At 36.5% G+C, this 143,297-nt stretch overlaps 11 protein-coding genes, 1 long non-coding RNA gene and 5 pseudogenes across 17 annotated transcripts; 13 read left to right on the top strand and 4 right to left on the bottom strand.

The window, feature by feature from the left end:
• Nucleotides 1-1,556: 1,556 nt before the first annotated feature.
• Nucleotides 1,557-2,916, top strand: LOC143535047 (NAC domain-containing protein 68-like). Its single transcript, XM_077029386.1, has 3 exons — nt 1,557-1,776; nt 2,115-2,371; nt 2,503-2,916. The coding sequence occupies exons 1-3, from the start codon at nt 1,557-1,559 to the stop codon at nt 2,914-2,916; spliced, it is 891 nt and encodes a 296-aa protein (XP_076885501.1).
• A 2,153-nt stretch (nt 2,917-5,069) lies between these two features.
• Nucleotides 5,070-6,915, bottom strand: LOC143535016 (NAC domain-containing protein 67-like). The gene is made up of 3 exons (XM_077029362.1): nt 6,675-6,915; nt 5,699-5,955; nt 5,070-5,574 (listed from the first exon to the last, which is right to left on the bottom strand). The coding sequence occupies exons 1-3, from the start codon at nt 6,892-6,894 to the stop codon at nt 5,137-5,139; spliced, it is 915 nt and encodes a 304-aa protein (XP_076885477.1). The 5' UTR covers nt 6,895-6,915; the 3' UTR covers nt 5,070-5,136.
• A 4,770-nt stretch (nt 6,916-11,685) lies between these two features.
• On the top strand, nt 11,686-12,977 carry LOC143535017 (NAC domain-containing protein 68-like). Its single transcript, XM_077029364.1, has 3 exons — nt 11,686-11,887; nt 12,165-12,421; nt 12,543-12,977. The coding sequence occupies exons 1-3, from the start codon at nt 11,686-11,688 to the stop codon at nt 12,933-12,935; spliced, it is 852 nt and encodes a 283-aa protein (XP_076885479.1). The 3' UTR covers nt 12,936-12,977.
• A 3,615-nt stretch (nt 12,978-16,592) lies between these two features.
• LOC143535046 (intermembrane lipid transfer protein VPS13-like) lies at nt 16,593-28,805 on the bottom strand (annotated as a pseudogene). The gene is made up of 22 exons (XR_013135647.1): nt 28,780-28,805; nt 24,872-25,157; nt 24,698-24,769; nt 24,167-24,613; nt 23,774-24,086; nt 22,936-23,122; nt 22,432-22,864; nt 21,678-21,794; nt 20,732-21,005; nt 20,537-20,649; nt 20,334-20,417; nt 20,168-20,218; nt 19,901-20,080; nt 19,485-19,810; nt 18,803-19,159; nt 18,646-18,709; nt 18,358-18,504; nt 18,154-18,258; nt 17,960-18,070; nt 17,774-17,878; nt 17,625-17,694; nt 16,593-17,068 (listed from the first exon to the last, which is right to left on the bottom strand). The product of XR_013135647.1 is annotated as an intermembrane lipid transfer protein VPS13-like (transcript).
• A 14,832-nt stretch (nt 28,806-43,637) lies between these two features.
• LOC143535069 (intermembrane lipid transfer protein VPS13-like) lies at nt 43,638-50,100 on the top strand. Its single transcript, XM_077029402.1, has 10 exons — nt 43,638-43,822; nt 43,982-44,050; nt 47,485-47,546; nt 47,685-47,892; nt 48,391-48,459; nt 48,555-48,634; nt 49,108-49,257; nt 49,459-49,522; nt 49,611-49,712; nt 49,792-50,100. Exons 1-10 carry the CDS (start codon nt 43,727-43,729, stop codon nt 49,996-49,998), a joined length of 1,107 nt encoding a protein of 368 aa, XP_076885517.1. The 5' UTR covers nt 43,638-43,726; the 3' UTR covers nt 49,999-50,100.
• Nucleotides 50,101-53,048: 2,948 nt separating this feature from the next.
• LOC143535045 (intermembrane lipid transfer protein VPS13-like) lies at nt 53,049-57,182 on the bottom strand. Its single transcript, XM_077029384.1, has 6 exons — nt 56,937-57,182; nt 55,315-55,446; nt 54,382-54,459; nt 53,852-53,964; nt 53,386-53,514; nt 53,049-53,117 (listed from the first exon to the last, which is right to left on the bottom strand). Exons 2-6 carry the CDS (start codon nt 55,409-55,411, stop codon nt 53,049-53,051), a joined length of 486 nt encoding a protein of 161 aa, XP_076885499.1. The 5' UTR covers nt 55,412-55,446; nt 56,937-57,182.
• A 1,565-nt stretch (nt 57,183-58,747) lies between these two features.
• LOC143535015 (mitochondrial import inner membrane translocase subunit PAM16 like 2-like) lies at nt 58,748-62,533 on the top strand. Its single transcript, XM_077029361.1, has 4 exons — nt 58,748-58,850; nt 60,889-60,976; nt 61,622-61,755; nt 62,223-62,533. The coding sequence occupies exons 1-4, from the start codon at nt 58,848-58,850 to the stop codon at nt 62,352-62,354; spliced, it is 357 nt and encodes a 118-aa protein (XP_076885476.1). The 5' UTR covers nt 58,748-58,847; the 3' UTR covers nt 62,355-62,533.
• Nucleotides 62,534-64,810: 2,277 nt separating this feature from the next.
• LOC143535014 (uncharacterized) lies at nt 64,811-69,243 on the top strand (annotated as a pseudogene). Its single transcript, XR_013135644.1, has 6 exons — nt 64,811-65,005; nt 67,366-67,576; nt 67,658-67,939; nt 68,265-68,387; nt 68,825-68,978; nt 69,055-69,243. The product of XR_013135644.1 is annotated as an uncharacterized LOC143535014 (transcript).
• A 3,292-nt stretch (nt 69,244-72,535) lies between these two features.
• On the top strand, nt 72,536-75,760 carry LOC143535012 (uncharacterized). The gene is made up of 7 exons (XM_077029360.1): nt 72,536-72,804; nt 72,891-73,172; nt 74,031-74,153; nt 74,243-74,393; nt 74,485-74,705; nt 75,337-75,373; nt 75,476-75,760. The coding sequence occupies exons 1-7, from the start codon at nt 72,655-72,657 to the stop codon at nt 75,580-75,582; spliced, it is 1,071 nt and encodes a 356-aa protein (XP_076885475.1). The 5' UTR covers nt 72,536-72,654; the 3' UTR covers nt 75,583-75,760.
• Nucleotides 75,761-77,167: 1,407 nt separating this feature from the next.
• LOC143535068 (putative methyltransferase PMT19) lies at nt 77,168-82,310 on the top strand. The gene is made up of 5 exons (XM_077029401.1): nt 77,168-78,131; nt 79,346-79,556; nt 80,190-80,868; nt 80,957-81,034; nt 82,001-82,310. The coding sequence occupies exons 1-5, from the start codon at nt 77,370-77,372 to the stop codon at nt 82,191-82,193; spliced, it is 1,923 nt and encodes a 640-aa protein (XP_076885516.1). The 5' UTR covers nt 77,168-77,369; the 3' UTR covers nt 82,194-82,310.
• A 1,277-nt stretch (nt 82,311-83,587) lies between these two features.
• Nucleotides 83,588-87,894, top strand: LOC143535067 (PTI1-like tyrosine-protein kinase 1). 2 transcript variants are annotated; one of them, XM_077029400.1, is made up of 8 exons: nt 83,588-83,647; nt 84,689-84,863; nt 84,953-85,200; nt 85,752-85,878; nt 85,967-86,240; nt 86,381-86,513; nt 87,039-87,125; nt 87,665-87,892. In XM_077029400.1, exons 2-8 carry the CDS (start codon nt 84,770-84,772, stop codon nt 87,791-87,793), a joined length of 1,092 nt encoding a protein of 363 aa, XP_076885515.1. In that variant the 5' UTR covers nt 83,588-83,647; nt 84,689-84,769; the 3' UTR covers nt 87,794-87,892. The 2 variants fall into 2 exon arrangements, with proteins under 2 accessions (XP_076885515.1, XP_076885514.1); XM_077029399.1 differs by lacking the exon at nt 83,588-83,647 and having other exon boundaries at nt 84,693-84,863; nt 85,752-85,882; nt 85,971-86,240; nt 87,665-87,894.
• Nucleotides 87,895-90,064: 2,170 nt separating this feature from the next.
• Nucleotides 90,065-92,354, top strand: LOC143535011 (F-box/FBD/LRR-repeat protein At1g13570-like; annotated as a pseudogene). Its single transcript, XR_013135643.1, has 4 exons — nt 90,065-90,653; nt 90,743-90,850; nt 91,761-91,919; nt 92,005-92,354. The product of XR_013135643.1 is annotated as an F-box/FBD/LRR-repeat protein At1g13570-like (transcript).
• A 2,940-nt stretch (nt 92,355-95,294) lies between these two features.
• Nucleotides 95,295-97,967, top strand: LOC143535043 (uncharacterized). The gene is made up of 4 exons (XM_077029382.1): nt 95,295-95,355; nt 96,450-96,675; nt 96,934-97,111; nt 97,854-97,967. The coding sequence occupies exons 2-4, from the start codon at nt 96,479-96,481 to the stop codon at nt 97,965-97,967; spliced, it is 489 nt and encodes a 162-aa protein (XP_076885497.1). The 5' UTR covers nt 95,295-95,355; nt 96,450-96,478.
• Nucleotides 97,968-105,151: 7,184 nt separating this feature from the next.
• On the top strand, nt 105,152-106,738 carry LOC143535010 (F-box/FBD/LRR-repeat protein At1g13570-like). The gene is made up of 4 exons (XM_077029359.1): nt 105,152-105,778; nt 105,853-105,960; nt 106,051-106,209; nt 106,293-106,738. Exons 1-4 carry the CDS (start codon nt 105,167-105,169, stop codon nt 106,581-106,583), a joined length of 1,170 nt encoding a protein of 389 aa, XP_076885474.1. The 5' UTR covers nt 105,152-105,166; the 3' UTR covers nt 106,584-106,738.
• Nucleotides 106,739-110,465: 3,727 nt separating this feature from the next.
• On the top strand, nt 110,466-111,992 carry LOC143535065 (F-box/FBD/LRR-repeat protein At1g13570-like; annotated as a pseudogene). Its single transcript, XR_013135654.1, has 4 exons — nt 110,466-111,164; nt 111,238-111,345; nt 111,439-111,594; nt 111,684-111,992. The product of XR_013135654.1 is annotated as an F-box/FBD/LRR-repeat protein At1g13570-like (transcript).
• A 731-nt stretch (nt 111,993-112,723) lies between these two features.
• On the top strand, nt 112,724-115,270 carry LOC143535042 (F-box/FBD/LRR-repeat protein At1g13570-like; annotated as a pseudogene).
• A 22,299-nt stretch (nt 115,271-137,569) lies between these two features.
• LOC143535009 (uncharacterized) lies at nt 137,570-138,259 on the bottom strand. Its single transcript, XR_013135642.1, has 3 exons — nt 138,184-138,259; nt 137,741-137,809; nt 137,570-137,645 (listed from the first exon to the last, which is right to left on the bottom strand). It is a non-coding gene; the product is annotated as an uncharacterized LOC143535009 (long non-coding RNA).
• Between the last annotated feature and the right edge of the window lie 5,038 nt (nt 138,260-143,297).

The raw sequence follows: 143,297 nt of genomic DNA, 5'->3' as shown, positions 1-143,297 counted from the left end.
TTTCGTCCTTATAGTTTTATTTCACTTGCAATTAATACCGAATTTATTAAACTCATGAAGTCTGGTCGTTAACCCATTTGCGTGCCTCTCAATGACGACCGATTTTGCTGCTTTTCTCCCCAAATAAACCTAAGTACTAATTCGCAAGCCCCCTCATGTGATGAGCCGGGGTGTATTTGGAGAAAAATGAAAAAAAGGAAGGAACAAAATTGTCTCGTCACGTGAAGGGCATACTGATGGGTTTAACGACTAGACTTAACACGATTAGGGAATTCGGGTTTAATTGCAAGTGAAATGAAATCATAGGGAAGAAAACTGCAAACTTGAAACTATTGGACTAAAACCGTAGATTTGGACAAACCATAAGGACGAAAACCGCAATTCATTGAAATAAGTATTATAATAAAGAAAAAAGTAAAAAGACATGTTTGCCCTTGACTTAACGATTAAATTTAACGGAGTTAGTGATTTGGATGTAATTGGCAAGAACTGGGAAACATGAATGGTCCATATGCAAAAAATAAATTTTTTAGAATAAATTCGTATTATTTGTCAAACCATAAGTACGAAAATGACACTTTACTCCCATGACAAAGAGAACTCTCTTAAATACCCAAATCACCTGAGTTCAAATCTAAGGAAAGTAACAGAAATATGATTTAAAATAATAGAACACAAAACATATACCTCATATTCAAGCATCCTTTAAAGGACAGTCACCATAAAAAATAACGTGTTTTTAATTAGCTCATGCATGTTGTTAGACTCCAATGTAGGAAAAGTCATTAAGTTGGCTACTAAAATTGTTAAGTTATAACTCCTGAACTTAAAAAGTATTTATTTATTTATTTTTTTTTATTTTTTTTTTGTGAATGAATGCTCTCGAGTCTCTACTATGAGTGTAATTTTCTAATTACTGAAAAGTAAAATTGTTGACTTAATTAATAGCTCAATCCAAAGTTTATTTTTTTCTTTAATCTGGTTTCCAATTATTTTAATTCCATTCCATTTCACTAACTCTATTATTTTTTAACAAAATAATAAACGACAACTTAAAAAAAATTAACGTTATTTGTATATGAAAATCTCGATCACCCCGTTTAAAGTTAGAGTTAAACCTCGATGTCGCCCCCAACAAATAATTTCTGAGTCCGCCACTACCGTAATTAACTCCAAAATAATATCTAGCTACCACATAAATCATTCATATAAATAAACTCCTAAAAAAATGTCTAAGTGACTAAATTATAAACATTGTCCTAGACTCCTAGTAACTTCATCCTCGACATATTTACGTGTGTGGCAAGTTGAATTTTGAATATCCACTAATTTCATAATTTTTCTTTTTGTTCCTTTTATGTGAATTGTAATAATTTGACTAATTTAATATTAGCACGTGTAGTTTCAGTGAACCTTCTCATGTGGGCCCCACACATAAAACTTGACCACACTTTTCCCAGCTATATATATAACCCAAGTAAACCATCTGCTCATTATCACCATATTATTATTAAACATTCAAGGTCAAGTCAATTTTGGCTCAAATAATATAGAACATGAGATCACCATCAAAATATGTTACAAGAACTGTTAGAGATGCTGAATCGGAGTTGAACTTGCCTCCCGGATTCCGGTTTCACCCGACCGATGAGGAGCTCGTCGTACATTACCTCTCAAGGAAATCTGGACCCACGTCAGGGATTCTTAGAGGACCCACACCACCACAGATAATCGCTGACGTGGATCTTTACAAACATGACCCGTGGGAGCTTCCTGGTACGTCTTCTTAAATAATTCACGGTTCACTTTGGGTCAGTTTTGTTGTTTTGGGCTAAAACCAAAAATCCGATTTTTAATTTTTTTTAAAAAATTGTTTGGTTAATTAATAACTAAAGTATTTGAGTTACATATTTATTATAAATAATACAAAATAAAAAATGAAAATCTATAAACTCTAAATTTTGTTCGGTTCTGTATTTCGGTTTTTATTTCATGCAATCCAGAAACAAAACCATAAGTTTGGTTTTTACAAAATATAAAATTAAACCGTCGGTTTTTGTTTCGGTTTTATTTTTTTCGGTTTCATGCACTAAATTCCGACCTAATTTATGCAGAAATGGCTTTGTTTGGAACAAAGGAATGGTACTTTTTCACATCAAGAGATAGGAAATACCCAAACGGGTCAAGACCAAACCGGGTCACAGGAAACGGGTATTGGAAAGCAACCGGAGCGGATAAACCCATTAAGTCCAAAACCAACACAAATGCAATTATCGGGATCAAGAAAGCATTAGTTTTTTACGCTGGTAAAGGGCTTAAAGGGATTAAGACCAACTGGATCATGCATGAATATAGACTCGCAGACGCTAAGGTGAGTTTAACATTTTTAATAATTTTAATATTTGATTATTATATAAAATTTTATAAATAACTTATTTTTTAATGACAAGCTACACTACTTCCAAACTTTTAAACTGAATTTTACATTTTTAATAATTGCAGTTGGATGACTGGGTATTATGTCGTCTATACAACAAGAAGAATAATCCCAAGGAGGCGATGATCATACCCAAAGATAACAACATTCATCGTGTTCGTCCTACATCACCGTTACATAAAGATAATAGTTCTAGTAACAATAGTGACAGTTTTGACTCGTTTGAACATTCGGATAACGAGTTTGGTGGTGACATCATGTTGTCGGGTGACTTGCGGTTTGAATACTCGACCAAACTCGAAGATGCGACTAGCGAGGGAAACAATGTAGGATTAATGATGCAACAAGGGTGTGTTGATGATGGGAATGAGTGGTTTGATAGTTTGAGTTTGGAAGATTTGCAACAAATGCCTCCTGATAATAATAACTTTTATAATATGTCAATGAGTTATAATTCAAATCAACAATATTTATTATAGTTAAGGTTTTGATTTGTATATTTATTTTACTCTAGGAAAATGTAAAATAGATTCATTTAGTTAGAATGCAAGATTTCATTCATGTAAATACTATTGAATTCTTGAGAAGATGTAATTTTATCTTAACATGTAAAGGTTTCTATCAATTATTATAAAGTTCTCTATATAAAAAGACACTACTTTAATTTTATTTGTGTTTTTATGACCAAATGCATGTTTAAGATGTATATGAATCATTCATGAGTTATTTGCTATCGGCTCGCTGAAAGAAAATTTAGTTGTCGAATCAGAGCTTTATACATCGACTTTGGTTAGGTTCGTGAGCCAAAACGAGTTTGTCACATCTATAACCATGACACACAACAAAATAATGTATCTTATGTTATATATATAAAGGTATATAGATAAAGAAAATATATAAATAGTAACTAGAGTTTGTAAATGCTTAATAACTGGCCTAAGCCTTATATACAGTAAATGTTAAACAAACTGAAATTAACTTTAGTCACTTTTAAACTCAACTTGTTAACATATATATATTTTTTTAACATTTGATTTCAGACCAATAATAAGTTTTTTTTTCTAATCAAAGGGGGTGAAAACGAGCTGAGATGAGTTGCCCGTGAGTCACTCGAGATCGAATCAATAAAAAGCTCAAAACAAACCGAGCATTATCGAGACCGAGCCCGAGCCTTAAGCTTGTTTGGTTATTTCACCCGAACTCAAGCCTAACGTATGTTGAAGTTTTACCGCTTTTCGACTTCTATATATCTGTTTCACACTGCATGTTGAGCTCGAGTCAAGCTTAGGCTCGTTAATGTTTACTTAAAATATATAAAAATATGCAACAATTAATTAATAATTAATAAGCAAGCCAAACCCGATTAAAAAAAACAATTCACGAGCCGAGCTCTAACTTTGAAAAAAGAGCTCGAAATAAACTAAACTCGAGTCTAATTGATCTTGAACTTAGCTTAGCTCGTTTACACCCGAAGTAATCATCACCCATGTGGCCATGTGAAACGAATTACATAAACAATTAAATTAATGTCGAAGTTAAAATAAATAATTCCATAATAAAATATAAAATACAAAAAATGGCAACACTCGAAACCGTTTGTACCGACGATGTTTGTTGACGTAAGGGGTTACGTCATCATGTATTCATGTTCGTCAGCAGTGGCGTATATTAATTAATTATTAAATAACTTAAACAACTGGTCAAAGTTTTACAATTGAGGTCAAAGTCAAGATACAAAGGAATCTTATTATCTTAATAGTTTTGATACTGTTTAGTTGGGTGATAACTACCAGCCACCAAAATATTCATTGACCCATCTACAACATGTTTATGGTAAAATTCGTTGGTCCGCTTTCTAATCATTATTTGACGGGATTTTTAACCAATTCAATTCAGCCATGTGTTATAAAACGTTAAAACCATTATTGGTTTTTATTATTGTTGGTTCATTTGACCCGTTAATATTAACAAAATGTTTATTTGATCAACCCCTTTTCAGACGTCATAAAACCGTCTGAATTCCAACCAACTTATGTCATACGTTTATTTATGTAAATGTTTATTCCCTTTGAAAATGTTTTCTGTATCTTAACATGTAAATGTTTATTTATGGGATTTGTAACCAACCAGTTTATAGCTTCCGTCAAACGTCATAAAACCGTCGGACAACTAGTTATTTTGGCTTCCGTCAATATATATTTTGACTTTCGACGGGACCTTTTCAATAAACCCGAACAGTAATATTGTAGAAAAAATGGGCCCACAAATTCAAAGAACGGTTCACACAACTCTTTGGAGTGACATATTCCCACAATTGGACTACATATATGCAGTATATATACTGCTGTATATATGTAACACTAATATTATACGTGTAGTATGATGACTTGTACAAATATATCTATAGAAGTAATAATTATAAATATATGTAAATTAAAAAATAAAATAATTACTAAATAATATACGGGTGAAGCTTGTGCGAAGACAAGCGCAGGCTCTGCTCGACTTGTTTACACTTGTTAGAAAATTAAATTGAAATAAACTATTCTCTTTGTATCAAAGGAGATTGTTACAATTCAAAACTTCAATGGTATTTACATGAATAAAATCTTGCATTTTAACTACAAGAATCTATTTATACACTTTTAACCCAAAACTTATATTCTAAGAATAAAAAAATATACAAATCAAAACCTTAACTAGAATAAATATTGTTGATTTGAGTTATAAATCATTGGCATATTACAAAAGTTATTATTATTAATATTATTATCAGGAGGCATTTGTTCCAAACAATGTTGCAAATCTTCCAAACTCAAACTATCCAACCACTCATTCCCATCATCAACATCCCCTTGTTGCATCATTAATCCTACATTGTTTCCCTCGCTAGTCGCATCTTCGAGTTTGGTCAAGTATTCAAACCGCAAGTCACCCGACAACATGATGTCACCACCAAACTCGCTGTCCGAATGTTCAATCGAGTCAAAACTGTCACTATTGTTTCTAGAACTATTATCTTTATGTAACGGTGATGTAGGACAAACACGATGAATGTTGTTATCTTCGGGTATGATCATCGCCTCCTTGGGATTATTCTTTTTGTTGTACAGACGACATAAAACCCAGTCATCCAACTGCAATTATTAAAATTGTAAAATTCAGTTTAGAAGTGTAGCTTGTAGTTCAAAAAAAAGTTATTTATAAAAATATTAAATAATAATTAAATAATATTAAAATTATTAAAAATATTAAACTCACCTTAGCGTCAACGAGTCTATATTCATGCATGATCCAGTTGGTCTTAATTCCTTTAAGCCCTTTACCCGCGTAAAAAACCAAGGCTTTCTTGATCCCGATAGTTGCATTCGTGTCGGTTTTTGACTTAATGGGTTTATCCGCTCCGGTTGCTTTCCAATACCCGTTTCCAGTGACCCGGTTTGGTCTTGACCCGTTCGGGTATTTCCTGTCTCTTGGTGTGAAAAAGTACCATTCATTTGTTCCAAACAAAGCCATTTCTGAAATAAAAAAAAATAAAATAAAATTAGTCGGTTAAAACCTATTAAACCGAACCGAAATAAAATTCTTATTCGGTTTTCTCGGTTTGGGTTGCGACCGTTAAAAATGGCGTAACCGAAAACCGAACGACACTGAGAAAAACATTAATTAATTTGGTTTTTTCGGTTTTAAAAAATTTTGAATTTGGTTAACCGAAAAAACCATTTAAACCGAACTGAAACCGATTCAAATTCTTATTCGATTTTTCAGTTTCGGTTGCAACCATTATAAATGATGTAACCGGAAACCGAACCAACGCTGATAAACCGTAATTATTTTGGTTTTCGATTTTAGAAAACCGTATAAAATCGTTTAAACCGAATTGATGCTGATGCAAATTCTTATTCGGTTTTCGGTTCGGTTGAAAACATTAAAACCAACGTAACCGAAAACCAAACCGACACTGAGAAAAAACCATAATTAATTCGGTTTTCAGTTTTACATAATGCTGAATTCGGTTAAACCAAATAAACAGTTTAAACCGAACCGATAACAAAAACCGAAGCAAATTATTATTCGGTTTTCAGTTCGGTTTGCAACCGTAAGAAACCTGTAACAAATTCGGTTATCAGTTTTACAAAATGCTAAATTCGGTTAACCGAATAATATTTTTTAAAAAAACTTTAAACCGTAAATTTCATTTATTAAAGAGTAGTGAATAATAAAAATTCAAACATACCAGGAAGCTCCCACGGGTCATGTTTATAGAGATCCACGTCAGCGATAATCTGTGGTGGTTTGGGGCCACTGAGAATCCCTGACGTGGGTCCAGATTTCCTGTAGAGGTAATAAACGACGAGCTCTTCGTCGGTCGGGTGAAACCGGAACCCGGGAGGCAAGCTCAACTCAGATTCAGCATCTCTAGCACTTCTTGTAACATGTTTTGATGGTGATCTCATGTTGTATATATTTGTTTGAATATTTATATGATGATAATAATATGATATTGTGTGTGAATTGAAGTTGGAATTTGAGTATATATAGGGGGTAGTGGGTCCCACTTTCATGTGTGGTCCCAGCATGGAGAAGCTTCACTGAAAGTAAGTGCACAACTGCACATGCAAATTGAAATTTATGAGGTACGAAATTCTACGAATATTCTTTTTCTTTAAAACATAAATAAAATATTTGATAACTTATTCTTATGATTTATGAAGATATGAAATTTGGGGGAAAATACATCTTGTTATACGAGTAAAGATGTAGGACGGGATGCGTGCATGAAACTGAAAAAATGATTTGAAATTAGAAAAAAATAAATTGAAATGAAAATCGAGCTAAATTTATATATTTTTATTTTTAATGTTAAATTTTAAGTAATTTATAGTAGTTTAGTATATTGTTTAGCCCAAAATAATGTAGCCTAAATGTGTAAGTATAAATTAATTATTAACTAGCAAAAGTTTAAGTCAAGGTTCAATATATTTGGCCAACAATTTGTTTTCGAATCAATTTTTCAAGCTTAAATGGTAAAACCGAAAAAAACAGGTGGTAATGGCTCGCCAAGGATGGTGGTGGTGGTGGCAGAAGGGGGTGACGAGAGGCTGGGTTGGGCTAAATAGTTTTTAATATGTTATATAACATATTATAAATAGTTTAGAGAGGCACATGCCAAGTAATTTTTTTTTTTACAACTAAGAGTGCTACGTAAGTATTGAACTAACGAAGTTAACCATTCGTTAGTCGCGGAACACTGGAAACAAATACACCTTTATTTTAGACTACCACCGACTATTGTTTAACAATAGAAAATAGTTAGAATTATTTAAAAATAAATGAACCTACTTTTTTAAATCTTTATACAAACCCCACCAATTGAAAGCATGCTTTTGAAATCCTATTTACATATATTCAATTAACCCATTAAAGTATTTTGATTAATCATATATAAATATATAATAATCCTATGCGTGAGATGCAAGGAATGTAGGGTTATAAAAATATATGGGTGGTCCATAGTACTATACTAGCCTACAGTCTTGCTTAAAGGATTTTTGGCCTATTTTGACAGTATATTCAAACTAAACAAGCAATAAACGAGTAAAGGTCCACTTGCCTTCATCCATTGTATATGATTTTTTTTTTTTTAAATTTTTAGGCATCCATGGTTGCATCAACTTCATCCATATCTTTTAAGATACTAAAATATAGTTTATATGTGTGAAAAGAAATTAACTGATATGATATTAAATTAAAGTAGTGCAAGAATAACACTTGTTGTGACATTTTGAAAGCATATAAATGTTTTGATCATTAATAAGCTTATGGTCTCTTCTCTTATGACATCAAACGTTTATCTTTACCAATATAGTGCACGTTCGAATCTTATATATAAAGTAGGTGTCTAATGTCCCCTTCACTCTTTAAGAGGGTCGTGGTAAGGACACTCCATTTTAGGCTTTTAAACAAATTGAATGTTTATAAACTGTTTATCAGGAAGTTCTTTTATTTAAATAAATGAATGAACATGAAATAAAATTATGTTCAATTAATTAAACGGACAAACACAAACACAATTATTATTTGTTCATTTATGTCCGTGAATGTCCATTTATTTATGTTCGTTTATACTCACATAAGTATTATATTCATATAAATATAAACATAAAATTGGCTCGTTTAAATTTATATATATGCTAAAATATGTATATCTTACTTTCAATATTTACTTGGTTATTTTTATTGAAAAAAATAATAATAAATCGTAGTGATCATCCGAGTTTGTATTCGTGAAAATATATACTAGATTCATTTGTGTACGTTAATATTCGTCCAGTTATGTTTGTTTAAGTTTTTTTTTATATTCATTTATATTCGTAAACTATCCGCTTAAGTATTAAAGAACAAACACAAACATTTTCATTTCCTTAATAAGCGAACATAAATCGCTACATAATCCATCACCCATCACCCATGTGAAACCAACTTTATACATAATCAATGTTGATGTTCGAATTGATTAATAAGATACCTATAAAAGACAAGACCAGAAAACGTTTGTAGTGACTATGTTTAGTGACGTAACTGGTTACGTCATCATCTTGAGCACCTTATGCCTTTGGCCCATTACCAAAAACGTCAGCAGTGGCGTATTTTAAATCATTAAATGAACTTTTACAGTTATATACAACCAGTCAAACTTGGACATTTTTTAAGTCAAAGTCAAGATACCAAAGAATCTTAATATTAAAAAAATAATAATAATAATACTTTTTATAACTTATAAAATTGCCTTATAATTTTCCGAATTAATGTGAATGAGCTGGTGGTGAAGTGATATAAAAAAACTTGGTGTTTCATGTGACCCATGAAAGATATATTCATGCCCCAGCTTTAGTTTAGGCGGCACTAGATGATAATGAGAGAATAGACGAGTAGGTGGCGTTCACTAGTTGGAACCTTGAACTGAGCGAGTTTTATCTCACCTCATTGTCGTGTCTTCAAGCGGCTGAAGGTTTTCCATGGATCAGAAAAGTGTTTCCCAATGTGTTTAATTTAGCGAGTAGCATATTTGAAGGATTTGCTAGACATTAAAAAAATTGTGAATTAATGCACTTTATTGTTTTCTTCCTTTTCTAATACTAAAACCTGAACATCCGAAATCACCCTGACAAATAGATCATCATTCCGTTCGAAGAACATAATATGATGACTCAACAAATAGATCATAGCACTTATTTGTAGGCAAAACATAAAAGTTGCATATTGTTTTTAAATTAAAAAATAATATTATTATTATTATATATGAAAAAGAACCACTTTTAGAGTTTAGAGTGAAAGACCCATAGCAAATTTGTGTTTGACCCTCACCAAGGGTCCAAGAACCTTTACAAGTAACCCAAAAGGTAATTTTATGGACAAAAGTGGGCCCACAAATACAAGAAAATGGTCCCACATAACCCCTCTTTATAGTGACAAGGTTCCTAAATAGACCCCTCATTACTTTTTACATGTGAACCTTATAAATATATTTTAAGTCAATCTAGAGAGGCTAATTATGAAAATGACACACTTGTGTATGTGGCTAAGTAAATTTCCAACCACCATGTACTTTTATTATATCTTTGTATATGTTTACACTTTACACGTGTTTGCTTGCTCGTATGTATGTAGGCGTGTAAACGAGATGAACTGTTTGTGAGTTACTTGGGATCGGATCGATAAAAAGTTTGCTTTGTTATCGAGCGTGAGCTCGATGAGAAGCTCGTTTAGGCTGTAATTTGAAGTTTACCTTTTTTAGACTTTCTATGTATTAATTCATGCTGCACATTTGAGCTTGAACCGAGCTTTGACTCGTTAAAGTACCACATGAGCTCGAGCTTAGGAATATACATGTACACTCAAAGTTTTATAAGGAAAAACAATCCTGATGAGTGATGCTTATAAAAAAAATATATTACTTTACTTTTTAATGAAAAAAAAACAAATATTATGAGTAGGCTGGAATAAATTAATATTAGTAGAAAGTTTAACCTGGAAAGTAATATATTAAAATATCATAGCTTCTTAAAGTGTAAAACACTAAAACCAGATACAATGAATGAAGGCAAGTGCACAGAATTATTAATCATTTCTGCATGCTTAGTTTGAATAAACATAAAAGAGGCCAAAAATCCTACAATTTTATATATTTGACAAATGTGAAAAGTATATGAACCTATGATACTAATAAAACCCGGAATTTTTAGGACAAGTAATACCCGTTCCACTAGAGTGTGGGACGACTTTGGGAGTAACTATAAATTTTTGGCATGTTTGAGACGGGTATGAGATTTGTAATATGCCTGATTACCAACCCGATAACATTGTCCTATTTACCTAATCATATGTCCAAATAACCGGACATAATTTTATCTCTTCCTTTAATTAATTTTAATATACTACCCAATTATGTTTTGTAAATAATTAGTCAAGAGTCAAAACATTCTATATTATCTTTTGTTAAAACCCAATAAATGCCCAAAGGGTTTTGTGTACTCGAAACTTGCAGGTTTATCCGATACATGACAAGTAATTACCTGACAAAAACATATGTATGTGTGTGAGGTTATCTAAACCCGTCTCAGATAGAGGTGCACAAAATCGGTTCAAAACTCATAACCAGTTTGGGTTGAAACCGGTGTGGCTTGATCAACGAAAGTCAAAATCGGTTTATGATCGGTTTCGGTTCAGGTTGAAACGGGTTTCTTGACAAAGTTACAATTTCGGTTCGGTTAACCGGTTTTGATGAAGAAAGTTCCAAACCGGTTCCGAACCTACGGTTTCAATCGGTTCCAAACCGATTTCTGCATGATTGGTTTCAAACAAGTTGGGTTCTGATTTAACTTTCGAGTCGAACAAATTAACCAGTTTATTTGCCACCTCTGTCTCGGACCCCCACATACCTCCATCCATATCCATATGTCGGAAAACAAACACACGTGATTCAAATCTTTAAGACAACCTCTTGTTTTGTGGACCCCACATGTCGGAAACTGGACCCCACATTCAAAACATGTATAAAAGCCTGCAATGGACTTCATCAAATTTCAGTTTCCACTTTCAATTTTCATATTATTAAATATTCAATTCAAAAAGATTTTATTAACCATTTTTTTTTATTAACCATTTTTTTTACTTACGGGATTTAAACCCTCATCACATAAAAAGAAAAAAAAGGGTCATATCCAACACCTTTATACCGCTAGAAGATGAGATCACCGTTAACAAAAAGGGCCAGGGACGCTGAATCCGAGTTGAACTTGCCACCCGGGTTTCGGTTTCATCCGACCGACGAGGAGCTTATCGTGCACTATCTCAGTCGCAAATCCAAATCGACGTTGGAGACCGCTCGGAATCAGCATATCATCGCCGATGTTGATATTTACAAACATGAACCATGGGAGCTTCCTGGTATGTTGTTTACTAATTCTGAAATCTGTTCATAGCTTCAAATTTGTTAAACGAATAACGGTGTCTCTTAATCGATTTTTATTGATTTATTCGGTTAACCGAGTTGGTTACGGTAGTTCTTGGCATCAATACGGTTTTCGGTTACGTCATTTTTTACAGTTGCAACCCAAGTCAAATAACCGAATAAGAATTTGATTCGGTTTCAGTTCGGTTTGGTTTTCGGTTTAATTGTTTCGTCTTATTATTTAATTTATTATTGTTTTTTTTTTTTTTTCAGAAATGGCTTTGTTTGGAACAAAGGATTGGTACTTTTTCACACCGAGAGACAGGAAATACCCGAACGGGTCAAGACCAAACCGAGTCACAGGACACGGGTATTGGAAAGCAACCGGAGCGGATAGACCCATTAAGTCAAAAACCGACACGAATGCAACGATCGGGATTAAGAAAGCCTTGGTTTTTTACGCGGGTAAAGGGCTTAAAGGGATTAAGACCAACTGGATCATGCATGAATATAGACTCGCAGACGCTAAGGCAAGTTTAATATTTTTATTTTATATTTTATAATTATTTAATTTTTGGTTATAAATAATATTTTTTTGAACGACAAGCTACACTGCTTCTGGACTGAATGTGACATTTTTAATATTTGCAGTTGGATGATTGGGTTTTGTGTCGTCTTTACAACAAGAAGAATAACCCGAAGGAGATAATAATCATACCCGAAGATAACAACATTCATCGTCTTCATTCCACATCACCATTACAGAAAGAGAACAACTCTAGTAACAAAACTGGCAGTTTTGACTCGTTTGAATCTTTAGATGGCGAGTTCGGTGGTAGCTTCGAAGGCGACGTCATGTTTTCAGACGACTTGCTGCCTGAATCTTTGATCACAGCCGAGGATAACAGTGAGCTAAATGACAATGGGAATGACTGGCTAGATGGTTTGAGTTTGGAAGATTTGCACCATTGCTTAGAAGCAATGCCTCCAACTTATTACCTTTATGAAATGCCAATGACTTATGACTCAAATCGACATTATTAGTAGTAGTTTCATAAGTTGATTCATCGAGTTCGAACACCCATAGCTGCCCATATTCAATTTTATGTGGTTTTTTGTAATGTTCTATTCTACATGTAAATTTGTAATCAAGCGTTTAGACATCCGAAGCGAATATTATTAGTACATCCAAATCCTTAGGGAGAGCATTCAATCCGGAACCAAATATAACTAAAACCAAAGCGAATATCATTAGCACATCCAAATCCTTAGGGATTGTGTTTCATCCAGAACCAAAAGTATAACTAAAATCGTATAAACACGTGTATGTAATGCTTGGAAGTTGATCACATATGGGAAAAGATAACAAAAATACGTGAAAATCGTCACATTTATCACATTTTAGACGATAGGTTTTATGCGAGTTTTGAAAAAAGTTGGTTTTAAACTTAAGCTTCAGGCTCGAGTTATCTATCCTATATTGTAATGTTCTTTTTTAAGTGTTTACAAAACTTGAGCTTTCGATCGATAATGGCGATATCATACTACCCTTCCTATTGGCATATATCTACACCAAATGTACAAAACTAAATATAATGTACAAGTAGTAACATACTACCCATTACCGAATATCACTTTGATGCAACCGATGCACCCTGCCCCACCCTCGCTCCTTCCCATTACCAAAATCACCTTCAACAGCTCACACGCGTCTTCTTTACACGAACACTCCAAGTCCGTTTGAAAAAGCGGGACCCGCGTAGGTTGGTTATTCCATCTTTTCCCGGCAGCCCGCCTTTGCGGGTTCGGGTTCCTTAACACCACATCCGAACTGCTTCCTGTTAGGAACAAAGCGGCGCGCGGAAGCGAAACAGCACACACATGCACAACGATAAACACGCATAAACGAAAATATAAACGACACAAGAATTTAACGTGGTTCGGTCCCCGCGAGGGGACCTACGTCCACGGGCTGCAACTAGGTTTTCTTATTAGCTCAGAACAAAGATTACAATTACATGATGGGATATATATAATAAACAATATTAGGGTTAAACATAATTAGGAACCAAAACTGGGCCTCCTAATAAAACCGGCCCAAAGGCCTTCATAACCCAACAATCTCCCACTTGAAGGCCTTGCGATAAATTCCAGCCTGCCATCCAAGTAAATATAACAATCTCATTCATCCAGTAACTCTAGTAATCTTCAGTAATAGAAATCTACCAAGCCTCCAGTTCCAAGAACTAGCTAAAACTTCAACAAAAGAAGTTCTCCAAGCCTCCAGTTCTCTAGGAACAAACTAAGATTTCTACCAATCCACACCCTGGTTGCATCCGCCCTTCTCATCAGTTACCTGAAAGGCCTATTGAAGCTCCCGAGAACTCCAATCCGGTCATCCCAAACCCAGCCATGACAAAACTCGCCAATGACTCATCCTCAATCTTAACCGACTCTCACTTACTCACACAACCGGCTTCAAAGACTTCCAGAGGATAAACACTCTCCAAATCAGCAGACTATACCAGGAGAGATTTTCACATTCGGATTCCTGGTCCTCCGAACCCAACGTCCCTTTGGAAACAAACCTAGAACACACCTGCGTGCTCCCACTGTTACCAAAACCCCGAACATGTTCAGACCTCCTCCGAATACGCTCAAACTAACATCACTGTGGCTCCAGGCTTCATGTCTGCAAACTGAAACCCCTTAGCTCTACCCGATTCAGCGAGCCAAGACCTTATAACTCGGAAGTTGGTTCACTTCTTCCGACGATACAAAAAAAACTCGTATCTTCCAAAAGTCTTTAATTAAAAGATTCAACAATGCTTCATTGAAGTGAGTAACAAATAAAGCATACCATAATCTTGAACCCAAGAGTCGTCACCGCCTTCACTGAGTCCCAATGCATCAACCCCAGATACATTCTCAAAAGCAGAATTCCAAACCTTTCGACATCGACCCTTAAAATGTCTCACCTCTACGCAACCTACCAAGTCGACTATGCCCAGCTCCCACTGTTTCTGTTATCCCAACCCATGCCACACCAACACTCCATGAGATGAACCCCACTCGTACTATCCCGGCAAATAACTTTACCCAACACGAGATTATGAACCTCTCAAATGGTGTACCACTGATCACCACCAAACAAGATATAACTTCACAATTCCAAACGAACAAGAAGTAATAATCACAGTTTCGAACCAGCTAACAGGCAAACAGCTATAACAACAGTAGAACTTTCATGAAATCAAGCGGTACCAAGGGTTCTATGACCGTACACACGATCAGTTAACTCAAACCCTAACCGAAAGATCATCCAAACGAGCAATAGTTTACATGACTTGCCACTAACCTCATTTTTTTTTTTTTTTTCACTTATACCGTCACCAGTACACCCGCTGGTTCCATTTTCTCCAAGTTTATCCATCACCAGTACTGTATCCAAGTTCACATGACAAACCAATCAACCAAAATCCATAACCGTCAACATTCCGATCATAACCACCTCGTCTTCAGTTATAACAATAACAAACGAGAACAAATCGAAAACAGTGAACAGACACAACAAGGGCACGGGCCTAAACTTGACGATTGTTCAACAGATGACTGCCAAATAAACCGATTTGCTCTTGCAATAACCGATAAATCAACTAACTGTAAATAAACTATATAAAGTTACCTCAGACTAATCTCTTGCAAACAAATCTGAACCCGAACCTAAATGGTCTTCACAAACCGGGTTAAAATAATAATGGTTGACAATAATGCCAAAACCCAAACTTGAAATACTACCAAAACCCAAAAACCATAAAAAGAACACAAACTAAAAGTTGTATGTCCTGATGTTCTTTTTGGCACAAACAGTGAAACAAGAAAGGCCTAGTTTCAAAAAAAAAAAAACTCCACTAGCTCCTTTTTGTTTTTCAAACATGGTCCAGCAAAAGAACAAAATAATCTATGGCCCATCTAGGGTTTAAAATATTGATACCTGCACTTGCAACTTCTGTTACACATATCTGGTTAACACACTTGCCGTCGAACCACGGTGGCTCGGCATTCGGCAAACTGCCCAACAGCCTCCGTCACCGGCGATCGTTAACACGATTCTGTTCAGCGACCTTAAAGCATTATCCGGCTAACATAACCTGGTCAACTCCGGTTGCTCCTCCTTCGCCGAATCGCCGGAAAACTGATGAGCCGGCCACCTCGCAACAGTCACACCTGCAACCTTTATTTCACGAACCAGAAAAGCACAGTCGAAATCAAGGGATACCCACGACTTTCTCAGATTCGAACACGACAGCCAAAACCAAAACCGAAACTCTATTTCGACAAAACAGAAATCGTACGGAATCCAAAACTAATATGTGAAATCGTAACCAGTGCAACAACCTGTGTGTTCAACGAGCCAAGGCTCTGATACCACTTGTTAGGAACAAAGCGGCGCGCGGAAGCGAAACAGCACACACATGCACAACGATAAACACGCATAAACGAAAATATAAACGACACAAGAATTTAACGTGGTTCGGTCCCCGCGAGGGGACCTACGTCCACGGGCTGCAACTAGGTTTTCTTATTCGCTCAGAACAAAGATTACAATTACATGATGGGATATATATAATAAACAATATTAGGGTTAAACATAATTAGGAACCAAAACTGGGCCTCCTAATAAAACCGGCCCAAAGGCCTTCATAACCCAACACTTCCAACTATATGCACAAGCTCCTCATCGCTATCTACATGAATCACACTATCCAAAGTTATCTCAGCTTCGATATTCCAGTCCGGGTCAGCTGGGACCCCACGAAACTCGGGTTTTCCTAGATTCACGAGACTTGGGCAACTAACGATTAATATAAGACGTTCGGTTATAATGACGAATTTGCCCCCTTGTTTGAGTGGTTTTGATAGGATTAATGTTTCGTCTTTTAACATCAAGTTGTCATCCGAGTTGGATAGGACCGATACGCCAACGGCTTCTTCCCATAAGTAGGGTTTTAAAGGGTAGTCTTGTCTTAAAGGTCTTGGGAGACGGACCCGCAGCTGGTGGGACCCCATGTGGTAGAGTTTGCTTCGGTTTCTTATGCTACGGGCAATTTTTTCTGTGACTTCAAGGATGCTTGCTGCTGGTCTTGCCACAAGCCCGGTTACTCCAAAAGCAAAACCTGTCAAAGGATAAAGATGTAAATTTACAAATCAGACACGGCAAAAAAACACGGGTACCAAACATGAACACGGCCCATTTAACTAGACGTTTCATTTACCAAACATGAAAACATACATGTTTAATAAACGGATTACACATGACCCGTTTAACATGGTTAAATACAAAATGTTCGGTAACACAAATGATCCGACTCGTTTAACACAGTTAACAAATAACAAAATAAAATATAAAAAGTCACCAAACATTACAATTCATGATATCCTAAACGAGATTGGCTGGATCAACACAACAATTTATGTTAAGTCAGTTTTTTTCTTCTTTTTTTATTAATTTCTTAGAGTTAACGTGTTAAATATTAAATTTTTCAAGAACGTAATTTTCTTATAACAAGTTGAAAGCCGCCCAAAGCGTTCTATTTAAAAGTAAACCTACAAAATGCTTTATTCAAAAAGATCTTTATTGAAATTATATAACTTTCGCAACCGCAGATGACACAAATTATTTTATATAGAAAACATTAAACAATTAACGCCATTTTTTCCACAGGAAAGTACCTGAGACGACTCCTGGAAGACCATGTTTCTCGGCTCCTTTTATTGGCGACTGGAGAAGACCAGTGAGCCCCTAAAATTTGAAAAATATATATTTTGTTAATTAAGCAGACTTAATGACAGCGGTTGGATAATGGGGGGAAAAACTAAACCTCCAAAATTTCATTTATCACGCCTTTGCCATGAGACGGCATTCCCTTTTGTTGCCTTTCTATCTCGCTTGCAGTAGGGTCATCCATTGTAAAGGCGACGATACCCTGCAAGTATTAAGTTTTAACAATGCAGGTAAACAAACAAATAACTGTTTATTTAACTTTAAACCGGTAATAAAATTATACCTTGTGTGCAGCTCTACTGACTTGAGTGGTAGCATCACTAATGGCATACACTGTGTTACTAAGAAGACTAGTAGTTCCTTGAGCCACCCCTGTGATAAGTCCAGCTGGACTCTGAAAACGTAGTTGTACAATATGTATATTAGAGGGTAATTTCCACCATAGCACTAAAAAGCAACATTATATTATATTATTACCTGCATAAAGCTTTTGGCTGGAACCGACAAAAAATCTTTGATTCCAAGTCCAACACTCCTTGCAAAACCCATGGGATTGCCTATAACACCATCAGAACCAAAAACCTGAACGATAATAATCGCAATATATTTAATTATATATTGTTAAACACAAATCATGATAACATGTTAAAATCCCACAAGCTAAAGGATACATATTTGAACCTTGTACATCTCGTGAAGAAGTTGCCGTGTGTAATGAATTATCAAGATCTCTCGAATGGATTCCAAACTAGCCAATTGATGAGAAATTGTCAATCGTCTCAGATTAATTCGTGCTCCCTCCACGTCAGCAAGAGCCATAAGACCTCTCTATACACAAGTACAAGTATTTAAACGGAGAGTAGATGCAATAATAAAATTGGATAATTACTTTATACACAAGTACACGTATTTAAATGGAGAGTAGATGCAATAATAAAATTGGATAATTATCCCAATTGTCACCCTTACATGGATAAGATACTCTCCTGATGTAAGTATTCCATTTCTTAGCATCCATGGACTGCTTGAAAAGCTGCAAAAAGAAAAATAAGACCCATAAGTGAACATATAGCATTAAACTAAAAATATTAAATAAAAGATATGCAAAAAACAATGAGTGAATAACCTTAGAGTTATTGTGACGGGGGCTACTTCAAGAACTTCAACGTATATTTTCTTCTGTTTTCGTGCTAGGTGATGGATTTTTTGCCAAGGTGCTCCAATTGGCACAACTGATGGAAGCAAAAGGGAGCTTTGACTTTGACTTTCAACAAATATAGAATGATCCCCATTTGACTTTTGATTTAGATGGGTGCCAGAAAATTTCCTTGCAATATTTGCACTGAAATTTGAGGAGAGAGGATGCATGACTGAATCCTTATGCGACGCTGCTTTGCTATGAAACCTTGAAGATACCGTCTTATAAAAGTCAAACAGACCTAAGATGACATCTTGCTCCAGCTCAAGATGAAAATCGGTCATTCTAAAGCAGGAAAATATGAATTAGTAATTCGTACAGATGGAAATCTCAACCTACTTACTTGCGGGTCAATTCAGATTATATTTTATCACTACCGAGTCAGACAGGTCAAAAGGCACCCAAATTGTATTTTAATGCATATAAACCTCCTAAATGATTTAGTTCACTGTCAATATAGAGTTACTTTTGTGATCATATTAAAAATACTAATTATCATAGAACAATAACTGTGGACAAAAACATTTCTGTGTCAACCCGACTCACTACTCACAAGTAGCAATTTCAACCCATTTTACTATCAAACGGGACTTGATTAGATAGCACATACCTTAAAATTATATGCTCGAAAGAAAGTAACGCTCTATCTTTATTCCTCCATTTTGCAACAGCCAACGACAACACAGGCTCACATGAACTGTCAGATTTTAACTGTTTCATGTGTCCCCCTTTTACCCTCAAACTATCATCTTTAGTAATAATCTGAGAAGTTGAGATTTGCTTGTATTCATGGTCAAAAGATAATATAACGGGGTAAGGTGTGGTTGGAAGCTGGTTATCAATTTGCAAAGCAAATATATTCAATGAAAACTTTTGCTGCTCCAAACTCTGAACTAAATCAATCACCATGTTCCTCGCACAAGCAAGGAGCAACTCCTACAAAGCGGGAAAATTCATAAGTATTGTAAAATACTAAAATGGCTAAACTACCCCTGCGTTTGTAGCAAATTTTCAAGTTAATGGTACCTGCGGTTGAGAACTCATGACAGAGATCCCAATAAAGGGAATTGCAACTGATAATCTTTCTTTGTAAAGTACAGAACCTTCCTGTCTTTGGTCAAATTCTGTTTTATCATTTAGCTGAGGGGAATTTGGGCTTTTCATATCATCAAAACTATGATAACTTGAATCAATGACACTGAGAACCTGTATGATGGTAAAAATATCGATTAGACAAAAGAGTAATGTTATGAAAATTATTATTTGCATCTGAAATGCTAAAACAATATATACCTTTAATGCCCCTTCAGCATGAACAGATACCAACAATCTTCTTTCAGGCTTCTGTTAAATAAATCAGCCGAAAATCATATTAGCTACATTTGCTTTTTAACCGGCAACTCAAGAGTGATTAAGATTTATGAATATGACAAAATAAATCATGATGATATAATTGTACCTCAGAAGTTGCAGGTAAACACACTGGTTTGTGCTCTATAGCATCATCAAGGGAGTAAGAGCCTATTACTCTCTCAGCAAACACCTTGAGAGATTAAAAACAGAAAAACAGTGAGAAATAGCCTTGTACTAGATTACAATATAAGAAAAGTAATGAGAAACATATTGTCGCAATTAATTTATATTAATAAAAAGAATGCACACCTCAACAGTTAGACGATGTGGGTAACGGGTTCATCCCATGCATAAGGGCAAGATGTATAAGAATGAACAACAGTCTCAAATGCTTCACATTTTTGTTGATAAATGCGTAGTCTCTGCAACCAACAAAAATCATGAATTAAATTACTATTTTCTCCAAAGAAAATAATAACTTCACAAGATGTAGTAAGCACTAACCTCCTTTGAGAAATTATCAATCCTGTATGGCATAAAGCCAGTATCATCATCAGACAGAAGAATCAAGTTTGTCCCAGAATCGCAATGAGGATTCCCAAAAACCTTTGCATCTCTAATTGCGTCGCCAGCATTCTGTGCCTCCACGCGTACCATAGTAACTGCACCGGAAACATAATTCCGCATTTTTAACTGTGTATCACCTAAATGTTCTGGAAAGAAGCATCCAGACCACAGCCATCCAGGTTCATCAAAACGAACCGAAATGAGTAATTCCCTGCCATTTGTGTGTATATTAGCATCAGATAGAAGCATGTTAAACACGACTTTCACATAACTTTTGTGATCATATTTGTTACATAACTTTCACAAGTATGTTAAGCGCACATGCGCCTAGGCACACACGATTACTTTTTTTATTCTCTTTCACTTGGTGTTCTCTATTTCGTAAACAGGGGAGGCTCGAAGGGTGTGCGAGCCGCACCATCGGCCGGTGTGCATAAGTTTCGGGGGGCACAAACTTTTTTTTATACATATTACATATATATGTTTTTTGTTGTTAAAAATAAGGTTATTTGCAATGGTTTATGAGATAATTACATGCTCAGAATGGTTTATATTTATAATAAATCGGTCGATAAAAGTTTTATCCATGTACGCAAGCGAATACAAAAATTTCGTTAAGGCCTACATTTGCAATGGTTTATGAGATAATTACATGCTCAGAATGGTTTATATTTATAATAAATCGGTCGATAAAAGTTTTATCCATGTACGCAAGCGAATACAAAAATTTCGTTAAGGCCTACATGCCTTTTTATTTAATTTGGCTCGGCCAAAGTATTTAAATTCTCGGAGACGGCCCTGTTCGTAAACCATCAAGGTGGTGGAAACTGAATACTGGTAATAACAGGTTAGCAACTCAATGTAAGAAAAAAAACTACTGTACCTTGTTACATCTGTCCAATGAATATGAGAGTGCTGGCCAACTTTCAAATGATATATGAAGTCAGATCCTTTCTGCCTAAAGCACAAGTCCTTACTGCATGCATTACTAATCACATATCTGAAAAACAAGAGAAAAAGAAGATAATAAATCAGTAATGGACAAAACTCCAATGATCACAGTAACTACATGAGGTGGCACCTAAGTCATATAGGTATAAACAATAAATCAGCTAAAAATGAGTCAGGTGGGTCCAAAGTCAAAGCATAAACCACCTAAGTCATTGTATTTGATATTATTAGATTATTCGTAAGATAATTTAGCTTTTTGAATCATATTTGACACGTTAATCGTTTCAAAAGTATAAAATTTAAAAAATGTGTAACCATCCTGACCCGATTTTAACCCTGCTCGCTATTTAACACAACAGACCAACCTATTATGCCAAATTATTTATTCAGTATTACTAGATTGATATTGAAGTAATATATATTATTCGTCATATTTGGCAGGCTAAATATTCGTCAACTCAACTCGAACCGTTTTGACCGACCCAAAAACAATTCATTTTTACCAAAACTGACATGCTAAATACTCAAGAAACTATATTCTGAAAATAAAGTGTTGCGGGCCCAACTTGACCCATTTTAACCCCAGAAAGATAATTCTATTTTGACCCATTACCCCGCCCATTGGACCCACCCATTTTGCCACCTCTAGTAAATCGTACGATAACAGAGATGTCAAACCATGATACCTTGGCTGGAAATTAATAATCCTTGTCCTTCCAGAAAAAGGGCCAGATACAGCACTAGAAGATACAGATAATACATATGAAGAACTGTTTGATGATTGGGGAACAAGAACGGTAGTTGAACCAGTTGGCGGGACAAGAAAAAATTGACTAGACCATGAATTGTCAAGGTTACTTTCCACATCAGCATCAGACTGGCACCGACTAACTTTAACCATAATATCACTTTTAAGATATATTAGGATCAGGAGAATACATGCAAAAATTAACCTTTTTGCCCTTTGCATCATCAAAATCAATCAGTTTCACATTTGATCGACTTCTTGAAACTGAATCTTTTCCCTTGTCATCCATAGATGATGTTTGATCCTCTATATTCTTCGGAAACTTACCATGATATGTTTCCAAGGTCTTCCTAGTAGAAACAAGGTTATTATTTTGATACCATCATTTTGCAAAAACTGATTGGAAGACAAAAGGCCAAGACCGTCTTTTTTGCCTAAATACGGGTCCCGTTCATCCAAATCATAACATGAAGGCACAGTGCAGCCATGTGCCATTCGTGCATTGGTAGCATTGGCAATGGTGAGGGGAAAGCCACAACAGTTATATAATAAGAATGGAACAAATATGCAGATTTCACGGGCTCCGGAAAATGCAACCATCACCTTTTCCATTGTCACGAATAATGAACCTAGACAAAAGCCAGCAGCCACAATAATCAGCTTTTGTGTTCGCGTGTTACACGGGTGTTCAAAATTAGGGTCAACTAAATAACCAGCCTAATCCTTTTGTTATCTAGGTTATTCAGTTTAGTTTATGGGTGAATTTAGAGCACGTATGCAGCTTAATGTTCGTTTTTTAATTTTGGTACCCAAATCTGTTTTTTTTACTTCTTTCCAAATATTATTGGCCACTTTACTATCTTAGTTTGTCCAAAATTAATTGTCCACTTTTAATATGGATAGTTATAATTTATTGTTTACTATTTCCCTTTATAAATCTTAATTAGCTTCAACATAAATTGAATATGAAAAAGGTGTTCTTGAATGCAAGGGTAACGTTGGCATTTTGGTAGCTAAAAACAGCATATAATTTTATTTTATATTTTTTGGTGTGTGGACAATAACTTTGGGATGGGGTGAGTATTGGGTTATACAAATAACCAAAATAGTTTAAATTAGTACTTTGGTAAATGGTAATATGATCATCCAGAATAACCTTATTCCATTTTAGAAAAGCCCTTGCTTGTGTAATCTTATCAACTGAATAATCTAAACCCAAATTCAGAAACCTTGTTACCTAATCTGAAACTCACCTCAATAGCCTAGTCCTTATTAAGTACTTAGATTGAACACCCCTATGTCGGTGTACATTTGCATGTTTGTGAGTGTGAGTGTGAGTGTGTGTGTGAGAGTGAGAGAGAGAGAGAGAGAGATAGAGGAGAGAATAAAAAGGATCGAGTAATGATCACCTTTAGAGGTATTGGAACTAAAGTTAACGAATTCAGATGAAGAAAACTTTGTTCCGCTGAATTTAGCAATTTCACTAAACTTCTCTGCACGGGGGAACTTCAGACCAGATGGTCTAAACCCATGAATATTGAAAGTTAATGAAAGATCATGCGACGAGTCAATATGATGAAAACAAGTTTCAACCTGCAGATGTTAAAATGAACACAAATAAATATGAATAAAACAAAGACAAAAGACAGTTAAAATCCATACAAGCTACCAACCTCTGAAAGCAACATGTCACGTGTGACTCCACCACTCTCGATCGTCAAAGAAACTGTTACTGGTAAATAATTTTTTACTACTAAGGGATTAGTTAATGTAATCAGGTGAATACACCGCTTATTAGACTGATCTTGATTTTCTATCTTGTCTGATTGCTTTATATAAAGAGATGATGAACCCTTGTTTATTCGTCCATTAGAAGGTAGACACATGTCATGCACTGATACGCAGCATCGAAAAGGATCACTACTCGGAAGAGAAGGATAGCAGACGAATGAACGAAAGTTTTTGTTTTTTATTTTAGTTTCATTAGAGAGAATATTCGAAATACTATAAGCTTCACTCCAAAGGTAAGTGCTGCCAAGTGGACGCCATCTTATACGGCCGGTTTCAGCCAAATGTAGAGGAAGAGGAAACTCATGACCAGGTTCTACTGGATCCAGAATCTGAAATTAAAAAAAAATTATAGACATATATACGCCACACCAGCTCCAGTAACATTATAAAATAAATTTTCTACAATTGAGTACCTTTGGAGATACGCCAAATGGAATATCAAACCGCACTTCAAATGGCACTGATGTTGCATTTAAGAGTATGACCTAAGAGAGAGAAACCATTAGAACTTTTTTGTGTCGGTCTCGGGCTTAGGCCCATTTGTACATATAATGTAGAAATAAGCATGGCTAACCAATTGAACTTACAGTGGAGTACAGGCGCACTAACTTAGTGTATCTTTGAACTGAAACATCAATTATTGCAGGAACGACATAGCTACTAACACCTTTAGCAAAATCGCCGCCATTTTCAGCTCCTAAATTAGTCGACAAATTAGAAAAATCCACCTCAAAAAAGCTGACACCAACCAAATCAATAGAAATGGGAGTTGACAATGTGGAAGTTCCTTCAAGTTGAACAATGATGTAGTGATGCTGCGCATCAGCAACATGTCTGTCACCTAGGCTGTCAGAAGATTGGCTGGTTCTAAAGCTGAAGAAACACTAAGTGAACCCACAGGCAGATTATAGATAATCTGGGGGTTAAGTAATGTTTCCCACGAGGATGAGGTCCAGCAGAGAAGGTTGTTCTTCAGGGGACCTGCAAAACAGACACCGTAAGCTCGTCACTGAGAAGGGGGGGTTCCTCCTTGTGACCACCCTCCGGCGTGAGAATCAGACTAGATTGCTCTGAATATAAGTGTATATTAAGAGATTGCTAGATAAGATTGAGATATCAGATGATGTCCTTACCATTCCAAGGTGTTGGAGTATTTATAGCCGAAGGTAGGTTTCCAAGCAGGTACAGCCGGCTGAATAGTATTCCTGTTCTACCAACAGTGGACTACGCACAGGCCATGCTGGTTGGTGGATAGGTTACGGCCAACAGTAATAAGGTCGGCTGTATACTGTTCCTTTACTGCCGGCTACGCACTGTTCCACCAACTGTAGGCTGCGCACGTTCAATTCGTAAGGGTTGATGAGTAGGCAGCGGCTAATAGTGACAAACAGTACTAGAGGGTGCTCCTCCTCGTATTGTTGTCGGTGAGCTGTCACCCTGTGATTAGTTCATGGGCTGCTTTGGTCAAATTGTCTGTTCCGCCCATACCTTAGTAGGTATAGTACGAAAGACCTTCCAGAAGCATACGGACTGGCTCATTTAGGCGGGAGTGTTCCCGCCTTGCTCATTCCTTCATGTGACTACTGAACGAATGCCTTGTGCGTGTAGGCTTGCTGTTAGTGCGGGTAGCCTTCCCTGATGGCTTGTATCCGCAGCTGCGGGAACAGGCGGGGTACTTCACCATTGGGAGGCTTTCTCTGCGGGTACAGCTGGCGTACTGCGCGTAAGGTTCTTTGAGCATGGTGGGTCCTGCTGGAGCAGTTGGTCATTGCGCAGACGTCCCTGTTCAAGGTGAGTCTTGCGGGTCCAACTGGGCTCTGCTGGGACCTACCTCTTCAAGTCCCCCCAGTCCAATGTTCTTCTCATGAATTATTAATAAGTGAGGTGAACTTTTGGACTTAGCAAGGGGTTTTGAAAAGGGTTTAGTTTTTCGGTTTTCCGTGGTGATTCATCCCGCGGTTTTCCTGATGTCACGCAGAAATTCCCGACTTTTCTGCTTGATATTTGGGTGTGAAGCGGGTAGGTTTGTAACCTCCTCGCACGTCAGGAGCGTTGAGTCCCACTTGTGTGGATTCTCCATGGGGTCTTGGTAGTTTTCAACATAGTGATCAATTATGCTAAAACCACCAATTCCATCTTGGAGTTTCAAACAATATAGTTCTCGACGTTCCCGTCGTGCGGGGATGTTATTCACGTTTCCGCAAGCATGGCCCAGAAGATCCTTCTTGGTTTGAATTCCCTGCAGAGTGCTAAGTACGTGAAGGGTTTTGCCTTGACACTGTACCCGCACTCGTCTTACGGTTACTTTACTTCCAAGGTATTCCTGGCGTCAATTCCCTGCGGGTGCTAAGTATGTGAAGGGTTTTGCCTTGACACTGTACCCGCATCCGTCTGACGGTTACTTGGTTGCCAAGTTATTCTTGGCTTCAATTCCCTGCGGGTGCTAGGTATGTGAAGGGTTTTGCCTTGACACTGTACCCGCATCCGTCTGACGGTTACTTGGTTGCCAAGTTATTCTTGGCTTCAATTCCCTGCGGGTGCTAGGTATGTGAAGGGTTTTGCCTTGACACTGTACCCGCATCCGTCTGACGGTTACTTGGTTGCCAAGTTATTCTTGGCTTCAATTCCCTGCGGGTGCTAGGTATGTGAAGGGTTTTGCCTTAACACTGTACCCGCATCCGTCTTACGGTTACTTGGTTGCCAAGGTAAGGGGTATTTTCCCGCTCACTTTTGAATCTTTTTGAATTTTGAATTTTGAAATTCGAAGAGTTGGTGAAAGGATAAGAACAGTCCAAACCTCTGAAACGTCGTGCGACGGTTTCTTCTGACTGTGTCAGGACGTCAGGAAGTTATGGTGACGTGACAGTACATGGTCATTCCAGATGCTTTTTCAGGCGCGTGGGCGCGATTTTTCGGGCGCGTGGCCGCGAAATTAATGGTATGCGTCCTGTCAACAGCTGTTGCCAGCTTGCTTTTTGCCATGTGTCATAGTTTCATTGCACCTTCGTTTTCTCTCTCTTCCGCATTAATTTCATCGCATTAATTGCGATTAGTATATAAAGGGGGAGAGGGTTCTTTGTAATCCACACTTTCACTCTTCTCTTCATCTTCTTTGCGATTTCCGGCGAATACTAACCTTTTCAGGCAAGCATTCTCCCGAAATCGTTTTCTTCTTCTTTTACAAGATGTCTCGTGATCTCGAATCTACGGCTGATGATAAGAGTACTGCTGGCGAGTGCCAGTGTGCTCTGCCTGGTGACCTGTATCGGTACGTCGTCAGGAAGTTCATGCTCGAGTCTCTCGAGCCTGAGTTTCCTGAACCCCACCAGACGGTGTACGATGCCCCCAGAGGCAAGGTCGGGGTTTATGCTGCATTCTTTGTCTATGGGAATCTTAGGTTCCCATTGACAAAGTTTGTTTACCGTGTCCTTGAGAGGCACGGTGTTCATTTGACCGAGTTGCACCCCATGGCGATCGCTAAGATTCGCCACTTTGAGTGGGTGTGCCGGATACTGGGCATTGAGCCCTATGTTGACCGCCTGATGACCTTCTACACTTGGAGGTGCATCCAGGGGTGGTACACGTTGACAACCCGGATTAAGGGTTTAAAGATCTGCGCGACCGAGCGCAGTCTTCGCTCGTGGAAGCGGGAGTTCTTTTTCATATCCGCTCGCGCCATCCCCATTGCCATGAAATTCAAGAACGGGCAAGCACTTCCCAGCCTTCACGCCTCCAGCTACCAGGAGGCGGAATGGTTTGCGAAGATATCTCGGGTCCAATCTCCGGTTTACCGGTTTGCGGAGTCCGGGATGGTGATGCTGGGGATGAGCCGGGTGTGGAAGGAGGCTGATGCGCGCAAGATTCCGATCGTCCTCGAATACGGTTCGAACTCTGTTCCTTACGGTATGCCTTTTTCCCTTTTGTTGATTTTGAATTTCTTCTAACTTCTTTCCTGTTTATTTCAGAGGGGAACGACTTGCAGTCGCTCCTGAACCCGCGGGAGGCTGACGGTCCCGCACGGATGGGTACTCGCGCTCTAGATGAGAACGAGTTGCCCATCCTAGAACAAACGGCGGATCGGTTCGTGGAGGTCTATCCGCTAGGCCATGAGATCCTTAGCGCCCGTCGGCCAGGTAAGGCGCTCTTCGACCCTCAACCCCTCAATGTTGAAACCTCTGCTGGAATTCCTCTAATCGTATGTTCTGATGAGGAATCCGCAGATGGTCCTCCGTTGGTGCGGAAGAAGAAGGCTGCCGGCGAAAAGGGGAAGGAGAAGGTGGCCTCCACAGCCGATCCAGCGCCTCGGTCTGACTCGGAGACCGAGAGCGAAGAGGTGGCGGGGAATCCCGGTGGTGACAAGATCACCATTCCGGAGGCTGTGACAACTGTCACCGAAGAGCCCAGGATGACAACGGTGACCGGCGTGAAGAGGCCGGCTCCATCGGGTTCATCCCCGCCCGTCCGTACTTTCAGGCTCAAGAAGACCCGTAAGTACAAATTTCCTTTAGCTTTAATCTTCATAGCTTTAATATCATTTAACACTTTTCTTTGTGCAGGCGTGGATGTTGACGCATTCCAGGGTGGAGCGTAGAGGAGTACCTCCCCGCCAATGATGGTAGGCCCGGTCAGCCTACCTGAGGCGACGACCCAGGCGGCTGCGCCTGCGCCTGCGCCTGCTTCCACTGGTTCAGTTGTTCACTCCGTTGAGCCGACTGTTCCAGTTGTGATGACGTCACCGCCGGCTGTGAGTGCTATTTTTACAGCATCTTTCACCGAGCCGGCGGTAACTTTTGCTGCGGATTCCGCGGCGGCGACCGCGGCGGCTGCTACCATGCCCCCGCCATCGGCAACGACGGCCGATCCATCAGGTACGCATGGGGCTTCTCGCCAATCTCTGCCACCTTCCCATCTGCCTGACCTCTTGGATGGATTTCCGTTGGGTTCAGGTGATGGGTTCGGCGGCTATCGGCCTGTAATTGACCCTACAGGTGCGTAGGGTTCTTTTGGCCCATTTATATATATTTTTTCTTTATCATCTTTTCCTAACTGCTTTATGTTTTTTGCAGTGTCGGATTCCAATGAAGTGTATGTTCCACGGTGGAACATTCGCCGAGGAACAACCCTTCGTACCCCTGTGGAGTGCGTGGAATGGGCTCGCCACGCTGCTCCCAGTGGTGCGTTGGGGGAAGCCATGGCTAGCTACCAGGAGGGTAGGCTAACCAATGAGCTTCGGGTTCTCCTGGCCCGGATGCAGCCGCGTGTCGAGCTGCTTTGTCGTGAAAACGACAAGTTAAAAGCAGCTCGCCTTAAAGAAGTGGCTCAGGCGCGGGCTGTCCGGGAGGAGAACCAAAGGCTTTCCGCCGTAGCTGCGGAAAAGGAGAAGGCCTTCAAGGCCCTCGAGGTTGAAGTTCAGGCACGACTCGAGGCCCGTTCCAAGGCTGCCCAAGCTGTTAATGAACAGCTTCGGCTGGCTAAGGAAACTGCAAGGAACGCAACCGAGAGGGCCACCAAGGCTGAAGCTGTTGCTGTGCCTCAACGCGTGGAGAATGAAGAACTTAAAGCCAAATTAGAGGCTCTCCAGCAGGCTCATGATGCCTTGGCGATGGAAGACGCCAAAAAGCTCCAAGAAATCCTGGACCAGAGGGGGGTGCTTGACCATGCTGAGCGTAAGCTGAAGGGCGTCGAAGAGGCTGCGGCTAAAGAAGTGTTGCTTGCCAACCTCAACAAGAGTGAAGCCGATCGCGCCCGTAACGAAGCTCAAGCTGCCCTCCAAGAAGCCCTGGTTGCCAAGGAATGGCTTCTTCGAGAAGCGTTGTCTCAGGTAAGTCTAACTTCATGTCTTCACGCTTTTCTTTATAAATAGAAATGGTTCTGATACTTGTATTTTTTCTTTGTAGGTTGTGCATCGGGTCTTCTCAGAGACGTCTTATGACGATGCTATGAGCGCAGCCCTCAACGCTTCTCATGAGGATGGGAAAAAGGCCGGCTTCCTGCTTGGTCTAGGGTTCGTTGAGAAAGGCATCCCGCCTTCCAACTTCCCTTTGTACGATGTGGATACTGAAGCTATTTACGACCAAGCAGTGAACCAGTATGCCGCCTTCTCGCATCCTGTGGTGGAGAAGGTGAACGAAGTCGCTGCTGCTGATGATGTGCTAGCTATTCTTAAAGCCTTCCTTGAACCACCACGCTCTACTGATGGAGCGGGTCCAAGTGGATGTGGTCCTGAAGCTTGATTCTAAAGATCCCTTTCCACCATTAGCATAGATTTTTGCTTTTGTATAGCTTTGTAATATTTGAATTTGATGAAATAAAGATTGTGTTTGCTCTTTGCCTTGTTTATTTTACGCATGTTTTGATCTAACTTAGTAATTTCTTTAGTACTTAGATAAGTTAACTTTTTAACGTGGTAAATTATAAGTTTGTTTCGCTTCCTCTTTCATGATTGTGCGGGTATGACCGTCACTTACACTTAGTAGGATGGCTTAACTTTACTTATATCTGACCTGCGTGGAAGTTTTCCTCATCTTTTCTGAGGATAAGTTAACCTTTGAACGTGGTAGATAATAGGTGTGAAGTTTTGCTTCCTCTTTCGTGATTGTGCGGGTAGGACCGTCACTTGCACTTAGTAGGATGGCTAAACTTTACCCGTATCTGACCTGCGTGTAGGTTTTCCTCATCCTTTTTTGAAATTTCTAAGTGTTTAGGATAAGTTAACCTTTGAACGTGGTAGATAGGTTGAAGTTTTGCTTCCTTGCTCGTGATTGTGCGGGTAAGACCGTCACTTGCACTTACAAGGATGGCTAAACTTTACTTACATCTGACCTGCGTGTAGTTTTTCCTTATTTTTAGCGTTGTGTTTATGCGGGTTTTGCCGCCTTCCACACGTAACGACTTACTTCTTCCCCCATTTATGCGGTGAATACCGGCACCAGTGTGGGAAGTTCATAAGTATAAAGGTAAGGCTATCAACACATTGTGAAAGGAGAATCATTTCCATTAGAAGTGGCTCTAGGCCTTTTCTTTACAAGTTTGGAATTGATCTACATATAACATTTGCGTAATTGAGCTCCGTTCCATGTTCTTGGGATGGGAGTGCCATCGAGCCTTTCGAGCCGGTATGCACCCTTTCCCAGGACTTCTTTGATAATGTATGGCCCTTCCCAGACCGGGGCCAGCTTTCCTGGGCGTTCTTGGTTCGAAGCCTCGTTGTTACGCAGTATGTAGTCTCCTACATTGAAGTTGCAGAGTTTTACCCGCGTGTTGTAGTACTTTTGCATTTGTCGCTTGTAGTTCTCTTCACGCACTGCGGCTAAGTCTCTGCGTTCCTCGGTTAGCATAAGGTCCAACCGTCTTTCCGCATCATTGTCTTCTGGCTGAATCAAGACCCTTGGTGAGGGTAAACCAATTTCGACCGGGACCATGGCTTCAGTGCCATAAGTGAGGCTGAACGGGGTTTCTCCCGTACTGGCCTTCTTCAGCGTTCTGTTTGCCCAAAGGACGTGCGGAAGCTCGTCCACCCAGCCGGATCTGTGTTCCAAGAGTCTTTTCTTTATGCCTTCGACGATGCTCTTATTTGCTCTTTCCACCTCACCATTACCTTGCGGGTGTGCCACTGAGGTAAAGGTGTGGGTGATTTGAAGTTCTTTCAGCCACTGTTGTAGCTTCTTGTCAGCAAAGTTGGTGCCGTTATCGCTCACCAAATTCTGTGGAAGTCCAAAACGACAAATAATAAATTCCCAAATAAATTTTTTGATATGTTTCGCGGTTGTTTGGGCTAAAGGTTTTGCTTCTATCCACTTGGTGAAGTAGTCGATGGCTACCACTAGGAACTGAACATTTCCTGCTGCTTTAGGAAATGGGCCTGTCACATCGATGGCCCACTTCTGAAATGGCCATGAAGAAGTGACTGGAACAAGTTCATTCTTCGGGCGGTGCGTGTTGGGTGCGTAAAGCTGGCAAGACCTGCATTTTCTGATGTATGCCAGTGCATCCGTATGCATCCCCGGCCAAAAGTATCCCGCGTTGTTTAGCTTAGCTACAACAGCGCGGGGACCTGCGTGTACTCCACAGATGCCTTCGTGTACTTCCCTTAGGAGGTAGTCAGCATCTTGGTTGTCCACGCATCTTAAGAGTGGGCCAAGAAAGTTACGTCTGTAAAGGATGTCATCGATCAGTTGATAATTCAGTGCTTTACAGCGTAGTTTTCTTGCCTGTGTTTTGGACTCCGGTAGTGTACCTGCCGCAAGGTATTTTATTATTGGTGTCATCCACGTTTCCGTGCCGGTTTGGATGACACAAATTTCCTTGTACGGGACCGAAGGTGTCTCGAGGAGTTCAATGCGGATATCCTTTCCTAAGTGGGTGAAGGCTAATGATGCAAGCTTGCTTAACGCATCCGTAGATTTGTTTTCACTTCGCTTGACGTGTATGACTTTGCAGTCTTTGAAATCGCGCATAAGGGATTTTGCTTGTGCGAGGTACAGGGCCATTGTGTCGTTCACGGCCGTGTACGCGCCCGTTGATTTGATTGGCTACTAACATGGAATCCACGTGGGCTTCCAAGTTTTTCACTCCCATCTTACGCGCAATTCTCAGCCCAGCCAGGAATGCCTCATACTCGGCTTCGTTATTCGTACTTGGAAAATTCAGTCGAATAGCGTAAGTGTATTCTTGGCCCGCTGGGTTGGTTAGCTTTAGCCCTGCGCCTGAACCCTCGTTATTGGCTGCCCCATCGGTGTAGAGTCGCCAGACATCATTGATGTCTTGTGCTGGAGAGGGTTGAGCCTCTTCCTGGCACTCTTTTTCCCGCGATGCAGGCACTTCTGCAATAAAGTCGGCCAGAACCTGGCCTTTTATGGCTGGTCTTGGCTTATACTTTATCGCGTATTCTCCCAACTCAATTGCCCATTTGGCTAGGCGTCCCGATAACTCGGGTTTGCCTAGAACGTTTGCAAGTTTGAAGTTGGAGAGAATGGTGATTGGGTGACCCTGGAAATATCGTCTTAACCTGCGTGAAGCGTGTATAAGTGCTAAGACTAATTTTTCGAGGGTAGAGTACCGGGTTTCTACGTCTGTTAGGATACGGCTGACATAATAGATTGGCATCTGGATGCCTTTTCGCTCTACTAGCAGGACTGCCCCGGTTGCTCTATCAGTTGCGGAAAGGTATAGGATTAACTCCTCTCCCGCTTCTGGTGCTGTGAGTGTTGGGAGTTCGATCAAGCGTGACCGAATCTCCTGAAAAGCTGCTTCCGCTTCTGGTGTCCAGCGGAAGTGCGTTTTCTTCAAACAGTTTCTCAACGTTGACACGAAGGGAAACGACTTATCCGCGTGGTTTGCCAAAAAGCGATTAAGTGCCACTAGTCGTCCATTCAGTGTCTGAGCCTGTTTGATGGTAGTAGGTGATTCCATTTTGATAATGGCTTCGACCTTTTCAGGGTTCGCTCTGAAGCCATCTTTAGTGACGATGACCCCCAAGAACTTCCCTTCTTCCATTCCAAAGGCACACTTGCTCGGGTTGAGCTTCATGTTTATCTTCCTGAGCGTGTTGAAAGTTTCTTCGATGTCTTTCAACATCGCTTCTGGGTCAGGGCTTTTGATGACCAAGTCATCCATGTAGACTTCCAAGTTCCTCCCAATTTGGGTATGAAACTGGTTATCCATCAGGCGTTGGTATGTGGACCCGGCATTCTTAAGTCCGAATGGCATCATTTGGTAACAAAATGTGCCATTGGGCGTCCGAAAAGCGGTTTTGTCCTGATCATCAACGGCCATGTGGATCTGATGGTACCCCTTATACGCGTCCAGGAAGCATTTAAGGCGGAATGGTGCCAACGAGTCCACCTTAAGATCAATTTCAGGTAACGGATAACAATCTTTGGGGCATGCTTTGTTCAAGTCTTTGAAATCTATGCACATGCGCCATTGTTTGTTATTCTTCGGTACCATAACGGGATTTGCAACCCAAGTTTGATATCTACTAACGCGTACGATGCCTGCGTCAAGGAGTTCCTTGACTTGGGTTCTACACGCGTTAGTTTGTTCTGGCCCCATTACTCTGCGCTTTTGTACGATCGGCGTGACAGCCGGATCGCATTTGAGCTTATGCTCTGCCTTACTCCGGGGTACACCAGTCATGTCCGCTGGTGTCCACGCGAAGATGTCGGCGTTCCTTTGTAATAAGCGCTTAAGTAAGGTGCGTGTGGGATCAACAATTGTTGGGCCAATGGAGACGGCCTGGTCCGGGTACTTGCCGTTGAAGGCCCATCTTTCTGGTTCGGTGATGGTTGGTTTAGCCATCTTTGGTTTGGGTTTAGATGAGACAGATGCGATGCATACCTGGGGAATGCCGGTGATCATCGCTACACCCTCAACTGTTGGCCATCCCATCATGCCGTGGACTGAGGATACCACGGCGTTGAATCTTGCCATCCCGTCTCTCCTGAAGAGAATGTCGTATGTGTGATGTGGCTTCCTCATCACGACAAAGTCCACATCTTCTGTGCGGGAGTGTTTCCCATCTGTAAGAGTGACGGGGAAAGATAGGATACCCAGGGGGGTGTTTGTGCTGCCATCAAACCCTTCCATCGAGGCGCAGATCGTTTCCAGGCGTTCTTTGTCTTCGTCATCTAGCTTGTCGAAGAACTGCCTATACATCACCGTTGACGAGGCGCCGTTGTCAGCAAGAGTGCGAGAAGTGATGTAGTGCCCCAGCTGGCTTTTGATGACGATAGGGACTTCTTTGCTGGGTCCTCCTGGCACTCGCGGGAAGCGCACCTCAGCTTCCTTCCACGCACATGGTTCTGGCGTTCGCCTTTTTCTTCCTCTGATGTTACCATGAACCATGTTGATGCTGATGTCAACGGGCTTTCGTCCGTTGCCTCGGTACCGGTTGTCGTTCCGTCCTCCCTTCTTGATTGATGCCACCAGGTGTGCCAGTCTTCCATCCTTGACGAATGCTTCAACAATATCCTTCAAGGATGTACACTCTTCCGTACCATGACCTTTTGTCCCGTGGAAGTCACAGGATTTGCTCTGATCCGCATTAGGTCGGTGCCGGATCACTGGAGCTTTTGGCCACGGTAGCTTTTCAGTGGCAAATATCTCCGTGACGCTTTTGGTGAGTGGCGTCCACCGGTGCTTTTGGCTTGAAGGGTGTGTGTGATTTCTTCCGCCAACAAGAGGGTGAGAGCTGGATGAGGTGTCAAAGTTTACCCTTGACTGCCAGATACCTAGCTTCCTCTTTTTGTTCTGCCGGGCGATCCGGACATTGTTCTCTCTTGTCCTCTGCGTGTAGAGGTGTGTACTCTGGGGAAGATCCCTTCCCAGTTGCTTCTCCGTCTCGGCAAAGCGCTTGGCCGCCGTCATGATGGCATCCCATGTTGATGGCATGCCATCCTTACCCGTCAATGTGCGGATAAGCTCCGGGTATTCGGCGCCTTGGATGAAAGCAGCGCGAACAAGATCTTCACTTACGTTGCCGAGACTTAGCTTTTTGGAGTTGAAGCGGGTGATGAAGTCTAATAAAGATTCATCCTCCTCTCTAACGCAGTTGAGGATCGTCCACTGTTCTTCAGTATATTTCCTCTGTTGGCTGAAGTGCTGGCTGAACTTGTTCTGAAAGTCCGCCCAGTCATATATGTGGTGGACCGGTAAACGATCGAACCATGCCCTGGCCGCTCCGACCAGAGTCATCTGGAACATATAACACCACGTGGGTTCCGTCCAGTTACTGACGGTTGCCCCCGCAATGAATCTGTTCAAGTGGTCGTCTGGGTCGGATAGACCATCATAAGTGCCAATGTTGGACATTTGCTTGGCACTTCTCGGGGCGATTGCTTCCGCAATGTCCCTTGCGAACTTTGACTTTCCTGCATTTGTAGCAGTTGGCCTAAAGGTTTTTGAGAAGTCACGCGGGTTTCTCTCCGCATTTGTTGGTTTAAAAGCTTCCCCTAAATTCCTTTTTGGCTGGAAGTCCGTTTCCTTACGCTTCCCTTTCGCCTTATGGCGAGGGTTTGCGTCGGTATCGGATTCTTCTCTCTCCTCGTCTGAGTACTCGCACTCGCTGTTCATATTGAGCTGTTGGCGAGTACTGCCGAATTCGTCAGCCTGTTGAACTGAACGCAAGCGTTCATCCAATTCAGCTTGGAACTCTCTTTGACGTGCTTCGGCCCACGCCTTCACTTGATCTAGTGTTTGGCGAGGGGCCCTCGTTCGTTTTTCCAACTGGGCATCAGTGAACCCCAGTGGAATATTTACTGCACTTGCCCCGGCTTGGGTAGTCGGGGTAGTGTTCGTAAGATTTGTATAACCGCCGGTGTTCCCCCCAGTTGCTGGGGTTGTGGTTACCGGGGTTTCTTGGTCGGTTACTGGCCTTGGGACCGGAGTAACGTTAACCATTTCTTCAGAAATTTTGAAAAAACTAAATTAGTTCTAGCTTTTATGCACGGATGGCGCCAATGAAGAAACACTAAGTGAACCCACAGGCAGATTATAGATAATCTGGGGGTTAAGTAATGTTTCCCACGAGGATGAGGTCCAGCAGAGAAGGTTGTTCTTCAGGGGACCTGCAAAACAGACACCGTAAGCTCGTCACTGAGAAGGGAGGGGGGTTCCTCCTTGTGACCACCCTCCGGCGTGAGAATCTGACTAGATTGCTCTGAATATAAGTGTATATTAAGAGATTGCTAGATAAGATTGAGATATCAGATGATGTCCTTACCATTCCAAGGTGTTGGAGTATTTATAGCCGAAGGTAGGTTTCCAAGCAGGTACAGCCGGCTGAATAGTATTCCTGTTCTACCAACAGTAGACTACGCACAGGCCATGCTGGTTGGTGGATAGGTTACGGCCAACAGTAATAAGGTCGGCTGTATACTGTTCCTTTACTGCCGGCTACGCACTGTTCCACCAACTGTAGGCTGCGCACGTCCCATCGTAAGGGTTGGTGAGTAGGCAGCGGCTAATAGTGACAAACAGTACTAGAGGGTGCTCCTCCTCGTATTGTTGTCGGTGAGCTGTCACCCTGTGATTAGTTCATGGGCTGCTTTGGTCAAATTGTCTGTTCCGCCCATACCTTAGTAGGTATAGTACGAAAGACCTTCCAGAAGCATACGGACTGGCTCATTTAGGCGGGAGTGTTCCCGCCTTGCTCATTCCTTCATGTGACTACTGAACGAATGCTTTGTGCGTGTAGCCTTGCTGTTAGTGCGGGTAGCCTTCCCTGATGGCTTGTATCCGCAGCTGCGGGAACAGGCGGGGTACTTCACCATTGGGAGGCTTTCTCTGCGGGTACAGCTGGCGTACTGCGCGTAAGGTTCTTTGAGCATGGTGGGTCCTGCTGGAGCAGTTGGTCATTGCGCAGACGTCCCTGTTCAAGGTGAGTCTTGCGGGTCCAACTGGGCTCTGCTGGGACCTACCTCTTCAAAAGCTAAAATTACGGTTATCAGGGGAAGTATCATCAATATACACTGGGTATGAAGAGCTTGGCCGCACGTATTTTCCATTTTTCAATGATGATAAATTGAAACCATCAGCAGTTTTTGAACCTTTGTAGATATAAAACACCAGAGGAAGTGACGTTAAATTTTCAAGCGTGTAAGGGGCGTATCTGCTTGCAAGTGTGTTCTCACTGGCGCCTGTTGTCAATCTTGAGTTTTCAGCAAGTACATTCGGTTCCATGAGATCCCATGTGTCCTTAACCATATCCAATGCTCTGCAAGTGACCTTTGAAATGGAAATTTGGGGAAACAAATAATTAGTGAAGTGATTAACAATACAAGACCTTAACAAACTTTTCAATATTTCCAGATGGAAAAAATGATTTCACATGTAGAGAGTTGCTAAAAGGGAATGGATCGATTTGAGTTGTGACATATCACATATCTCAAACGGAACAAGTTGGTTGAAACTCACCAATGTGTACTTTTAATGAATACAACCTCCTATATCGATTTATCCAAGAGTATAAATTACTAGTCTTAAACTACTACCCAAGCCGTCCATGTTTCCACCTCTTCAAGACTAATGTAATTATTTTGCATACCAATAGATCAATGTCATTTATGTCATCATAAAAGACATCTAAAACAGAAAACAGAAGATATTAAATACCTCAGTAAAGGATTCAGTAACATTAATATTGAGATTCATTGCTGACTCAAGATGAACATCAGTCATGACTACGCTATTCTCAAGTGCACTCTTTCCCTGTTCTCTTCTTAAACTTACTTGGAATTTCCAAGGCTCAAGAAAAGGCTCCCATAAAACCTGCAAAAATAATACAAATCGATAACTATAATTATTTACATATCCTACGCAATAAGAAATGTCACAGGGTGCAACAATATTTTACCTTGTGAATGTTATTGTATATTAGATAAATAGACAATTAGTTATTATTAGAGGGTGTGCTATGTAATTATGTTTTCTATTTATACCTCCTGTAATCATCTTTGTTAATTACAATACACACAATACAATTACCAAGTTTAACTTGGTATCAGAGCTTTGTCTCTGGAACCCTAATCTGCCACAACCCTAGCCTGCAACCCTAATCTGCCACCACCTGTCCACTGATCAACATGGCTCTTTTACAGCCATTCTCTGATGCTACCAATCCAACCCACAATTCTCACAAATTCTCATTCAAACTCTCACCCACAAATTATGGATATTGGAAGGCTATACTTCAACCCTTTTTGGTTACAAACAATCTCTATGGCTATGTGGATGGCACAATCCCATGTCCACCAGCCACTATTCAACCACCCTCCCCTGCTGCTGCTGAACCACAGCCAAACCCTAATCACACCACATGGCTATCAAACGATGCTCATATTCGTATGCTCATCCTTTCAACTATCTCTGAATCTGCATTAAGTCACGTTCAACACACTAGCACATCAAGTGAACTCTGGTTGGCTCTTGAAAGAGCCTATTCACCCAACACTATCTCCCGAGAATTTACTCTCAAACAACAACTGCTGAAAATCGAGATGAAAAGTGATGAAGCACCATCCGCCTACCTTGAACGAGCACAAGAGTACGCGGACGCTTTAGCCAATATTGGTGAACCGGTAAAAGAAAAGGATCTGGTTGTGTTGGTTGTTGCTGGATTACGAGACGAGTACCATGTACTTAAGAGTAACATTATCACTCGACAATTTCCTACTGCTAACGAATTACATGCCCTGATTTCTAACAATGACTTTATGATCAAAAAATCTTTACCCACTGTCCCTCCTGCCCAGGCATTCACAGCCGCAACCAACAACCCCGTACCCACTACATCTCCTCTCGGCCCCTCCCACTCTCCCACCATCCAAGCCTTACAACAACTTGTTAACCAACTGAGCATTCAGCACCAGCCCGTGCAACCAGCTTTACCTCAACCTCAAGCTTATTACACCAACCGTTCTGGAAATACTAGGGGCCGTGGTCAAAACAACAGACGGGGCGAGGTTCTTACAATAGCAATACAAACTCCAATTACCGTAATCAGAACAGCAACAACCGCAACCAGTTTTCATGGGCATTTACCCAGAACACAGTTTTTGGTACATGTATTCGATGTGGAATTGGCCACATCCACTCTCAGTGCCCCAACCGAGACCTGTCTACAATGCGTGGTCGTTCACCGTATGCCAATTATACTGATGCCCGCTCACAAGCTCCCACCTCTTGGCGCCCGGATACCGGTTCTACTCACCATGTGACACCTAATCTTTCAAGCTTTGAGTATTCTGAACCATATTATGGTGGTGACAATCTTTTTGTTGGTGATGGTAAGGCTCTTCCAATCCTTCATGTTGGTTCTTCTCGCTATTATTCTCCAAACCGAACTTTTTCCCTAAACAATATTCTTCATGTTCCAAAAATTAAACAAAACCTCCTTTCCGTTCAACAATTTTGTCATGATAATAACGTGTTCTTTGAATTTCACTCTAAATTCTTTTCTGTGAAGGACAAGCTTACACGCACTACCCTCCTCACGGGTCGCAGCAATGATGGACTTTATACATTCTGTCTTCCTCGGATTCAGGATGTTCCCAAAGTTGCTTTCTCCACTGCTCGTGCTTCGTACAAGACTTGGCATCAAAGGCTTGGTCATCCACATCAGCAAACTTTAAATTCTATGCTTTTTAAGTATCTTTTACCTGTTTCAGACAAAAAAATTCTGGTTTTGCTTGTGATTCTTGTTTTGTGGGAAAATCTTCCAAACTTTCATTACCTTTATCTGAGTATAAAAGTTCACATGTCTTAGATTTGGTTATTTGTGATGTTTGGGGCCCTGCACCAGTTTCTTCGTATGATGGTCATCATTATTTTTTATTATGTGTTGATCATTATTCTAAATTTATGTGGTTCTTTCCCTTAAAACTTAAATCTGATGTGTTTATCACTTTCAAACACTTCATAACCATGGCTGAACGACAGTTTAAAACAAAACTTAAATCGGTCCAAACCGACTGGGGAGGTGAGTTTCGAAAATTATTTCCTTTCCTTTTAGAACATGTTTCCTGTCCACATACAAGTGAACAGAATGGCATCGTTGAGCGTCGTCATCGCCATGTCGTCGAAACTGGGCTTACTTTACTCGCCCAGTCCCATGTTCCACAAAACTTCTGGCACTTTGCTTATGGCACGGCAGTTTACTTAATTAACCGGATGCCCTCTAGCCACAACTCACACGTCTCCATTTGAACATCTTTTCAATCACAAACCCGATTACTCTTTTCTTCGGGTATTTGGGTACCAGTGCTATCCACATCTTCAAGCCTACAATCCTCACAAAATGGATTTTCGATCTATTCAGTGTGTTTTTCTCGGATATAGCACCTCACATTACGGATACCGGTGCTTTGATCCCCACTCTTACCGGCTTTATACTGCCCGTCATGTTCGATTTAATGAACATGCCTTTCCCTTTCAACCATCACCATCTTCTGCCCAACCAACACCACAATCTCCTTATTATTCCTCTTATCCCACTCCACCAATATCACCAGACCAAACACCCACCACTTCGGCCCACTCACACCCACCATCTTGTCCCACTCCACCAATATCATCAGACCATACACCAACCCATACATCAGCCCCCATATCCAATTCAACTCCACCATCCCCTTCGGCATTCTCACCTACAAATACTACTTCCACTCCTTCATCTGTTTCATCCTCCATACCTGTTCCTCCTCCACCGCCACCTCGAACCCGCCCATCTAATTTGCGACCCAATCCGAAACAACCTTCTCGGTACAATCCCTCATCTTACACTACATCCATCTCCCCGGGTACTGAACCCGTGTCCTTTGCTATTGCCAACAAGGATCCTCACGGGCGGAAAGCCATGGCTGAAGAATATTCGGCGCTTGTTCGAAATGGCACTTGGTCTTTAGTTCCCCGTAATCAAAATATGAATGTTGTGGATTGCAAATGGGTATACAAATTAAAACAGGATCAAACTGGAGCTGTTACGCGTTATAAAGCGCGTCTTGTAGCTAAAGGTTTTCGCCAACAACCGGGTGTGGATTATCATGATACATTTAGCCCGGTTGTCAAGGCTACTACCATTCGTGTTGTTTTGTCTATTGCGGTCACGATGGGGTGGTCTCTTCGACAATTGGATGTACAAAATGCCTTTTTGCATGGTGATCTTAAAGAAACTGTTTATCTCCAACAGCCACCTGGTTTTATTAATCCTCAAACACCAGATCATGTGTGCCTTCTTCATAAGTCTCTTTATGGGCTTAAACAGGCTCCACGAGCGTGGTTTCATCGGTTGTCATCTGCTCTAATTGCCCTTGGATTTAGAGGATCCAAAACAGATCCCTCCTTGTTTATTTATTCAGCAGGTAACACTCTATTATATATGTTGGTTTATGTGGATGATATTATCCTCACTGGCAATGATCCTGCTGCCATTGATAACATTGTTCATCGTCTTAGCACCACTTTTGCTGTTCAAGACTTAGGAAAGTTGTCCTACTTTCTAGGGATTGAGACTGTGCAACGTGGCAAAGATATATTATTGTCTCAAAAGAAATATATTTTAGAATTACTAAACCGGGCTCGGCTTTCTCAAGCCAAACCGGTTCCTTCACCCATGACCACTTCTGCCAATCTAGCACTTGGTGACAGCGCCCCATATAATAACCCAGTTCAGTATCGACAAATTGTTGGGGCTCTTCAGTATGTTACGTTATCTCGCCCAGATTTGACATTTGCAGTCAACAAAGTCTGCCAGTTTATGCATTCTCCCACGATTAATCATCGGTCAGCTGTTAAACGGATACTGCGATATCTTCAGGGCACATCTGATTTTGGTCTTTTACTGCATCATAAATCTGCCTCGTTACTTCATGCTTATACCGATGCTTCTCTTACAGCATATTCTGACTCTGATTGGGCTGGCTGCCCGGATGACCGTCGCTCCACCGGGGGATTTGCCATTTATATAGGTAACAATCTTGTTTCGTGGGCTGCTCGTAAACAGAAGACTGTCTCTCGGTCATCCACAGAATCTGAATACAAGGCGTTGTCCGACACTGTTGCTGAACTGACTTGGCTAGAGAAACTTCTTCGTGAATTGTGTGTTCCTATCACCACTGCTCCTACATTGTGGTGTGACAACTTGGGAGCTACCTACCTATCTGCTAATCCAATGTTTCATGCCAGAACAAAGCATGTTGAAATTGACTTTCACTTTGTACGCGAAAAGGTTGCTCAACAACAGCTGGTGGTTCAATATATATCTACACAGGATCAGATTGCTGATGTCTTTACCAAGGCGTTACCTGCTCAACAGTTTCTATTTTTAAGGTCCAAGCTACAGGTCGAACCTCGGCCTTAGCTTGCGGGGGAATATTAGATAAATAGACAATTAGTTATTATTAGAGGGTGTGCTATGTAATTATGTTTTCTATTTATACCTCCTGTAATCATCTTTGTTAATTACAATATACACAATACAATTACCAAGTTTAACTCTTGTCAAATAATATATGCCTGTATAAGGACGAAATAGAGGTGTATAGGAATCGAATATTAAGTAATTGATGTTGGTAGTATTTGTATTATAGTGAAATGCATTTTCCCATACTTTACATATAGATCGGTTTTTCTTGAAATGCCACCAGCTGGATCACATCTAATTCATGAGAGTATTTATAACTCTGCAATTTTAAGATAGTCCGAGGTAGAAATGAATGTCATAACTCCATCCCGAAGAAATGTAGTGTTTCTTGGCAGATATTAAGTAATAATTAGTATTGGGAAAAAGTAGATTTGGATTATAATCTTATTAAAAAACGGAAGTGTTGCATATTTTGTGATAATCTAAAAAGGCAAATCTAGTGTTTTTACTTTTTACTAACAGCCGTAGTGTTTTACTTTGACCTTGTTAAACTCAGTTGGTGTTACAAAGTAATTGTTTATGCATGGCAACATTTTACATTTTGTGGCTGATAAATTCTTTGTTCATTTGTTCAGATAATCAGACCGGGAAGTCATTTGTATCATACATTACTGCAAAGGTAGTGAGATTCATCTTCGCTTCAACTTCGCTTCAACTTCATAATATTGATCATATCATTTACAATCATGTTTGTGTTTGCTTCGCTTTTCTTGATTTTACTTGGAATTTAAAAGCTTCGACATTAGTTAACTGATATCTTTTTCTATAATTTCTTCAGATTATCGATGGCATTCAAGTCACCATAAGGAATGTTCATGTCGTATATGGAGACATGCCAAATGACAAGGTCTGTAATACTTTTACACTCATAATACTTGGTACAACTAAGAACGTTGGAAAACTTGATTTGTTTTTTTTTTCTGTGTAACTGCCTATGTTTTTTAATATTTCATTCGCCGGCTACCCTGTTTCACAAGGTTCTTATATAAACGTTTTTTGTATTAAATGATAGCCAGTTTTTATATGGTGTTTGGGTGGGAAAGTATCATTAGTTGTGTTACGTGTACGTTGGATGTAACGATTCCGACGAAACCCGGTATACCCTAACCGGTAGACAATAGTTACGTCATATTTAATGTCGGGTACATGAATTACCATAGTAATTATACGAGAATACATGGTTCACTGTATTGATTGTACGTGAATATATAACTTATCGTATTGAACATGCGATTAATCGATCGATAGTTATTGAAACCCGAACGAATCGAGGGTTTCATTATAGACGAGATATATGATATTTAGTGATGTTTACGAAGTATTAAAGCTTCGGGATAGGTGAATTAAAGCACAGAAAAAGAATTTTCGATTTAATGGTACGTCGGTACATTAAACGAAACCTTTAATACCAAACCAAGCAAGAGACGATTGATCAAGCCGAAAAAGATGCGCAATTATTAATAATATGATGTTTTAAGTTAATGAAAGTCATGGTTTAAGTTTTTTTAAAGTTTTTAAAGTGGTTTTATATAAATTTCATTTTTAAGCCGAAAACGACCGTTTTAGCCTCGTTTTAAGCCGAATTAAACATTTAACCGAAAAACGAACTGAACCAGATTATCCAAAACATTATCCGGATTGCAGAAATCCAAATGTGTGGCTATAATTGGAGAGGTGGGTCCCACCCCACCCCCCTATCTATTCCGATCGGCACCCCTTGCTTCTTCTTTATTTTTTTTTCTTTTTTACACAAGCATCCCATCTCCATCTTCAATCCTCTCCATTCTATGATCCAAAATCCAGAATTTTTAGCAAGAAAACTCAAGGTAATTGTATATTGTGATGGCTAAATCTTGATTTTTGTTCCACATTTTGAGTTTATTTGCAAGAAAATGAGGTTTCAAAGATGAAAACCGATTCTTGCATGATCAAGTGATGTATACGGGTTATACAAGGGATCTTGGTCCAAGAAAGGAGTTAAACAAACCAAAAACGAATTTTTACGGTTTAAACTTTAGTTTTGAAACAATAACCGAAACTATAGTGTAAGAGGCTTGATTGTGAGTGTAACTTGTTTGGTATTGTGGTATGATGGTTGTAGGTTCTGTATTTAGTGCTAGATAAGGCGGAAAGACGAGATTGTAGCTTGTAGTGGCGGAGATCGAAAGGTATATTCGGTTATGGATTTTTGGACAGATTGTGAACGGTTTATAGTTAGGTCATGAAATTTTACAGAGGTGTTAAATACATGAAAATAAGAGTTCTGTGAATTTTTGGTAATTTTTGGACAATGGATGAATATTTGGTGAATTTAATGCTCGGTTTTGGCCAAAAATGGTGAAAAATAGTTAAATATCATGAAAAATTCTGGAAAATTCCAGATAAGCTTTTTATAACATGTAAAAGTCACACACAAAGTTTTAGGTCCGTTGGAGAAGTCTAAGTAGGCTTTTCGGTTAAACGAGTTCTAGGGTTTTCTAGCTCGGTTTTAGTGAAAATGGCATGTAAAAAAGAGATTTTAATTCTGGAAAAATTACAGGGGACTATGTGGATGGCAGGGGACATCCAGGAAAAATTTGGGATTTTTCTAAGGTCGTTTGGTATTTACGACATATTTAGTGTTTAAATGGTGTTTAAAAATAGATAAATAAATTTTAAATATAAAAATTAATTCTGGAAATATTTTTATAAAATTCCCCACTGTCAAAAAGTGATTTGTGCAAAATTTCAAGATCCGAGATTAAACGGATAATTATTTGTGCTAAAAAGAAAATAAAAACAAACTTTTAAAGTTTAAAACGCATAAACCGGTAAAGTTCGTCTAAACGAGCTGACTGGTGTATAAAAACCCTAAAAATGAACTATTTTCATATAACTGAGTTAAATGTAAATCATCCGAAAATAATTCGGATGATTTGAGTAATTTATCCGATTTAACAGTTTCCGGTGCACTAAAGACGGAAACGGGTCCCGCGGCCAATCGGGGGGTCTAAACCGAGCTCTAATTTCACAACTTTAATTAAATTATCAGTCAACCACTATTTTCGGGTCGTGTGTGACCAAACTCATTTTTGAAACGAAAAAACGGATAACCGTGCTAGGCACGCAAAACGGGAAAAACGACTAATAGAAATTTAACTAGTGAACTCTAGACGATATCACAATCTGAGTCCGGAGAAGTGTTTCTGGGTTAACATTGCCCCCGGAATGGGTACAGTACTGGGTTAACAGTGTCCCCAGATGTCCCTAGAAGTGTTTCTGGGTTAACATTGCCCCCGGAACGGGTACAGTACTGGGTTAACAGTGTCCCCAGATGTACCGGTTAACACGGTTAAAGCCATATTAATAGTGATTGTATAGTAACGATCGTAGAGATCATATTACAGATTGGAAGTGTTAACTGATAATGACTGTTGTTACCTGCTTGCATGTGATAAGGTGAGTTTCACGAGCCCCTTTTTCTGAATTGTTTTTAAATATTTTCTCGGGGCGGAAGCATGTTACTACTGAAATGTTTAAGTACATACGGAACGCATGGATTTGCGTGTATTTATATATATTTTATTGTACGGGAATCGTACGGAAATGTACTAAGATGGTAATTGTCTGAGTTGCTAACATTCTAAGGCCCCGGAACACGAGTGATTAACTGAAAGCCGGTAGAGTGTGGATAGTACTATTGGTCTGACAAACCCAACTGGTCCGGCATGGATTTGCTGATGTTTTCCAGCCAGTTGCACATGTCTATTTTGTTGTTATTTATTTTGCTATGTAATGTTAGACATAGCGGTTTGGGGCAGGTCCGTGGGCGGGGGATATGCCACGGGGGTTGTGTGTGATAGTCAGAGGTTTCACTTGTGGGCTCAGCATAATTACATCGATAATATTATATTTTGATAATGATTTATCATGGTTTACTCGAATTGTGAAACTCACCAACTATTCGTAGTTGACCTGTTTTCTCACATGCTTTTCAGGTACAATTAAGATGAAGTGATTGCTTACGTGCTAAGTGCTTGATGTGTGTAAGATTTGCGTGCGGGATGTTAGGATACATTATAATAAATAGAATTATGTATCGTATTGTATGATGTGTGTATCACCTAGACGGTAATGAAATACGAGATAATGTAATTTGAAGTATATTAATGTATTCAGTTTTCTTTATAAACAATGTGGTTGATATCAGAGGTGTCTGTTACATCCCGTTTACGTTTCCGCTGCGGTTACGGGGTGTTACATTGGATAACACATTACTGTTATATTTCTGATGTTTTGCAGGCACAAACTATATTTGGTTTGAAGTTGACTAGTTTGACTGCAATGAAGCAAAATCTTGCCGGGTATCTTACTCTACAACATACTTTCATGGTTTTTTCAAATATCTTAACAGAATTCAATTGCATACTTATATCCCATCCAGTTGACCATTTTCCAGTTTATTGACTTATTGAACTTATTCTTTTTTATATATTTTTTAGATTATCAAGTGGAAAGGTGAGGGTTGGGCAAGTTAACAAACTTATTGAGATTGAAGGTTTGGAAGTATACTGTAAAACCTCTCATGGGTGTGCACAAGATTTGTATACTGACAACGGGGGAGATTCCATGTCAATTGTTGCTGCAAGCTCTCAAAGTGATGAACATATTCACTTGTTGGGCCCGGTAGATGTGTCTGCTTCTCTCTCGGTATGCACTTAAAAAATAAATATAAAATTCTTACAAATATGTCAGGTGTATAGTTAGGTGCTTCTTGATTACAACCCTTTTTGAGAATTCTATTTTTCACTTGTGCATATAGTACATCATCTATTATGTGAAGACATAATGTTTTTCTGTATTATTTGGTATATAACTTACGTGCAATCATTTCTCTTATGTCGAGATCCTACAACATATAAAAGGGAAGAAGATTACAGTCAATTAGACTGACGTACAGCATAGATTCAGTTAAAACATGTAATATCAACTAATAATTTCAATTTCTGATTTCTTTTCACAATAGGAGAGACTTCTACACAATGTGTATATATTGATTAATGATCTTAGATTTGTGGTAGATGATTGCTTTAAAGTTTGTTGAGAAGTAGGCTTTGTGAATCTGGATATGTGTTAGAACTTATTTATTTGAATTTTGGTTGGCGTTAGTTGGAAGGTTTGTAAGTTTCATACTGTTTTACTCCACAGGTGAATAGGTCTGGACGGCTTGAAAATAATGCAGCACAATACTCTGTTGATGTAGAGTTATCTGGCCTGGTTAGTTTCACAACTTTTTAGTTAATTATTTAATTTATCTAGGCTTACTATTTGCCATTATATATCATTTGACTGACATGTTCCCAAAATTATAGGTCTTATCACTGAATGAAGATCAGTTGCAGCAAATATTACATCTGTGTGACTATCTATGCATCTGCCGGCTGAGAGAGAAGTGAGTGAAATGTTTTTAAGTCACCGTTATCCTTTTTAATTAGCTTGCACGCCTGTCATATAAAAAATGATCTGACATATAATTTTTAAGAAAACGGGCACTTTTATCGAGTTCTAATTTTGAGTGGCATTAGTGACTTATATGTTATAGACTTGGAGTTATTTGCTTTTGTCTAGGATTTATGAGCATAATCCTTTCTTTACATGACAGATATGAATAATTAAAATGTTCAGTTAGAGTTTGTGTTGCTATTTTGTATAAACATGGAATCCAATTATCAAGTTACAGGGATTACACAGACGATTATTTTATCTTTGAATCTTTGTTGCTGTTATGTGTCTTCATTTAACCTTTTAAAATTGCCCGTGTACTGCCAAGCACATTTGTTTCTGACCTGGCTGTGTCTTCTACAATATTTACAGTATGATACTTGTAGATTCTTAAACATGTAACATCTCTTTTAATGTTCTTAGATATGGGCGTTTTCGCCCTTGGGAGTACCCTTTATCAGAGAGACCTATGGGATGGCAGATAAAGTGGTGGCAGTATGCTCAAAACTCTGTATTATCTGATGTTCGTAAAAGACTAAAAAAAACTTCATGGAAATACCTAGGAGAACGCATGTAAGTTGTTCTTCATCAAAACTGGTCATGTTTTCTCTACAATGTGGTTATTCCTTTCCAAAATATAAGACCAAAGAAACATGGTCCTATATATTGTAGCAGAGGGAATATTACCATATTGTATTGATCGCTATTTTCAATTTCTTTTTTTTATTGTATCTTGCTACCTCTTATTATGATTCTGTATCTTTCTTTCAACAGAAGCAGAAAACGGCGATATGTAAATCTGTATAAACTGAAACTAGAATGCCTTCGAAAAGAAGAGGTAAAATTAAAATCGAAATATTTGACACCTGGATTAACTTCCCAGTATTTCTATATGATTTAAACATTGTTTGCTAATATGTGATCAGCCTCTGGATGAAGCAAGTGTTTTGGAGTTGGAACAAATGGAGAAATCATTTGATATAGATGATATCCTAAGTTACAGGTCTGCTGCTGAACATGAGATTCAGGTATATGATTTGATTGTTGTTACTTATGTTAAGCTTGGTACCATTATGATTAACCTCATTTACAATAACACCTTTGTAGGAATTCTTAGTGGATTCAGCCAATGGTATCGGAGCTAATGAAGGGAATACTAGTTTTGACAAGTTGGTTGATGATGACCAACCATCAAGCAAGCCCCAAGGTTGGTTGAAGTGGTTGTCGCGTGGTATGCTTGGTGCAGGAGGTACAGATGACTCCAGCCAGTTTTCTGGTGTAGTTTCAGATGAAGTAATCAAGGTATGTGTGTGAAACTTGATTAAGTTAAATGATTCTATTTGATCTGTTGTAATCTAGCAAATAAAAGTAGCAGCTTAGTTGTAAAGTCAATTCATAATTTTTATTACCTATTCAGACGTCAATATGTTCCATTCTTAGAGGAATAATAAGGAGATTGTGGTGTTGGTTGGGCAGAAGATGGTGATGGTTGAAAGGGAAAGGCATGTTCATTAAATCGAACATGACGGGCAATATAAAGCCGGTAAGAGTGGGGATCAAAGCACCGGTATCCGTAATGTGAGGTGCTATATCCAAGAAAAACACACTGAATAGATCGAAAATCCATTTTGTGAGGATTGTAGGCTCAAAGATGTGGATAGCACTGGCACCCAAATACCCGAAGAAAAGAGTAATCGGGTTTGCGATTGAAAAGATGTTCAAATGGAGACGTGTGAGTTGTGGCGAGAGGGCATCCGGTTAATTAAGTAAACTGCCGTGCCATAAGCAAAGTGCCAGAAGTTTTGTGGAACATGGGACTGGGCGAGTAAAGTAAGCCCAGTTTCGACAACATGGCGATGACGCTCAACGATGCCATTCTGTTCACTTGTATGTGGACAGGAAAGTCTGTGGATAATGCCATGTTCTAAAAGGAAAGGAGATAATTTTCGAAACTCACCTCCCCAGTCGGTTTGGACCGATTTAAGTTTTGTTTTAAACTGTCGTTCAGCCATGGTTATGAAGAGTTTGAAAGTGATAAACACATCAGATTTAAGTTTTAAGGGAAAGAACCACATAAATTTAGAATTATGATCAACACATAATAAAAAATAATGATGACCATCATACGAAGAAACTAGTGCAGGGCCCCAAACATCACAAATAACCAAATCTAAGACATGTGAACTTTTATACTCAGATAAAGGTAATGAAAGTTTGGAAGATTTTCCCACAAAACAAGAATCACAAGCAAAACCATAATTTTTTTGTTTGAAACAGGTAAAAGATACTTAAAAAGCATAGAATTTAAAGTTTGCTGATGTGGATGACCAAGCCTTTGATGCCAAGTCTTGTACGAAGCACGAGCAGTGGAGAAAGCAACTTTGGGAACATCCTGAATCCGAGGAAGACAGAATGTATAAAGTCCATCATTGCTGCGACCCGTGAGGAGGGTAGTGCGTGTAAGCTTGTCCTTCACAGAAAAGAATTTAGAGTGAAATTCAAAGAACACGTTATTATCATGACAAAATTGTTGAACGGAAAGGAGGTTTTGTTTAATTGTTGGAACATGAAGAATATTGTTTAGGGAAAAAGTTCGGTTTGGAGAATAATAGCGAGAAGAACCAACATGAAGGATTGGAAGAGCCTTACCATCACCAACAAAAAGATTGTCACCACCATGATATGGTTCAGAATACTCAAAGCTTGAAAGATCAGGTGTCACATGGTGAGTAGAACCGGTATCCGGGCGCCAAGAGGTGGGAGCTTGTGAGCGGGCATCAGTATAATTGGCAGACGGTGAACGACCACGCATTGTAGACGGGTCTCGGTTGGGGCACTGGGAGGGGATGTGGCCAATTCCACATCGAATACATGTACCAAAAACTGTGTTCTGGGTAGATGCCTATGAAAACTGGCTGCTGTTGTTGCTGTTCTGATTACGGTAATTGGAGTTTGTATTGCTATTGTAAGAACCTCGCCCCTGTCTGTTGTTTTGATCACGGCCCCTAGTATTTCCAGAACGGTTGGTGTAATAAGCTTGAGGTTGAGGTAAAGTTGGTTGCACGGGCTGGTGTTGAATGCTCAGTTGGTTAACAAGTTGTTGTAAGGCTTGGATGGTGGGAGAGTGGGAGGGGCCGAGAGGAGATGTAGTGGGTACGGGGTTGTTGGTTGCGGCTGTGAATGCATGGGCAGGAGGGACAGTGGGTAAAGATTTTTTGATCATAAAGTCATTGTCAGAAATCAGGGCATGTAATTCGTTAAAAGCAGTAGGAAATTGTCGAGTGATAATGTTACTCTTAAGTACATGGTACTCGTCTCGTAATCCAGCAACAACCAACATAACCAGATCCTTTTCTTTTACCGGTTCACCAATAATGGCTAAAGCGTCCGCGTACTCTTGTGCTCGTTCAAGGTAGGCGGATGGTGCTTCATCACTTTTCATCTCGATTTTCAGCAGTTGTTGTTTGAGAGTAAATTCTCGGGAGATAGTGTTGGGTGAATAGGCTCGTTCAAGAGTCAACCAGAGTTCACGTGATGTGCTAGTGTGTTGAACGTGACTGAAGGCAGATTCGGAGATAGTTGAAAGGATGAGCATACGAATATGAGCATCGTTTGATAGCCATGTGGTGTGATTAGGGTTTGGCTGTGGTTCAGCAGCAGCAGGGGAGGGTGGTTGAATAGTGGCCGGTGGACATGGGATTGTGCCATCCACATAGCCATAGAGATTGTTTGTAACCAAAAAGGGTTGAAGTATAGCCTTCCAATATCCATAATTTGTGGGTGAGAGTTTGAATGAGAATTTGTGAGAATTGTGGGTTGTTTTGGTAGCATCAGAGAATGGCTGTAAAAGAGCCATGTTGATCAGTGGACAGGTGGTGGCAGATTAGGGTTGCAGGCTAGGGTTGTGGCAGATTAGGGTTCCAGAGACAAGGCTCTGATACCAAGTTAAACTTGGTAATTGTATTGTGTGTATTGTAATTAACAAAGATGATTACAGGAGGTATAAATAGAAAACATAATTACATAGCACACCCTCTAATAATAACTAATTGTCTATTTATCTAATAACAAGCGACCAAACAAACAAATTTAACTACATGTCAAATCAAATTTTACATTTCTTTGAGACGAAAGTTAATATGTTAGCAGTAATGTAACTAAGCAATAGCTAACACTCACTTCTACCTGTAAGACTGTAACTATTATAAAAATACACGGCTACATGTTAAAGCACCTATGGTTTTTGCCATGAGTATGCAACCAACCAGTCCTGTAGAATACATACGGTTTCCGGAATCCTAAACATACTAGAAATAAGTTAAACTGAAATCTGAACCAAATTAACAAAGGCTTAGGATTATTGTCTATCTTTGTCCTTTGACCGGTGCAACCAAATAAAGGTAATTCATACTAAAAGCCCATTTGCTGTTCAACTATTAGCAAAATATGATGACAGTTCTTTGGTTACAAACAGCATTTGTCATGGTCTGGTTAAAACTAGCATGTGTGTTGTCTTCTAATTTAGAATGATGACAGTTTTTTTGTTACAAAAGACCAGTCATGTCCACAGAAAGAGAATGAAGACTGAAGAAAAGACACGCCCAATAGCTAAACAAATTACTTGGATATAATATAATACAAGCTATCATTACTATTCAAAAAACAGAGATTCTCTAGATAAATTAAAGCATGCAGACATACATAATAAATCAATGAGTTATAAAAATGTAGCTCACCACATACACGCTGTGATAACTTTGCCAGCTCTGCTGTAGCAAGCTTGGTTTTTTTTCCAGCAAATTCTCTTCGTTCAACATCAACAGTGCCCCACTGCAAAAGAAATTAGTGTTTTATAACAACATAAAAGAAATGCATCCATACCCTGTTCTAAAATTAAGCATTAGGGATCCCAAAAGTAGTTATGATTATCAGAAACTGATTTCAGATGAGATAAACTAAAGAAAAAGGCATTGGTTTAAAAAACAAAACAAAACATTTAGTCCATTACCGCACAACTTGTTTGGCAATGAACAGAAAAAACATGACTTTCGATGTCTATCACAACCTTTTTAAATTTGACTCATTGAAATAAATGAAACAATGAGAAAGTATATAACATGATGGAGATACACAATAATCATATGTGGAAATGATATTATATAGTCACCTCTTCATCCTCACGTTGGGAGGCACAAACTAATATATCCTCCAAAATTATAATAATTGGGTCCCATCCAAGCTTTTTCCAAGGTATTCTAATGCTTAATCTCCCAACTCGACCTGCCAAATATTCACAAATGTTAATGTGGGGCGACAAGCAATTACGAAAGAAAAATAATGACAAATATCTTAAAATGTGAAGCCAATGATAACTGCATTAAATCACATAATACTAATTTATAGAAGAAATGCAGATACGACTTCGAATAATGTTCTATACAGATATTCCTAACTAGATCCTTCAAATCACATGATTGTATACAATTAGGCCCAAAAAAAAGAGAGAATTTTGTGTATTAATAGAATTAAGAACAATATTCAAATGTGTATCATTACAAGTTATATCAAGAAAGATAACAGGTATATTAGCATTCCAAATGATAAATAGCTGAGGTATTTCCATCATACAGGTCACAACTTATGCATCTCAACAATAGCAGAAAAAACAGCATTTAGTATAAACTTGATGTTGATCACCTTGCTTTAGAGAAAATGGAAGCTCGAGGTGATCAAAAGCTTCTAGAATTAACTCCACATTTTCCAGCAATACTTCCTCTGCATTAAAGATGAAACACAAATTCAGCTCCGGTGGTTTAAATTGTAACTATATGTATAAATACAGATTACAAAAACAATAAGATAAAAAAAGCCCGTCCCATATGAACATGCTTCATCTTGTAGCAAAGACAAAACCATGAGGTGAAACCACGATACAAACTAAAATATGAAAATATTTTGGAACTAAAAAATCAGAAAGTTGAACAAAATATGAATGTTTACCATAAATTTGATATTAATGATGTGAGCAGTATTATAAACTATGCCACTACACCCAATGACAGCATAATTAAATACATATTATGACAGTAATAACAAAGGGGTACAATCCACTTCAACAAAACTACAATGGGTGTGCAAGGTTCGGTTTGGGTCGGTTTTGGGCTAAAACCAAACCGAAACTTTGCCACTTCGGTTTTGAACTTTTGAAAGCGTTTGGTTTTATCGGTTTCGGTCCTTCGTTTTTATTTCGGCTCAGTTTCGGTTATTCAGTTTTTACCATTTGAGCTTGAAAATTTTAGGCCGAAAAAAAAAGTTGGCCAAAAATAATGAATTTAGGTATACATACTTTTGTTTATTATTAACTAATTGTTATACATTTGGCCAACCATAATTGAGTTACATATTTATTAAATTCTTATTTAAATTAAAAAAATAAAAATCTAGAAATTCAGTCCATTCGGTTTTTATTACTTGCAAAATCAAAACCGAACCATAAGTTTGGTTTAAAAAAATAAAATAAAATTTGACCATCAATTTTGTTTCGGTTCGGTTTTTCCGGTTTGGGTTTTTCGGTTTCTTGCACACCCCTGCTACATCAACTTAAAAGCATGATATATAGTAATGACTGACCATTCCACAGTGTAATCTTGAGTTGCTCCCTGTGTATATCTTTAATATATTGCCCAAGATAACCTAAAATCAGCTGCCTAACTAAACCTTCAAACATTTCCTATACAATCAACACACCAGTAATCTGGAAAACTGCAATGTTAGAATAGTAATCATTTATTTAATTAATAATAGAAAATTCAGAAAAAATAACAATTGAATTAAAGAAAATATACAACCAAGTCAGCGTCACTTTTAACGTACTACCTAAAAGTTGCAACCTCAAATTAGCATGAGTTGGGCTGTAAACGAACCGAACATTCTGCGAGAAGTTTGTTTATTAAATGACCAAACATGAACAAGAAATTTCGTTTGATTAAATAAATGAACGAACACGAATAGAGGCCATGTTCATTTAATTGTGTTCGTGAATGTGTTTGTTTACGTCCATTTATGTTTGTTCATTAAATGTATTTAATACTTTTAATGACTTTTCTAATCTAATCATTTAAAATTAAGCAAAATTATGAACTAAAAAACAAAAATATATACAAGCATTATATGATTAATTTATATGCAAATTAACATATTAATATATATATTAAAATCAAATAAAACATTGTTTGTGTTCGTTCGGTTGTGTTCGTGAACAAACGTTCACAAACAAGTTCATTTCCTCATTTCCTTAGCTTAACTAACGAACACGATTACATAAACAAATCCTCGCTCGATTTGTTTACAGCCCTAGGCATCGGCATCACATTAAATCTATCACCTAAACGTTGCAACCTAATATTAACACGAGGCTTTAATACAAAACTAACTGTTGGACATGTTAACTGTTTCTAAATTGTAATTCTAAACACTAATTAACCAAAATTAACACGAGGCCTGAACACGTAAGTAACTAGTAAGTAATGGCATCAACTATTGAACACGTTAATTGCTTGTAAACTGTAAACCTAAGCACGAACTAGTCAAAATAAAACCTAAACACTAATTAACCAAAATTAACACGAAGCTTAAACATAAAACTAACTAGTAAGCAATCGCATCAACTGTTGAACACGTTAAATGTTCGTAAACTGTAAACCAAAGCACGAATTAAACAAAATTAACACGAGGCTTGAATACATAAGTGACTACTGAGTGATTACATCAACTATTTAACACGTTAATTGTTCGTAAAGCTAAGCACGAATTAATCAAATTAAACCTAAACAATAATTAACATGAGGCTTGAACAAGTAAGTAACTAGTAGGTACTCGCATCAACTATTTAACACGTTAAATGTTCGTAAACTGTAAACCTAAGCACGAATTAATCAAAATTCAACCAAAACACTAATTAACCAAAATTAACACGAGGCTTGAACATAAAATTAACTAGTAAGTAATCGCATCAGCTATTTAACACGTTAAATGTTCGTAAACTGTAAACCTAAGCACAAACTAATTAAAATTAAACCGTAACAATAATTAAACAAAATTAACATGTAAGTGAGTAGTAAGTAATCGCATCAAGTATTGAACACGTTAATTGTTCGTAAACTGTAAACCTAAGCACGAACTAATCAAAATTGAAATTAAACAGTGTTCGTAAACCCTAACTAATAAATTTATAAATTACAGCGATAAATTACCTGGCTAAGGATAACAGCATCGAGACATGAGGTTAATTGAAACCGGAGACTGCGTGTGCCACGTGGCGGACGCCGGAAACACTCGCCGGAATAAGATCGCCGGCGGCGGTGGATGACGGAGACGGTGGCGATTGGGAATAATAACGGAAACGGTGCGTGCGTGTGTGTGTGTGTTAACTGGAATGTGAGATCAGGTACCTGAAACTACGTCGTTTTGTGAAGGATGAAATGATAATATAATAATAGTATGATTAATATACGTTTTTATATTATTATAGCTTTATTTTTTATATTAAAGTAGATACATATATAGATGATGTATATGGTTTGTGCCTCAAGTAATGTTTGATTTGAAATTGTTTGATAGAGATTAATTTTGTAACAAGTCAAGTCTGATTTTTATTAAAAAATGTTTGTTTTGTTAGGTTTAGATAAGATGAACAAAATATTCTTTTATAACTTTTTAAAAGAAAGGTTACTTTCTATATATTATTTATCAAATTTATCGTTTATTTTTTATTGTAGCTTTTATTAATTGGTAACCCAGCAAGGAGCTAGAGTTAAAATCAAACACAAACAAATGAGTTTAAAAGGAAAATTAGACTGATCAATCCAATTCAATGTTTTAAAAGACGATATATCTTTTATTCAAATGAAACCCAACAACTTGATGTCTTTCAAAATTTTAGACCTCGTTACCTTTTTGTCTTGAATATAGCCTCGTTTCTAGCCTTTCATACACACCAACAAGCCGTCGTTATGATACAATGTAAAGCCTTCTTATTTACACTCACAAAGGTTGTTTATGTAGCTATAGGAGATCATTGACCGAAAAAAACGTAAATGGGTGGGATCTTACACCACGAGCTTACAGTTCTTCAAACTTGATTGACGGAATGGCAGGATGTAAATAAATGGTTTGCGACATAAACCACATTCAAATTTACTAACGCTGACTTTGTTACTGTATATTTGGCGTGTGCTTTATTTGATAGGACTGTGCTTTGATAATGGTTACCATCTCATCTATTTCATTTTGTGTACATACTAGTTTGTACAATATGCATGTTGGGTTATGATTCTGTTTATTCATCTTATCATTTTTATTATTTAATCTAGACTTATAATAACTTTTCAGTTTATTCCATGGAGTATTAATAACTTTTAATTTTAAAAGTTATAAGCAATAAACAAAAATAAGAGAGCAGGATGTGGCACGCTCAAACAACATGTACAACTTATTGTGCATAATGTACAACACAAATAGCGTCAAGTTAGACGGAAATGCAACATTATAAAAGATAGTTTTTTGTTTTGGTGAGAAACATGTTATTATATGGTTGTGCAAAAAAAATACTAAAAAGAAAACTTATTTTTTAAAACCTAAGGGTTTATACTATATACCGTTGAGGAAAAAAAGAAAAAAGAATGTTTTTAATGATACGCTTATTACAATGTAATTGAAAGGGAAAAAAAGACTTATATCATCATATATTAATCATTTAAAACTGAATCATAAAGATAAATCATATAATATCCGTCACATGTTTCATTCATATCTTTGAGCTTATAATTCCATAAACCAAAACTTAAAACAAAACAAAACTTACATTACAAATACTTATCTTAATAATTTTAATTTAATAAGTGAATACTTGTCTTTTCTAGAAAAACTCATTTCACAAACTTGTCACGTTCCATCAACATATAAAGGAATATAAAAATACACATCTAAAAACTTCAAAGGACTAAACCTGACATTATTCTATATATACATCTCGTATATAAAAATGTTTGATTTATCAAGTTCCACACGAACAAAACAAAACCCTAATTTTGCTTCTAATTAAACCCCCCCAAATTCGCCTTCAATTCACACAGATCGTTGATTAATATTTCATATTTATACCCATGGTATGTTTAGTTTCAGCTTCGTGTTTAGTTTTATATTTATTGATTCGTAATTTACTCGATTCGTAGCTGACAATTGAAACGTTATAGACGTTAATTGTTTAATAATTGCTTTATTATTATTATTATGTTATTGGTTATGACTTATGATTAAGTGAATCTGATTAGCTGGTCGTTAGGCTATGGTTCCGGTTAATGTGTTTTTGTTAACCGACTTTAACAGAAGCCGAAGCGAATGTTAATTTACTCGATTTGTAGCTGATAATTGTTTAATCTATCTATTAGTGTTACGTTATGAATAGACTTATTATTAGATTTAATTTATTTTATTTTGCTGCTAACAAAAATGTCTGCTTAAACTAAAACCAATTCGTTAACCGAAACAAATTAACCATAACTGAACAAAAGCGATTGGTTATGATTAGGTGAATCTGATTAGTTGATCATTAGGTTATGGATTTGGTCAATCGTTAACTGACTTTAACTGAAAGTCTGAAACCGAACCGGATCTTGTATGTTTATGTTTTTAAATCTTATACTGATTAGTGATCGGTTATTAAGTGCTTTATTATCAGATGTCTGTTAGTTTGTGGTTAATTGTTTAACTGGAAAACTTAATCGTAACCAAACAAAAGCGATTGGTTATGGTTAAGTGAATCTGATTAACTGACCATGTGGTTATGTGTTCGGTTAATGTGTTTTTGGTAACTGACTTTAATCGAAACCGAACCGAATATTATGTGTTTGTGTTTTTTCCAAGTTTTATACCTTTATTATAAGCTTTGAACGTTTAAGTTCATCTTGCAACTGATTACAACCGAGCTTGGATCATCATAACCAAGCTTGGAACCTGCATATTTCAGCTTCGAAATGTCGTAATTGAGCTTGGAATGCCATAACTGAACCTATTTCAACTGGAACGAAGAAAAAAAGTAAAAAAATACGTTGGACGGTTAACCGAATTTAATTGAAACTGACTCATAGTCGATTTCGGTTACGATTATGGCTAAGCAAGCTTTCAAAACCGAAGCTTGGTTATGTTTATGGTTATAGTTAAGCACATAGTTGTTGATAGCGAATAGTGGTTGATAGTGACAAGCTAACTATACGCTACCTAGCGATAGCGAAGAAATAGCGGGCACTATTTTATGTTTAGCCATAAGGCATTAGATTTTTTTCTAAAAAAAGTTAGGGTTTTTATTAATGAAATTAGTGTTTATGGTGGAATTGGTGCTCTTTCTCAGCTAAAAATACCTAAAATTTGTTTTTTAAACTTTCTGATATTAAAAGAAGGAAAAAGACAAATACTTGAAATCCCACTATTTACCACGCTATTAGGGCGCCAACATCAGACTGCGATGATCCAGCGCTTTGCTACGCTATTCTCTACAGCGCTGGCTATGAGCGCTATTAACAACTATGATTAAGCCCTCATAACCGAACCAAACCGATTTTGCGCACCTTACATATCAGAATCATGATTCTAGGTGTGCTTTAATCGACTGATTGGGGAAGCCTGGGTCGAACTTTCAATTATGCACTTTCCATTTTAATGGAATATTTATTTTGAAGAGTTTTAAATACCATGTTACAAAATGTTTCAGATCATGAAGCAATTGATTCGAAAAAAATTCACTATAGCGGCTGAATTTCTTTGAACTGTTTTTACTGATGTCCAGTTCAAATCAATAAATCAAAACAACATATCTTCTAAATGAAGGAATGCATTTCTTGTCATTATCAGTTCTATGGGTTATAATCATTAGTATTAAGCCCCATCAATATCAGAATCATACATTATTAATGATATAAATATAAATCCATGAATGTTAACCGTATGTTGATAATTGTTTCTTTTTGGTTCATATAACTGCAATGTTATCCTTAACAAGCTACTAGTCTCACTTATAATTTATTAAAAATTGCAATGTTGGTAAAATTTGGAGTTTACTAATTACCATTGATAGGAAGTTTATTATACACTTTCGGCCTTCTTGAAATGCTTTATTGAATGAATCATGATATAAACTTCTTTTTGCAGGCTGCTAAAATTCTTGCAAATTTGATCATAATGGGCTCTGGAATCTTGCTTAGGGGAGTGGCTCAAGCATACCGTCAAGCCCTTCAGAGTAAGCTTTTGATACACTGCTTTATTTTGTAACTTTGTTCTCCTTCTTCCGATCAGAACCTTTGATTAAGGCTTGTAATATATTAGAAGTACTAGTCATATAAAATTCAATCCCCTTCTTTCTTTTGATTGGCTTAGAAACTTTTGGATATATTGAATAGTAACTTAAAATTTTTCTTTCCAAAATTCACATAATATGAAGAAACAGTTGTGAGAATACCCTATAAAGTCTGCTCCTGGCTTACTTCTGAGTTTTGATCATTCGCTACAGTGTTGACTGTTGACTGCTTAGCTAATTAATACTCTTAGTAGATGCCAGTTATGATGCGTCTGTGCACTTATTTAGCGCACCTTTATGATTCAATACCAAGCATCAATGCTTCTTAAGCCTTGGTATTCTTTTAACCGTTAGATTTCACAATTTATGGTGGATCAGTAGATGTTTCCGAATTGCCTTTTTTTCGTGTAAGATACATGCTTTAAATTCTCTACTTTACCAGCACATTTACTGGTTACGTAGCGGAAAAGACAAGCTTATATTGTAGTTTGGTATATGACCTATTTCATTTTTCCAGTTATTTATGTTCGTATTTGTATTTTTTTTTTGTTTTCAATTTGAAATTCATGCTAATGATAAAATTTGCAGATGCCTCGAAGACAGGTGTTGCACAAGAAACATTACAGAATGCTGTGCGTAGAGGAAGCAAAATTATGACTGAACAAGAGGCTCGACAAATTCTTGGTGTTACCGAGCAGTCTTCATGGGAAGAAATTGCAAAGGCAAGTACTTTTTGTCTTGTTTCATTTTGTTTATTCGTTTACCAGCTGTCATCAGTAGGAATTGAAAGGTGTTAACTTTTTTTACACGTCTGCAATGCAATGCAATGTTAGTACATTGTTTCTGATCAAATTAATCATTCAATATTTTTATTATTTATTTTTTTGAAATTTACTGTCAATTATAATAACAATTTTGTGATCAAATTAATCATTCAAATAAAGTTTTTTTTTCTTTTAAATTACTGTCAATTGGGATTACAATAATATGTTATTATAATTGTAATGCATGAGTAATGATTTAGTCATTTATATAAATCGATCTGTTTTGACCGATTTGTCCGGTTTTATTTTTAGCCATTTTTAAAACCTTTTTACAAGGAGATGAATCAACAAAAATATGAACTTTTCTGTTGCATATCGAATGTTTTAATAATAATCAACTCTAATATTCGTCGAATCTTCTACAGAAATACGATACTCTATTTGAGCGGAATGCAACGAACGGGAGTTTCTATCTGCAGTCGAAGGTTCACAGGGCTAAGGAATGCTTGGAGACGGTTTATCAACCGAAAAATCATCATGGCGATCCTTCGGTTTGACTTGACTTTCATCGATTAAAAGACCTTTAAAAACTTTTGTATATTAGTAGTCTGATAGATGCTGAGGAGATTTGAGCTTTTGTATTCTTGAATTGTGCTTTCTTGAGCCATTATTGGCCATCTTTTCTTGTTGTGTGACTATGGCGAATGGACTACAATAATACTCATACGAATAAGTTTAACATTCTTGATCGTAACTTAATTTTTTGTAACGACGAAAGTAAGTTACTTAAAAACTTGTGATTACCAAGTTCCTATATATCAAGGGTGTAATTGACTACAAATTATCATTACAAGCATAATAGTTTTACAGGATTTTTTCTTAATTTTGTTTTTGTTAATCATGGAAACCCGTTATTTATGAGTGTGTTTGGGATTACTTATTTAAGGTATTTTTGTGATAAGTTAAAAAGGTCTTATGGCTTTTCAATAGTTTTGATTAACATGAGATGATAAGTTGTTTTTTAAAGTGTTTGGTTTAACTTATTTATACCATTTCATCTCTAGCATATTGAAAAAGAAATTACAAAATATACATCATAAAATTCGTTTATATATATTATAATTTCTTGATTAGTAAAATTCGTAAAATATACGCCCTGCTTGCGGTGCGCGCATATAATGTATATATGTGTGAACCCTCGGGTGGGCAAAAGTAAAATTGCACTAATTATGACGTTATTTTACTAATCTCGTGAAAATAACGTTAAAAGTGGCGGAAGGTTAATCAGGCATCATGTGGTGGCGTTGATAGCCGAAAGACAAGGGCACATGCACCGATCAGCCGGTGTCCCGATGATTGAGTGCTATGTGCCTTATGTCCAAGGCTTGATGCAAAACTACTATCGAGCCGGGGGTCTCACCGGAAGCAGCCTCTCTATCCCTATGGGATAGAGGTAAGGCTGTCTACATCTTACCCTCCTCAGACCCTACCATAGCATTGCTATTGGTGGGATATACTGAGTACGATGATGATGATGATGATGATAATAATTTCTTGATTAGACCGTAATAATATTACATTCAGAATGTTAAAAAAACACCAAAATGCACAATAATAACAAAATAATGTCATACTAAACACATGTCATCCGGTTCACTAAAATATTGAGTTTTAAGTTAAGTATAACAAATAGATCATGAACTCAGCTTTTTTACATATGAACATGTGTCACACATATAATAATATTTGCAACAAAACATAATATTCATCTAATTAAACACAAGACTAGTCTGCACAAGCATAAACCTCATTACTAAAGCACCAAAACACCAAACATGTTTCAATCAATCAACTCGCAAACGGACTTAAACACCAATTACATGAGAATCAAACTTTCCTTAAAATCGAATTGTACAAACCTGGTGACCTATGTTTTTTCGAATTGGACACCACCGTGTATTTTTTTGATAGAAGGAGATGAGGAAAGTTAATATTATAAGAAGATTATATGAGCAAATTCAATGTTAGCAGGGGTAGTTGAGAGTGACAGTTACTCGAATTGATGAGTTGGGTGTGTGAATTCAATGATCGAAGCAGGGTTAGAGTTGAGAATAATGAGCAATGTCAGGGGGGCAGGTGGAGTTTTAAAGAGCTGGTGAAATGAGGGTGTAATGGGAATTCTGATCTTGATAAGGAGATAAGTTAGGAATTTCCTAACTTATTGAAAACCCATATTTTCGCCTTGTGGATAAGAAGATATGTAAAAGAACTTATGTATTCCCAAACACTTTTTTAACACAAAAATGACTTATTCAATCACTGTAAGTTATAAGGAAAAGAAAATAAGGAATCCCAAACACACCCATATCTACACATCATGATAAATAGAGTTCGAAACAAGTCTAGTTAAAGCTCGAACTTTATATAAAAGAGTAAATTGCGGTTTTCGCCCCTATGGTTTGTTTAATTTTGCGGTTTTAGTCCAATAGTTTTAAATTTTCAATTTTCGTTCTTGAGGTTTCAATTTACTTACAATTAAACCCGAATTCACTAACCCCGTTAAGTATGGTCGTTAAACCCATCAGTATGCTCTTCACGTGAGGGTAGTTTTGTCATTTTTCTCCTAAAATAAACTCAAGTCCTAATTTGCAAGTCTTTCCCATCAGGAGCTGCGTTGTATTTGAGGAGAAAAAGGACAAAATTACCTCTCACATGTGGGGCGCGCTGATGGGTTTAACGACCAAACTTAACAGTGTTAGTGAATTCGGGTTTAATTGCAAGTAAATGAAACAATAGAGACGAAAATCAAAAATTTAAAACTATTGAAACAAAACCACAAATTTGGACAATAACTAAACAAACTGAGCTCGACCCTAGTCAAACTTAGGCTCGGCTCAGCTTGTTTGCACCCATGTGAGTATGTGACCACTGACCACACATCATGGTCTAATTATATAAACGTATACAAATTGACATGTGATGAGAACAATTAACTCCGCCACTTTTAACACTCTAAACATGAGTCTTTCATCCACCGTAACCAACCGCCGTGCTCCGTCATCACCGCCGGTGAAATCAGCCGATTCTCCGGCGAAGAAGCTGCGTGAGATACTTGATACTCCCGGTGCTCATCTAGGACCTGCATGTTTCAATGCGCTTAGTGCGAAGCTTATTCAACGAGCTGGCTTCCAGTACTGCTTCACTACTGGTACCTAATTATTATTTTAATTATAATTTATTAGGTTTAGGTTTTAGGTATAAAATTGAAGTCCGATAAATCGCTAGTCCTCAATTGTCAAATTCGGCTAAAATCGGGATTAATCGAATTTAGTCGGATGAGGTTCCAGCCAATTTCTGTCCAAAATGTGTATGTGCATTTATATAAAACTGAAAATTATATAGTAAAGGCCGATCTGATTACTCATGAGTCCTCACAAGGCCTGTAAACGAACCCAATGTTTGGCGGGGAGTTCGTTTATGTAATAAACGAATGGACATGAACAGATTTTTTGTGTTTGGTTAATTAAAGGAACGGGCATGGACACCTGCTTCGTTCGATCGTTCATTTATGTTCGTGAACGCTCGTTTATTTATGTTCGTTTATTTATATTCGTTTACATATTAATAGAAAATAATTAAATATTATATGGAAGAGTCGTCTACTTAATGGTTTTATATTTGTTCATTTATGTCCGTTTATTTATGTTTATTTATGTTCGTTCATTTATGTCCGTTATTTATGTTCGCTTACATATTAATAGAGAATAGTTAAATATTATCTTGAAGAGTCATCTACTTAATGGTTTTATATTTGTTCATTTGAGTGTGTTCATTTATGTTCGTTTTTGTTTGTTTGTGCTCATTTACATTTGTTTAAGTGAATATGATTAACCAACCATTCGGTTATGGTTAGTGTGCCATCGTGAACAAAGACAGACTATATATGAAACCCGTCCGAACCTTTTAGGTTTGTATTTTTCCAAATTTTCTACCTCCATTTCTAGCTTCTAACTCTTAAATTTATGCTGCAACTGTTTATAACATAGCTTGGAAACCAATCTATTTCAGCTTTGAAACTTCATAATTGAGCTTGGAACACCATAACTAAGATATTCAATTGGAACAAAGAAAAATCAATACGTTGGACAATTAACCGAACTAACCGAAACCGGCCCATAACCGATGGTTAACCAACTATTAGGTCCTGGTTCCGGTTAAGCCCTCATAACCGTAACGGATAGACGAGTGAAAGACCTAATTTAATGCAAACTGTTATTCGTTTAAATGTTAAATTTGACTTTTGTGGTCAAACTTCAATAGTTTAAACTTAAAACTTCACTAGTCATACAAGTTCTCCAGTTATTGAAACAAAGTGGTACTTCGTTGGACAATGTAAGTATGTTCAGAAACAAGAAGCATGCCATATCATATTTTGTTACCAAATCTGTATCATTTTTGGATTTTTGAAGTGAGAAGTTTGACCTTGAAAGTCAAAATGTTTGATGTTTTCTTGAACATGAGAAGTTGTATATGTGGTTATTTTGATCATGTTATCACTTGGAGATTACATTAAGGTGCTGTTTGTTTTTGCAGACATAAACTGTCTGCAAGCTGATTTCATCTGTTTTCATGTCTGCAACTGAAGATGTGGTCTGAAGATCTGCAAGCTGAAAATATAAGACTGTTTGTTTTTATAAGCTGATACTGTCTGCATAACTGTCAAACTTATCTCACAAGATAGAAGTCATTTATTCAAGTTACATCTAGTTTTTAGTCTTTGCTTTCCATGCCGATTTGGTTTTGGTGGGTGGTGGAAGGTGGTGGTGGTGGATGGTGGTAGTGGCGGCGGACGGTGGGTAGTGGCGGTGGATGGTGGTGGTGGACAATGGGTGGTGGTGATGGATGGTTTTGGTTGGTGGTGGACGGTGGTGGTGATGGATGGTGGTGGTGGTGGGTGATGGATGGTGGTGGTGGCGGTGATGGATGGTGGTGGTGGTGATGGATGGTGGGTGGTGGACGGTGGTGGTGATGGATGGTGGTGGTGGTGGCGGACGGTGGTGGTGATGGATGGTGGGTGGTGGACGGTGGTGGTGATGGATGGTGGGTGGTGGACGGTGGTGGTGGCGGTGATGGATGGTGGTGGTGGTGGCGGTGATGGATGGTGGTGGTGGGTGATGGATGGTGGTGGTGGCGGTGATGGATGGTGGTGGTGGTGGCGGACGGTGGTGGTGATGGATGGTGGGTGGTGGACGGTGGTGGTGATGGATGGTGGGTGGTGGACGGTGGTGGTGGCGTACGGTGGGTGGTGGTGTTGGCGGACGGTGGTAGGAGCAGTGGATGAGAGGGTGGCTGCAAAGGGAGAAGAGTAGGGTTTTTTTGTGAAGATGTTTTAAGCAAGATTTCCTTGCTTTTCTTTTAAGATGAAAGAAGATAACTTCAGATCTGTTTTAAGAAAAAAAACAAACAGTCTTCAAGGGTAATGTCTGCGCGCCTGCAGACATTAGCTCCCTTGAAGATGTTTGAAGAAAAAACAAACACCCCCTAATTGTATTTTACTTCTCTCAATAGGCTTTGGAATATCTGCTACTCGGTTGGGCTTACCAGACACAGGACTAATTTCTTATGGAGAAATGATCAACCAAGGTCAACTAATCACTGAAGCTGTATCCATTCCAGTTATAGGTGACGGGGATGACGGTTATGGAAACGCCATGAATGTGAAAGAACCGTTAAGGGGTATATTAAAGCGGGATTTGCAGGAATATTTATTGAAGATCAGGTTCATTTCTTAATCATGATATCATAATAATATCTTTAAAAGTGTGAATCTAATGTTGTTAATATATGCTAAAATGGCAAGGTGTCTCCAAAAGCTTGTGGTCATACACAAGGCAGGAAAGTGTTACCTAGAGAGGAAGCTGTAATGAAGATAAAAGCAGCGGTTGATGCTAGAAACGAGAGCGGTTCTGATATTGTTATTATAGCAAGAACTGATTCCCGGCAAGCATTATCGTTAGAAGAGGCACTTTGGAGATCACAGGCTTTTGCTGATGCTGGAGCCGATGCTCTTTTTATTGATGCACTTGCTTCAAAAGAAGAAATGAAAGCATTCTGTGAAATCGCTCCTCAAGTTCCTAAAATGGTTAGCAAATTAGAACATTTTAGTTATTAATGTACTCTTTTGTATATCTGAGTCATATTTAAATGGTTTTGTTTACCTTTTGATCATTTTGTAACTGGTTAACGTAACATTTTTATATAAAATTTAACATTGCATATAATTCTCAACGTTTTCATGTATAAATTTAATGCTTTTATATATAAGACTATAAATTATCAATTTTGACTGCTGTTTTTAGCATACAAATGAAAAATAAGTTGGTATTTTATGTAAGAATTCTAAATTGTTATTATAGGATTAGCATTATTATTATTAATTGTTATTATTATGATTTTTTTTTATGTAGGCCAACATGCTTGAAGGTGGGGGCAAAACACCAATACTCACTCCTCTAGAACTCGAGGAAGTCGGATTTAAAATTGTAGTATATCCTCTTTCCTTGTTGGGGGTATCTATCCGTGCGATGGAGGTTAGTTCCTTTTTGCATTGTTGACAGGAACGAGAAATTTAAGGTACTAAAACCAAGATGAATAGCCGAATTCGAGATAGGCTAGATCTTCAAAAAAACATTAGGGTTAACTAGATAAACATCGACAAGAACACAAATGAACGATATTGCAATATAACAAAGGCCACTGACGGTTACCAGCATAATCAATGTTTTAAAAACCGGTATTTAACTCGTTTCGGATTGGGCTGTACTGGGGAGGTTAAAAGTAATCCAAAAATTTACTTGTTTCGTTGTTAATCGCTAGGTTAAAAGTAATTTGCTAAATATATGGGCCGCAAAATATCAAAAATCGCATTTTTGTATCGGTTGTACATGCATTTTTGTATCAACAATGACTTTATTATACTAAAAACCGACAATACGGTTACATGGGTTGTTTATCATGACATATGCAGGATGCATTGCAAGCAATTAAGGGAGGGCGTGTGCCTTCTCCGCCTGCAAGCATGCCATCCTTTGAAGAACTCAAAGAAATCTTAGGATTTAACGCATATTACGAAGAAGAAAAGCGTTATGCTACGAAGACCGGTTAACCCGTGTCGCAAACAGGTCAATGCACAACCGATTTTTCAACCGTTTTTGCGTTTTTAATTAAATTGGTTCTTTAACTATATGCATTTATTAGGTAGCAGCAACCTAAAGGGCCAAGATGATACCGAACAAAGCTCAACTGAACCTGTTGTCGAAGTGTTGAATTCGGTTTTTTTCAAATTTGAAGGGCTAATTACGTAACTTAATTAGGTGAGGGACTGATTATGTAATTTACTTAAAATAAAAGTAAAAGACTTATATGTAATAATTTATTTTTGTTTTATATTTATGTTATTTAATACGTATGTGTAAAATATTCACAGCCACCACCGCTTTCATCTGGCGAAACTTGGATGAAGTTGTGGAGGGGTCGGACGAAAATACACATTAAAAATATCCGTAAACAGAGGGGGTCGGGATCAAATTTTCGTTGGAAACGGGTAAATTTAGACTACATGTATAAAATGTCGGACATAAACAAGTAAATTTACACTATTGCGCAGAAAAACAAAAAAAAAGGAGGGGCCGGGGCCACCCCTGCCCCCAACTATCCTTTGCCATTGTTCATGTTCCTTTGTTGGCTGCGATGGAACCCCAACTTCGATCTAGACCACCGTTAGAAAGGCACCACCACCATGTTTCTAACACCATCACCATGTCTGCTATCATCTACAAAAATAATCATCGATTGAGTGTTCAAATCTGAATCGGTATGGGGTTGGTGAGGATGGCCTTTCATCAGAAAAGCTTACGGCAACAATTGTTTTTGAACACAAATATCGGTGGCGGTGATTTCTCTCTCTAGGTTTTTGGTGGTGGTTGTGGTGAACCTAGATCCCGACGTATCTACGGTGTTGGTAAGCCAAAATACTCATGTAGTAAAGAATTGATTTTTTAAGGTATTACATGAGCTGGAACAAAGCTTAGACTCATTCTATATATTTCCCCAAACGAATAAAAATAATCAAAACCATATATAAATTAACAATAAATAACAAACGAGCCCGGGTGGAACGAAAATCCTGGTGGGGTCAAGATTTAAACTGACAATCTCACATAGTTCAACTTCTTCATTGTCACAACTCATCAAAAATGACACAAGTAAAAATTGTACTTAAGTCTCTGTTAAAGAACTTAAGCCTTCCTACTAAGGCCACATAGGCTCGTAACTAGTAAGGTTTCTCCCAAAACAAATAAAAAATAATCAAAAACACATATAAACAAACCAATTAATAAATAATAAACGAGACAAACCTAGCTTAAAAAAATAATAACTCACGAGCCAAACCCAAATTTGAAAAAAGATAGCTCAAAATAACCCGAGCTCAAACTCAAGCTCTCACTCTCATAAATTAAAACTAGCCGAGCTCAGCCTCCACTTAACACAACGTTGTAAAAATCCCGACCAAACGCCAATTACTCCACGGCTAATCACTGGTCGCAACACCACCAACTTGTTTCCGATTAATCCCGACTACTCACTGTTCCTCTCGATTAATCGTTAGCCTTTATGCCACTACCCGACCAACGTTCTAGCAACTTCTACAACACTCACTGTAATATTGTCAAGTGATCACCAAAATAAAAATAATAATCAAAAAACAAAACATGAATATTATTTCCTCCGCCGTAAATCACCACCGTCTTCTTCAACCAGCACCAAATCCCACCGGATTTAAACCACCAATCACCTCAATCTCTTCGACCCATTTCACCAAATCCTTTAAATATCTTAACCCATTAAAATCTTGGCGTGTAGTTCCCTCCAACACCTTCATTTCAGCTTCGTACGGCGGAGACAATAATAATAATAATTAAATCGTTTTCAATTAGTTAAAGAAACATAGATATTACATCAATATAGCAGGTAGACGGGCAACAAGCTGCGCCGCCACCCCTTTCTGAATTGAAAACCCTAACCTGCTAAAGACATACCCCTGCCCCTTTGGAGTCGACACATTGCTATGCACAACCTGTTGGACCCTGGTTAGGAAACGGATAGCTTCTGGTGCCAAGGAGCCAAATGTATTAAAAGCCAGAGGGACAAAAACATGTTGGTTGTTGGTGCCAAGGAGCCAAATGTATCAAAAGCCAGAGTGACAAAAAATGTATCAATATTATAATAATAATAATATTGTTGAGGATAATATATCTCCGGCGAAGAAGCTACGGGAGTTGCTTGATACTCCCGGAGTTCATCAAGGACCTGCGTGCTTCAATGCGCTTAGTGCCAAGCTTGTGGAACGAGCTGGCTTTCAGTTTTGTTTTACTACTGTTACTTAATTTTGAATAATTAATTAATTGATTGATTTCAATTTTGTTTTTGAGTATTAGTTCAAGTTAGGTGAGAAAAGGTTATTAAGAAAGATTATTGTATTTGTAAATTGCTAGTCTAGGGGTGTGCACGGTTCGGTTTTGGATAAAACCGAAATTTCGGTTTTTGATATTTTGAAAACTGCTTGGTTTTTTGGTTTTTTGTTACATGCAAAACCAAAACAGAATCGTAAGTTGGGTGTTTACCGAAATATAAAACCATAACCGTCGTTTTATGTTAAGGTTTGGTTTTCATGTTTATTTGGTTTCGGACCGGTTTTTTGGTTACCGGTGAAAATTTAGTAAATGAGTTGTGGTGAGCAAAAACCGAATCGTTAACCGAAAAAACTGATTTTCCCGGAGTTCATCAAGGGCCTGCGTGTTTTAATGCTCTTAGTGCATAGCTTGTGGAACGAGTTGTCCTTCAATTTTTTTTTATTACTGGTACCTAATTTTAATCAATTGATTTCAATTTTGGTTACTCGTATGTGTTTTATAGGTTTTAGTTTTGTTTTTAGGTATGGATTAATGTTAGGTGAAAATAGGTTTTAAAGAAGATCATTGTAGTTGTTAAGTGTTACTAGTGAAAATTTGAGTACATAAGTGAAAGACGTAATTTGATTGATGCAAACTGCTGTTAGTTACAGTGTTAGTTTTGACTTTTGTGGTCAAACATGTTAAGTTGAAACTTTAATAGTCATACAAGTTCTCCAGTTTTTGAAACAAAGTTACATTTCATTGGACAATGCAAGCAAGTAGGCCTGTAAACGAACCAAATGTTCGGTGAACTGTTTGGTGGGGAGTTTGTTTATTTAGTAAACAGAAGAACTTGATTCTTTTTTCCGTTCATTTACGTTCATGAATGTTTGTTTATGTTCGTTTGTTTATGTTCGGTTCAACCCATTTAACTATGTAATTTTATTGATTTTATAAACAAATAATTATGTTAAGTAAATAAGAATCTGTATACGTTAATCATGTACTTAATGTTTTATATTTGCTCATTTGTGTTCGCTTACGTTTGTTCATACATGCTCGTTTATGTTTGTCCAATTTCTTTTATGTACGTGAACTATTCATTTAGAATTTTAAAGAAAGAACAAGAACATGTTCATTTTTCAAACGAACAAACATTGAACACAGATGTCTGTTTGACTAATTGTTCATGTTCGTTTAAAGTTAAACGAACGAACACGAACATGCCGTTGTTTGTGTTCGTTCAGTTCGTTTACAGACCTATAAGTAAGTTATAAACAGCTGTGTGTTATTTTGATCACGTTACTTGTGGATTCCATTAATTGTATTATATTTCTCTGAACAGGCTTTGGAATATCTGCTGCTCGGTTAGGCTTACCAGACAGGACTAATTTCTTATGGAGAAATGGTTGACCAAGGTCAACTAATCACTGAAGCTGTATCCATTCCAGTTATAGGTGATGGAGATAACGGTTATGGAAACGCCATGAATGTGAAAAGAACTGTTAAGGGATATATTAAAGCGGGGTTTGCAGGAATCATTCTTGAAGATCAGGTTCATTTCTTAATAATGATATTATAATAATATTTTTTTTTAAAAAATATGGATTTCGTGTTGTTAATAAATGTTAAAATGTTAAGGTATCTCCAAAAGCTTGTGGTCATACGCAAGGAAGGAAAGTGTTACCTAGAGAGGAAGCTGTAATGAAGATAAAAGCAGCAGTTGATGCTAGAAACGAGAGCGGTTCGGACATTGTTATTGTAGCAAGAACCGATTCCCGACAAGCATTATCGTTAGAAGAGGCGCTTTGGAGATCACGGGCTTTTGCTGATGTTGGAGCCGATGTTCTTTTTATTGATGCACTTGCTTCAAAAGAGGAAATGAAAGCGTTCTGTGAAATCTCTCCTCAAGTTCCTAAAATGGTTAGCAAGTTTTTTTTAACCGTTAGCAGATAAATACATGTTTTATTTTATTCTTCTGAAGTCGATTTTGTACCTTCAAGTAGGCTTGTAAACGAACTGAAAGTTCAGTGTACCATTTGACTGGAAGTTCGTTTATTTAATAAACGAGTGAACATGAACAACTTTTGTTGTTCATTTGAGCGAACGTGAGTCGTGAACGCATGTCTTGTTTGTTCATTTATGTTTGTTGAAGTCCGTTCGTTGACGTTCACTAATATATTCATTTGAATTTTTTAGGCTCATTACAATATAGTCTTGTTTTAATAACCTTTTAAGCCCAAGACATTGTTCACATTTACTTTTAAGTGGTTTTAGCTCATTATGCTCGTTCATCTATGTTTAGTTACATTCAAGAACCATTTGTTTATAGTATTAAAGAACGGACATAACCAAACACGAGCACATTCTTTCTTAACTAACGTACACGAACAAGAAAACCTCGTTCAATTAGTTGTTCGTGTTCGATTGTTTGTTTACTTAAAGTTAAATGAACGAATACAAACATACCCCGTCTGTGTTGGTTCGATTCATTTACAAGCCTACATCCGAGTCATTAAAATATTTTTCACCTTTTGAGTCATTTGTAATCAGTAAATTTAACGTTTTTATATAAAAACTGACATTACATATAGTTCTTGCATTTTTACGTACAAGTTTAATGTTTTCACATAAAGATATCATTTTTTACAGTTGTTTTTGACATACGAAATGATCCAAAAGCTATAGATGAAAAATACATTGGTATTTTATGCAAGTTATTAATACAATTACTATTATTATTATTACTATTATTATTATTATTAATGTGATTTTTGATAGGCAAACATGCTTGAAGGTGGGGGCAAAACACCGATACTAACTCCTCTAGAACTCGAGGAAATTGGTTTTAAAATTGTAGCATATCCTCTTTCCTTGTTGGGAGTATCTATCCGTGCAATGGAGGTTAGATACTTAGATACATATTTTTTATCCAACTGCAAAAATATAATTCCTACATAGGTTGTTTATGAAGTTTATGACGACATATGCAGGATGCACTGCAAGCAATTAAAGGTGGACGTGTGCCTTCGCCTGCAAGTATGCCATCCTTTGAAGAAGTCAAAGAAGTCTTAGGTTTTAACGCATATTATGAAGAAGAAAAGCGTTATGCTACCAAAAGCAGTCAACCCGTGTGGCAAACAGGTCTATAAGCAACCGTTTTTTTTTTTGTTATTTTTTTACAGTTTTTGTTTTTATTATATAAATAACATTAACATGGTATATGTATTATCAGGTAGTAGCAACCCGTTCAGTATCCCAACAAAGGATCAAGATGATACAGAACAAACGGGTCAAAGGTCAACCGAGCCTATTGCTGAAGTGTTGAGTCCAGATACATACAATAAGTACGGCGGAGGTGATGCACAAAATCCTTTCTCAGGTATCCGGTCTCGCAAGTTGCGAGTCAAAATTATTGGGCGAGATGGCTTTGAAAAACTCGATGTCCGAATTCCCGTATGTCATTTCTTCTTAAAACTATATTAATCAATCACTGCACAAGTTTTTACCCTTTGTTCATGTAGTCACACTTGCCTTTTTATGTTGTACATCTATGTACAACCATTATTTGAAACGAACTGAACGAACATGAACGGTGCATGTTCGTGTTTGTTCATCTAACTTATCCGAACACGAAAACGAACATATAATCGAACAAATTTTTGTGTTCATGTTCGTTTATTAAGAAAATGGGCATGTTCATATTCGTTCGTTTAAAACCTAATCGAACAGCTCACGAACGTAAATGAACACAAACAAACAAAAACAAACAAACTTAAACGAACATAATAGAACAAACATAAACGAACGCAAATGAACCTAATTGACCAAACATAACCAAGTACACATACTGACACACATATGCATATAATTTAAACGAGCCTCTTTTATGTTTATATATGTGTAAGTTACATATTTATTAATATTTTAAACTTTAACGAACATAAACGAACCTAAATAAACAAACATAAATGAACGAACAAAACGCATGTTCGTTTGTTTAACTAAATGAACAAAATTTTTAGGCCTATATAATTTGTAGTATGATTAGCATGTTAAAGAGCTAACTCATGTTTGATGTTTTTAGGCTGGTTTTCTGGATGGAATCACGAATATCGTCCCAGGTACTACCAATATCTCTAAATGACCTTAATATAATATATTTTTTATAATATTTACACAATAACAATATATGAACAAGAACATAATTTTTCATCATCATACAGCTTTGGGAGGTGTGAACATCAAGGCACCTTCATTTGAAGTTGGAGGAAAGTTATTAATAGATTTTAATGACTCAAGAGGTGACAGGATACAAGTCTTTTTGGAATAAAATGTGTTACATTTATGCTATTTTGTATTTTGATATGAATTATTGCAATCCTTGTTGCCAATTTCATGTAATTCTTGATTGGATTGCACCATGATGTAGGCAAGATTTTGCTTTTGGGTAAGCCAAATACTTCTTAGTTCTTGCTATAAATAGGGCTTTATCAAAGTTGTAGTTCATATTGAAGATTTTAAGTGAATTACAAGCTTACAAAATATGCATAGTTAAACAAACATATTAGCAATTAATGTAGTATGACTTTTTTATTTTCAAATTACAAAATTAGGTTATTGGATTTTCAAGTATGATTTATAGTTTTCTAATTCATCAGTTCAAGTCATCTAAAATTGGATCAAGAGTTAAGATTGGGATCCTATGTATTTATAATTGATTAGATAAATGATGACACTAAGATCAAGAAGATGACCAAAGTTCTAATTTAATATGCCTCAATTTAAATGCTTTAGATTAGATATGACCAAGCGTAGTCCTGGCGTTTTGCCCTATAACGCCAGGGGCAACCCCCCCTCCCCCCGGCGTTTTGTATATAACGCGAGAAATGACACCATTTAAAAAAAAAGATATTTGTTGGATATAGCCGTGGAAGGGTTTTTGGAGATGGGTTCTTTTTTGGACACCGGCGGTGAGTAACTCCGGCTGCGGCTGCGGCAGAGGAGGAGGAGGCGGTGGAAGGGTTTCTGGAGATAAGTTCTTTTTTGGAGAGCTTCCATCGGTCGTTGAGGTAGATGAGGTGTGGTGGTGTAGCCATTGACGGTGGCCGGAGATGGTTTAACCGTGGCCGGAGATGGGGTGTTGAATTGTGGCCGGAGATGGTGGTTCTTTTTTGTGAGTTCAATGAATTATTATTTAAAAAAAACAAAACAATTAATAGTGACTGGGCGCCACGTGGCGCATAATGCCTGAGGCTGGAGCTTTATGACAGCACTATGTTTTTGTAAAAAAACCATAACTCTGACTGGACATCACGTGACGCATAACGCCCGGTGGTGGGGCTTTATGACTACACATATTCTAAGATTTGGTTGCAAGATTTAGCATAACACATTGATATCTTAACACATTTACAATGTGAAGGGGGTGCTCCCAAAGTATCCGAGTTGCCCAAATTTAAAGAACCAATCAATGAGTTACACCTCACTTTTATCCGATTTAATCAAAAAGTATATGATTCATAAGAGTTGGTGTTCCCAAACTACCCGAATCACTCTTCCACACAATTTTTTTTACCTAATCCAAACTAGTCAATCTAGTTTTCAAAGAGCACTCCATTCACATAGATAATTATTTCTTTCATTTTATAAAGACAACAATAATTAAGAAAAATAAAACTAACAAAAAGCTAGACGGAAGTAGAAAAACAAACATAAAATGGAGAACAATACAACTCCGACCAAGAAAAACAACAATTAAATCTAACTCTAATCCTATTAAATGAAGTAATCAAAATCTCGCCTGCCATCTTCATAGGAGGCCAAGCTTCCGTTTAGAACAACCGAGCATTTCTATCAAAACCAAATAAACCTGAACGTAAACAACCCTGATCCGAATTATCTCTATAATTCTATAAATCAAAAGTCACAAAGTTCATGGATAAATCTTGACATATATCTAAACTTATATCCATGCTGTCACCTTACCAGAAATAAACAAACAAACAAAACATACAGCTACTTCTTCTTCACCACCACCAACACCTCTCAACACAGATCTCAGTCTCTCACACTTCACACACACCATTACACCATCACCCTCACACACTAAACTAAAATATGCCTAAACCCTTACCCCTCAAAAACCCATTACTCAAACTCCTTTTCATCACTATCCTCTGCTCACTTTCCTACACACTTGGCTCATACAAATCCACCATTACCATATTCAAGAACCACCAAAACTGCTCCAATTTCACAACTTTAACCCACCAAATCCAAAACCCACCTCCAATATCCAAAACCCATATCACCAAAATCAAAAATTTCCAATTTTGCCCTCCAAATTCCACCTTCAAGAACCACCAAAACTGCTCAAACCCACCAAAATCAACCACCAATTTCACAACTTTAACCCACCAAATCACAAACCCACCTCAAATATCCAAAACCCATATCACCAAAACCACCAAAATTAAAAAATTCCAATTTTGCCCTCAAAATTTCACCCATTATTGCCCTTGCCAAGACCCACAAAAAGAAAGACTCTTTAAAGCCTACAAACTATTCCACCGCGAACGCCACTGTCCCACCGGCTCCAACGAGGCTCTCCGGTGCCTTGTGCCGGTGCCGGTGGGGTACAAGAAGCCGTTCGGGTGGCCCGAAAGCAGGACACAAGCTTGGTTTAACAATGTGCCTTTTAAGACGTTGACCGTGTCGAAAAAGATGCAAAATTGGGTCAAATTAGTCGGTGATCGGTTGGTTTTTCCGGGCGGTGGGACGAGTTTTCAAAAGGGGGTTAAGGGTTATGTTGAATTGCTGAAGAAGTTATTGCCTTTAGAATCTGGAGTGATTAGGACAGTTCTTGATACTGGTTGTGGGGTAAGTTTAAGTTTGATTCTTGAAATTTTTAGGCTATTTTTCAAGATTCTTGAAAGTAAGCTGCTTTTTAGCTTTTAAGTGGGTCCAAATGTTGTTTGCAGTTGATAATTAGACACTTTCTAGACAACAATAATATTTTGTTAAATATTTAGTGAGTTTAATATTATTACTAAATTTATTTTTTTGTGATAATTGTGATAATTTAGTTTAGAAGGTTTTACATAACAAGACAATATAGATTAGGATACCTTTGACCTGTTTTTTATTTTTTATTATTAATTTTAGTTTTTAGTTCTAGTCTTCTAGACTAGGGCTCGTGTAAAAACTGTGTCAAGCCGGCTCAACTCGTTTATCTTAATGGATTGAAATGTTGAGCTCGAGCTTGTATCATCAGAAGCAACGATATCATTTTTTTTCAAGATTCTTGAAAGTAAGCTGCTTTTGGTTTTATTGATTAGTATATTAGTGATTTCAGCTTTTAAGTGGGCCCAAATGTTGTTTGCAGTTGATAATTAGATACTTTCTAGCCAACAATATTATATTGTTAAATAATCACTAAGTTTGTTTTTGTTTTCATTTTGTGATAGTTTAATTTAGAAGGTGAACGTGACAATAATGTTTAGGATACCTTTGTGATAATTTAACCGTGTCGAGCCAGCTCAACTCGTTTATCTTAACGAATTGAAATGTTGAGCTCGAGCTTCGCTTGGCTAGTCAAAAGCATCACTATTTTTTTTATATAGGTAATTAGTGAGTTTAGCATTATTACTAATTTTAATTTTTCTGTGATAATCTAATTTAGAAGGTTGTACATAACAAGACAATATAGTTTAGGATACTTTGACCTGTGTTTTTATTTATCTAAGTTTTTTAGTTCTAGATTAAGGTTGTTTGAGCTCGAGTAGTCGAGCTCTACTCATCAAAAGCTCGTGCCAGCTTGTTTATTTTAAATGTTTTTTTTTTAATTTTTAACACATATAAAAACAAAAAAATATATTTTTAACATACACACAATACAAAATTTATAACTTATAATATATTAAAATTTATACACATGTTAGAATTTGTGCTTTAGTTTAAACGAGCCAGTGTACCTTGGCTTAGGCTCGGCTCATTTACAAACTAGCCTTTGAGCAAGCAGTCGAAATTATTATACGTTCGTTAATAGTATTGTCTAAACATGTTCGCTAATATTATGGTTTAAACAATGGCAGGTTGCAAGCTTTGGAGATGCTTTAATGGATTACAACATTATAACAATGTCTATAGCTCCAAGAGATGTACATGAAGCTCAAGTGCAATTTGCCCTAGAAAGAGGTCTTCCTGCCATGCTTGGTGTTCTTAGCACCTATAGACTACCCTACCCGTCTAGATCATTTGACATGGCTCATTGCTCGCGTTGCCTTGTACCCTGGACCGAATACGGTATACTTTAAATTAACCAATTAATTATTTTCATTTTTTTTATCTTCTAGAGTATGCAATGCATCTATATAAACTAAGGTGGTAAAATGATCGGTTGGGTAATGGGTCAAACAGGTTCTGGTCAAAACGGTATTGTCAAACAAGTTGTGTTGAGTTAACCCGTGAGGTTTTTCTTCCAAAGTAATTAACTTTTTTTTTTTCCATTTTAATCTTCTACTATATGCATGTTATATAAACGAAGGTAGTAAAATGATCTGTTGGATTACTTGGGTAACGGGTTAAATGGCATCTGGTCAAAACGGGTAGCTTTGTTACGACAAACAGGTTGTACTGAGTGGGCCCGGAAGCTTTTTTTCCAAAAGTAATGACCTTTTGTCATTTTTTTAATCTTATACTGTATGCATGCTATATAAACTAAGGTAGTAAAATGATTGGTTAGGTAACGGGTCAAATGGGTTCAGATCAAAATGGGTAGCTTTGGTACGGTTCGGTTCAAACAAATCGTGTTGAGTTGACCTGATATGTTTTTCTTCCAAAATTTAATCATTTGCTTCAATAAAAAATGGGTCAAAGTTGTTAACCTTGATTTGTGTGCTAGATGATATGTATCTATTTTATCATTTTGTGTGTTAGATGGGTTGTATCTAATAGAAATCGACCGTTTATTGCGGCCCGGTGGTTATTGGGTGTTGTCGGGCCCACCTATCAACTGGAGAGCCAAATACTCAGCCCCAGATGGAACTATTAAGGATCCTAAAAAAGAATTGGCCCGTTTAGAGGATCTCGCTAAACGTTTATGTTGGAGAAAGATCAAAGGAAAAGGCCCGATTGCGGTATGGCAGAAACCTATCAACCATATCGAATGCAAGAAAAAAGATTCAAAATTTCCCAAATTTTGTGACGAAAATGATGACCCAGATGACGGTTGGTACAAAACAATGGATGCATGCATAACTCCTTTAGTTCAAGTAGAAAACATGCAAGATGTCGCTGGTGGCGTTCTTGAAAAGTGGCCCAAAAGGTTGAATAATATTCCACCTAGAATCGGGTCAACTGCGGGTTTAACAAGTCAAGATTTTGTTGATGATAATCTGATGTGGCAAAAGCGAGTTGCTTCATACGCAAACGTGTTAAAATCTTTATCGAGTGGTGGGTATAGAAATGTTATGGATATGAATGCAGGGTTAGGTGGATTTGCAGCTTCGCTTTCGAAGTATCCGGTTTGGGTCATGAATGTTGTTCCTCATGATGCGAGTTATAAAACTCTTGGTGTTATTTATGAACGCGGTTTGATTGGAACGTACATGAACTGGTTCGTTTTCTTTTTCTTTTTTTTAATATTTATTTCTATGGTGTGGTTGACTTTTGGTGTTTGTTGACTCGTGTGTTGCTTGTTACAGGTGTGAACCGTTTTCGACATATCCTAGATCGTATGACTTGATACACGCCGACAATGTGTTTAGTTTGTACATGAATAAGTAAGTTATTTTGTTCAGTTATTAACTTCTGAATGTTTGTTAAATTTAGTAAACCTCGGGCTCGGCTTCTTTATTATTTTTTAACTAATTTATATAAATTTATAATTATTTTGTATATACTTTAATTATAGTTTTAATGTATAACATAATATATATTATTCAGTTACTTTAATCATAAATTTATATAATAATAATAATAATAATAATAATAAATGTATACTTAATATGTTAAATAATAGTTTCATTAATAATAGGTTTGTTTAGTCTCGCGAGCCAGCTTTGGCTTAGGTTTGTTTATTATAAATTGTTACTAAAATATATATTTTTGAGTGAACTGTGGTTTTTGTCCTTGTGATTTGTCCAAATCTGCGGTTTTAGTCCAATAGTTTCAAATTTGCGATTTTCGTCCCTGTGGTTTCATTTCACTTACAATTAAACCCGAATTCATTAACCCCGTTAGGTCTGGTCGTTAAACCCATCAGCATGCCCCTCACGTGAGGGGCATTTTGTCCCTTTTCTCCCCAAATAAACCCAGTCGTAATTCGCAAGCCCCCCTCACGTGAGGGGCTGGGGTGTATTTGTGGAAAAAAAAGGGACAAAATTGCCCCTCACGTGAAGGGTACGCTGATGGATTTAACGACCAGACTTAACGTGGTTAATGAATTCGGGTTTAATTGCTGGTGAAATGAAATCACAAAGACGAAAATCGCCAATTTGAAACTATTGGACAAAACCGCAGATTTGGACAAACGACATGGACGAAAACCGCAGTTTACTTTTTTTTTTTTCATTTTGTAATCATGAACACTAAATATAGAATTTTTGGACAAAAGCGTTTTGGGTCAGCTGATTTGACCCGTTTACTCAAACTGCCCATTTTGCGCCCTTTACGGTCATGTTATGTTAAAACAAGATGACATAAACCCTACAACTAATCGAGTTCTTTTGTTTTTGTGTTGATAACAGGTGTGACATTCTTGACATATTCATTGAGATGTACAGAATTATTCGGCCTAAGGGAACGATAATAATAGTGGATCATGTTGACATTATTGTAAAAATAAAAAGCCATACAGATCAAATGAGGTGGCAAACTCGATTACTAGACACCGAAGGGGGCCCCTCTGGCCCGCGAAAACTGTTTTTTCTTGACACATGAAGATATCTATTTATCAGCATATTATGTAACCTCACATATGTATGGTGGGAATTTTGCCTTATTTATTTGAGCGGGTTGATATGGGCTGCGTTATATATGCAATGTGTTACGTTTATATCTATTACGTGTTAATTAAGTAATATATGTTATGTTTTTATCTAATAACGTGTCAACTGAGTAAGATAATATAACTTGATGAAATAACTTTTGTTAATTAAAAATTATAGTTAAACATAACAAATCTATGATTACAATGATTAAGTATATGTGTAATTATTTACGACAATTCTACCTATATCTAACACAATTTCTGGATTATGGTGCGGGCTTATATATCTAACACAATTTCTGGATCTGTGTAAGATTCGACTAACTAAACCGCAAACATGCCCATTTAACACCCTTAGTTTTAAATTGTATTTTGGAAGAATGATACCATGTATGGGATCTTTATAAAACTTATGTTAACCCCTTTATCTTCTTTTGAAAAGTAAGTGCTTCCTTTGCATCAAATTTGAATGATGACTTTGTCTTGCTTGTTTGAGGACATGAATCTACAACACATGGTGTACTTACTTTGTTAGGTTGTATTAGGTTGGATTACTTGCTTGACTATTATTATAAATGAATTTTAAATAGGTTAAAAAAAAGGATAATATGGATTTTATTAATCCCATATTTTTGTTATTACCGATAATAATTCTAACTGAGGATGTTATTGCCAGAGTTCCCACCTTTATTAATTACAATATCATTTTCTTTTTCTTATTGGATATCCGTTACAAAAATAATCTTAAAACGACGTTAACCTTTATCTGAATTTCAAAATAACGTTTTAAAGCTTTTGATTGAAAGAGAACACAAGTCGATTTACGTAAAACTTATCTTTATTAAAAAAAACATAAAAAAAAACTAGAAGCACCGACAAAATCACAAAAAACAGATAAAATCTTATATCCAACATTTCATCACACATTAATTTGTCATTTATTTCCCATTCCAACCTAGTAATAAGCCAATATTCATATTGAACGGTATCAATACCAAAAATACCGGTACTGAATTTTTAAAATCTTGTTAATACCGGTATCAAAATACTAAGTTCGGTTACAAATACCGTGATGATACCAAATCGATACCAATTTCAACTCCGGCAGTACCCGTTTTGCTCATCTGTATCTCAACTTCCAACCCAATAAAAAATACATCATTTATTTACACAACTAAATAAATAAATAATTCTTGAAATAAATAAATGTAATTCATTCTGCCATCATCATCATCATCATCATCACCACCTATATATATTTCTATTTAAACAAAACATACCAACCCGTTACTTTCTCTTATCTGTCTTTCTTTCTATTTCTATTCTTTCTTAATTTTCACCCAAATTAAAACCAAGCCCTAGATCAAATCAAATCAATCAAGAACACACACTCACACAACAACAGGTAACCCTTCAATTCCGCTTTATTATTCATCAATTTCATTACTTTTTTACATTTTCAGACACCCTTTACGTTCAATTGCATTTCCCATTTCATTAATTTCTTTCATTTTTCAAAATCTTGATTTTCAATTTATAGGGTTTCATTTCTTGTTTTTTTTTTTTTAAATTTACATTCTTGGTGGAAATTGGGACTCAACTTTGTTTTGGTTTCTGGGTGTTGTTGTTAATGGAATCTCGTCACCATTTTCGTAGTTTAGTGGTATGAATTTATATTATTTTTATCATTATTATTATTATTATTATTTTAATAAATGGTGAGAAATCTTATATGATTATGACAGTTATTTTGATAATAATTTATGATATTAAATATTTGTTGTAATGATGATGATCCATTATATATGATGGAATATTTTATGCATTTGGGGATTATTTTTTAGGGTTAAATATTCGGTTTCATGATAAAAGTCAATTAGTAATTAATAATTATAGTTTGATTATGAAATGGTGTTATGTTTGTTGTAATGCAATGATGATGATCTAATTTGTATGATGAAATGATTTTTACATATATGGTTATTGCAATTTCTAGTGTTAGTTTATTCGGTTTGATGGTAACCATACCAATTAGCAAAATTTAATCGGATTGGAATTTATATGTAGTTTTTATAAATTATACACACACACACAATTTTATAGATAGTGTTTCAAAATAAGTATAGTTTTTCAAATGCTTCAAAGATTTTGACTGTAATTTGACCGATTTCTGACCGAAATTTGACCGTATTTGACTATTACCGATTTAGGGACTGATTTTTACAACACTGCTGCTTGGATACATTAATTTACCAGTGTTTGATTCATAATTCAATAACTTTAATAATCCAAATACGTTATACATAAAAAATGATTAAAGCCACTTGATGAAGGAATACATTTACATTTCAACTAGTTTTCTGATTCTGATTATTCAGTACATTGCATAATCACTTTCTTTGTGTTTGTAATATGTTTAATTTACATGTTTTTGATGGTTATGTAGGGACACGTGCCACCTGGATATTTTAGACGTTTGGGAAAACCGAGGGCTCAAGACGATTTAATATTGAGGAAGCGAGATAAGATGCGGAGGTGGTTGTGTTGTACGTGTCAAGTCGAAGAATCTTATCCTTCAAACGAAAATGGCTTGATGAAAAGCCACAGTGCTAACATTGATGGTATGCTACACATTATTAAATGTATTATAAATATTTTTAAAACTAATGAAAATATGATTGTGGTTGATCTTGTTTAATGCATATTGTAGGGCATCTAAACAAAGTACCACCACCTGTCAAATTTGATGCACAGAAAGCGGTGCCAACGATCGAAGTGCCAGCACTTTCACTCGATGAACTGAAAGAAAAAACCGAGAATTTTGGATCAAAAGCGTTGATCGGTGAAGGCTCATATGGAAGAGTTTATTTTGCAAATTTAAATAATGGGAAAAGTGTGGCTGTCAAAAACCTTGATGTTTCTTCTGAAGCCGAATCAAATAACGAGTTTTTGACTCAAGTAAGTTACTGTTTCTTGTGATAAATATCTTCATTTTAAAATTAGATTATTATTAAAACTATATAATCTTTATAATTTTATGCAAGACACCAAAGTTCATATAAAAATCTAAAATTCATAATAATCTATTTTATTTTTATAATTTTATAATCTATTTTTAATTTTATTTATTTTATTTTATTTTTAATTTTATAATCTATTTTTATTTTTTATGAATAATAATGCCATTTTTGGCATTATTATTCATAAAAAATAAAAATAGAAAAAATATTTCTAGGGTAACTGTATCCAACCCTGGCCTGTTTCGACCCAAACTAAAAGCGACCCGTTTAAACCTGTTTTGACCCATTACTCGACTTACATTTTTTCATCAGAGATTCAGAGTTTAAATATATGATCTACATTTCTAAATATTTAAACGGGCCGACCCAACTCGTTTTTAAACAGTGTCAAGATTTCCTATTTTGACCCGATTCTGTGATGAACCGCCACCCGGCCCGTCCAAATTAAGGTTTTTTTTTCCATTTTTTTAATGATGTTTGTCTTCCTAGGTTTCTATGGTCTCGACACTGAAGCACCCAAATTTTGTTGAGCTATGCGGTTACTGCGTGGATGGAAATACACGTGTCTTGGCTTATGAATTTGCAACCATGGGATCTTTACATGACGTATTGCACGGTACGTGTCTTGGCTTATGAATTAACGCTTTATATAAAAATTTAAAATTTTTTTGCTCGGGCTTAAAAATCGATATAAAAAAATGCAGGCAGGAAGGGTGTTCAAGGAGCACAACCGGGACCCGTGCTTGATTGGGCGCAACGATCAAGAATTGCTTGCGATGCAGCAAAAGGACTGGAATATTTGCATGAAAAGGCACAGCCTCCAATAATTCACAGAGATATTAGGTCTAGCAACGTGCTACTATTTGAGGATTTTCGAGCCAAGATTGCTGATTTTAATCTTTCAAATCAAGCGCCCGATATGGCTGCACGTTTACACTCTACTCGTGTTTTGGGAACTTTTGGCTATCACGCGCCAGAGTAATATGTTATTATATTATTATTGTTGTTATTATTATTATTTATTATTTATTATCATTATTATTATTATTATTAACACTACATGGTTTTATCATGAACAACTTTGTTGTTTTGCTAAATGTGTTTAATGATTTATGTAGATATGCAATGACGGGACAGCTGACACAAAAAAGTGACGTGTATAGTTTTGGTGTTGTTCTGCTTGAACTTCTAACTGGTCGGAAACCTGTTGATCACACAATGCCACGTGGACAACAGAGCCTTGTCACTTGGGTTAGTCGCTTTTTGATTTTTTTTTCCTTTTGACTTCTTCATTTTGTGGGCCCGCAAAAACGCGTTTACGAAAATAAATATTTCCACTTTTTTTTGCATTTTCTGTTAACAATCGATCTTATACGTGGTTATGGAAATTGTTTTATTTCAATAATTATGAGAACTGCAAGAACCGCATATTGCACTTAGTGTTACATAAAAGACGGTTACATAACCGCCTACCCACTGTCTCATTAATCAATAATCATTAATAATGCACAAGTACACAACGTCCAAGTGCTTTTTGCGGTTCTTGCATTTCTCAACATAACAATGGTACTGAAAATAATGCGTCTAGGATGTTTATGCAGTAAATATACACTTTGGTCGAAATTGCCACCTCTTAAATATATTGGTGATCTCATTTTGTGGGGTCCGATTTGGTTGAGAGGCGTGAAAACGGGACCCGCAAAACGGGGAGCACGACTAAAGAGAATTATGTAAACAAGTGAAATTGATATATTTTTCTTCTTTTTATCACATAAGGCTACACCAAGGCTGAGTGAAGACAAGGTGAAACAATGTGTTGATCCAAGGCTCAAAGGCGAGTACCCTCCAAAAGCAGTTGCAAAGGTATTGACATTTACCGCGATCATTAACTACTGACATATAGAAGTGTTAAACGGGTCGGCTTCGCGGGTCCAACCTAACACAAACCCGAAAATTTGACATGGACCCGAACACGATCCGTATATTCGTGGGTTGACCCGAACACGACCTGTATATTAGTGGGTTGACCCGAACATGACCTGCTTGACCCGAAAATTATTTATTTATTTTTATTGTTTTTACATATTAATACTTAAGTTTTATTTTACAACAAAAACACACATTAATTTAAAACACTCACATTTCAATTATAAAATATAAAAATATCATGTTAATTTTCTTTTTAGTTTAATATTTCAGCATAAGATACCCAACCAATTTATTTATCGCATAAAACACATATTAGAAAAATATATAATAATATAATAAGAAATAAATTAGTTAAACGGGTCAGCCCACGAACCCGCCAGGTCGACCCAAACCCATGAATTTCGTGTTAGGTCGATCCGTGCCATGTTGGAAACTCACGGGCCTACTGACTGACATTTGTTTTGTTGATGTAGCTGGCGGCGGTGGCAGCTTTATGTGTGCAATACGAGGCCGATTTTAGGCCTAATATGAGCATTGTTGTGAAAGCGCTTCAACCGCTGTTGAGGGCTCCTGCACCAACATCAGCAACTCCAGAAGTATAAAGTGATTTGTGACAGTAGATTTACAAATTTATATATTTTTTGGTTCATGACATGGATGTTCAGATTGGCATGCTGCATTACATACCTTTGGTTAATAATAATAATAATAATAATAATAATAATAATAAATACATGGTTTTCTTTTATTACTAGTTGTTGAAATGCAAAAGAAATACTTAAGTGGAATTGGCATGTCATTTAGTTTTTCAATAATAATTATAATATATAATGTTTCATGTAAATGAAAACATATTATTTTGTTTAGCATTTTGTATGAGTTTTACCACAAACTAATTTGTGTCTAACATTGTAACTTGTTTTGAAGTTTTTTTTTTTAAGTAATTAATAACAAGAAATATATTGGAGATGATTATAATATAGGGAAAGTGAATAATTTATGTCAATAATTTCATTATATATTATATGTCAATAATTTATGTCATTATATATAGATGTCAATAATTTTTGTTTGTCATTATTGTACAACTTGTCCATTATATATGCTAGTAAACCGAAGGAGGTAAAAGACTAAAAGTGACAATAATACCCTATGATTTAACCCATTAAATTTACTTTTGTTAGAGCATCTTCAACGGGAGACGCTAAGAACCGTCCGCCGCTAGCTCCACGTCACCACCACCCCCTTCTTCTCTCTCCTCTCATCTCCCTCACAAAACTGGCCGTCTCCTCTTCTCAATTTCCTGACGGTGCCAACAAGGCACTATTGGATGTTTGGTCTATGCACTTATGAAAGATAAATGACATAATCCGTAATTGCTAGCATGATAAAGTATGAGTTCTATTATTTACTCTATTTTATATTTTTAGATATACTTGTTAGATTTGAATAATTCAAACTATAACAATAACATATGGCCTAATAATAATCAATGTTAGTGATAATATGATATGCCCAATATTGTTTATATTTTTCATTTTCGTTGCAAAAGACAATTCAACTTTAACGAAAAATAACTTTGTATGCCTCTACGAGACGAAAATAATATTCTAAATAATAACAAAAAAAAAATCGATAAGTTTTTTTATTTTGAAGTCTAAGGGGGTGCTTGGGATCGCTTATTTTCATCCACTTATAACTTATGAACATTTTAAAAAGTAATAAGGTGTTTGAGATTGCTTATATTGTGAGAGGAAAAATTCAATAAGTTATACTTTTGTAACTTATTAACTTAATGAAAAGTTTTAAGAAGGCAAAATGAGGAATCCCAAACACCCCTTAAGTGTAAGCAAAGTCTAAATGAAGGGGGTGAGTGTATATATACTAAAAACATAGAGGTTAAGAATAAAAACATTAAAAAACATGTTTTTTTGTTTGGTTTTCATTAACATTCGATACACTCATACACCCATTGAACCCTAGCATCTGATTCAAGATAAACTCACATCAGGTAATCTCAGTTTCACCTTGTATCCACTGGATCAATATGTTCTTTAATACCTAACTAATTGTTTCACTTTTTATTAATTTTATTTCATATTAATCTGTTAGTTAAATACCATTTGTTGTGATTAGGAATTAGAATATATACATATATATATATGTGCGTGTGTGTGTATGTGTGTATATATATATATATATTTATTTATTTTTCATGTGTTATGTTTACATTTTGTTTCATAGATTTATTATAGGGTTGAAGAACCTTGTTTCATCATTGTGCTTTAAAACTTGGGGGGTGTAAACAAGCCGAGCCGAGCTTGACTAGGCTCGTTTTGACTTACGAGAGCTCAAGCTTGGTTTTCTTTCAATTATTTATTAATTATTAATTTATATAAATTTTTATATATTTTGAGAAAACTTTTAAATTGAGCCTAAGCTTGGCTCGAGCTCGGCTTGTTTATAATTATTTATTATTTTATATACATTTTTATTTATTTATTTTTTATTTTGAGAAAACTCTTAAATGAGCCTAAGCTTGGCTCGAGCTCTTGTGCAGTTAAACTAGCCAAAGCTCGGCTCGATGTTGGTTATGCAGATCAAAATTAATACATGGAAGCCCAAAAGAGTTAAAACTTATAAATACACAAGGATCGAGCTCGGGCTTGATAACTAAACGAGCTTTTTTCGAGGCTCGGCTCGGCTTGTTTCGAGCTTGTTATCGATCTGATCTCGAGTAGCTCGTGAGCGGCTCAGCTCAGTTTGTTTGCACCCCTATTTAAAACTAATATGAAATACACATTTATAGTCAGTTTCCAGTTCGGTTCTTTCAAGATTCACCTGAGATGTTTTAAGCTTATTTTTATAGGTCAAACAGAATTATCCTGGAATGGATATAATCAGCACGCTTCCTCCGAACATAATAGAAACCATCATATGTCTTTTACCGATACAAGACGCAGCAAGAACAAGTATCCTATCTCGGGAATGGAGGTCCATTGGATCAAAATTCCTAAACTTGCGTTTCTCGAGGAAACATTTCAGGTATCAACCGACGAGTTGCCCGATACGGGTAACCAAGAGATGATCAAGAACCGCAAACTATTCGATGCTATAGACCATGTCCTACGACTGCACGAGGATCCAATACACGAGTTCACGCTTTCCATGGTCACAGAGGGCACCTCTCAGGATTTCGATCGCATGATGTTTCTTATGTTACATAGAAATACTATCAAGAAATTAAAACTTGAATTTGTCCCGGGGTACACATTCCATCTTGGTGTCTTCGCTTCTCATCCGTTAACGGACCTACATCTCGTTGGTTGTGGTCTTTACTCCGAACCATTGTTTGAAGGATTCGCTAATCTTTCTTGCTTATATATTCAAGACTTAACGGTTTCTAAAGAAACACTTCTACTTATCCTATCCGGTTGTCCATTACTTAAGAGCATGACGTTGGTAAGTTTTTACAAATTTGCATATTTTTCGACCATCGTCATCGTTTTCAATTTTTCTTAATTTATCTAAATATTGTATTGTTGTTGCAGGATATTGAGGATTTAACTTATCCTAGAAATGTCGTTTCCACCGTTATTAACCTATTCGAGTATTTCCCAATGATTGAAAATCTGACTATTAGATTTGGGATTCTTCGGGTAATATTATTCACTTGGTATATAATTGAGTTAAACCATGAATAAAACTAGGTTTGTTCAAAAAGTTTGTGTCTCATAGCTCGAATCTAAACGAGTCGGATCCGCTTGGGTTGATTTCTAAACGAGACAAGCTCAAGCCATGGTTGGCTCGGCTCGTGGCTCGGTCTTGGCTCGTTGGTTCGTTTGTATTAAATCTTACATTTTAATATATAATAATGATAATAGCATACCAAAGAAAAAATAGAAAAAATACATATATTATACCACTTGAGCTTTAGAACATTATAAAAAAAAGAACAAAAATAAAACATATAATGTTATACTTTCTCTAGTCTATAATTTTTTTTTATTAATTGATGTTCAAAATTATATTTTTCTTGTTTATAAATCAATATATCAGTAAAATAAATAAATAAGTAAGTAATAAATTTAAAAAATAAAAAAGTCAACAAGCTCGGCTCGATCTTTAAACGAGCCGATCTCGAGTCAGCTTGTTGAAGTTCGAGCTTGCCCTGGCTCGGTTCGATGGTTCGTTTATATTAAACCCTAAAATTTAATATATAATAATAATAGCATACCAAAGGTAAAATAAAAATAATGCATATACTTGAGTATTAAAACATTATAAAAAGGAACAAAATAAAACATATAATTTTATAACTTATAATTTCTCTAGTTTATAAATTATAAATAATTTGATGTTAGAAGTTATATTTTTATCGTTATATTTATCAATATATCAGTAAAATAAATAAATAAGTAATAAATAAAAAAGTTAACACGCTCGGCTCGATCTTTAAACGAGCCGAGCTCGAGTCAGCTCGTTTAAGTTCAAGCTCGCCCTGGCTTGGCTCGACTACAATCCTAAATAAAACTAACTTATTAATCTTTGTTTTGGCTGTGGTTCAAGTATTTTTCACAAGACGGTATTCCACAAGAGCTTCGAAGCGCATTAGTCCACCTCACATACGTATGCATAAAAGATACAAGTTTCCTTCACGAAGATGGATTACCTTTCGTTGTTCTTTTGATTAAAAGCTCCCCAAACTTAGAGAAACTCAAGCTAGAGGTAAATACTATATAACATAAGTCAATTTGTATTTATGTTTTTATTATTATGCGAAAATAAACTAACACAAGAAATAAACATGCAGATTTTAGATGATTCATGGCTTGAGATATATGAGAGAAGAGACTTGTTTACACTAGAAGATGATTCGAATATATGGTTGGAGCATCTGAACGAATTGGAGATCGTAAATATGATTTACAGAGATGTTGAGTTGGATTTTGTGAAACTTATTTTGGCAAAGTCGCCTGCGTTGAAGAAGGTGAGGATATTACTATACAACGAGGTTGCTAAGGATGAAGAATATCATATTTTGGAAATATTCAGACAATGTCCACACGCGTCTTCGGATGTAGACGTTATTGTTGAAGGTATCGGGGGCTCGTGCACAAGCTCACGATGTGTAATGTAGACGGAAAAACGAGAGTTTATGGCGTTAATCACATTGACAGATTGTTTATGCAGACTTTGGTTTGTTTTGTCATTATGTATGTTTAAACTATATAGTAGTTCTGATATTATATACTCCTTTTAAATATTTAAAATCTTATATTCATCTATTTTGTTAAATACATAATAATTCTCCATCCTCCTTTTACTTCAAACAGGAATATGGTTATCATAGGATAAATGTAAAACAAACTAATATTAAGACCCGTGCTGCAGTGAGGGCGAAAAACCGTTTTAAAAACTAAATCGTTTAACTTAATGGCGGTCTTTAGCACATTCAAGTCGTTAAAGAAAGGAACTTACGAGGACAAATGAAAAGTAGATGTAAAAGCGTTGAAGCATGTACGTCTGTTTCTAAACACTATTTACGATAAAGTGTGAAGGAAAAAAAACATAAGTATATAGTAATTGTAACAAAGGGTACATTAGGGGCCAAATGATTTTCCTTTCACTTTCACAAAATACAAAGTAATTGATAAACAAAATACATAAAAAAGGAAATTATGATTTGTGTCCTTTTGTTGTGGTGGGTGTGGGGGGGGGGGGGGGGGGGGGGGGGCAGAAATCACACTTTGATCATATTAAGCATTAAGTCTACCCATTAGACTAAGGGTAATGAGGTTTGGTTGAGCCCCAGGTGAGCAAGCAGAACCCGACACGTAGGCGATGACATAGCACTGGATCAAGCCCCTCAACCAAGCCTCGAAGGGTGTAGTGGTCAGGTGATCCGGGGCTTGATCCAGTTATTTATTTATTTTAAATATTAATTTTAATATTAGTATTAATATTCTTCTTCTTCACCTTCACTGAAACATACAAACATACACACAGATCACACCACCACCACCGATCACCGGACCACCATCCACAGATCACACCACCACCGATCACCGGACCACCACCACCACCACAGATCACACCACCACCACCGATCACCGGACCACCACCACCACAGATCACACCACCACCACGATTCGGGGCTTCTTCCTCCCAAAACATACACACACTCCTCTCTCTCTCTCAAAAACCCAACATACACACACTCCTCTCTCTCTCTCTTGCGTCCCGCGGCCACAGCCACGCCGGACCACCGCGCCCCCAACCACCTGAGGGGTGTAGCGGTGTTCGCAAGCCACGTAGGCGGCCGCGCCCCCCACTACCCTCAGCCTTACCACCCACCACCAACTTATTAACACTCATATACATAATTATCTTAAAAAATTATAAAACTACGAAGTTAAATGGGTTAAACAAACATATATATAAAGAAATAAACCTAAATGAACGAAACATGCAATTATGCAATTATGTTCGCTTATTTATTTAAATGAATGAAATAAAAAATGTGTATTGTTTTTTTATTAGTCCCAACTAATGAATTGACACGTATTTGTTCCTAACGGTCTGTGACTAACAGGATCCTAACGCCATTAGTTGCAGGTCGTCGGAAAAAAACGTTTTTTCCCATAAAACTCACATTTTTTTCGAACATTTCCGTCCCAAACATCCTTGTAACCTTAGATCGGACGTTCAGGAACCTTTTTATCTAACAAAACCCCCCAATTGTTGAGTTCGTCGGAACCCTATAACCATCGTCGAAATCAGTTAGTGGTGGCGGTATTCATGTTGAGTTTTTCAGCCAAATATGTGAGTTTTCCGACAATTTGCAAGTAACAACGTTAGGATTCTGTTAGTCACAAACCGTTAAAACATATACATTTAAAGTTTAGACTCTAAATAGCGAATTCGTTAGTTGGGATCGACAACAAACAAACCAACCATAAAAACCAATATATATAATCTTAAATCCATCCACCAAAACCTCAAAACCCTCCGCAAAACACTTCCACTAAACCCCAAACATGTCCCAACCTTCATCAACTCTCGAATCAAACACTTACCCAGATGAATTAACCATCAATAATCTTCAACAACCCATCAATTCCACCTTCAATTCAACCCCACAACCCAGTTCACCAACACCCACATCTCAAATCCCAAATTCAACCCAAACCCATCTCACAAACCCTCACAGATCAACCCCACCGAACCTCGGAACCCGAAACAAACCCGGCACCGAAAAAAGCCCAAAACTTTGAAAAAACATGATTTTGTTGAGTTTGAGAGGTTAAGTGTGTGTGATTGTGATAAGAGAGGCGACAGGGCGAGAGTGCGGTACGACCGGGATGAAATTGAGGGGTTAAGGTTTTGTAATTTGGATCAGCAGAAGAAGAAGTGGATTGAGGTTTATTGTGGGCTTGGGTCTGATGTGGCAAAGGATTATGATAATTTGGTTGGGTCTAATAAGCTTGATGAGGGGAATTATGTGAGTTTTGATCCGCGGTTGCGGTTCGGGAAGCGTGGTGATTTTGTTGGTAAGTTTTTTTTTTAGATGCTATGCAGTCAATCTCGGTTATCGGCCGTCATGTGAAATATCGGTCATAAAAATCGGTACCGATAATATCGGCAATATTGACCGATATTTCACCGATATTCCCGATATTAGTGTTTTAAGTCTTAATTTTCAACTTTTAGTGTTTCATGTTGGTGTTTCGAGTCTTAATCAGTTCCTACATGCTACAATTGTTAGTGTTTTGCAAGTTGCAAAAGGATAATTTGTTAATAGTAGGCGAATATACTGAATTGTTAGTGTTAAAGTGCTATATATATATATATATAAATTATGCAAGATATTAAAATTACCGATATCTCAAATATCGGTCCTCGAACGATATCCGATATTTTTCCGCATTAACTGCTTAGGTTAGATGTTATTAAAAGAGGATTAAAATGCAGTTTGTGATGGTTTTTGTGTGGTTGGTATTAGGGGGCGTGTTTATTGGTTTGTTCGGTTTTCAAAGTTTTTTGCTCTAACCGAAAAAACTTAACTGCATAAACTGATTTATTATTCACTTTTGAAATTATGTGAGTTTTGATCATCGGCTGCGGTTTGGGAACCGAAAGAATGGTGTTGGTGATTTTGTTGGTATGTTTTTTTTTTTTAATTTTTAGGTTACTAATTTTTGCTAAATGTTATTAAAAGAGTATTTAAATGCAGTTTGTGATGGTTTTTGTGTTGTTGGTATTAGGGGGTGTTCACTGGTTTGTTCTGTCTCAAAATTTTTTGCTCTAACCAAAAATGGAACTGAATTTAACTGCTTAAACTGATTTATGTGAGTTTGTGATGGTTTTGTTGGTATGTTTTTTATCTTTTAAGTTATTAGATTTTGGTAAATGTTATTAACGAAAAGTCTTGAAATGCAGTTTTTGATGGTTTTTGTGTGTAATATTGTGTGGTTGGTATTAGTGGTGTTCATTGGTTCGGATATTGGTTTATTCGGTTTTGAGTTATATTTTGGCCCTAACTGAAAACTGAACGATCCGGATTAGTAATGTGTCTAACCGAACTGAAGTTAACCGGTTAAACTGATTTATTAGATGCTAATAAAAACTCTTGAAATGCAGTTTGTGGTTGATATTAGGGGTAGTTCGGATATTGGTTTATTTGGTTTTGAGTTATATTTTGGCCCTAACTGAAAACTGAACCATCCGGATTAGTAATGTGTCATAACCGAACTGAAGTTAACCAGTTAAACTGGTTTATTAGATGTTATTTAAAGAGTCTTGAAATGCAGTTTTTGATTATGTGGTTTTAGTGGCGAGTTCATCGGTTCGGATGTTGGTTTATTCGGTTTTGAATTATATTTTTACTAACCGAAAACCAAATTTAACCTGTTTAACTGATTTATTCGGTTTTATTATTTATTTTTTGCTATAACCAAAACCGAACTGATCCAGGTTAGCCGAATTCAATCGATCTACTCGGTTATTTTGCACACTTAAGTTGATATGCTCACATAGTCACATTATTGATGATAAAAATGGATTTTGCACTTGATAAGTTCATTTATTATAAATATCAGTACCCATAGACACTTGATAGACAGTTCTTTTGACCATTTGTCATAACACACTTAATAGACAGTTTTTTTTTTAAGAATTATGTTTGTTCTATTGTGTATTTGTGTTCTTTGAAAAATGTAAGTGCCATATATTGACTGGTATGTTGATATCTTGCAGGTAATGGCTCTGAAAACATTAGCTGTGACATGCAGAACATGAATCAAGTGGATAGTTTATCTGGTATAGATGCCAATGATATTGATGAAGAGGAAGATTACTATGAAGACGAAGATAGTGATTCAGAATATGCTAGCATCCAAAGGCCCGCGCTTTATGTTACCGGAGAACCTGATTTTGATTCGGGCCCACCACAAGATGGGCTCGAGTATCTTAGACGTGTCAGGTAATGTTCCACCTCTTTGTTTATATCGTTTAGAACGATTCATCATCGTACTCAGTAAATCCCACCAATAGCAAAGCTATGGTAGGGTCTGAGGAGGGTAAGATGTAGACAGCCTTACCTCTACCCCATAGGGATAGAGAGGCTGCTTCCGGTGAGACCCCCGGCTCGATTCGTTTAGAATTATTGTTTTTGCTAAATGTGACAATCTTGATCCGTTTACTTATGAATGAGTCAATTTGTGTTATGTTTTGTGCATAGATGGGAAGCAAAGCGTATACCGAAGGTGAAGATTGCAAAGGTGGATAAAACGGTGTTAGAGAAAGAGCAAACTGTTTATATGCCAAATATTCCGGATATTGCAGTGTGTCCCGAGCACTTAATGCCATCGAAAGAGTGGGAAGATGTTTTTCTTGCTGATTTTTCAAAGCTTAGGCTGGTAAGTTTGTTTTTTTTTCTATAAAATAAACTGAAATTGTGGTCTAAAGTTGTGACTCACTGCATAGGACTTATTAGAGGGCCCGCAGTTGACATGGTAACTATTAGTTGTTGCAAAACAGGTGGATTGAGTAACGGGTGGTATTTTGTACGGGTCGGGCTGGTTTGGCACAAAACACTCTTTGGCCAACATAATTAGTTACTTACTTCGATGATGATTTAACCTTTTTAATACAGTTATTTAGCAAGTTTTATGCGTTAAAGATACTCATTGGGTGGCTAATGGCTTTTGCCTCGTTTACCCATTTAACCCAATTTGACTTGTTTTTATAGCCATTTTTTTATTTTACTCATTTGACCCATTTAAGATAGGGTGACTTTTGACCTGTTTAACTCAATTTGACATGTTTTTTGATCTTTTTTTTGTCATTTAATTTTACTCATTTTTTTTGTCATTTAATGTTTTTGATCTTTTTTGTCATTTAAAAAAAAAAAAATTTTACTCATATGACTCATCAGAAATAAATTATAGAAGGATGACTTTTGACCCGTTTAACCCAACTTGACCCGTTTTTCTTGTTTTATTTTTAGTTTACTCATTTGACCCATCAGAAATAAATTATAAAACGATGACTTCTGACCCGTTAACTCAATTTAACTTGTCTTTCTAGCTATTCATAAGTAAACAAGTCAAAATTTCAACGTCTAATTTGTCGTCGTTTTCATATTTGCTTTACTTTCAGGCATTATCCGAGGCAGAAAGTTCAGACTCTACACTCTCAGACCAAACCGAACCAACCCCCCTTGCCCAAACCATTATCGACAACGCGATTCAAGAAAAACTTGTAACATCCTAAAATTTATAATGTTAAATAAAGAAAGTTACGTTTAGTGATTTCGCGTTATTAATTAATTAATGTCGAGTAAAGAACGGATCATGGACTTAGATTAATTAAGATGGGTTAAATGAGAATGGGCCTTAGGTCCATGGGCTTTAAGGATATAAATATCCCCTAAACCAACCTAAAACCCTAAACCCTCATTTCATTTCCATCATAATCTCTACACACTCAAAAACACACACATACACTACACCATATTCGGCCGAGAGAGAGAGAGACATCCGAGACCAAGAATCAGGCCGACCATTATTAGATCTTCAATATACGAGATAACCGAGCAAACCGCGACCACACCGAACGTATAAAAGGTATGTTCTTGACCTTTAAAGTTTACGTTTTATTGAACGTTTATCCTTTTGAATGTCCTTAAGCTTAAAGATCCAAGCTTTATAGTATATACGGGATATATATACGACCGAAAATGGTTAGGGAACGTTAGTGGGTGATGTCGAACCATAACAAGGGTATTAAAATCGCCAAAATGCTTGATAAAAACCAAACCCGTAGCTGAACTGGGCAACTTCGCCTGCAAAAGCTTAACTTCGCCTTCAAAGCTTAACTTCGCCTTCAAAGCTTAACTTCGCCTTTAAAGCTTAACTTCGTCTACGGCCAAGTTCGCCTAACTGGTAACATCGCCTAAGGCCAAGTTCGCCTAATTGATAACTTCGCCTACGGCCAAGTTCGCCTAATTGATAACTTCGCCTAAGGCCAAGTTCGCCTAATTGATAACTTCGCCTAAGGCCAAGTTCGCCTAATTGATAACTTCGCCTACGGCCAAGTTCGCCTAACTGATAACTTCGCCTAAGGCCAAGTTCGCCTAACTGATAACTTCGCCTAAAGCTAAGTTCGCTTAAGGTTTAACTTCGCCTAAAGTTAAGTTCGCTTAGAAAATAAATTAAAAACCTAATGAAAAATGTGTTAAGACAGTTAATGGAAATAAAACTTTTCCAAGCTGACCTGGCAGCTCGACCCCAGCCAGGGGCTCTGCCCCTTGGACCCTGCTAGGGGCTGCCGCCCCTAGACCCCGCTGCCAGGGGTGCTGCCCCCGGACCCCCGTTCGTTGTGGGTCATATAAAGATAGAAATACAACATGAGTAGTAGTAGTTAATTGATACGTATACTTGTTATACAGTCAGCCGTGCACAACTGAAGAAAGGGATAACTATTAACGGAGAGCGTAACAGGATTCAGGTGAGTTTCTAGCCCCATTTATGTGTTATGTTTTCGGGGCTGTGTGCATACTCAATATGTTTGTTAATACGCTTATCCTAAGAGATAAGTGTATGCCTTATGTGGATAATGTGAAATGTATGAATGATTGCTTGATGGTACGTGAACGATCTTCGGATATTGCACGTACTGTCAGGTTGTAACGCTATGTATAAGATAAGTATGATATGTATGCTTATGTGTATGAAAGTGATAAAGTTAATAAAAGAAGGAAATGATGGTTGTATGGTTACGAAAAGGGTACCGAGCCCTAATAATACTCGAGGTATGATGTGTGGTTGTATGGTAACGAAGAGGGAATCGAACCCTACTAATATTCGAGAACTAGGGAACCGAACCCTACTAATATTCGAGGAAAGAGGGTACCGAGCCCTAATAATACTCGAGGAAAGAGGGTACCGAGCCCTAATAATACTCGAGGAAGGAGGGTACCGAGCCCTAATAATACTCGAGGTATGATGTATGGTTGTATGGTAACGAAGAGGGAATCAAACCCTACTAATATTCGAGAACTAGGGAACCGAACCCTACTAATATTCAAGGAAAGAGGGTACCGAGCCCTAATAATACTCGAGGAAGGAGGGTACCGAGCCCTAATAATACTCGAGGAATGTAGGGCGTAATGCTCTTTATAACGTAAGATATGAAAGTAAGTTAATACAAAAGAAAGTATGAAAGTATGAAAGTATGAATGAAAGAATATAAGTTTATGTGTATTGTATAGTGTATGATTAACTAGAACTCACTCAGCGTAGCTGACTTTTAGTATGCACGCAGGTGAGTAGGATGAGGCAGCTCGCTTGAGGAGACACGTGGCACTGAATAAGAGGCTGGCATCGGAAGACTCAAGACGTTTAAGTTTAATGTTTCGTTTATTTTGAAAGACAAAATGATGTTTTAAGACAAGACGTGTTTTGTTATGAAATGTTTTATGAAAGCTTTTATATTCCGCGAAAGTTTTAATTAACTCTGATATTTAGAACTGTGTTTATGAGTAAATCCAACACGAAAGTAGGGCTACCGGTAACGGGGCCTTACAAATCTTGATTTCACAAATGACGACACTGACACACTCATAGTTCAAGAAAATCTTGACGTCAACCAAACCGAAGACAAAACCGCCGCCAACGACTTGCCCAGCTTTCGAACCATTATGGAGATGGAACCCAGGGCCCGCGTGACAATGCTGAGGAAACGGATAGTATCCGTGGAGCAAATGAGCTATCTGGGTCGACCCGATTGTGCATGGCTGTTTGCTCTTTGTGCAGCCATTGATACACCTCTAGATGCCGACACTAGTGCTTCACTTCGTTGCCTTTTGAGAAAATGTGCTGCCATGCGGGCTGCAAAAACGAGCCTTGATGATGAAGTTATTATGCTTAATATTATAGCGACTGTGTCGGGCGGGTATTTCGGGCAGTTGGAAACCAGTTAATTGAAACATGTTGTGGAAGTGAACAGTTGAGTTTTGATCTGAGATGGGATTTTGAGAAAGATGATTTTTTTTGGAATTTGGTTTTGTTTATAAGCTGATGCTTTTATATAAGTATGTTTAATTCCATTATATGTAGTATACGGTTTTTTCTTGGATTTGCGTAGAAGTGTAAAATGAGACGAGCCCGATATTGAGCTCGGCTCGTTGATTTACGAGAGATGAGAATGAATTGGATATTGTGTTGGAGCATCTGAACGAATTGGAGATTAATATATGTTTTAGGTACTCAGACAGTCAGTTGGATTTTGTGAAGCTTATATTCGCTAAGTCACCAGCGCTAGAGCAAGTGACGATATTCTTATGTGGCGAATTTGATCATGAGGATGAATTGCGTGCTTCAGATTTCCTTTTAAACTCCCCATGCACATCACCGGTGGTGCAAAAGTTAGTTTTTATTAGAAAGTAAGGATATTCGGTCTCATGTGACGACTTTGATGAGGATGACGAATTGCATATTTCAGAACTCCTTTTAAACTCCCCATGCGCATCACCGGTGGTACAAGTTGAAATCCAGTTAGTTATAACACTTGGTGGTTTGGTTCTTTTTTGTTTTGATCCATTGTGATATTTTGAAATGGATGATCTTTTGCATATCTAATTTGTTAAAATGTTATGCTTAATTTTAACGCCTGTCTGGCAGTGCGCGCATATGATGTATATGTGTGGGCTCTCGGGTGGGCAAAAGTGAAATTGCACTAATTTTGACGTTATTTTACTAATTTCGTGAAAATAGCGTTAAAAGTGACGGAAGGTTGATTAGGCATCATGTGGTGGCGTTGTTAGCCGAAAGACAAGGGTGAATGCATAATAATCGACCGATGGTTGAGTGTTATGTGCCTTATGTCCAAGGCTTAATGCAAAACTACTATCGAGCCGGGGGTCTCACCGGAAGCAGCCTCTCTATTTCTACAGGGTAGAGGTTAGGCTGTCTACATCTTACCCTTCTCAGACCTTACCATAGCTTTACTATTGGTGGGATTTACTGAGTACGATGATGATGATGATGTTATGCTTAATTTTCTGGTTTTAAAGTTGTGATTGAGAATGAGAAAGCATATGATTATTTTGTTAAATTCAATCATATGAGAAGGCATATGATTATTTTCCAAGCCAAATTCAAGGCTAGGTTAATTTAAGCTTGACCCGGCTTAGTTAGTTTCATAAATGGTTACTCGAACTAAACTGACACTCAAAGCTTCAATATATTCAAGAACTAGGTTAGGTACCCATGTACAACACGGGTTTAACTGATCTAATTTTATAAGTAAAAAACGTTTGAAATTTTGATAACAAAAAGGCATGATAAACAAATTTGCTTATTAAATTAAAAAAAAGTACAAACATACATTACATTTAAAAATAAAAAGTTATAAAAGCATAATTAATCAAGTAAGTGCATAATGCTGGTAATACTAAAAGAATTCAATAAATGTTTTAACTATATTTATGAAAAAAAAACATATGCTTAATAGTGTCTTAGAGAACATTAAAGGCGAGCTCTCATTGCTTCTTTGCGCACGGCTCTCGTTAGGTTTCTGCTCCATCTCGTAGCATTTGTTCACATCCAATGTCAAAGTTGGAATAGAAGTTACAGTGTGGGCATATCATATTTGCTAAACAATTATGTATGAAAATGTTAGTTCAAAATACGCGACTTTAATGATGTGTAGAAACAAAAATCAAGAAAGCATGTCTGTTAATAATAAATTTGATAGGTAATGAATTTGACAATTTACCTGAATGGTTTCAAGACCAGTTTAGATTACCAATTGCATCATCAAGCTAATCGTATAGAAAATTGTTTTGCTGAAGCACAATGCAATAACTAATGAATTCGATAATTTACTTGAACGGTTTCAGGATACCACTTGTTTTGCATTATCAAGTTGATTGTTCATAATCAACTTTAAAAAACGAAAGTAATGTCAATTAGTAATCAAGAACATAGAGGTGAGAAAATTAACAAAAATTTGAAAGGAATGTCAATTAGTAATCAGGTACTAAACCGCAGGTACTAAGTCACAAAGTAACTTTTTTTTTTGTTAATATCGTAATCGGGTCAATTAGACCCGATCTCAATTAGTTAACACCTAATCTTTCATCTCAAGTGAGCACTTCTAATGTAATCAAGTACTAAGTCACAGGTTGCATCATTTATTTCTAAAACACTAATCTTAATTGAATTTCGATTCTTAACAGTAAATTATACATAAATGGGTTTCTAATCATATGCCTATATATGTTTATAATTAATTTTTGAAGTGATGCAGCAGTGATGTTTAGGTAAAGACTTATTATTCTTCGAATAATATACCTACCTGCATATTGGTTTAAGTGAAAAGGTGTTTATAGCAGCACAAACAAAATCCGAATTCAGACCCCGATAATCAGATTTCTAATTATGTTTACAATTAGTAATTACAAACAGAAAATGATTCAGAAATTAACTGCAATTAAAAAAAAACGAACTAAGATTCTGTTGGCGGTATTTAGGGTTTATGATGTGATAGAAATTGAGCAAATTGTAATAAAAACAACGAACAAAATTAGTAATATACCTTAAATAATCGAACAACAATGATTGGGAACGTGATGATACGGATTTGTTTACACACTATCGTTCGATTAATATAGATACACAAGGAAACTAAGAGAGAGGATAATTATTTAGGGTTTCGGAATTTAGGTTTGGGTAAGAGCGGCTGATTAAAAAAGGAGTGGGGGCTTTTTTAGGCGGGATTTTGAGAATGAGAAGGGCTAAGGTGAGGACACGTGGCAAATAAAAGTTTTATTTATTAATTAGTATAGATAGTGTCGTGCCCTTGTGAGATTGTGATGTCCTCTAATACTTGAGGATTAGCTTTTTCGCCCGTTTATAATTATGAATAACTGGCTATAACTTTTCATTTGCCAATAGTTAATAGTTGAAGTTATTTAAATTAAAATTTCCTATTGTATTTAATAAGTTGAATTGGATGAAAAGGCTAAAATGTCTTCAGTTGCCAAAAGAATGTGGTGACTTAATTGAGAAATTGAACGAGTGTTAGTATAAAAGACCCAAAAACTAGCCAATTTTTCATATAAAATGATACTCATTAAAATTCATTTATTTTAAAGACCCCATCCATAATTTCCATTTGCTATTTTTTAACTACCAACAAACTAAGAATTATCTAGGTACTCGTATATGGTGATTTGATGATAAAAGACCACTGCTAACTGGTTCATCCCAGCCGTACGGAGCTCTTAAGCGATTTCAAGTTATCTTCAATTGTGGGGGAAAACCCACCGAGCCGTACGGAGCCCTTAAGCGCATCAAATTTATCTTCAATTGTGGGGGAAACTCAACCGCCTGAAGGCTGGCCCACTGGTGTTAAAACCAGAACGCCCTCAGAATCGAACCTGAAGTCACAAAGATCCTGAAGTCAGAATCGAACCTAAAGTCACAAAGTCATCAAATTTATCCCGATCTTTTTTTATTGGCCGCTCATGCCCTCCCTAAATCGTTGTGTGTGAGATCAAACCTGAGTCGTCATTAAAGAACCCAGATTTCCGCTACTACACCACATTAAAAAGAATAAACTTGTAATTCAGTAAAATAAAATATATGAAATATATTTTAAATTAAATTGGTATATAATTTACACGTGTAAAACTTATAATGGACCTAAAAAAAACAATAAAAAATATATAAATTAACTGACCACACGTCCAGATATGCATCATGCATGTAGCCCCCATTTCAGTTTAAGCTTCTGATCGGTGACACCGGTGGCAGGTTGTTTGCAACAGGTATTATTATTTCAAATCTATTTGTTATAAAATACTAACATTGTTTATTGTTTGATTTGGGTAACATTTGATAATTTGGGTAAAAGTGTTAAGGGTAGTATTTTTTAGGGGTATGTAGGATTTGGTTTGTTATTAGCCTCAACCGAATTAACCAATTCGGTTTTCGGCTAATAATTTGGTTTATTCAGTTAGTTTGTCGATTTTCGTTCGCTTCGGTTAATAACCAAAACCAAACTCGAGCTAAATTTTCGCCTATACATTAAATGAATGCGTAAATATATAAAATGAGGTATAACTACATGGAATTGGACACATAAATACATGAATTAGAGGCGTAAAATCTAGAAATATATGAAAATATGAATGGGTCGGTTATGCTAATTTTGGTTGACCGAGGGTGCAAAAAAAATAATAACAAGACGATAACCAGTAATTTTCGGTTAAGTTTCGTTGGTTTACGGTTAGGTTTTAGTTATATGTTCGGCTATTGCTCACCCCTAGCATCATTGGTTCTATGTTAATTTTTAAAATTCAACTATTATGTATTATGCTTCTTTTGTGTGTGTGTTTGTTAAACAAAGTTTATCTTAAATATATTTTCAAAGGCTAATTTTGCAGCCAACAAGAATATTTCAAGATGGATATTAGCAAGCTTCCTCTAGGCATAATAGAAAATATCTTATGTTTTCTACCGATTCAAGAAGCGGGAAGGACAAGTATTCTCTCTAGGGAATGGAGGTACCGCTGGATCAAAATCCCTAAACTTAATTTTATCGAGAAAACATTTCAAGAATCACCTAATGGGGCTAAGCTATCTACTTTGGGGCAAGCGATTGACAGGAAAAGCGAAAAGAAAAAAATAGCCAAGAGGTGTAAACTTTTCAATGCTTTATACGGAGTTTTGTTAGTACACGAGGGTCCAATCCATGAGTTCACCCTTCGTATGGAAATAGAAGGTCCGTGTGTTGAAATTGACCATATATTACTTCATTTGTCGAAGAAAAATACTGTCAAGAGATTAAAACTTGACCTTTATACGTTCGGTTTGGAGGGGTATACGTTACCTATATCTCTTTTCTCGTTACATCAATTAACGGATATGCATCTCTCTGATTGTGCTCTTTTCCATGAACGCTCGTTCAATGAATTTGGTCACCTTACAACCTTATATTTGGATGGTCTATGGACCTATGCAACAACGCTTCTGTGTTTTTTATCCAGTTGTCCATTACTTAAGAAATTGACTCTTGTAAGTTCATATTACAATAAAATGCAATCCTCATGGCCTTTCATAACCTAGCTGAATTTTGTAAATTTTCGCAGCATAGTTTTAGTGCAACTATCATTGATGTTGGAGATTTCACCATTGTTGACCTATTCAAGTGTTTACCTATGATTGAATATCTCTCTCTTTTGTTTTTCATCGTTACGGTAATTTCATCTACATTTTATATACTTGATTAGGCTTCTTATTACTAGTATATTAGTTATCACTAATCTTTGTTTTGGCTTTGTTACAAGAATTTTGTTCCAGAAAGACTTCCTAAAGAGCTTCCATTATCATTGATCCACTTGAAATACTTGTGCATGGAAGAAGTGTGCTTTACTCACAAATATGGGTTACCTTTTCTTGTTCTTTTGATTAGAAGCTCCCCAAACCTAGAGAAACTTAAGCTAGCGGTAAATATCAAGAATTTATGTTTTATTCTTGTGTTGATCCTTTATCTCAAAGTACACTCACACAAGACACTTTATCGGTGTAGATTTATCCCGCATTTTGGCTTGACAAAGATGAGAAGGGCTCCTTTACACTTGAAGATTATTCTGATATTATGTTGGAGCATTTGAACGAATTGAAGATTCTAAATTTTAGCGACGCAGAGAATGAGTTGGATTTTGTTAAGCTTATATGCGCTAAGTCACCAGTACTAAAGCAAGTGAGGATATTCTTATGCGACAAATTTGATGAGGATGAAGAATTGGAGATTTCAAAACTCCTTTTAAACTTCCCATGCGCATCACCGGGGGTAGAGAAGTTAATCTATGTGGGTTGAAATCTAACTATTTATGCATTTGGTGGTTTTAATCATTTGAAATGAACAAATTTGTTTTGATATCATAGGAGATCTTGAGATGGATGATCTTTTGCATTTTTTTGCATTTGTTAAAACGTTATGCTTTTCTGTTCTTGAAGTTGTGATTGGGAATGAGAAGGCATATGAAAACCACCTATATTGTGTACATAATAAATTCAGATAATTATCATTGAGACACCCATGAATAACATACAAAAGTCACTATAATTTCACATGGTTTATATATTTACAAGTTAATGCCATCTTTAAACATCTTTTTAATATATTTTTAAGTTGATGCGATAACATTTTTCTAATTATAATAGTCCATCAGTTAAGCCATTTTTAATAAAATGCATATAACTTTTAGACATAAATCGATTAAATATATATATCTTTGCCAATGAGTAGAATAAAACTTGGTGTTTCATGTGACCCAGGTTTGATTCTTGTCCCAAACATTTAGTCTCAGATGCACCGGTGTGAGTGTGATGACGGGATAATATGCGAGTAGGTGGTTTTACTAGTTGGATCCTTAATTTGAACGTTTTTTTATCTCACTGCATTGTCGTGTCTTCGGAGGTGTTCACGGATGTTGGCCTTAGGTGATGGTTTTTCTCGGTTCGAAAGACGAGTGTATCTCAATGTGTTAAATTTAACTAGTGGCCCATTTGAAGAATACGTTAGTCGTTTAGAAAAATTTATATATATCTTTAATTTACAACTTCTTGACATGCATTTATTGTTATACTAGACGGGTGCCCGCGCGATGCAGCGGGAAACACATATCTTTGTAATTATGTAACAAGTTTATGGGTGTTCGTTATTCGATTTGAAACCGAAAAACGTTCAAACCGGTCATTGGTTTGATTTCACGATTGATTTTTTTCATTAACTTTTGCCTGGTCGTTTACAAAAGGTTCGTTTCGGTTTTCAACGACAAAAACAGTTACTAACGGTCTGAACCACGGTTTAAATTAAAAACCATCAAAACCAAACCAGATCGCAAATGCCCCTACGTAATGTTATTTTTTTTATTTAAAAAACTATAACAATATGATAGTCAAATTAAAGAGAAAAATATGCTCGTTTTTATGGTGTAATTTCTTTAAAAAAATATTAGTGCATGAAAAAGTTATTAATGTTTAAAAATCATGAGGGAAGTTGAGTTAAAAATGAAAATAAAAATCACAAAAAAGTGGAAGATCAAGTATCATACTTGTAACAATTTTTAAAATTTACAAAAATTAACTAAAGTGAAAGGGTTAATGTTGTAACTATTATTTAGTAACCATATTTAACTTTTGTAGTGGACAAGTTTGTCCATGTCCTAGATGTATTAATGGTTGTACCATGTGTTGAATAATTTGTCATCATCATCATCGTACTCAGTATATCCCACCAATAGCAAAGCTATGGTAGGGTCTGAGGAGGGTTAGATGTAGACAGCCTTACTTCTACCCCATAGGGATAGAGAGGCTGCTTCCGGTGAGACCCTCGGCTCGATAGTTAGTTTTGCATCAAGCCTTGGACATAAGGCACATAGCACTCAATCATCGGGACACCGACTGATCGGTGCATGTAGCCTTGTCTTTCGGCTATCAACGCCACCACATGATGCCTGATTAACCTTCTGCCACTTTTAACGTTATTTTCACGAGATTAGTAAAATAAAGTCAAAATTAGTGCAATTTCACTTTTGCCCACCCGAGGGTTCACACATATATACATTATAGTAAATCCCTTAAATCTAAGGTGTCTTAATTTGCCCTTCTTTCATACATTATATATAGTATAGATAGAATATACTTTGTGCTTAAGAGGTGCTTTACATATTGTATTTTTGCTTTATCACATTTGTCTTCTTTGTGTTATCATTGTTAGGGGTGGATTTAGTGTTAAGCCAGGCCGCCCACTCAAATCTCTAGTTTATGTTATAAACTTATAATATATTAAGCATAACGACACATGTGCTCCATTCTTATTATTTTTTCAGTGCCTCAAACCCAACCTGTTGAGCTCAACTTTTCAGGTCTATATTTTATTTTGTTTTGAAAATTAACAATTAAGCCCAAATTACTTAATTGTCTAACATCATAAATTGAAATTTTGGAATATGCAAGTTATACAAGAGTGAGAGATGAAAAGGTTTTCACATCTGATCAGGTATATCCGTATATGTCGTTTAGATTTTTTTGTGATTTCGGTTTCTTATTTTATTTGAAACATGAGATATGTTCATCAATTGTTTACATTTTTTATTTTGAATTCTGTTGGTTTCGTTTTGATTTCATTGTTTATGTGTTTCTTGAAATAAAGGCATGGGATTTTTGTTGTCATTTGAGGAATGATAACATTCTAGCTAATTTAAAGCCTAATTTTAGGAATGATAACACAGAGTATCATTTTTAATGATTAATAACTCTACACTATTTAAATAATGAAAAAAAAAACGCACTTGCAGGTGTTACGAATAAAATTATAATTGACCGTTTTCAAAAGATAAAATCACGTAAAGGTCATTGTAATATGTATTTTGTTTATTATATATAATGGAATTTGTTGCTTAAATTATGTATATAGTTTATTTAATGTAATCGCACCCAACCCGTGTTAGTTTGACTAGACCCATTCTAGGTTAACCATTTTTGGCACCGGCTAAAATTTCCGGATGTGCCACCGGTCATTTTGGTTGTCGGAGACGCGATTCCGAGCGAACCAAGATCATTTTCATGTCGTGAGTTGGATCGGACATACCAAACAAAAATCATGGTTTAGATCATAATGAAAAAATTATAAAAAAAAACTTTTTCCGGTTCACCCATCGGGTCACCCGAGTTTAGGCCGAGTTTTTAAAAAACGGCCCAAATACCATGACCCCGACCCTAAGGACCTGTCTCGGTCAGGCCGAGTTCCAAAACACTAGTTATCAGTTATCACACATGTCTTTGTATTATGTCACAATTTCTTTCTCTCTCTATCCTTTTCAGCTTAAGATCTCTTTCATATTCTTGTATTTGCAAAACTACCACCCCACCACCGCCACAACCGATGCCATCTAGGGCTGTCATTTTAACCGTAACCTAAAACCCGACCCGAATAACTATTAACCCAAATTTGAAAGTACCCATACTCATAAAACCCGAACCCGCTTCTGACAAGCCCGAGTACAACTTGAACTAAAACGATTCGAGTACCGAGTACTTTTAATGAGTTTTGGGTAAACCCAAAAAACCTGAATACCCGTTTGACTAAGTATTATATCAATTATTATATCTCTTGTCTTAGCCTATTCAATGAATATCGCTGTCAATCCAATTCTTTTTTTAAGTCGACTATTCCATTCCCATTCCAACCCCATCTATCGATTACCTTAATTCCAGCAATAAATATAACCATTTATTCAATCAATCGAATGGTTTTTCAGGCTCAGTTCATCGGTCAGCCGATTATTCATTCCATAAATCAAACCGTTTTTCATACTCTTTCTGTTAGATTATGTGGTTTGTTATTTTATTATACAAGTTAAAATTTGATATATATATTAGTTTTTTACGTCAAATACTCAAAACCCGACTAACCCGTACTCATAAAACCCGAACCCGAATAAGCCGGGGAGATTAGTGCCAGGTATAAGTACTTATGAACCTAGTATAAAAAATTAATTAATAAGTAATCTTAATAAGATGGAGTAACTTATGAACAAAAATTCATATATTTCATTATATCTTTCAATAAACTTATTTAATTTAATTAAAAAATAATAAATAAATACAAGGACCGCCTGATGTATATATATTTATACTTGATTTAAACCCTAACCATATTATCGTCTGTTCTTCGACTCGTCTGTTGCAGGTACTTTCTTCTCATATCGATTGATTCTTTAAACAATATAGTTAACCAAGAATATGATACACCAATATCCTAAGATGGATATAATCAGCAAGCTTCCTCTAGACATAATTACTGAAAACATATTATGTCTACTACCGATTCAAGAGGCCGCAAGGACAAGTATCCTTGCTAGGGAATGGCGGTACCGTTGGATCAAAATCCCTAAACTTGCGTTTATTGAGGATACTTTTAAAGTATCGACCGATGGGGTTGAGCTGTCCGTTTCAGAGCAAACGTGTGAAACGGACAACCCAAGTAAAAGGAAAGAATTGGTTAAGAGTCGTAAACTTTTGAATGCTATATACCAAGTTTTGTTAGTACACAGAGGGTCCAATCAACGAGTTCATCCTTAGTATGGTAATAGATTGCCCGTGTGTGGAGAAGCTTGACGATATATTACTTTGTTTGTCGAAGAGAAATACCGTCAAGAGATTAAAACTTGACTTTTGTGCGCCTAGTATGGATGGGTATACGCTACCCATGTCTTTCTTCTCATTACACCAGTTAACGGATATGTATCTATGTGATTGTGCTTTTTCTAGTGAACGTTCGTTTAATGAATTTGGTCGCATTACAACCTTATATTTGGATCGTCTATGGGCTGATGACACGATGCTTTTGCGTCTTTTATCTAGTTGTCCATTGCTTAAGACATTGACTCTCGTAAGTTCATAATAAATAAGATGTCAATTCCCAAGGTCTTGCTTAACTTTATTATATGTTGTAATTTTTGTAGGATTGTGACAATTTAAGTCTCTACAATGATGATGAATGTACCATTGTTGATCTTTTCAAGTGTTGTCCCGCGATTAAAAATCTCTCTGTTTCGTTTTACATCGTTTTGGTAATTTCATCTACATTGTATATAGTATATACTTGATTAGACTTTGGTCTGCTTATTAGTTATCACTAATCTTTGTTATTGCTATGGTTCAAGTGTTTTGTTCCAGATAGCCCGAAAGAGCTTCCAACGACACTGAATCACTTGAAATACTTGTGTATGAAATTTATGTGCTGTTTTCACATATACGCGTTACCTTTTCTTGCTTTTTTGATTAGAAGCTCCCCAAACCTGGAGAAACTTAAGCTAGTGGTAAATTAAATTACAAGAATTTTTGTTGTATTGTACTTGTTTTGATTCTCGTCTCAAAATACACTCACACATGACCCTTTATGATGTAGATGTATGATGACGAGTGGCTTGAAGAAGACGTTAAGGGCTTCTGTACACTCGAAGATTATTCAGATATTTCGTTGCCTCATCTGAACGAGCTGGAGATTCTAAGTTTTAGAAATTTGGAGAATGAGTTGAATTGTGTGAAGCTTATATTGGCTAAGTCACTGGTACTAAAGCAGGTGCAGATATTCCTAGGTGGCGTGTTTGATGAAGATGAAGAATTGCATATTACAAAACTCCTTTTAAACTCCCCTTGCGCATCACCGGTGGTAAAGAAGTTAATTGTTAGACCGTTGAAGAAATCCGAGTAGATGTATCTCATGTGTTTTAGAAACATGCATCTGTGTTAAGACTTAAGATTGATGTTTTGTGAAACATAGAAGATATTTTATTAAATAAAGTAATAATAATTAACATGCAGGAGTTATAATTGATTTAATCTCAAAACTGAAGTATATTTGCTCTACTAATCAAGTTGGATTCTAGTCTATTTAGAAGTATGCTTGTCTTGATGACTTGTAGGGGTGGCTAGGTTAATATAAGCTTGGCTCGGCTCTTTTCAGTTTCATGAATGGTTACGCGAACTCAATTGACACTGAATGACCACTAGTAAATTAGCGGTCTTAACAATCTAGAACAATAAACGATCAGTCCTCACCATCTTCAAAATATAGCGCTATCCTCACAATCTAGAACAATAAATGGTTGTCCACGTAAACGGTTTCGTTTAAACCTCGTCGAACCTCACTATTTCTTTATCTTCTCCGCAAACTCTCGGAAAACAATGGGGTCCTACTAGAAAATGCTTAGCCATATGAGGAGTCTTAGAATATCTAAATATGATAATTTGTTTTTTATAAAGTGGAAAAGAGTAGTGGAATATAAATTGTCAGTGTTTTCGGTTTTTTTAGGGATCGCCGTACTCGCCTAATTCACTTCTACTGATGATGGCCGGAGTATATATCCGCCACCACTATTAAGGTGGTCCGTGCATGTGGAAAGGATATAGTTGATAGCTCTTGTGAGGAGGGTGGAGAACTTCATAATGGACAGGAGGATTAGTGATAGACCTAAATTGACTTTGGAGAAAGATATTATGAAGGGTTTGTTAGGCTTGCACATCTCTGAGGACATGTTTAGTGATAGGAGCTCGTGGATGACGTAGGGTACATGCTAGAGATTTCTAAGATCATATACACATAAGGGATAGGCACGCCTTTAGGTGTAGGTGAATTCATAGACCTAGGTGGGTAGGAAAAGGGGGGGGGGGTATGGAAATTATTTAGTTTTCCGTTTATACATGTTCGTGTATCTCTTCTTGTCTTTTATCTTTTGCTTCTCCATATTACTAACAATTGCTTGTGTTGTAAGATGTTATATCTTATGTGCATGTCGTTGAGTGTTGTTCGCATATGTGTTTATTAACCTCATATGTGTTATTTGTGCCCTTTAAGGCAAGGGTCTCACTAGGAGTAGTCTATCTATCCCTTAGGCCTTAGGATAGGAAAATGTGTGATTTCTTTTAAATCCTACTCAGACCCTACTATATGAGTGAGATGCTACTGGATACGATTGATTGTATTATTTCCCTTGTATATACATAAAAAGAGATTTTATCCATAAACCCTTTATAACGATGAACTTGTTGCTTGCATGCCTTGATGTGAACACAGCTCGTTTAATGTAAGGCACTCCGGGATATATAAAAATCCTTGTTAATCATGGGACGCGTCTTTTAGTTAATTATTTAAAACTATAACACGAATCGACATAAAATAGAAGGACCACTTCTGTAAAGTTAGCTGATTTGAGGCTTGAGAATTATAACCCTAACCCTCTTCCAGTCTTCCGGTGTATGCTTTATTTACCAAATAACACAAGGTCATAAGCCATATGCAAAAGGTATTAATTTACTATAGGCACTAGCAACTTAAAGTGTGAAGGTTTTGTTTGTTTCATTATTGTGTTTTGAGGGTGAACATGATTTTATATTTATTTATGCGTTTGTATATTAATCAACTGACAACTCCTATATATGTTTGATTTCAAAATTCATAACCATTTATGTTAATCTATTATGTATGTATAATGTTTTTTTTATGTATGTCAATAAGTTTATCTTAAAATAGATTTTGATAGTAACTTATTTTGCAGGATATTTAATGATGGATATGATAGCAAGCTTCCTCTAGACATAGTTACAGAAAACATATTATGTCTACTACCGATTCAAGAGGCAGCAAGGACAAGTATCCTTTCTAGGGAGTGGAGGTACCGTTGGATTAAAATCCCTAAACTTGTGTTTATTGAGGATACGTTCGACATACCAAGTGAAAGGAAAGAAATGACCGGGATAAACTTTTCAATGCTATATACCAAGTTCTGTTAATGCACCAAGGTCCAATCCATGAGTTCACCCTTTGTATGCAAGTAGATAGCTCTTGTGTTGAGATTGACCATATAATACTTTATTTGTCGAAGAAGCATACTATCAAGAAATTGAAACTTGAGTTTTCAGCGCTTGGTGAAGAGGATTATACGCTACCCCTTTCTCTCTTCTCGTTACATCAATTAATAGATTTGTATCTCGAAGATTGTGCCCTTTTCAATGAACGTCCATTCAATGAATTGCGTTGTGTTACAACCTTATATTTGGTTTGTCTATGGACCTATGAGACAACGCTTTTGCGTCTTTTATCCAGTTGTCCGTTACTTAAGAGATTGACTCTTGTAATGTAAGTTCATAATAAGTATAACGTCATTTTTATGGTCTTTCATAATTAACTTAACTAATTAATGCTCTAATTTTTTTTGCAGAAGTGCGACACTGCAACTATCATTGTTAATGAAAATTCCACCATTGTTGATCTCTTTGAGTGTTTACCTTTGATTGAATATCTTCGTGTTTCGTTTTTCATCGTATTGGTAATTATTTTATCTATATTGTGTTGACTTGATTATACTTTTCTCTTCTTATTAGTTATCACTAATCTTTATTTTGGTTATGGTTCAAGTGTTTCGTTCCAGACAGGATTCCGAAAGAGCTTCCAACAACATTGGTCCACTTGAAATCCTTGCGTGTGGATTTTATGGACTTTAGTCACAAATACGGGTCACCTTTTCTTGTTTATTTAATTAGAAGCTCCCCAAACCTGGAGAAACTTAAGCTAATGGTAAATAACAAAGATCTATGTTGTATTCTACTTGTTTTGATTCTTTTCCCAAATTTTACTCACACAAGACACTTTATCATGTAGATGTATCCCAAACATTTGCGTCAAGGTAACGTGAAGGCCTCCTTTGCATTCAAAGATTATTCAGATATTATGTTGGAGCATCTGATCGAGCTGGAGATTCTACATTTTAGTGATTTAGAGGATGGAATTTTGTGAAGCTTATATTGGCTAAGTCACCTGTGCTAAAGAAGGTGCGGATATTTTTATGCAACAAGTTTGATGAGGATGAAGAATTGCGTGTTTCAAAACTCCTTTTAGACTCTCCTTGCGCATCACCGTTGGTAAAGAAGTTAATTGTTAGACGGTTGAAATCCGATTAGTTGCACTTGGTGGTTTGTTCTTTTTTGTTGATTGTTTAGTAAAAAAACTAATTTGCTTTAATCCCTTTGGAGACTTTGAGATGGATGATCTTTTGCATTTTGTATTTGTATAATGTTTTGCTTTTATGGTCTTGAAGTTGTGATTGAGAATAAGGCATATGATTAGTTTGTTAAATTTAATCATACGAGAATGCATAATTATTTTTAAGTCAAATTCAAGGCCAGGTTTATACAAGCTTGACTCGACTAAATTAATTTCATGAATGGTTACTTGAACTCAATTAACCCTATCATATCTTTGCTATTGGTGAGATATATGAGTACGATGATGATGATGTTACTTGAACTCACTTGACACTCGACGCTTCAATATATTCATGAACAGCGTGGCGTCCTTGTGAGGTTGTGATGTCCTCTCATACTTGAAGATTAACTTTTTCGCCCCGTTTATCGTCACGGATAACTAGTTTCGTCGTCTGTCACTTGGGAGTAAGATACAAGATATAAAAACACCTATATATATATATATATTTTAGACATATTAAATTAAGAGAATTATCATTGAGACACCCCTGAATAATATACAAGTCACCATGATCCCAAATGTTTATTATTTTTTTATTTTTTGAAAATCTAACATTTATTAAACATCCATATTTTGAATATCAACAATTCAACACTTTTGCCACCACACCACAAGAGTAGGGGTTCTGGGCCCCCACATGTTTAAATATAATTTTAAGTTAATACGATCTTTTAACATTTTTTAATAAATTTATGTTGATGCTATCTTTAAACATTTTTCTGATTATAATATTCTATCAATTAAGCCAATGTTAATAAAATGTGACTAACGTTTATTATTTAAAACCAAAAAGACAGTTTTGGTGAGACATGGACATAAAATTATTGCTTTGAAAAATCGCTGAATTATAAAAAAATGACAACAAAGGGAAAATATAACTGACAAATAGCCATAAAAAAGTTTCCAGGAAAATATAACTTAATATGTATAAGTTTCATGGTATGTAGAGATTTGTGTATGATCAAATGAGCCTCCATGATTACTATAACGCGGTAATGCTATTATTTGCAAAGTGTTGTCCAACAAGTATACATTATGTTTAAAGATTTGATGGTAAATTGAATTGTACTTGGTCTATGTTTGATGGTCAGGAGGACAACAAGAGGACCAAGTAACCAAAGACACCAAGCACCTTCCGATTAAAGGGGGAGTATTTGTGATGTTTGATGGTCAGGAGGACAACAAGAGGACCAAGTAACCAAAGACACCAAGCACCTTCCGATTAAAGGGGGAGTATTTGTGTAACATCACGTCTCAAACCCTATAAATTTTAGCTTAAAAATACAAACTTAGAAAGTATATGGACCGAAAATGTAAATTTTGAAAATATGAACTTATCGCGATACGCGACGTGAGTTTCAACCCATCGCGTAGCGTGATGGACTTGGTGAGTCACTAGACTGTCCAACCACGTGTCAACACGTGGCACGTTGTGACAGGCCACGTGTCACCACCGCATAAGGCGGCGTAAAAGTGCGGCGCCGCGGTACGCGACGGGTCACCAAGATCCCATCGCGTACCGCGATGGGGTCCAGAATCAGCCTATAAATAGAGGGCTATGGGATTGAACCATTTCATCCAAAACACACCTCCATTTACACACATTTAACCTAGAAAGGTGTGCCCCATTGCCGTAGCAGGCTGACGTGCTGTTTTCTCGAAGTTCGTGCAAAGAACAAAGCTATAATCGAGTAACAACCATATAAGCGAGTAGATCAAGATCCTGCCTTTTTCTTATTATCAATCTAAGTATCCATTCTAAGGTAGGGGTTATGTTTAAGTTATTTACATTATAGCTTAGACTATTAATCGAGGCTATGGCCTTTAACCTTGATCGTATTTTATTAACAATCTCATTCACAATCATGTTTTCATAAAACGTTACTTCATGATGAAGTAATGTTAAACAAAAGATATATTTGGACGGGCATGTAGTAACTGGAAGGGGGATAACACTAGTAGTAATTTTCTTGCTTAAGGATAAGTAATTTGTACAAATCCCAATCAACCGAGGGACCCGTTTACTTACCTGGAGAAACTTACCAACGTGTTAGAACCTATTAGGCCAAAGCATGCTATATCAAACGTAACATAAAATCAAGTGTTTTCAGTCACAATCAAAGATAAACGATATCATGGTTAAGCTTACAATCATAGCTTAATCATCGTTCAAAACATTTATACAAACCTATTTTTGTATAGGTTAAGTATCATTCACAATCAATCAATCAATCAATCTAAGGTTTCAAACGCACCGACGACACAGGTGAATACGTTAACCTTTTTAACCAGTCAAAACAAATTTATACTCAATGAGACGAACGGGTGTTTGTCTTAATGAGTCAATCAATGTCTACATGAGATCGAGTAATCTCTAAAACGTTATAATACAAAGTAGAGAATAAAATCAACTCAGACCGAATACACATATGTATGGATCCAAACATAATCGTTAAGCCCAATCAATCAATCAAAGGCAATGAAGCCGCGGGCGAAACAGTCATGACCAGTTCTCTGTTCAGGGCCGTGTTGCTCGGAGAATATCGTTGTGTGTGTAGGGCAGTGGTACATATACCGGAAGTAGTAATGCTTCCGCTGAGTTGTCAAGAAAACTATTTTTGTATTGTAATCGTCATTCAAAATGTTTTATTGAGTCATACGTGTTCACCAGTATATAGCTGACGTATTTTTCCAACCCATTGCAGGTAATTAAGCATTAGTAGCATTAGCAAGGATTGGAGTCTATATAAAGATAGAAGCGCGTACAAGATGGCTCCGTTTTTTGTAAAGAAATCCTTGTATTATGAAATATATTTTGTAAACTTATACTTGGGTATTTTATTCCCAAGTAAATTTTCAATGTAAATTAATATTATATTCAACCTAAAGTCTTCCGCTAAAATGAACCCATAAACTCTGATATATTTACAAAACAGGTACCAACTTGTGGTCACACGCCTAGGCCCTAAGTCGAGGTGTGACAGGTTGGTATCAGAGCTATCGGTTTCAGCGAATTAGGTATTAAACATTAGTACCTAAGCTTTAACCTTTAAAGATTATTGTTATTATTACTATTGTTATTTCGTAGGGATAAGATAGGATTGGTAAACCTCCTATCCCTAAAACTTGATTAAGTGCAGATGTCTTATGTTAACTACTTTGTTCATAGACACCGAGTAGCCAGTCGGTCTAAACCAACAATCAATCACGAACCATCAGACATGGAAAGTAGCAATAGTTACTACACTAGCTTTTTCAATCACAATCAACCAATCAATCCGGTGATACCCTATGGGAGCCAACCCGTGTATCTCCCAGGTAGTCAACAGTTCCCAATAGAAATTTCCGATGATACCATTGACGACATTCCCACATATTATCCTTCCGATGTTCCAACATATCATCCTTCGGAGGAACAGGAAGTACAAAGCAAGCTCAAACAGGAAACGGAATCGGAATCATCCAGCTGGATGAATTGTCACTCGGATCAAAGGAAATGGCAATTTGGATCTCCATCACCGAACTACCGATACCAGATCCCACCGACTACTGCTGAACCAAGTCAGAAACCAAAAATGAGGGTTACAATGCCCCATGAAAAGATAACTTTTCAGGTACCAATCAAGAACCCTTATGAATCAGAAGAGGAGCCTGAAGAAGAGGAGGATCCCGAGGAAGAGGAGAATGAGAATCCTGATTTCCCTCCATACTATCCAAGGGATATCCTAACCCGCCCAATGCAGTGATGGACGAGCTGAGGAAAACGCTTATCCAAGGGATATCCTAACCCGCCCAATGCAGTGCATGCATACGTTGCTAATCCGCATCTCTATCCAAGGGAAAACGCTTATCTCTTCCCAGCCGCATCCGCACCAACGGGATATCCTAACCCGCCCAATGCAGTGATGGACGAGCTGAGGAACAAGAAAGTTGACAAAAATAAAATATGGAGAAAGATTGCCAAGAAATGTGACAAGATGAAGAATCTTGTTACAAAATGGATTAAGGATTAGAAATCATAGTTGTGTACTGTTGTAGTTGTTGTAATCCTTTTTCTTGTAAAATAAATAATGTAATATAAAGTGTGTCTTTTCTAAATCTTGTTTTATCCATGTAACAACATGTCTAAAGCAAACAGCAATTCAGAAATTCAAGTAAACAATAAAGGAAAGACAATTGAAGAAATTTTACAAGAAAAAGCTACCGTGGAAAATATACAAGTCATACCACAAAATTATGTGCTTGGTATCCGCAATTTAATAAAAGAGGCTGTAAATCCAATCTATGAAATACTGAAGAATGATCCCACACAATCTAACAAAAGAGCAAGTCGAAGTGAAACGGTTAATTCGAAAAGAGAATCAAAGAAAGAATCCAAAAAGGAATCAGAAAAGGAGGAGAGTAAGAAAAAAGAGACTGAAAGGAAGAAAGAAGCGAGTGATGAAAGCTCGACTGCTGAAAACACTCTTCATGAGAAAACTAAGAAACTCAAGATACAAGAAGGTTGTGATTTCAAGGTATTTAAAGTGTACAACCCCAAAGAATTTCACGGGGATAAAGGTGTGATAAATACCCTTCGCTGGTTGGAGGAGATGGAATCGATCGTGTTAATAAGCAAGTGTACTGAAATAGAGAAAGTTCAATATACCTCCCAGATGTTCAAGGGGGAGGCATTGGAATGGTGGAATACTCTAATAGGAATCAAGGGTAGAGAGAATTTATACAACTTGAATTGGGCAACATTCAAAGCCATGATACTAAAGAAGTTCTGCCCAATAAATGAAATGGATCAGATTCAGACTAAACTTTGGAACCATAAAGTTGTGGGAACCAATCTCAAGGAATACAACACCAAGTTCCTTGAATACTGCAGAATTGTGCCTCATCTGGTCACTCCCGAAATCAACAAAGTGACACGATACATATACGGATTGCCAACCGAAATCCGTGACTTTGTTCGTTCACATATGCCGTCCACGACGGAATTAGCTATGGAGTTGGCCGGATATTTGATGGACGGGATGTTGAGAAACCGAGATGAGAAAAAGAAAGATGATGGAAAAATGAGTGTAGGAGGAAAGATAAGAAAGATTGAGAAGAAAAGAGAAGGGGGATTTGTGTATAGTCGCCCCATTTGCAAGTCTTGTGGTAAGAGACATTTCGGTAGATGTCTTCGACCAACTAACACTGTTATATGCGGATTTTGTAAGAAACCGGGTCATTCGGAAGCAGATTGTAGAAAGAAGACAACAATATGTTTTGAGTGTGGTGAGAAAGGACACTTTAGTACTGTCCAAAGAAGAGGCCGATGGCAGTGACGGCTGGTGCAAGTGGCAGCGGTGCGAATACCGATGCCAAGAAAGGAAACGCTCGTGTCTTTATGCTAGACACCCAGAAGGCAGCAGAAATACCGGACGTGATCACCGGTACGTTTTCTATTAATAATGTTTATGCTAGAATTTTATTTGACTCGGGTGCAAGTCAAAGCTTTATAGATTATAAATTTTGTAGTCTATTAAATGAGCCCTTAGTTAAACTAGATAAACATTATGAAGTAGAAACTGCTGATGGAAGTATAAGTAGAATAACCGAGGCTTTAGAAAATGCCACAATCTCGCTAACCAATCACGTCATTCCTGTACGACTGATACCCATGACATTAGCAGGTTTTGATGTTGTTCTAGGTATGGACTGGTTGTCGTATAATCAAGCCCATATCCTATGTAACGATAAAGCCATCGACATTCGAATACCTAATAACAAAATCATTCGTATAACTAGAGACAAAGAAGGAGGAAAGGTAGGAATCATTTCTAAAATCAAAGCAAGTCAATGTATAGGTAAGGGATGCCTCGCATTCATGGCCTATGTAACTAAGGAACCTGAACCAAAGATGATGGAGGAAGTGTCGATTGTGTCTGAGTTTCAAGATATATTTCCTAACGAACTACCCAGAGCACCGCCTGATAAAGAAGTAGAATTGAAGATCGACCTCATGCCGGGAACATCACCAATAGCAAAATCTCCTTATCATCTAGCACCAACGGAATTGAAAGAGCTGAAGAAACAATTAGATGAATTATTAGAGAAAGGATTCATAAGACCGAGTTCATCACTGTGGGGAGCTCCAATTTTGTTTGTAAAGAAGAAGGATGGATCAATGAGGATGTGTATAGATTACCGAGAATTAAACAAGGTCACAATCAAGAACCAGTATCCACTACCAAGAATTGACGACTAGTTTGATCAGCTTCAAGGAGCAAGTTGTTTATCCAAGATTGACCTAAGGTCGGGTTATCATCAACTGAAGGTACAAAAGGAAGATATACCTAAAACCGCATTTAGAACCCGATACGGACATTACAAGTTCACTGTTATGCCTTTTGGACTCACTAATGCTCCAACAGCTTTCATGGACATGATGAATCGGATTTGTAAGCCATACTTGGACAAGTTTGTTATTGTCTTCATCGATGACATTCTTGTTTACTCAAAATCCAAAGATGATCATCAAGTTCATCTTAAGATTATACTTGAAACTCTAAGGAAAGAGAAATTATACGCCAAATTCTCTAAGTGTGAATTTTGGTTATCCGAAGTGCAATTCCTTGGTCATGTAATAAACGAAAAAGGTATTCAAGTAGACCTATCAAAGATTGAAACTATTACAAAGTGGGAGAAACCCAAGACACCGAATCAAGTCCGAAGTTTTCTAGGCTTAGCCGATTACTACCGAAGATTCATTCAAGACTTCTCTCGAATAGCTATCCCATTGACTTCACTCACAAGGAAAGCAATTAAGTTTGAATGGGGATCGAAACAAGATGAAGCATTCGAAACACTCAAACAAAAGTTAACCAACGCACCTATCCTGGCCTTGCCAGAAGGATTGGAAAACTTTATCCTATACTGTGATGCTTCGCACACGGGAATGAGATGTGTTTTGATGAAAGGAAAGAAAGTAATTGCATATGCTTCCAGACAATTGAAAGTACATGAAAAGAATTACACCACCCATGATCTTGAATTACGCACTATAATCTTTGCATTGAAGTTATGGCGACATTACCTATATGGTGTAAGATTTACAGTATATACCAACCACAAGAGCTTGAAGCATATATTTGATCAAAAAGAGTTAAACATTAGGCAAAGGCGTTGGATGGAAACGCTCAATGACTACGACTGTGAGATTGTATACCATGAAGGGAAAGCCAACGTTGTGGCTGACGCCTTAAGTAGAAAAGAACACGAAAAACCAAAGAGAGTTCGAGCTCTTCGATTAGAACTTAAAGTCGATTTAGCTTGTCAAATCAAGGAAGCCCAGAAGTTGGCAATGGAAGAAGGAAATATTAAGGCCGAAAAGGAAAATGGTACTATTGACCAATTGATCAAAGGAAGTGACGAAATCCTTAGACTTGGTGCAAGAATTTGGGTACCAATGGTTGGAAACCTAAGAGACAAAATTCTAGAATAAGCACACAAGTCAAAGTACATGATGCATCCAGGAAGCGACAAGATGTATCACAATTTAAAGGATGATTACTGGTGGATTGGTATGAAGAAAGATATTGCATTATACGTAGCCAAATGCCTAACCTGTTCCCAAGTAAAAGCTGAACACCAAAAGCCGTTAGGATTGCTACAACAACCCGAAATACCAATCTGGAAACGGGATATGATAACCATGGATTTCATCATGAAGTTACCGAAAACTTCTCGTCAAAATGATGCAATCTGGGTTATTGTAGATAGACTTACGAAGTCTGCTCATTTCATTCCAATTCAGGAAACATTTAGTATGGATAAGTTAGCATATTTATACGTCGAAAACATAGTATCCTTACATGGTGTGCCGTTATCCATCATATCCGATAGAGATAGTCGTTTTACTTCAAATTTCTGGTCAAGCTTTCAAAAAGCCATGGGGACACGACTAAACTTAAGTACTGCTTACCATCCCCAAACTGATGGCCAAAGTGAGCGTACTATTCAAACTTTAAAAGACATGCTTCGTGCTTGTGTTATTGATCTAGGAGGAAGTTGGGATACCCATCTTGCTCTAATGGAATTCTCGTACAACAATAGTTATCATACAAGTATCCAAGCAGCACCATTCGAAGCATTGTATGGACGAAAGTGTAGAACACCTGTGTGTTGGTCTGAAACAGGTGATAGTCAGTTGTTAGGACCCGAGATTGTCCAAAGAACTACTGATCAAGTAATACAAATCCGTGAACGCTTAAAGGCGGCAAGAGATAGACAAAAGAGCTATGCGGACGTTCGTCGCAGGCCATTGGAATTCAAAGAAGGCAATAAAGTATTACTTAAAGTCTCAACTTTGAAAGGTGTAGTAAGATTTGGCAAGAAAGGAAAACTGAGTCCACGATTCGTCGGACCATTCAAAATACTCGAACGAATAGGACCGGTTGCTTACCGTATAGAGTTACCCGATGAAATGAAAGGTATTCATGACGTGTTTCACATATCCAATCTTCGCAAGTGTTTAGCCGACGAAACTCTTGCTATGCCATTAAAAGATGTGAAAGTCAACGAGAAGCTTAAGTTTGTAGAAAAGCCGATTCAAATAGAAGATAGTATGCTCAAGTTTCTCAAACACAAGCGACTCAAACTAGTAAAAGTCAAATGGGACTCAAGACGTGGACCCGAGTATACATGGGAACTCGAGTCAGAAATGAAGAAGAAGTATCCCTATCCATTCCAATAAATCTCGAGGACGAGATTACTCAAAAGGTGGGGAGGATGTAACACCACGTCTCAAACCCTATAATTTTAGCTTAAAAATACTAACTTAGAAAGTATAGGGACCGAAAATATAAATTCTGAAAATATGAACTCATCGCGATACGCGACGGGGTGAGTTTCAACCAATCGCGTAGCGCGATGGACTTGGTGAGTCACCAGACATGTGTCCAACCACGTGCAACACGTGGCACGTTGTGACAGCCACGTGTCACCACCGCATAAGGCGCCGTAAAAGTGCGGCGCCGCGGTACGCGACGGGTCTCCAAGATCCCATCGCGTACCGCGATGGGGTCCAGAATCAGTCTATAAATAGAGGGCTATGGGATTGAACCATTTCATCCCAAAACACACCTCCATTTACACACATTTAACCTAGAAAGGCGTGCCCCATTGCCGTAGCAAGCCGACGTGCTGTTTTCTCGAAGTTCGTGCAAAGAACAAAGCTATAATCGAGTAACAACCATATAAGCGAGTTGATCAAGATCCTGCCTTTTTCTTATTATCAATCTAAGTATCCATTCTAAGTTAGGGGTTATGTTTAAGTTATTTACATTATAGCTTAGACTATCAATCGAGGCTATGGCCTTTAACCTTGATCGTATTTTATTAACAATCTCATTCACAATCATGTTTTCATAAAACGTTACTTCATGATGAAGTAATGTTAAACAAAAGATATATTTGGACGGGCATGTAGTAACTGGAAGGGGGATAGCACTAGTAGTAAGTTTCTTGCCTAAGGATAAGTAATTCGTACAAATCCCAATCAACCGAGGGACCCGTTTACTTACCTGGAGAAACTTACCAACGTGTTAGAACCTATTAGGCCAAAGCATGCTATATCAAACGTCACATAAAATCAAGTGTTTTCAATCACAATCAAAGATAAACGATATCAAGGTTAAGCTTACAATCATAGCTTAATCATCGTTCAAAACATTTATACAAACCTATTTGTGTATAGGTTAAGTACCATTCACAATCAATCAATCAATCTAAGGTTTCAAACGCACCGACGACACAGGTGAATACGTTAACCTTTTTAATCAGTCAAAACATATTTATACTCAATGAGACGAACGGGTGTTTGTCTTAACGAGTCAATCAATGTCTACATGAGATCGAGTAATCTCTAAAACGTTATAATACAAAGTAGAGAATAAAATCAACTCATACCGAATACGCATATGTATGGATCCAAACATAATCGTTAAGCCTAATCAATTAATCAAAGGCAATGAAGTCGCGAGCGAAACGGTCATGACTAGTTCTCTGTTCAGGATCGTGTTGCTCGGAGAATACCGTTGTGTGTGTAGGGCAGTGGTACATATACCGAAAGTAGTAATGCTTCCGCTGAGTTGTCAAGAAAACTATTTTTGTATTGTAATCGTCATTCAAAATGTTTTATTGAGTTATACGTGTTCACCAGCATATATCTTACGTATTTTTCTAACCCATTGCAGGTAATTAAGCATTAGTAGCATTAGCAAGGATTGGAGTCTATATAAAGATAGAAGCGCGTATAAGATGGCTCCGTTTTTTATAAAGAAATCCTTGTATTATGAAATATATTTTGTAAACTTATACTTGGGTATTTTATTCCCAAGTAAATTTTCAATGTAAATTAATATTATATTCAACCTAAAGTCTTCCGCTAAAATGAACTCATAAACTCTTATATATTTACAAAACAGGTACCAACTTGTGGTCACACGCCTAGGCCCTAAGTCAGGGTGTGACAATTAGTATCCTTTATTTTACATTTAGTAGCCCATTTGCTAGATGAAGATATGAGAAAAATGAGATTATTTATTTGATTTTTATTATCATAACGGGCCATAAGCTCATATGATCGTATGGTGAATGAAAAAGAATTTACCAAGGCATAGTGCATCTAACAGATGCACAAACTCCCAAAAGAGATTTTGATTCAATTCTGAAAAGATTTTTATTCAATTACGAAAAGGATTTGAATTAATAATGAGAAGTATGCAACTTTTAAAGATGTGAAATTAGAATGTTGAATTTTGAAACAAACACTAGGATTAGTGTAGATTTTAAAACTAAGCATGATGACTTTCCATGAAGTGATTTAATTAAGATTTTTGGGACATGTTGGGTATTTGACGTAGAAAAGTTGTCAAGAACAATGCGTGGGATTTCAAATTTCTTTCGATTCGATTCATAGGATTTATAAATATGTCTTGCGCATTAAAATGGCCTCACGTCCGTGAGAAAAATATAATTTGATGATTAAGAACGTTAAAATAAACGTTCGGGGTGCTCGAGATCTAAATAGTTAAATTTGAATGGTGTTTCAAGAATGATTTAAGTATGTTATTGTATAGCCATTATACTAACATTTATGTTGGTTTTCTTTTAGATAAATATCATGTCTAGAAGGTGCAAGATAATGAAGCTTGGATAGAACATGTCATACATCCTTAACTTTTGTATTTCCCTTTTGGTGGTTACTAAAAAAAGAGTGAATAGTTTGTTTTTTTATAATCTAAGTTAGTGATGCATATCAATGTTTTGAATTCTACTTTAAGGTTTTGATCCATAGAACACCATTGAATCCAACTGACAACAAAATACCATTTAGGTGTTGTTTGACCAATACAACCACAAATGTCGTGTATAATGAAATTTATTGCTTATTTGTAAAATTTTTGTGTAATGTTTGTTTTGTAATTTCAATATAACTTGTAATTGTATTAACAGTATATGATAATTGTGTTGCTAATTGTATTTTGGTTAACGTTTAAAGTTTATAATTTTCATCAATTCTCGTGTATTACACGGGACTCAAACTAGTGTTTAAATATAATTTTAAGTTAATACGATCTTTTAACATTTTTTTAATAAATTTATGTTGATGCTATCTTTAAACATTTTTCTAATTATAATATTCTATCAATTAAGCCAATTTTAATAAAATGTGACTAACGTTTATTATTTAAAACCAAAAAGACAGTTTTGGTGAGACATGACATAAAATTATTGCTTTGAAAAATCGTTGAATTATAAAAAAATGACAACAAAGGGAAAATATAACTGACAAATAGCCTTAAAAAAGTTTCCAGGAAAAAACTAGAAAACAAATCGACATAAAATTCAAATACCATGTATAAAAATTAATTAATAAAGAATCTTAATAAAAAAGTATAATTAAAAAATATCACTTATAATAAACCAAGATTCATATCTTCGTTTACCTTTATTTAATTTAAAAAATTAAAAATAAATAAATATAGGCACCACTTGGTGTATAAATAGACATAAATAATATACTAGTAATTGACCCGCGCTCGTTGCGGCGCGAAAAACGTTAACATATGTACAATAGTGTTTTTGGATTAATCAATATACGAAGTTCACCATTAGTCGCAGAATGTGACCTTCATTATCCTATTCTTACCCACCGACTTCCAAATCTAAACAAAACTTACAGTCTTCAAATTCCAAAACTAATGCAAATACATCTATGGTCTTTTTTTTGTTTTTGGTCGAGCATGATAACACCCTCCTGGGACTTATGCAATGCAAGTGTGATGAAAGTTCTTTTTCATATAATGCCTAACTCAATCTTGTGATTGAGACATGCAACCAACATAACATAGAGCAAATAGTAAACGGCATGCACATTCTTACATAGCATGAACTAAATAAAAAATACATAGTGACATACATATTCACGAAAAACTGTATGTTAGAATCTTGTCTCGCAAACATATTTTCCATGTTGTGACAATAAATTCTTTTCACCATGGTAATTGAGAGTAATCCATTATTGAAAAAGATTACTAAAAACATTCAGTTTATTTTAAGTAATACTGTGACTTACATGTTGCTGGGAAGTTACATGCCTCATAGAAAGAATCGGGTTTTCCATATTTTGCTATTTATGTTCCATTTTCAGATTCATTCTTCTCCTTGGTGTCAAGCCAACAACTTGCGGTCTACATGGTTTGACTACGTCATTTTCGAGATCGCGCCACCACGGTTGGTTTGTTAAACGGCCTTTGTTGTCACACCCTCAAAATCCACTAACGGAGTTTTACCGTCAGAGGGTGTGAACTAACAGGATCGAAATCATTAGTTATAATCAAACACCATGTTTAACGTTTTCAAACCAACAAGACATTAAGTCTTAAATAAAATGCGGAAGCGTAAATTGTAAACCAAAAAGTTTGCGCCACACAGGACGACTTAAAACCTCAAGTTATTAAGATAAAAATTAAAAGAAGTTTTCAAAGCGATGGTGTTTAGCGAATGCATGTTCCTATACCGCGCGCCCGCCTCGGCTACCTGAGAATAACATACTAAAAGTGTCAACACAGGGTTGGTGAGTTCACAGGTTTATATAAATAAAGTGTTTGCGTTTGCGTTTGCGTTTGCGTTACCAGATAGTGTTAAGTCAATTATATATCAATAGGTAGCTAACCTATCAAGCATGTATTACTAAGTGTTCGACACCGAAGCTGACTGTTTATCAATTGCCTTTCCACCATGTCAACCACGACCATGGTAATGTGTTAGCCAAAATTACACCCACTCGACCTACAGTCGAGTTTAGAGTTGGGCGGGGTTTGTCAAACCCAGTAGTACTACTCAACAGTGACTCGCTATTATCCAAATATTAACCGGTTCGATGTTATGAAGGACTTTGGTTGGTTTGTTTGCCACTTAGCCTTACAAGTGATATATAAAAACTAAACAAAATCTACAGCGTTGGAGTATGTTATCTCCCCCAAATAAAAGCGTTTTAAAAAGAGTAAAAAGGGGACGTGAAACTCACTGTTTGCGAAGATAACCAAAAAGATTCGAGAAAAGGTGTGCATCACAGAAAATCCTCACTAGTGTTCTAAAAACAAAAACGAGATTTTCTAAGTATTTAAACTACGAGTGAGTCCCTAGCCTCGACACTTACAACTTATGCATGAGATGCGTTTCGTGTTTCGTTTGTGAAATAAGTGCGACTCGACAAACATGTTGGTGATACGTTACATGTGTGAACAACTACTTACGTGTCAAGTATTAATGTTGTACATTACTAGCAATTATCCCCCACAAGGGAAATTTGGTCAAAACATAGCAAACATCGATCGGTTATGAACTTTTCATGACAATTCAAGAAATACAGCAACTAAATTATCCAGGAAGATTTCACTCGACAAGATTACTCTTATTAATAAATCCTAACATGTAAAATAAATCGCCAAAAATCATCACAGAAGTAAACGTGGGTTAGGTTTTTAAAAATATTTTTATCATGTATGGTTTTATCACAATGACCAAAACATCACAGCAAACACACAACAATCGTTATCATGCGCAACAGAATGTTATTTGTTATTACCGTTAAATGAAAATCAAATTAATGCAAGACCAATTGGGTTAGATTCCTAACTCAATATATATTCTTCCAGAAGTGGAACCAAACCATTTGGTCTTGTAGTTTATGAGATATCTTAGTCGCAAAACAGCCTAACAGCAGGTCTCCCGAATCAGTTTTGCACAACAGTTTTGTAAAATAATAAAAACATACTTTTATACGTCCAAAAATTACAAACTCGGACTTTTCAGAAACTAGACTCGACCTAGTATATTGTAGAATCAACAATCGCATCAAAACATGAAATTAACATCGAGTTACAGTCGTCCAAACACGAAATCAATAATCTGTCCAGCATCAATTTTCATTAAAACTCAACAAACAATCATTCTATGAACCATTAACCATGCAAGCAACCCTCTAGATTCATAATATATCAACAATAAATGATTTTTAACATCTAGGGTTTATGTATATTAAGCTTAATCATGCAATTAACTCAATGGAATAAACTAGAGAGGATGTAATTTACCTAGCTAGCACTTTAATTCTTCAAACAAGCTTGCAAGGAGATTGAATGTGTGTGTGTGGGTGTTCACGGCTGCCAAGAGGAGAGGGGGAGGAGAGATCGATCGATTATGGGGGTGGGGGATTAGGGTTGGATAATATTTTGTTTATATATTTAATTAGGTTATACTTAACCCCCTAAGCTTCTAGTTAACTTAGTTCTAGCACAAACAAGTCTATTTCATCCATAATAAAATTGTTATTCATGCAAACATGAAGTCACATAACAAATATTATCACACATAATACATATTATACTAAGTACTTGTTTATATTAATTGTTGTTTGTTCACCAATGGTTTGAGTCGACTCGTGTGTGTTTCGGTGAAATTCCGAAAGACTACTTGTGTAGTGATTAACATGCTTCATCTAAACCCTAGTTTAAATTAACGGAGTTCGTGTGATCTTAAGTTTGAATTAACGGAGTTCGGATTAACGGAGTTACCGTGAAATTGACAAGTGTCACATCATTCCCATGTCGAAAGAATTTTCGTCCCAAAAATTTGAGTCTAGTCGCGATGGGTGTCTGAAAAAGACAAAAAATTTTTAGTTTGTCATATCATTCCCTAGTAGAAAGAAATTTCGTCCCGAAATTTAATTCATACCTCTGGTAATTTCTGACGGTTTGTCGGCTTTCGCGGTTTTCGGTGTCAACCCTTCAAAAAGGTGAGGATACTTTTTCATCATTTGATCCTCGCGTTCCCACGTGAACTCTGTTCCACGTCTCGAGTTCAAACGAACTTTAACGATTGGAATCTTGCTGTGCTTGAGTGTTTTGGTTTCCCAATCCAAAACTTCGACTGGTTCTTCAATGAAACGTAGCTGTTCATCAACTTGCAACTCACCCAAGGTGACTGCTTGAGTTTCATCAGAAAGGCATTTCTTAAAGTTGGATATTGTCACACCCCGTTAAGCGAATTGCGGAAGCGTAAAACGGAAATGCAACAGATACAACTGGTATCAAATACATTGTTCATAAAGAAACATTACTAACTAATTTACAATATATTACATCGTTCTAACATCTTTTACAAACTAGGTGATACAATTAAACCTGTTCTTCAATCACTTTACTTCTAACTCAAATGCCCACGACATCAATCACCAATCAGACACGTAACGCACAGGAAATTACTTCTCATATCTGATTACCTGAAAAGCATGTTAAAACAGGTCAACTACGAATAGTTGGTGAGTTTCATAAGTTTTAACGAAATCAGTTCTGCGCACCATACAGTCATAGTTTGTATGTACGCGCGTATGTAAAAACATGTATTTACGGTTGTATAAATATGTACAGCCATATCCTTGTGTGTGCATATGCACACATGTAGGTTTATAATATAAATTCGAAATTTCGGTAAAATCGTGATTGTTTGTTCGTACTACCTGTTTCCAATTTCCGTGTTTAACCAACCACTGTGGACCCCCTTTCTCCCACAACGGTTCCACATAAACTCAACCACCGTGGCCCCCCTTCCGCCCACAACGGTTCCGCGTTAACATCAACCACTGTGGTCCCCCTTCCACCCACAATGATTCCATGTAAACTCAAACATTATATAGTGTACACGCAAATAATTAGTATATTCTACACATATTATTTCCTACGGCTAATCACATAGCATGTATATAGACACATATACACATATAGTATTTATCACGTATCACCAAATATTGTGGCTCCCCATCCGCCCACAATACACATAATCACATTATTTTCTTAACATTCATGTCATAATCAAGTTAGTTCGTTTAATAAGTTGCAGCAGAACTTGGCTCATAGGCCATACTCAACTTTAGTTTATAAGTTGCAGCAGAACTTGGCTCATAGGCCATACTCAACTTTAGTTTATAAGTTGCAGCAGAACTTGGCTCATAGGCCATACTCAACTTTAGTTTGTTACTATTGTGGCCCCCTTTCTGCCCACAACAGCCCCATAATCATCACAGACCACGTTATCCCCATAGCCATTACAGACCACGTTGTCTCCAAATTAGTTATGTTTAACATTACATAACGTGTTTGTATAAACATGTTGTCACGTGTAATTTCATTATGTTTTGCAATTCGTATTATCTCCACTCAATATATCAATCAACGATAATAATCATCTTTCATCAGCACGTAATCAGTCATTATGTTTGTAGGGACTTTTCATATATAAATGTTCAGATATTTTATATCCTGATCCGTGTTTAGATAAATAACGTGTATAAACATGCTTTCCACCCAAAAAGTTCGTAAAATAGTTTAAAGAGTGGGGTCATGAAACTCACGGTTTTGTAGGCACTCAGTGCGAGATCAGCACGGGGTTCGTTTCCCTTGCTATCACTTAGTCCCTATAGTCCATATTATAATAATATTAATATTTTAATATTATTATAATCTCAGTATTAAACTGGGCTGTATAACTAATCTGGGTATAGCTGGTACGTCCAGAAAGTGGTAATAGGCTTAGGTTGTGATGTTGTTTAATGTCTAATACTTAAAACTGAACTTGGCTCAGATTCCCGTTTTCCCAGCTGGGCCAAGTTGTTCGTTTACGCGTTCAGAAAACATTTATGGGAAAATAAGCTTGGGTAAATGTATTGGTTAATAAAATGATTAAGTTATAAAGAAGGATCACATACTGGGCTACCGGATTAGCCTCGGGGTCCGTTTCCGTTTATTCAGTTTGATTTAAGAAGAAACGCACACAATCTATCCGGATTGTCCAGGTTTTTCATAGAAAAGTTCGTTTTTACTTAATTAGTCTAAAAATATGATTTTTAATCACTCTTGGTGTTTTGATATTCCCGCAGGTTCGTTAGTCGCGAACTTGCCGGTTTTTATAAAAACTGAATTTGTTTAATCTTTAAATTAGCATAATGAATTAACCGTTAATCATTAAATTATGAAAATTTAGCCACTTATCAATTAAAATATTTAGATTTTTATAAAAATATTTATGGAATTATTTACTGATTTAATAATTTATAAAAATTCATTTTATCAGCTATATTTCGCCTGAAAATCGTCTGTTTATCCCAAACAATTTCCAAAAATTCCACAAAATTTCCTGAATACTCAAATCATGTCCCAAAACAACCTGTATCAATTACAAAATGTAAAAAGCCTGTTCAATATTTTTTTCGGCCCAAATTCGGCTATAAAAATTCGCATGAACGCATATGTACAAAACACCCTTAGACTTCTCCAAATAATCTCAAAATTCATATGTGATCAAAATACATTAAATCTGAGTTTCTAGAAAAATTTCATAATTTTTGAAGTATTTTAGCTATTTTTCCCAAATAAACATCCCAATTCGGTAATAAATTCGCCAAATATTCTCGGATGGTCAAACAATTACCAAATTTTAACAGGGACTCAATGACATGGTCCCTGATGTCCCTGAAAAATTTCAAGGTCTAATAATATGCACATCACAACCTTAACCTAAACAGCCTGTAAGCGAGTGTTTCGGTATTACCTTAGCGGGTTTGGCTCGTTTCCGACTTTTTAATCAAGTTTTCAGGTTCTTGTGCTTCTAAGAAAGCTAGGTACAAGTCCTATATCACAAACCAATCAATTTTTCATCAACATAACATCCCTTAACTTAGGGTTTCGGCTAGTGCACAAAAACGAACTCTTGAACCGTAAAAACGCCGTTTCAACCCTTTCATCCGTGTTTATGGCAAAAAAAAAACTATCAAAACAGGTTCCTTACCGTGTTTATGATCAAAACATGTTTATGGACCATTTTAAGTATTTTTACACGGTTAGGAATGATTTTTAGTAACCAAGACATTTTTTATGGTATTAAACGACTTTAAACAAGTACAAAAGCTACTTATTTAAGCTCCTTACCTTAGGGTTTGAAAGTCTTCTTTGGCGGGCTGGGCTCGTTGGATCCCCTTTTGGGCCCATTTGGCCCACTTTTCTCGATTTACGTGCCCGAACGTGAAATGCCGAGTCCAAATTTATTTCGGGTTCGGTTTCTGGCGGCAAAAATATATCGGGTGCGACAAACGGAGCGAAAACGAGTGTTTTTCGGCTAGTTTTGTGTAAAATTATAAAAACATACTATACGTTTGTTAAAATCGAAAATATTTTCACAGATTGATTAAAACATTTCAAATAAGTGTTTGGTAAGTCTTTTTCGGCTTAACGGATGATACAATGCTTGGTTTGTAACTATCTTTCGCGTTAAAATCTATAGCGGGTAGTTAAACGAGCCTGTTTTCGTTTAACCTGTAACAGCGAATGAAATATTGTTGGATTAAGAGCGTGTACCTTTTGCATCTGTTGATGCTAAACCCAGGTGCATATGGTGCCATCTTGCCATAGTCTTTATAAACCTCATTTGAATGTCCTCCTCCAAATATGATCATGAAGAACACAAATAAGCCCTTGCAATTCAAAAAGAAAAAAAAACAAACAAACTTTAAAACTCAACTTACCTTTGCATTCATCTTCCATTGGTATTTATACACTCAAAGAATACATCAACCCATATAGAATATTGAATGAAATCTGTTAAAAAAATCTGCACATATATAATCAGTTAACATGCCTTTGACCCTTTCTAATTTGGCTGAAGCATGAAATAATCAACCATAAAATGAAGAGAAATCAAACATAACGTAGCTGTACCAAAATATAATTAGAATCTCATCTTGAATCGTGAATAAGAACCAGAAATTAAACCCCTATAAACGTTTAAAGCTTGAGTCACAAATCCAATGGATAGTGAGCGGAAAATCAAAATATGATGAAATTAAAAGATCGATGAAAAACCATAAAAGATGAACGCCGCGCAACCGTGTTCAGCCACCAAGCAAAATGAAAGCAGAAACCATAAAATGAAGATAAAATTGGTAAAGCCCTCAATTATCCAGTTGCGATTAGATGTATTGAAGAGGTGAGGTGTGGATGGGAGATTCTTAAACGTGGCCATGGTCAATCGTTTTACAATTAATGGCGTAAGGGAGAGAGAGCGTCGTCCGGCAAGGTATACCATTAACATAACTTAGCCGGCTGTAGAGGGTAATAAATATTAGGGGCGTCTCAGAGAGAGAAAGAAGGAAGGTGAAAAGTCTCCTATATGCATTATTGTAATATATATATATATATATAGGATGAGTATCATTACAGAACTGTTAAATTATTTAAGAACTTGAAGGAACCCTTGAAAACTAACGTTTATTTTTCTATATCTATATTTACAATTACAATTTTGAAAATTAGTTTTTATACATATCTATGTTTTTTTACACCTATGTAAATTTATTAGTTATAAATTTTACACATATGTAAACTTGTGATTAACATATGTAATTAAAACTTTTTATATAAAATATGATAAAACTACTATTAAATAATGTTAATATATAAAAAAAATTAAAAAAACATTTGGTTGTTTAGAGTTCCTAAGAGTTCTTAATTTTTTAGAGTTCTTAAATGATACCAACCCTATATATATATATATATATATATATATAGGATTAGCTTCATTTTAGAACTCTAATTTTGTTAAGAACTCTAAGAACCAATATAAACCACATATTTTTTTGAGTTGAAAATTTTAAAAAATAACTAGTAAGAACAAGGTGGTAATTTATGCAGTTGTTTCTCTTTCCAAACTAAATAACTAATTTTCTCTCTCATATTTTCTTTTTTTACAGTTCAAATATGTTATACTAGCTTATATCCCGTATTACATACGAGTTGAAATTTTTTTTTTAACACATTAATATAAATAAATATAATCTATGAAAATTTAAAAATCAAAATAGCATATAACCAAATAACTAAATGTAAACACAATTAAAGACAAATAATAAGTGCTTAAAGTTATGTTATAAAATGTTACAAAATGTTCAAATGAGAGTCAACTTCTAGTGTGAACAATGTAGATTTTTATCGGTCATACTCACAAAAGAAACAACGCTAAACTGGCATTAGAAGTGATCATAATGTTTTCTAATAAAAGTTTACAAACTTGACAATTCACATTACTAAAAAGAGACAAAAAAGAGCGTCTTTCGAAAACCCGTGATTCAATACAACTCTAATTATACAAAAATTGAGAATTTGATCAATTTATAAAGTTATATACACCTTTGGTGCATCCAGAACCCGGCCCTCAACTTGAGTGAATGTAGTGCTGATAGTGATGCCAGTTGAGTTAATAACATGATCAGCATTGTAGTTACTTTGCTTCAATGCCTACATATTTAAATAAAAAAACATCATCCACCGTTTAATATTCTTGATTTGAAGTATCAATTCATTATGATATAAGAAAAGTGTACACCACTCAATGCATTCATCCGCTCTTTTGGCTTTTGTCTAGATAACGCCTTGGTATAACGTTGTAACGATACCAATTCACAAAGCTACATACAACATAAAAAGAAAGTAAAACAAAATTTGAATGTAATTTTAAGATCAGTATTAACTTTTAACATAATCTGATTTGAATTAATTACCTCGAGGGGATGTAAACGGGTCGCTTTGGTTTCGCAACATCTAGGCATGGGTAGTCAAGAGATTGATGAACTTCTATACGATGATGTTTGACATAGTAGTGGTACACTGTTATCTCAACATCTATGCCTGGGCTGCCACTATTCTTTTGTTTCATTAAAAATCTACAAACCCAATTTAAATTCAATTGTTTTGAGTCATTAGATTAATGAAAACCTTAAAAAGACATCAAGTGATTTGACCTACTTCTGTTCTTCACAAGTTTTTTCATTCAGTCCGATAATTTTATGTTCTCAGTTAGAATGAAACGACTTGATACGGAGGCTCTTCAACGTTCTTTTAGCCTATTAAGCATAAACAAAGAGATTACATAAAAATACTAATAATAAAAGTATAACACTTAAAACAGCCTATTTGGACCTAACTCATTCTAAACATAACTCTCTTTGCCCATAACCAATTTGAGACTATTTTAAAGCAACTTGTTTCAACTTATAACAAATTGAATATTTTAAAATAACTTATAACAAAAATAAACATATTTTAAAATTTTAAATACATTTCTTTGCAAAATTAAAATAACTCATAAATACTATGACATCTAAATTTGTGAACATACATTTGGACACCATACCGGAGACTTACATGAACAAATTGGACATATGTCACTAATAGTAGATTCTCAAAATGAAACAAAGTAATTATAAAAAGCCTAACTAATCACATATATGTCACTAACAGATGAGTAAAAAATTAAGCTACAAACCATCAAAGTAATTTAATCACAAACATCACTAACAAATAACTAAAAAATCAAGCTACAAACCATCAAAGTAATTTAATCACTAACAAATGATACAATGAAGCTATAAACCACAAAACTAACAATATGACCTAATTTTAGTCTACTAAATTCGACGACATTCATCGCAAGGTAATTCATGTTTATTACTAATTTTCTTATGGTTGAATGTGGAACTGAAACAAAATAAGGTTATGATATAGCTTAATTGAGCACCAATTGGACTTCCAAAGCCCTCAATTTTGTGTTAGTTAAGTTATTTCAGCCAATAAAATTAAACGAAAATAATGAAGACATCATATAAGTTGCTCTGAAATGCTTACCGAGGAGGAATGAAATGCAAGATCTATTCCCATATAGCAGAATATAAGGACGATCCTGTTAAACAAAAGAAAGGAAAGAAAGTTAGTTTTTGATGATTAACACAACATTTTAATCAAGAGGATAAGAAAAAAAATAGTATAAATACATACCTGAAGCCTCATGACCAACTAAAAGTAGTTTCTGAATTTATATAAAACTCATGATCTCAACAAAAGCACCTGAAGCAATTAACAAATCATATGTAAACCAAAAAATGTAAATAAATTCATAAACGGGATAAATTCATAAACCACAATGGAGACTTTTTTTCTAGTCAACCCATGACGCAAAATTATACTTTGTTTTAACCAAACAACGATCAAAGTAAAACATAAATCAACAGCCAAAATTAACCAATAAAGCCCTAAATAAACAATTTCAGAAGAGCAAAGAAACACAAAAAAAACAATTAGCATAAACCATCAGACACAGAGAGGGCGATAAATGAAATGTAACACACAACAAAAATGTATGAAAATACGGATCGAACACAGAAGATTATTAAACACAAGATGAAAGATAGCAAAATTAGGGCAAACGGCGATGGACAAACCTGTATATGATGAACGATTGAAGAACAACAGTAAATCCAACCACCAGACATCTGAACTGAACTGAGACGCCCTGCCTGAGTCACCGCATTTTAAAGAATCCGGTGACCTGATAATAAAGAAAAGTAGAGAATGAAACAATGAAAATAATAGTAATCTGTTGTTGAGGAGGAGATATAGGATTTCTAAGAGAGAGAGAGACGTATTGTGTGTTTAAAATTTGAATTCTTGATAATCTCAAAAGAGATTCTTCTGTAGAAAACTTTTGAAAGAGGAGGCGTGGACAGGAACACGTTAGTAAATGGATGGTGATGACACGTGTCCCAAATGCATGCATACCTGTTTTCTTTTATTATATACAGAGATATTAGGCTGAGGGGTGTGGGGCTTCAACGGGGCGCTAGAGCCCCTCCGCTCGCGCCCCCAGGCGCTAACACCACACCACCAGGGCGCTAGCGGGGGCGCTAACAGAAAAAAAAAGAGAGGCGTGAGCTGGTTAGCGGCTGAAGAGAGAGAGAAACTTGCATTGGGTTTAGAAAAAGAGCCGTTGGGCTCTTAAATATTAAAAAAAAAATATTTTCTTAAACTATAAATATATACCTTTATAAAATATACTTATTTCACAATTATACACCTTTCCTCCAAAAATCCTCTCAAAACTAACACAAAAAAAATGTCGTGGTACTCGTCTGATTCCAACTCCTCCGAAGAGGATGATTTGCTTCTTCATGTAGGGGGAGTTTTGATAGCAACCGTGGTGGATCTCTTGCAAAATCAAGCCCATCAACCTCGAGTCCCGAGAGTTAGAGCACCACCTCGTGATCGTGATCGATCGGGTGCTAACGATACTTTGATTAGGCATTATTTTAGCCCTCAACCGGTATACGAGGAGTCGGATTTTCGAACTCGTTTCCGAATGAGCAGACAATTGTTCATGCGTATAGCAAGTGATTTAGAGGCACGGTATCCCTTTTTTCAACAAAGGGAGGATGCTAGGGGTCTCCCCGGTTTTACCTCTCTTCAAAAATGCACGGCTGCTATCCGTCAATTAGCGTACGGCATCTCGTCGGACGCTTTGGATGAGTATTTACAGATGTCGAAAAGGGTTGCACGTGAATCCCTTAATTTTTTCTGCCAAGGTAAAAAACATTAATTTTAGTTTTTATTAAATATTTATTACATTTTTTTATATATATTATATGTTTATAGATTATTTTATATACGTAGGAGTCATATCGATTTACTCTCGGAGATATCTGCGTAAACCTACAATGTATGACATCCAACGCATATATGAGGTGCACGCAGAAAAACATGGTTTTCCTGGGATGCTAGGTAGCATCGATTGTACGCATGTTGGATGGGCTATGTGTCCAACGGCCTGGCGAGGTCAGTTACACCGTGGTGATCATGAAGGGCCGACCCTTATACTTGAGGCGGCGGTGTCACAGGATCTTTGGTTTTGGCATGCTTTTTTTGGTGTTGCTGGGACAAATAACGACCTTAATGTTATCGATCAGTCACATTTGATCAACGACCTTATCGACGGGGTTGAACCACCTCAATCTTTTATTGTAAATGGAGAACTCTTCAAGTACGGGTACTATCTGGTCGATGGTATTTACAACGAATGAGCTTTGTTAGTTCAAGCTTTTACAGATCCAATCGCCGATAAACGGAAGTATTTTACGAAGAAGCAAGAGTCTGCTAGAAAAGATATTGAAAGAGCTTTTGGAGTTCTGAAAAAACAATATTATGTGCTGGCGAACCCGATACGTTATTGGACTCGGGAGAGGATAATGGACGTCGTCTACACGTGTCTGATCCTACACAACATGACGTTAGAAGACGAGGGCAAAGCTATCTGCCAAAACTACCAAGGTGACATTCCGCCACAACCGTCCACAATCAGTGATCAACAAAGACTTCATAACATAGCAAATATCAAGAGCCGTGAGATACACGGGAATCTTCGACATGAGTTGGTTGAACATTTGTGGGCGAGGCGACCCGATGATCTTGTATTAGATTAGTGTTATTATTAAGTATTATTGTTTGTTTAATTTTTAGTATGTTTTTTTTTGTAATTTGAATTTTAGATATTAATGTGTTTTTTTTATTAATGTGTGTTTTTTTAATAATTTATGAGTTTTTTTAATAATACGTTGTTTGAATATATTTATATAAAAATAAAAAAAAAAAATTTCGCTGGAGCCCCTGCTGGAGCCCCTCCACATCAGGGGCCAAGGCTCTAACGGGGGCTCCAACAACCCCCTTATCCAGTTTCTCTCTCTGCCACACGTCATAATATTATTGGTTGGAGCCCCCACTAAAGCCCCCATTAAAGCCCCCCACACCCTTAGTCTTAAAAAGATCTAATAGTTGTCTTATCCAATAATTATATATAAACTTATATACAAAATTAATTGTTTCTTATTTCCTTTGTCATCTCCAAGGAGGACGAGAAAATAGAATAAGCAGAAGCCAGAAACTACATCTGCATATTTGTAAATATTTTATTTACATATATGTTAAAGATGAGTTTTTACATATATGTATATATATATAATCAAAAATTAATGTTTACGCATATGCATGTAACAAAAAGTTAATATAATAATTATTTAAATCTATTAACTCGAAAGACATTTTTAGAATCGATAATTACACATGTGCATAGAATCATAGATGTATACGATATGCACGACTGCACATTCAAAACTATTCATAAATTAAATAGATTTCATTATTTTTTCCCCGTTGATTATCGTAATAATGAACACCTCAGTTGGATAAAAAGCCTTAAACAACATTAATATTAAGATGTGTAGTTTGATTATTAAAATTATATATAACTCTAATGTAAAAATAGTTTTAAAATACATATAAAACAAACATGAACTAAAATAATGACGTGAAATCTTCATGAAAGTTTGTTTCTATGCACGTGTAAGTTATCTATTAACAAACATTTATATATACGTAATAATTTTACACATACATGAGTTATGAGTTATGTATATCTATATTACATTATAATACGTATAGGCAACTTTTCATATGAGACGCCGTAACTTTAATTCTCTTCACCTGCAGGCAACTTCATACCTTCAATCCTTCAGTTTTAGGTTATCCTCCGGCGACTTTAATTGCTCATTCAAGTGCTTTAACTGCTCATTCAAGTGCTTTAATTGCTCCTTCAAACGATTTCAATATAATTTACTATAAAACGATTACAATAAAGTGGCAGGCAAACGGGCAAAGTATGGGTATTATTTATCTCTGAATTTGGGATTCCAGAATTTTGAAGGTTTTGTTGTCTAGCTTCACTTGATTAGTTCATTGTTGATTTTGCCCTAATTTTTAATAGTTTTATTTATGGTTGGATAGGTGAACCAGTTACCAACCTTGTCTGAGTTTAGGGCTTGTAATCTTGGGTCAATAATCATTTTAATTCTTCTGTGGATTTGTCTTATCAACCACCAAGGTGAGTACTATACTTCATTGGCAGCTTATTTAATAGTTGATAAACATTGATTTTGTAATGTTCTTGTTCTAATTTGGATGGACCCGCCATCGAATATGATTGGCATTCAAGCGTACGAGAAATTCTTTGACGATTCTGATGTCCTACATCTTGGCAGAAGAGGTAATAATCAACTAATCCATATCTATATATATCTCATGAAATCAAGCTAAGAATAATCAAAATCAAGTCCTAAATAAAGGGTTGGTTTTTTTTGGTTTGTACAGTTATTTGAACTCAGTGAGTGTCTTTTTTGCTGGGGTTCTAATGTCACACTATGCATGGCATAATTCAAGCTCTAGGTATGTATGATTCAGATATATATATTTTTTTTCCAATTTTATACTCCATTAGTTTATTTGCTAGGTCATACTTTTGTTTCGTGTATTGAAAATTCTCCAATTTCAAGCATGCATTTGCAACAATGTTTATTATTGCAGAAACATTTGTATTTCTCTATGTGGGAATGGATGTACTGGACTATGAGAAGTTAAAATGACCATATTAAGGTATTATTGGTCTTCAATTGAAGTTAATCTCCACACATTTTTCTTCTTTGTATAATTATATTTTTATTGCAGCTGTTGGACTCCAATAGGCATATACATCACTGTGTACTGATGTTGATTTGCTTGGATGTGATGTGCTTGTGTTTCCTCTTTTATTTATTGTTAATTATATACATATACGTGATGATCTTTCATAAAATTACAGGGCAACACCAGGTAATTCTTTTTTCTGAGCATTATTATTATTATGAGCATTAGTAATATTCTTATTATTTTTTGAAAGGCTTTGAGCATTATTATAATTTAGGTATAAAAACTTAGTTTTATCATCCATAAGATGATCTTAACATGATATCCATTTTGTTGTGCCGCATCAAAGTATCTTGTTCAGTTATTTCTTAATTTTTTACTTTGTTGAAACTAAATTTATTAAAATAATTTTTTATATGGTGCATTTCGAATTTTACTTGCTTTTGCACACATTAACGGGAATGCATTTGTTGTCTTTAACTTGTTAAAATGGGCTATTTTAGAATATGTATCAATATGGTTCGGGTCACAACCTTTTATTTTAAAAAGGTATTGAATTGGTTAGGGTGAAAACTAATCGTTTTGAAAAGCTATCGTTCTGGTTCGGGTCAAAACGGTCCATTTTAAAAAGGTATCAATCCAATCGTTCAAGGCATCATCGACGATTATATTATTATCGGCTTAGTTCGGGTTATTGCGTATCGTTTGCTTCCGGTTGAGTTCCTGATACCTGATCACGCATACCTGAACTAACTGAACCTAACCCGACATAACCACTCTAACCTGTATCCAGTGACCAATTTTGAACAGTTTGAATTTACCCTTACACATTGTTCAAAAGTAATGATACTAATAATAATGCAATTATAATAATAGTTCATACTATTTCAAAAACAATACCTTTTTTGAAAACTTCAAGCTGGCAGGTGAATATATATGTTATTTTAAGCCCTACCTGATTAATGAAACAACTTGATTTATACGGGTTAAAATACAGTGCCATTGGATACATGTAAGACTTGTGATGTTTGGGTCTATTGTTTAGTCACGT

This window comes from Bidens hawaiensis, unplaced genomic scaffold, assembly GCF_021521415.1.
Source record: "Bidens hawaiensis isolate Kalapana, Puna unplaced genomic scaffold, B.hawaiensis_p1.1 tig00010384_1, whole genome shotgun sequence".
In the NCBI taxonomy this organism is placed as follows: Eukaryota; Viridiplantae; Streptophyta; class Magnoliopsida; order Asterales; family Asteraceae; genus Bidens; species Bidens hawaiensis.
The sequence above is the reverse complement of the archived record's forward strand: the minus strand, read 5'-3'. Positions and strand labels throughout refer to the sequence as shown.

Excerpts from the sequence above, each read along its gene's own strand:
- LOC143535047 (XM_077029386.1), top strand. The coding sequence starts at position 1,557 with ATGAGATCACCATCAAAATATGTTACAAGAACTGTTAGAGATGCTGAA. Across the intron at positions 1,777-2,114 it reads TGACCCGTGGGAGCTTCCTG|AAATGGCTTTGTTTGGAACA; the intron begins GTACGTCTTCTT and ends TAATTTATGCAG. Across the intron at positions 2,372-2,502 it reads ATAGACTCGCAGACGCTAAG|TTGGATGACTGGGTATTATG; the intron begins GTGAGTTTAACA and ends TAATAATTGCAG.
- LOC143535016 (XM_077029362.1), bottom strand. The coding sequence starts at position 6,894 with ATGAGATCACCATCAAAACATGTTACAAGAAGTGCTAGAGATGCTGAA. Across the intron at positions 5,956-6,674 it reads TGACCCGTGGGAGCTTCCTG|AAATGGCTTTGTTTGGAACA; the intron begins GTATGTTTGAAT and ends TTTTTATTTCAG. Across the intron at positions 5,575-5,698 it reads ATAGACTCGTTGACGCTAAG|TTGGATGACTGGGTTTTATG; the intron begins GTGAGTTTAATA and ends TAATAATTGCAG.
- LOC143535017 (XM_077029364.1), top strand. The coding sequence starts at position 11,686 with ATGAGATCACCGTTAACAAAAAGGGCCAGGGACGCTGAATCCGAGTTG. Across the intron at positions 11,888-12,164 it reads TGAACCATGGGAGCTTCCTG|AAATGGCTTTGTTTGGAACA; the intron begins GTATGTTGTTTA and ends TTTTTTTTTCAG. Across the intron at positions 12,422-12,542 it reads ATAGACTCGCAGACGCTAAG|TTGGATGATTGGGTTTTGTG; the intron begins GCAAGTTTAATA and ends TAATATTTGCAG.
- LOC143535069 (XM_077029402.1), top strand. The coding sequence starts at position 43,727 with ATGGCAACATTTTACATTTTGTGGCTGATAAATTCTTTGTTCATTTGT. Across the intron at positions 44,051-47,484 it reads GAGACATGCCAAATGACAAG|GCACAAACTATATTTGGTTT; the intron begins GTCTGTAATACT and ends GATGTTTTGCAG. Across the intron at positions 48,460-48,554 it reads ATGTAGAGTTATCTGGCCTG|GTCTTATCACTGAATGAAGA; the intron begins GTTAGTTTCACA and ends CCAAAATTATAG.
- LOC143535045 (XM_077029384.1), bottom strand. The coding sequence starts at position 55,411 with ATGTTTGAAGGTTTAGTTAGGCAGCTGATTTTAGGTTATCTTGGGCAA. Across the intron at positions 54,460-55,314 it reads CAAGATTACACTGTGGAATG|AGGAAGTATTGCTGGAAAAT; the intron begins GTCAGTCATTAC and ends TCTTTAATGCAG. Across the intron at positions 53,118-53,385 it reads ATAACTCATTGATTTATTAT|TTGAACAGCAAATGGGCTTT; the intron begins GTATGTCTGCAT and ends TTTTGCTAATAG.
- LOC143535015 (XM_077029361.1), top strand. Across the intron at positions 60,977-61,621 it reads ATACCGTCAAGCCCTTCAGA|ATGCCTCGAAGACAGGTGTT; the intron begins GTAAGCTTTTGA and ends TAAAATTTGCAG. Across the intron at positions 61,756-62,222 it reads CATGGGAAGAAATTGCAAAG|AAATACGATACTCTATTTGA; the intron begins GCAAGTACTTTT and ends AATCTTCTACAG.
- LOC143535012 (XM_077029360.1), top strand. The coding sequence starts at position 72,655 with ATGGTTGACCAAGGTCAACTAATCACTGAAGCTGTATCCATTCCAGTT. Across the intron at positions 74,154-74,242 it reads TATCTATCCGTGCAATGGAG|GATGCACTGCAAGCAATTAA; the intron begins GTTAGATACTTA and ends CGACATATGCAG. Across the intron at positions 74,706-75,336 it reads AACTCGATGTCCGAATTCCC|GCTGGTTTTCTGGATGGAAT; the intron begins GTATGTCATTTC and ends TGATGTTTTTAG.
- LOC143535068 (XM_077029401.1), top strand. The coding sequence starts at position 77,370 with ATGCCTAAACCCTTACCCCTCAAAAACCCATTACTCAAACTCCTTTTC. Across the intron at positions 79,557-80,189 it reads TGTACCCTGGACCGAATACG|ATGGGTTGTATCTAATAGAA; the intron begins GTATACTTTAAA and ends TTTGTGTGTTAG. Across the intron at positions 81,035-82,000 it reads TTTAGTTTGTACATGAATAA|GTGTGACATTCTTGACATAT; the intron begins GTAAGTTATTTT and ends TGTTGATAACAG.
- LOC143535067 (XM_077029399.1), top strand. The coding sequence starts at position 84,770 with ATGCGGAGGTGGTTGTGTTGTACGTGTCAAGTCGAAGAATCTTATCCT. Across the intron at positions 85,883-85,970 it reads CATGACGTATTGCACGGTAC|GAAGGGTGTTCAAGGAGCAC; the intron begins GTGTCTTGGCTT and ends AAATGCAGGCAG. Across the intron at positions 86,514-87,038 it reads AACAGAGCCTTGTCACTTGG|GCTACACCAAGGCTGAGTGA; the intron begins GTTAGTCGCTTT and ends TTATCACATAAG.
- LOC143535043 (XM_077029382.1), top strand. The coding sequence starts at position 96,479 with ATGCAGAACATGAATCAAGTGGATAGTTTATCTGGTATAGATGCCAAT. Across the intron at positions 96,676-96,933 it reads GAGTATCTTAGACGTGTCAG|ATGGGAAGCAAAGCGTATAC; the intron begins GTAATGTTCCAC and ends TTTTGTGCATAG. Across the intron at positions 97,112-97,853 it reads ATTTTTCAAAGCTTAGGCTG|GCATTATCCGAGGCAGAAAG; the intron begins GTAAGTTTGTTT and ends CTTTACTTTCAG.
- LOC143535010 (XM_077029359.1), top strand. The coding sequence starts at position 105,167 with ATGGATATTAGCAAGCTTCCTCTAGGCATAATAGAAAATATCTTATGT. Across the intron at positions 105,779-105,852 it reads TACTTAAGAAATTGACTCTT|CATAGTTTTAGTGCAACTAT; the intron begins GTAAGTTCATAT and ends AAATTTTCGCAG. Across the intron at positions 106,210-106,292 it reads TAGAGAAACTTAAGCTAGCG|ATTTATCCCGCATTTTGGCT; the intron begins GTAAATATCAAG and ends TTATCGGTGTAG.